The sequence below is a fragment of the Pieris brassicae genome, chromosome 6 (assembly GCF_905147105.1).
Source record: "Pieris brassicae chromosome 6, ilPieBrab1.1, whole genome shotgun sequence".
NCBI classification, from domain to species: domain Eukaryota; kingdom Metazoa; phylum Arthropoda; class Insecta; order Lepidoptera; family Pieridae; genus Pieris; species Pieris brassicae.
In genome coordinates, this window is record NC_059670.1 from 2,466,849 (window position 1) to 2,611,027 (window position 144,179).

The following is a 144,179-nucleotide window of genomic DNA, read 5'->3' on the forward strand; positions in this document are numbered from 1 at the left end:
TACATAATATTAATATTAAACACTCCTAGAAATTGCATGGTGGCATACAGAAGGCTTATAAGCATTACGAAGAGCCAGCGTTTATATTATTTTATATAATATGCGGTTACAATATCATTACAAACGGCCACTTTTGAGGTTCTCTCTCGCTTATATAACAGTATATTTTCGTTTAAAAACACGAGTCATCCTGTTAGCAATGTAACTACCATAAAGATTTATAGTATTTAGATTTGTTTCGCTTTGCAATAACTAAGTTATTCCTTCCAAATGTTATTTCGGCCTTTTCGATAATTAAACAAATAAAACTAACGTGTTTGACTACACAGATGTTGACAGGTCACGGTGGATTCTTGTCGTATCATTACAGGTTCAGGGTTAGACAAAGTGCTGCCTGTCCTTGTAGTAATACAGCTGAGATGGGGTTACATGCCCTGACCGTCTGTCCAATGTATGTATACGACAGGACACTGAAGAAGATATGGGAATAAAAGTAACAGGCGAACTTAAAATAAATAATGTTTAACAATAGGTTAAGAGGCATCATTCTGGAATTTGCTGTAAATTTTATAAAAAGTTGTTAAAAGAAATACGTTGTAGTACTTAATCAGCTGAGTTACCAATACTCATTACTTAATTTGTTGAATACCACCGACGACAACATATTAAAAAGATATAAATTATTAGTACTACGGAAAATATCGTTAAAATAGAGACTCGTCTCAAACATCCACGATCTCGCACAGAAAACGAATCACCTTGTTGTTTATAAAGAATTTAATCAAGAATGCAGATACAGAAGTGTGTCTTGGGGCTTTATACATGACGAACCAAAACCAATTTATTTAATATACCGTACTAAAGGTGCCATAGACACGCGACGCTTTACTTGATTATGATATCACTTAATGCTATATAATTTTTATTGAAGTGTAATTTATTTTATGTTTTATAATAGTTTCGTTCAAATAAAGCGTTTGTAAAAATAATATGGTAGATATATAATGCGCGGTTTCCGTGTCACAAAATTTTAGTAAATTTGATATACATATATATCGCTGCTTTTCATGAATATCCGCACAATCCAAAAAAAGCAAATTTTACAGGGTAGCCATTTGAAAATCAAACAAAATATTTGCTGTCACAACTTTTAATATATTTGAGAAATGAAAACATGAAATGCATATATCTAAAGAGTATTAATCAAGGTTTTATTTAACATTAAAAAATTTAGGTTCTTACCTTTGTATATCATAATTAGTTAAAAAAAACTGAGCGGTGTTTGACTTATGACAAAATTAGTTTTGGTTATATTATTGTGAATAGTAGGATAACTCAAAATGTTGTACTTGTGTAGTTCTCAATTTTTCGTTTAGAATGACATAAGTGGTGATATGTTCTACAAGATAAAAAAACACGTCTGTAATATATTATATATAATTATAAGAGTATATGTGGAAATTGTTTCACAGTTAAGTTTTATATTTTTTTGTATAAAAGTATATGTAACACAACTGAAATAAATATAAACAACAAAGGCGAAAATGTAAACACAAAAATATTTTTATTTATTACTAAATATGGGGTTTCATAAAATTATGGATAAAAACAATAAAATTTGAATTGTATAAATAATGGTCAAAGTGTTTCGGAATAATATAAATAACAAGCTTCCTTCAAGTTTATGAAAGCGTACTAAAACTAATCATGATCGAACCGACATCGATCGTGTTATTGAGATGCTTCAAAATCCTACAATCACACCGTTCTGTTCTTTATTGCGATAGCAATAGATAATTAATTTATTATCTATATAGCCGTAGCATAATTATGCTTAATGCAACAGCCATCCAGTATGTAGCTATACTTATCGTGGTAAGAAAGTTTAATTTAAGAAACTTGGCACAAGGCACGAAATAGAATTGGAGCGCCGCATCACCACAACTGGGAAGATATTTGGAGCTTAAAAGGAATCATCAAAAGTAAGCACCTACTGAAAGTAAAGAAAGGTGGCGGATCCGTGCTTGCCGCCTTGCCTTACATATGGAGCACAATCAGGATTTCAAAACAAAACAAAAGCCAAAATACGTTCGTGCCGGCGATGCGATAGAAACAAATCTTCTCGGAATTCAATTACGCGACAAACTACCTGTGTTCGCAAAACATAGCCTTAGCTAAATGGATTGTCAACTCAAACGCTGTTACGTAAAATCAGAGGCAAAAACCATTGTCTTCATCTGATGGTGCTATACACTTGGCTCTAATGAAAGTTTGAAGTGGTAGAAAATAGTAAATTACGAGACGGTGTAACATACGGCCGAGTAGATAATAACTCGTCGCAATGAAATGGGCCATGAGCACTTAGATGTGTTTACTTTCCACTAGAGATACTTGCCAGCTCTTCACTTACATACTTTTTGTTTGCCTTGAGAGCATTACAGAATAAGCGGTCGTAGTTCAAATGTTTTTGTTCCTCTGCCATGCAGTCCAACTTTGGTTGTTAGATTTGTTTGGGCGAACTATGAGTTACTTAACACGTGATGTAATCCAGATTTGACTCTGAGGTTTTTAATATTTAAAATTTAAAAAATTAATTCAGTATAACAAAACATCGTATTGTTACGAAGATAGATTGACTAAATTTTATCTCGATTTTTTCTATGAGTTAGAGACGTTTTCAGTAAGCTGACATGTGACTTATGGCTGCGAGGCTCTATCACATAAAATTGTAATTTGCATTATGTTACCCTTGTTTTCAGGAGGCTAAATCAATTTTTCAGGCAGTTTCAGAACAAGTGTAGTCGAATGGTACATATTTCAGAAAACCCGTTTTCAGGACAAGTATACACCTTTGATGAAGGAGTCTTTAATTCTAGACCGAATTTTCTAGATGAGGGGCAATATATATATAAGAAAGCCGAAAATAATATATAAGAGAGCCGAAACGCGACCAATTAATTCAGTATTAAGTGTTATTCCGAGAGATTAACATCAAAGAGATAATTTTCGAATAGTGAAGACAAGGGAAAAGTACCGTGTGAAGTGGGTGTAATTGAAGTAACTAGTGTCTGTAATTTCATTTCAGCGCGTAATTTCCGGCTTCTTAGTAAAAACAAATTCCACGTTGATTTATTTGAAAATAAACCCTTAAAGAGATCAATGTCGTTTTCTATCCGATCTCTAGCTCGTAAATTGTTATTACTATTTATTGAGGCCCTTAATTAAATATTATTATATCTATGTTCTGTATGGTTTGTACAAACGAAATAAACCTTTTTTTGTACTTTGATAGTACAAATAGTTGAGGTTATTCAATAACTTAACTGTTATTATTGAATTGTGAGTGTGAATTTATAGTACATTAACCTTTAAGATAAAAATAACAATCACGTACTGTAATGCCTAAAAAGCTCAGGCCGCTTCTCGAGACATGCCGCACTTAACGATATCATACGCTGTCCCTTGCCACCGTCAACTTGCCAAGTCTACTTGAGACGACTGGAATTGCAAGAGACGATGGCAAGGAGCGAACGGTATGAGTTTGATTCCATAGAAGATGTGCTAGGTGGTACGGGATGCAACCTGTTCAGACACACTAACCACTTACATCTATATGGAACCAACAACAGAGCTGGTGTGGCTTGTGATGCGGCTGAAAAAGCTAAAACATGCAAATACAGGTATCGAGGCTCCGAATATGATTTTGTTCCATTGTCGGTGTCGAGACCCTTGATACGTGGATTAGTAGCGCTATAAAGCCTTTTAAGAAAATAGCAAAAAGGTTAGTCGACATCACAGGAGACCAAAGAGCTGGCATCTACCTCGGACTAAGAATTAGTCCAGCTATTCAAATGTGGGGGGGGGGGAACCTAAAGGGACTTTTTTAAATAATATATTTTAATAATTATATTTTAAGGTTAGTTATTGTTTTTGTTATAATAATTTATGTTAGCTGTATTATGTTATTTTTATCTTAAAGATTAAGGTTGTATTATAATTAAATTATAATTATATTATAATCATATCTATATAATACATTTAAACCCAATATATTTTATTTAAACCGAAAACGTGGAAAACTCATTTTTCCCAAATCATCCCACATAATTTAATATATGACTTTGAGTACGTCTGTCAATCAATAAATCCTATATAACTGTTGGTATGTCTAGTAGAACCTTTTTCACTTAGATTTGTAGAAAACAGATATACTTATCCAATAACTGAACGTATTAGGGAGGATAATCCGACTTCACCTGTGAACAATCCCATTGTTGACACCCACGTAGGAATAATCAATAGACACACACATTACACATTTGTTTTACTCCGTAAACTAAAGTTAACCTAAGTCAAATTGTGTGTAAAGTCTTGTACCTCTACTATTATATAGTGTTTTGGTTCTCTATGAACAAGCACGTTTTCGAACATTTTAATTAGAAGTTCAAAATTGTTTTTTCCCAGAATAGGCCACAAGCCCTTATATAAAACGTACTCCTAAGTACCTTAAAACACAAACTTCGCGTTTAAAGCCTCGTAACTGAGGCATGGACGTCTGTGTCGGTTTCAGTAATACCTTTTCTTTAGACAAATAGGTTTCTTCAGTATTATATATTAGTATATTTGCACACATAAATAAACAGCCAGTATTATTTGCACACATAAATAAATATATCTTGACTTGTATAAAGAAGGTGTACTATTTATCGAACCTAAATGAAGGCTCATCGAAGAGTCTTGCAAAGACCCTAGTGGATGATGACAACATATGTACAATTTTTTTAGGTCCGGGCCTTTCTATTTGTTTCATGATTATTTGTAAATTTAATAGACAAGTAGTTGATCAGTCTCCTGTGCCTGACACACGCCGTTAACTTTTGGGTCAAAGGCAAGCCGGTTTCTTCACTAGCGAATGTTAAATGCGCACATATATAGAAAGTCCATTGGTGCACAGCTGGCGTTCGAACCTACGATCTCAGAGATGAAAGGCGCACACTTATTTCACTAGACCAACACTACTCGCACTTAACTTAAAAGTGGTTCATAATATAATAAATAAAAATGTTTTAATCATATATTAAAAACAACCCCCTTGCATCTGTGCTGCACTCGGTATAATGCAGACAAACACATTTTTATTACCCTCTTGCGACGTATGATAAAGCTTTTGTCAGTTTCAATTTCCACAAAACTCCTAACAAAAATTAATATTTTTTCCACACACACAGAGAGAGCTCTCATTTATTATTTATCTATTAAACGTGTTAAAAAGCGTTAATATATGAGAAATAAGTTTATATATTTTTCTTAAATTTATAGCACTAACATGAACACTTAACTTAAAATAAAGGATCAACGCTTTTTTATTATTGTTTCTTGGTCTGTTTAGCACTGTGTCTGTCTCAATGATTCTTTCTTTGGTGTAATATTTTCTCCATCCCACGACACCTATAATCGCTTCCTTATTATTGTTTTCGCTGAGAAATGTCATTTCCAAAAATAATATATTTGCCAATTGTTCTTCCGAGAATCTTTAACTTAACAAATTTTTGACGTCCACTATAACCTGTTTTATAATATTTTTAGTTCTGTTGAAATTTGGCCATGCTGTAAATAGATCAATAAATTAAATCTCAGTGATGTCTATATAGAACAAACTTAAAATGCGTTTATAATATGTATATATGATTATTCACGATATATTTTTTCTCACAAAGACAGAAAGCCCATTGGTGCCTAGCTGAGTTCGAATCTACAACCTCAGGGGTTAGAGTCGTACGCAAAAGCCACTAGACCAACACTGCCTAGAGTACAATAATTTTGATTTTACTCTAATTTTCCAAATTTATTTTTCTATTAAAAGAAAACATTTTATAAACAAAGAATTTCTATCGGATATTAGATTCAGTAGAGCTCCACCTGTCTCAGTTTATTTAATTAAAGAATGTTTTCGTTCGCAATGCCGGGGGACAAAATCTTGCTCCGATATTCTGATCAAATAAAAAGGAAAAATTTGGCTCGCTAATACAAAGTTTGCAATTCTTGGCTCGCCAGCGTCCTCTTTAGTATTGGGTAATTTAACTGCCAGGATGAAATTATTAATAATTAGGTTTATTTTCTGGATTGAGAAAAAATGATATTATCGTTAAAAAATTATATCTACGTTTGCCGTCTATAATGAATATATTATTATGGAGTAAACAATTTTTGGTTTAATTTGTTTGATCTGGTGGACAAAAAATATGTATCGTTTACGTATCCACCATACATAAAACTATTTTTTACAAAATATTTATTTTTAAGTTACAGGAGACAAATCTGATGTTAAGTGATACCGCACTCATGGACACTCACACTGGTAGAAGGCTCGCCAGCGCGCTGCCGGCCTTTTAAAAATTGGTACACTCTTTTATTGAAAGACCCTAAGTTGTATTGGTTCGGAAATACTTCAGTGGGCAGTTGGTTCCACATAGCGGTGGTGCGCGGCAGAATTGTGGTTGTGGAAAAGTTGTGGGACGACGGACGTCAACGACCTGGTATTTTGTATTCTGGTTTGACGTCCGATGATGAAACTATTATTATTTATTTATTATTATATAAATAATTTCAATATTAAAAGAGTAAAACTTACTCACAAACACAGATATAGGAAAATAATAGGAATGCCTCTATAAAGCATAGATACTAAGTTGTGAGAATATCCGCAATTATCAAGCTACTTTAGTATTTATAAAAAGGCTTACCTGATCCTCAGTGACACCACCACTATAAACATGGAAATAAACACAATATCATAACTTCTCCTATTATGTATATATGATGTATTTTACTTGTGTAAGTTGTAGATTTCCATACAATTATGATTATAAAACAATTCAAAATTAAAAAAAAAAACTTTTTTGCTTTCATGGTTACAACGATAGAAGTTAACATAACATTTTGCACATAAATATCATGATTATTATTCCGGAGTAGTTGTCGCCCGTGCCCTGCTGACGCCAAACTCTAATGACCTAGTTCACCTTTAGACCTTTCTAGGAACGGGGACATTTGACACTCCCTGCTGCCTAGCTCGACGGCGACAGATCTGCTATGCCATTACAGCTCCTTTGTAAAAAAAACTATCATATTTAATTAGCGTGAATATTATGTTATCGTTTACCCGCTGCTTATGGAGTGCTAGCACTCACTTTACGGTAAGCGTATAAACAAACACAAGTAATAAACTTTTATAATAAGCGTCTAGTCAATATTATCTCAGCGAGCATCGAGATTTGTATCTTTGCCAGCGAGTGATTTCCCTAAGTTCATAGCCTCGCTTTTGGCGCCTTGGAAGCATGCCAAGCGGTACTGATTGCTGCTATTGACTCAGATATAACTTCATATCGACTAGTATTCAATTTTGCTTTGTAAAGGATTAATTGCTTGGATTTTGTCTTTGTTAAGAGATCAATTAAAATGTACGACTGTTTGTTGAGTTTTGAATGCAGAAGTAAATACATTTTATGATGTTGTAAATATTAACGGACGATATAAATCTTGAATTTAGCGAAATCTCCGTTAAGGCGGAGTTAGTATATTCTTATGAAAATAAATTTATATTACTATTACTTTAATTAATGGACTGAGACTAATGGAGAGAGATTTTTATCTTTATAACTCAATTTAATTAAATATGAGAGTTAAATTGGCGCTAGATAGACAGTACCGAGGACCCCAGGGCTGATGCTTTTCTCGCTCAACAAATAAGTATTGCGTTACAGGGAGAAAATGCTGCCAGAGTTAAAAGTACACTACAGGGTCCAAACCTTTTGTTTTAATTATCTTTTTATTAATGCTCAATTATTTTTATTATTACTATGTAGGTTAAGAAAATTGTAAATACTGTATGTTTTATGTATAAATACTTATGAAACTCTCCACTTAATAAATAGGTAATCATGTTTTGAAAATAACACAAGGAAATCCTTGTGTTATTTCGTAGTCGACGTAGAAATCGTAGTCTTTCCTCGACAAAAAAATTTAGATAGAGTACAGAAGCATTTACATAAATTTAATGTATTCTGTAGTTTTACTACAACTTCCTATTTAATTATCATGAATCCTATTCAAACGATCCACGTTCCTATATCCGTTTCAAATACGCCGAGAGCGGTGCTCAAGTATTTTTGTACAAATATTTCTACTAAGTACCGTTACATGGAATATAACATACTTGCTTGATATTCTAAAAACCAACAATTTCATATTTATCAAAACAAACAAATCTAAATGTAAACAAACAAACCGGCATCACGAAGTTATCGTGTCCAATATATTGTAACGAGATTTAAGCTTCGAATAAAAAATCGTGTCCATTTATATTCCATGAATTTTTTAAGAATAATTATTTTCGTTAACGCAAAGCGCGTAGTGACTTTTGTTGTGATTTAAAAAAATATTCGTATTTGTAGAGTATAGTGGCCCTTTTCGTGTAGGTCTTACACAACAATAGAAGATATTTGATAAGAAACATTTACTATTATATTTCAAATATGTATTATATGTTCTATTCTTAAGTCTAAGTGACTGTGATGTTAGTTTTTATTTGAGGAACCAATTGATATGATAGTCTTCCAACTTTTCTGTTCGGCCGAGTACATCTTTAAATCCTCCAAATGATTAAAAAAAAGGTTAAAAGCCTCTTAAAGGTTGTTTATTGAATAGGAATTAAAAAAATAACATTCTGAATATGTAATTAATAATTCTTCTAACGCTAAAAATACATTTCTATAAACTCCGGATCTCCATCTTTTTTCGAATAAAACGCCAATTTATCCAGTTCTCATGCTTAAGAACTAAAAAGCAAGATGCAACATGAATGCAATAACATAAATACATTCATAAACAATACTAATTGAGCTATTATCAAGTAACGTATACCGATAACTCTATTATATTCTTTATTAACGCCACAAAATGAACCGACGTTTATTTACTTTAAAAAGTGAAAATACCCGATGAATACACATTTGTGTTTAATCTATATAAATAAATATAAATAGATAAAACACCCAGCTCTGTAACAAGGGAGCAAACTTTATATTATATTTAACTTCTAAGCTTATATCGCTAAGTTTCCAAGTGCCTGCAACATGTTTAATCATGTTAAGATTCTTTAATACATCACGGACCAACCGAGTAATGAAAGTACAATTACTTGGTAGAACTTGAACATCGTCCATCACAAAGGGTAACGCTTTAGCTTACTCATAATAGAAACATAAATCAAAACTTCCCGACTATACTTAAAGTGTTGGAGTATTACTTTGCAATTTAATCATGTAAGTACATGATCTAAGTAAACAACTGGGTAAAAAATTATAATATTGTTAGGTGTGTTAACCTGGTGGTTATATGTATTCTAACCCCGTGGTGAATTTTTTTCGAATGGATGTTATCCTGAGGAAACTGGAGTGTGAAAATCTACGACTTGATTTAAAGATACACGTATTTTCTGTTACTGGCGTATTATAAAATATTTCCGTTAATCGTAAATAATCATCTGGACTAAATTTAACACGTAATAAAATAATGAATTAAGTTATTGTATGAAAATATGGTTAGATATATTCTTCTTACTAATTTTTGTTGTCAGCTGCTCCTTCACTTCGTGATGTAAATAAATGCTACGCCGTAGCTCGTCGTAGCAACTAACATAGCGCGGCAATCCTCTTCCGGTGTTTGTCTTTTCTAACTTAAACAAACGACGTTATAGATACACGGTAAATATAAATAGATAAGTTATGAACAACGCGGCTACCAGTTATACAAAGAACATCCAAATAATTAAATCAATATTTTTTTTTTTAATTTAACATACAAATCGCTTGCCCCGGGGAACAAAGTCGTTAAAGCAAAATATATATTAGTCAGGAAAAATGAAAGAAAGTAATGCAGTAATTATAACTAGGATTCTATACAATTAAAGATAATAAATGAAAGCTTATTTTCCCTATACGACGATTTAAACATTATTGTTATATATTTCGTGTTTTTTTTTAATAATTATATATTAATGTAATTAACCTAATTATACTGAAGAGAAAAAGCGTTTATGATTGTTTCACCGTTTAAACATAAATAAGGACCACACAGTTACTGCCATTTTGAAAGACCAAAAGTGTTAAACGTAATATATATCTACATATTACTTACATATATATCTATTACCAGTTTTATTCGTTTTCAAACTATCGCATTTACTTTTATATTTATTTGGTAGAATTACAATCTACACTAAAACTATACCTATGGTTGTTGCGATATTTTTCAGGACAGGTAAAACTACGCAACGAGTATAATAAACGGGTTTGCACAAATTCTGAAAAAGTAACAGTTATTTATACATCTCCCAAGGAAGTTAAAAATGACAGAACATTAAAACAGTCGTAATACTGTACTAGAGACTACTCTAGCACTAGCTTTACGACTTTGTTCCCCGGGGCGAATATACAGTGTTATTATAAGCGAAATATACAGTATTTACAATTACTTATCCGGCGACTTAACCCTCATAGTAATCATAAATGAAATTTGATGAAAACAAATTTAAAAACTTTGGTCCCTGTGGCAGTGTACCTTTAATGCTGGCATCATTTATTCGCTGTATTTCGATACTTATTCGTTGAGCGAGGAAAGCACCAGCCTGATGTTACCGGTACGATTTACCACGAGCTACTTGATTTTTTAATTAGCGCCCGTACACTTGAACCCCACGACTCAAGAGTCTCTACTCCAAAGGGAACAAAATGAAAGTTGGAGGAAAGCCTCCTATATTTGAGCAGTTTATTATTTTTACATATTGACATATATAGTCTTGCTGTTCCTACGTCTAATCCAAAACACAGAAAATGTATGTATGGCACCTAATCCATAAGCATAAATAAACACACGAATACAACATACATGCAATCAATTCAATCAATCAAATCAAAAAAATATTATAAATGATTGAGGCGACGAATTGCAATGAGAAAAACAAGGAGCTTTTTATTTATTTTAAGCCTTTTTCTTTTTTGATTTTCTAAACTTATTATTTCACATAAAGCCACATGAGCCAAGGCTGTACAAACTTGATAATTATGCATAAAATTATTTAATTGCGTGTTTTGTTAATTCCATGCTATTTCATAATATATTCCATATTTCTTTTACATGACTAAGTTAACCAGTTAACTCTCGGATAAATTGATAACTTCTTGCTGAATTAGTGATCCATAGTCGGTGATATGTTTGTCTTTCCATACTCAGACATATTGGCTAGAACTTCATCAGAACTTTTGAAATTAATTTACATATTATAATAAAATGTTCCTTCGTCAGTGAAATGGAACTTTACAAAAGCTTTATGTTTAAAAGTTTTACTCAGAGAATACTCAAAGACTAAACAAAATGAAAAACGTTCTGTTTCTTAATTATATACAGAATATATAAAGTTCACACAAAGGAACAAATTGCACATTTCTGCAACCACCTTATTTTTCATCCTAGGTTAACAGATATAATTATTGTCCATGTGGGAATCACGTGGACCTTTCGTTGATATAAATTCTGTAAGTAATAAAAAAAATACGTGTGACATGCAACGTAAGAAAAGTATAATAATTATTGTTTTTTTAATAACAACTCCAGTTGAATTCATTTAAGCCACCAGAAAATAATCAAAATTATATTAGAATTTACTAAATAATTTTATAATATTATACAGTTTAGTTACAAACTTTTCGCGTGTTCCTTTTGTTCAAGTTATAACAAATCGATGTCTACACCGCAATCTATTTCGAACCAATGCAAAGGTGTCACGTTTTGATAGTTCTAAACTCAGCCATAGAACAGAGATCGACATTCAACTATGCTATTGTCCAAGTTGTTCGCAGTAAATCCCGCCTCCAGCCAATAGTTGGAAACTCCATCGATTTTCTTATATCACAGCCGCAAATTGTGAAAGTTTGTATTGTGGCGTTATGAACTGCGAGATATCACTGTCTTTATAATGAAAATTTTTGACTTAAGTATTTTTATTTATATATAAATATGTCGTCTAATAATCTTGATTAGTATGTTATTTTTAATTTCTGCGTTGCTATGATTAATTAATTATATAATACCTATCGTTTTTATGTAATAGGAAGCAAACGGGCAGGATTCTTACCTGATGTTAAGTGATACCGCCGCCCACGGACACATTGCCAGAAGGCTCGCAAGTGCGTTGCCGGCTTTTTAAGAATTTGTACGTTCTTTTCCTGAAGGACCCTAAGTTGAATTGGTTCGTAAATACTTTGGGCAACTGGTTACACATAGTCGTGGTGCGCGGCAAAAATAGCCTTAAGAAACGCCCAGATTTAGAGGTGATTAAGCCGCGAGGACAGTGACTGGTCGTTGACGATTCAAACTACTCTTAATTATGCGGAAGCCCCCCGCATACCAGCTGGGCAGTGAGAACAGTACTCCATGTGAGGCCAAATTTCCGCTTTATAGAATTGCAATCGATGGTCCGGAGTGACTCACCGTCTCGCCTTGATGAGCACACCAAGCTTCTTAGATGCTAATTTATTCCCTTCCCTTCCAAATGACCGCGAATCTGAACGTCATTCGATATGTCGACGTCCAGTACTCCAATGCTAGCCGAGGCCCTAAGGACAGTGTCTTCGAGGAGAGGAGTAGCGAAAAAGGGAGTTTTTTTAGCGAAAGACGCGCTAACTTGTGTCTCATTGGGGTTAAATTGGACTACATTTTGTCTACCCTATCCGAGACTCTACGTAGCAGAGTTTCGACTTCAGATACAAGTTTGTTCCGGTCCATTACAAAGTGAAGTTGGTAGCGAGTTTATGAAATTTGGAATAAGATATTCTTAAATTCTGTATGTTTTTCTACATAACATTCGTATTCTGTAGAAATACACCTGTCAATTGCCATTTTTTCTGCGAAATTGTAAACTTGAGTGATCATAAATAATTATTAGCAAAACACAAATTCACATATTGGGATCCATTTTATATGTTGTTAAAACATTTGTTTGTCATAAATGTGTGGTCCGATTAAAACAAAATCCATATAATCGTAACCTTAAGATTAAAGATTAATATTGTCTTTTATTAAAATAGCTTTTACACATTTAAAAAAAAACACTTTCTTACCGGATTGACGCTATGTATTATAATTATTTTACATTATCTTCCGACGTTTCGCGTGCTTAACAGCGTGCATGGTCACGGTGACTGAAGGCAAAAGTCTTGAATGTCAAAAAGTATCACAGCTGTAGAGAAAGTTGTATTATCTGAATTTATTTCCCCGGAGTTGATATCGACTATATAAGTTTATAATAATACATAGGTTCAGTCCGTTAAAAAAGTGTTTCCTTTAAATTGTTAAGGTTTATTAAACATTTAAATTGGTTTTCATAACTTGACATTGTGAATTCTGTCAGCATTGAGATCTATTATACACGATAATACATAAAATAATTAAAGTAAACCTTCTGTTCCCTTGTAAAGTTGGAATCGCTTAAATTTCTGAGTGTTAATGAAGAACACAAAGCGAGGTATTCCATTATCATTGCAGCGTATCCGAACGACATAAACAATGATTTTCCAATTTCCGCCAACCAGAGACCTTTCCAATCTTCCCTGTCGAAGTTATAGCGAGCATAAATTCTCTACAATAGTTGAACAAGTAATTCTAAGTACAGCTATCTAGCACCGGGTCTCTTAAGTTTGGTGTTTACTGAGTAAATTAAGACAATGTATGAAGTTGCTCGAATTTGTTCTAGTTATGGCAAAATTAGTACGACAGCGCGGAGTTAAAGTAATATTTTAGTGGCGCTTGCGTTTTAAGTTTAAGAGTAGTTTGAATTATTGAAGCAATTTAAATTGTAGCGACTGAGACATCTAAAACTATAAGCAATTACAAAATCATATAACACATAATTCTTTGTACCAAGTATGAAATTCACCAAGCCGATGTATTCTAAAATAATTAAAGGAAAGTGGGCCTTTAGAAGAAAAATACTATGAACTACGGGATACGCTAAAATATTTTAGTTTAAAAGATGCAAGTATAAATGTTGGTTTAAATGCATATTAAATGACGAATGTTTGGCGCAGAAATGTGATACTAACATATGCATAGAAAATAAAAAATCGCGACTAGAAAAGTAATGGAATTTGGTGATACAAACTTTGTATAATCACGGATTGAAATATGTAGCACACGTTACACTATAATTTTATTTACTTCTAATATCTTCGTATAAAGTACGTTTTGACATTTGTTATCTGTAATTATGTCGTAGAAATAGCTTCACTCCATCGATAATGACATGTCAGTGACATTGGGCAATGACAGTGGGCGTCATGTGGGTGTGGGATTAGGAGGGCAAAGAAATTATTAACAATTCTTTTGACAATACAAATAACACTTTAGCTTAAATTATAACGAGCAACAGCGGGTCCAAAGCACCGATCTCACTTTTATTCATTTATTTCATTCATTTATATTTAAAAAAAAAAATTGCGAACCCTCCTAACCGCCGCACTGCATTTCAACCCAGGCATACACAAGTGGGTAAGATGTTGTATTGCCATCCACTTGCAATTACCATCCTCGGCTCAGGATATACTATTACGTATATCCGAAACTTCACAGTGTCTTTTATTTATTTTAAAAGGCACACAAACGAAACACAAACAAACACATGACATACAACAACACGATACATGCATGTGCATCAATAACTAGTGTGCACAACATTTAAAGGGAAACATTATAATGACAAAGATAAAATAACTTAAACATTAAAAGCAAAAGATAAACCAGACCAAAAAATTCAATTTGTATAATAATCAATTTAACATTTTAATATATTTCTACTATGCAATTGTCACTATTGGTCACGGAGCAACAGTGGCTGCAGCATCTTTTATGGGTAGCATACTCACTACTTCCCTTATAAATTTGACCGCGCCCTACATGTACGGTTTAAGCACTCGCCCGGTACGGCACAACGCTCCCAAAGGCCGTGAACAAATCGGTCCAAAGTCGTCAATACTCAATTAGAACTGTCTTGTCTTGTCTTCCCGGAACACACTGTTGAAAGTGAAGATGGTGGTGACCCCACTCAAGGCATTTGCTCAGCTCTGATTGGTCGTGACTATTCGTACTTTTTTTCGTTAAGTAATGATTCCAAACTAAGAACTAATTTAATATAAAAAAAGAAATTAAATAATAATTCTTAAAAGTAATAGAAAAAAACTCATATATTAACACAAAAATAAAAATCAACGCTCCATTGATTCGATCATAGCATCGTAACGTCTGACATATATATTACGACGCAAGATTATATTTATCATATTACCATAGAATTGATTCTCATTAGTTTTTCTACAATAAACACAGTCGACAAAACTTGCACTAAGAAACTGTTCTTGTACAATGGATTTTATGAGGCTCACATGGCAATTTATAGTGTAATTTATGATGTTTGTAACACTATGAAATGAACTTGTATCCCAAAGGCCCTGAAGTTAATATTTAGCTTAAGATTATAATAACAAGCAACCGGTTTTATTGAAAAATGTTTCCTTAACAGAACTACTATTGGCTGTTTGCAGTTTTTTTTTGTTTTTTATTTATTTATTTATACTTTGTTACCATAATATAAACATAAATAAAACATACAGTAAGTAAGTTAGATAAGTTATTAGGCAACAGGCGGCCTTATCGCTAACAAGCGATGTCTTCCAGGCAACCCTAATATGGGACAATAAAAAAAGAAACATATACATAGGGTAAAGTACAAGAAGTGCATAATTAATTAACAAAAAAATATTTATATCTAAAATTAAATAAAATAAAATCCAAAAAATATAAATAATAATATGTATAAACATACATGTAAAACCTCTGCCAAAGGTTAATTGACTCACAAGTAATATATATAAGTAGTAGCTAATTACGAGGCAGAAAATTATCAAAAAGAAGATTTTTGTATTTAAATATTCTCAAATTAGAGACTGAGCTCGTCTGATATCAATTGGTAAGGAATTCCATAGTAGAATACTTTGCACAGTGAAGGAGGAGTGATTTAGGAGCTTGAAGAATTAGATTATCTAAGGAACGCAAACCAAAACTACCGCCAGAGAGGAACATAATTTTTTTCCATTTTCTGTAAGAATCTAAATATTTTTTTTTATCTTCTTATAAATTCATATGTGCCACTTCTCAAATCAATGACGTTAGAACGTTAACAAACTGCCAATAAACTCTCCGTAACTCTTTCAAAGCGTCAAATGTTTTTAAAAACTGCTTGTTATCCTGCACCATTATATCCGTTAAATAAATTATGTATTGTAATATGAATAAGAAAACCAAACTTTGCATGCACTTAACACAGTATTGTTCTGTGAGAACAACACACAAATATCTATTTCAAGGTCGAAGCCAGAAAATAATTAATAGATAGCCGGGTATACACCAATCGAAGTCCGTCACCACAAGTATCCGCTCACCAGTACGACGCATGAACTGCCATCGGCCCTTAATCTAATTGTAGGGAGAGAGACGACCCGACGCGACGCCTGGACACCACCACAAGCAATGAGATTTAAGTAATCCATTCAAGGAGCGTCACTCCCAACGAATAATTAAATAAAACCTGCACCTCGGAAAAGTCAAAACAGGATTATCATATCTATCCTGAAGCGTCTTTATAATAATGTAATTATTTATTTGTGAAAAAAATATATATACGACCATATCTCTGTGTTCCGTACGCAGGCTGATTACCCATTCGTCAGCGACTTGATGCTCACGTTCTCCTTATATTCCATCCCGTTCAATCGTAAAATTCCTTCCTATCTCAAAAACGATTTCAAATGTTTGGGATCCCATAGCTATAGCTTCCGAAAACTATACCCTTGAAATCCCATCTCATAATTCTTCCGTTCTTGGCGAATCCTTTAAGGTCTATGCAGTGCTATGGAATTCACATCCCGTCCCTATTCGCTTAGTCTAAGATAATGTAAATGAAGTAAGGAACTCTACTGTACAATCATTATCTGTCCACATGGTATCCCTAATTTTCGTACCAACTGATGTTAAACTGATCTATAATTGTCGTGATTCATGCGCATTTTTCTTTTTCGTGTGTCCTTTTTCTTAAATATTGCCCTGATCACTGTTTACATAATATGTTTTAATTTTTTTATTCCATTAGTTTTGTCTAAATGACTATGTCTTAGGTATTTTGGCACTTCTTGCTTACCTTATCTAATTAATTTTGTCCCCGTAGTTATTGCCTAGACGAGATCGCTCGAAAGTGATAAAGCCGCCAGTTGCCTCCTTTTAATTTAATTATAGCAATTTTATTATATATCTGCAACGAAGTGTAAATAAATAAATTTATATTAAATTAAACCATAGAAATCGTCTTTAAATAACGAGTTACCTGTGCCAAAGTGTTACTAGTGTCTTATCGTACTTTCTCCAGATGTGATATTTAATATTCTATATATTATTAAGATATTATAGCCTAGTACTTTAGTTCTAGCAATTATTGTTTTAAATTATACATTTAAAATAAATGATAATACACTTGATATAGCTTTGATGAAATGCATTTTAATAAAACCTTTTTTTAATTAATAAAATACTATAACGTATCTACAATGTGCAAAGTTCATCTGTATTTAATACGGAATATATACCTACTTAAAATTATGCATAGAAATGCAATTTACAAACCTCATCAATTATTATTCACCGACACGGATGTATGAAATCAAAACATACAAATAAATCAATTTCGATTTGAATTCGGTTGAATGCATAACAATGGAGGCACGTAGTTTTAAATAAACAATCCCGGAGCAACCTTGGCGATAGGTATATAACTACCATGTATCATAGATTAGATTAAGCAGAGCTGTACCTATCCTGTTTTTAAGTTTTAAATCACGCATAAAGCTCGCTCGTGCTCTTTTTGCAAGGTGAGCGGTGATTACTCCTTTTGAGGTATCTCAACTTCACATTCGTTTATAATTATATACAATTGTGACAGTTTGTTGCGTGGAACCTACCAGAGGTAAACCGATAATTTTTTTCAGCTTTAAATTCCAGTTTTAGAGTATTATTTATTTTTATTTATTAAAGTTTACCACATCATAGGAACATAGTACTAAATCTACGGTTAACAAATTACAAAAAATGCAATTAAAATACGTTTATAAAATGAAAATAAAATAGCAGAAATTTATGTTAAACACGAAAGATATAAAAAAATTACCAGTGAAACAGTTCGACATAGGCACTTAACAATGCTTTTTTTAAAACCAATCAACCCAAATACTGTTTAATCCGTTAAAATCGCTATTCGAAACAGGTGCCTAAACTCCTATGTTGGTTTTTGCAGAAGGAATTTGGAATATGATGTTGTATTAGCAATTACTCACGCTATTTAGTTTGCGTTTTGTAAAAAGCGTAGTTTAAAATACCTTTGTGAAATACGTGAATTAAATTTAAGTTCTAGCTTATTTTAAATTGTAATCCTTTTTGCTTGTACCTAACGGTTTATATAATTATAATTAAACAATAGCAGACTCTCCCTGATGTCGTATGTTCGAACCTCAGGTATACCAATGAACTCTGTCAATATGAAAATTTAACGCGTGTACGGTGAAGGAAAACTCCTTGAGGAAACCGGCATGCCTTTGAACCAAGAAAGCATGTTTCAGGCACAGAAGACGTGCTTATATAGAAAAAAACAAATGATCACTAAACAGACACATACCTGAGAGATCAAGACTAAAATATGCTGTAGGACCACTGGTATTTTTATGAAGATTATTATTTTTTTAGATATCTTAAATGCAAAATATCTTACTTAGGGATTTTTGCAATCTGATAGTGTATAAACAATATTCGTCATATATAAAAATACAACTATTATAACACTATGCATTTAATGTTTTATTGAAAAAATATACTGTATTCAGACTTAATTGTTTGGGCAATCTGTGGTCTTTTTGCTTAAAAGCAAGTTCTAGCAGGCAAACATTATAATAAAAGATAATATTCAACCAATGTAGCTAAAATATATAAATGCAAATCTTGAATAAAAACATATAAACAATCATTCGTAAAAGCTGGTACCACGTTTATAAATGAATCAATTGTCCTGAAGAACTTGACTGAACGTCAACAACGTTCAGTCAACTCGAGGACCAAAATCGAGGACCCGTAGTAACACAAACTGTTACTACATTCTCAATTAACGTCTGGTTGAATGTACAACTATACACAAAAGTTATGTATATTATACACTTCTATTCGCCATTATACGGTTCTATTATGTAGTTGAAGGCGTTGCTGTGTTTGTGTTTAACAAGCGTCGTATTTGATGGCGAGATGATTTGATTTCATGCAAGTATTTCCATTGTTTCATAACAAATGAACGCTACAATTATAATTGAAGATGTTTACAGTAAACTGTTATTGTATTGATTCTGATTGTAATCCCCAGTACCTCCTCATCCCCCTCAACCCGCCTTAAAATTGTAAAACGTATCAAACTGCGCCATGCACAAAGCGCTCGGTTCTGAAAGTCTGATCAGCAAGTTGTTTAAAAAAATAATACATTAAACAGACGAAAAAATATTTGTTCTTCAAGTGCATTAAGATTACAGAACAATGAACAATTTTTGACTATTGTTTATATATTTCTATACCACTATGGTGAATGCCAAAGGACATTTTATATATTAGACCTATATTTATATTATGTAATCAGGTGTATATGACTGTACAGATGTTTAATTAATGATAAGTCACCGCCGTGACACGCGTGTCACTGAATTACACTCAGAATGCAAATGGAGAAAAACAAAGATGTTAATTGTATAACTAAAACGTAGACTAGTAATGTAGCCCTTTAAATTGAAAACACGAAAGGAGGTCATGTAACGTGTTGGCCTCTAGACCAGTGACTGACACGGACCTACTGTAGGGCAAATCACAATTAATCGAGACGTTTTGTAACCTAACATTAGTTATTAAGTTACATATATATATATATATATATATATTAGTTTATAATTAAAAGCGTAAACAAAATGTAAACAATCATCACACTTGAAGCCAATAGTTTTAAGCACACTCATAAATTGTAATTTAACATTCTCGTATCCGATAATGTCCAATAACATAAGTATCATTTACATTTACGAACTCTTCAATAAGTCAAGTTAGTTTTTTGTTGTGCCAGGTTCGCAACCCAAGAGGGGTACTCTTGATATATAACTTCAAGTTCATGTTTTAAACAATTAAAGCCAGTTGTTACCTAGCTTTAAACAAAGTGTTTCATTTATCAAAAGGTTTTACATATCTACCACATCCATACATAAAATCACCACCAAACTTAATTCGTCCTATCGCTTCGTCTTTTGTAAAACAAAAGGTCAAAGGTCAAGGTCTAAAAAACGTCTCCAAACATCGGTTTCTTCCGATGATGTTTACAATAAACTTAAATATACCGTTAACAGACAACAAACAAGCCTTGACAGTAACTTTACCGTCTTGTACAAACTATACAACAAAGTTAAAAATTCTTATAGTTCGATTTACTATGTCAATTTCTATTGGGCTCACTGATTCCATTATAAAACTCTTGACACGGGGAAGCTTTCACAACTTTCTGCCTCATAATACCTTGTAAAGACTTCAAGATGCAGTTATATTATATTTACGTCGGTTTGAATGTCCAAGAGGAATTTAAAAGTTTTGCTGATTCTGTATTCAGCTTTATTCCTTTGAGAATTTCTCATAAACATTGCGTTAAGAAATCATACTTGGCAATTTAAAGTTGAGGTAATGTAGGGCATATCTTTTGAAAGTTATTCATTTTCATCGTGCTTTTTAATATAAATTAAATGCTTTAATAATTCTTAACTGCCTTTTCCTCAGTCATCTTTCGTCACATAGTAATAAGAAGGTATACGTGAATTGGGTGACTACTGCCCAGAGAGGAATAGAGCGGAGCATATTAAGAAATCAGGGCGAAAACTAAGATTACAGACTCGCTAGCCCCCGCCTTACTGCTGAGATGGAAATGGGCAGGACATATTGCAAGGTTATATATAACTTCTCAAGGCTCAAAGCTACTCGCTGAGAGAACCTCCAGGTAAAAGGAACGTGGGAAGAGCACAAAAACGATGGGCTGACATCATAAAGTTTTCAGGAGAAAAATCTATAGAAGAAGCGATGACCAGATCTAACGTTTCTTCTAACGGAACGTTCAGGTTTTTCAAAAGATCCAAACTGCAGAACACGAAGTAATGGAAATAAATAATATATACTAAGTGTATAACAAAACTTACACCTGATTCGTATTTTTTATAGTATGGATAATTACATACTGGCTCTATTATTATTATCTTATAAGTATGTGAATTTTTACAGAAACCTCTTGTGACAAGGATATCTTGATATATAAAGGAGTTTTGGGCCTCGTTTCTAAATGGAACTGCATATCTGAAAAATATATACGCACTCCATGAAATTCATTTTATAACCGAAATAAACAAACTGTACAAACAGGTAATGTCCACATCGTATCCCTAACCTCGTATTTTCTAAAATTATCGCGATTCATGTGCACTTTTTCTTTTTTATGTGTCCGCTCGCTCGAAGACAATAAGTCTGCCAGTTGCTCTACTTTTTCTGTTAATTATGTCAATTGTGTTGTATTTCTGTATGCAAGTAAGTGTTAATAAATAAATAAAACTCCAGTGAGGAACGGAAAATAGAACTAAAATTAAAATAGCACTTGTGAAACTGACAATGTTAGAACAGCCCTAGGATGCAAGGCACGGTCGTGTGAGGTGTTTGTCCCAGCACAGTATAAGAATTAAAGACCACTACATACATACTGCATACAAAAGAGCTTGAAAGTGAACTCTGTATTGACGAACAACATATTTCTGACATGATTACTGAGAAAATTTATGCATATTTATAAAAAAATTCATGAATATTAAATTATTTATAATCTTTTATTAGGTACTAGCTTTTAATAATTACCATTCCTTAAAGCCATTTTATTTACTTAAAATTATTCTCATAAACTGCGCCATCTATGCTTAGCTGTAGCTAACTTTATATTGGCGTTGTTTCCATATACTGTAAAAACCAAATACTGCAAATTCGGAGTACTGTTCTCACCTATGGGCTGGAGCTCCTAAGTACCAGCTTCTTGCGCTTGACTGTATTCAACGAAGAGCAAATACCAACCGCCAACATACAGTCACTTACCTTGCTGCTTGATACCTTGGCGTTGTGTAGAGATATGGGGACTCTTTGCATCTTCTACCGCATTTACCATGGATAGAGTTCAGAGGAGTGGTTCGAACCTGCAGCTGAGTTTAATCACTGGACGTCAAGGCAGCGCACACAATACCATCACCTCGACGTCCGTCGTTCCACAACTGAGCGTTTCTTAAGGCAGTTTTGACCGCGCACTATGTGAAATCTGCCTACTGAAGTATTTCCGAACCAATTCGACTGCGCACCGAAGACGGCACCAATTTTTAAAAGGCCGGCAACGTACTTGCGAGCCTTCTGAAAATGTAAGTGTCCATGGGCGGCGGTATTACTTTATTCATTGATAATTCAAGTCACCTTGAAATTGTCAAAAATATATTTACTAAATGGTATTAACGAATAGTTTATTCGTTAATTTAACACTAAAATAAAACAACGACTGTTACTACGTGTTTATTTACTACATTTTCGTTCCCAATAATAATTGTATATTTTTATAACAGGCCTTCAGGTTTACCCTTAAATATGGAATACAGTTCAAGTAATTGTTTATTTTTTTGATTTTTAATATTTCGGATATCCGTACGTCGATTCACATGTATTTTAGCGCCCTCTGTGCCTGACCAAGCTTTGGCAGCTGATACAAGCCTACTCCAAGGCATTGGCCACTCTCCACGGAGGTACTGCAATACAATTATAAGCAATCTCGAAAACGTTTACAACCACAAGATGGCGCTATAACAGATTTTTTATATTGAACTTTGGTACTTAACCTAAATTCGTAAATATTTCTTTTTCCTTCACAATCTTTTGTAATATAATTTTATTTTAATTAATTGAATGCAATTTTTATTTATTTATTACGAAAATTAATATTGAGAAACAAATGAAATTTAACCAGGTAAAAGGCTTATAAGTTTTTAAAATGCCTTTTAATTAAAAAAAAATTCTTAAAAAAATATTAAAAGTAACAATTTACGTTGTTTTTGTAATTTTTTTTATTTTTTGAGATGGTTTTATGTGAAATAGCTGTATTATATTTAATATTTATAGTAATAAAAAGAGAAACAATTGTTTATATACATTATTTTTAAAGATACACCCAAAAATCACCTAAAAACTAGAAAGAACCCAGCAACTCAGCAAACACAGAAAAAAATACTACAAAAATATTAATAGAACATAAATGGAGGTAGTTCGGGTTCCTCTAAGGGTGCTCTATTTTTGGACCACTGCTTGATACTGTTATTGGGACATCATGTATAATATATTTGAATCCAGTAAATCAAATTTTCATATCTTACTTGATCGAAAGGCCGCCTCCCAATATGAAACATTATATAGAGCAATGGCGCTCTGTTTAGCGGAATAGTAACGTCACAATCGTCTTGAATCCCCAAATCCTTGTAAATTCTTTCCGAATGCATTTGTAGATGATCATACAAAACCTAAAATGGATGACATTAATACCTTTCATTATGACGTCATTAAAGTTTGACTGAGACAATGTTTACATGATTGTAATGTTACAGTTTTGTAACAGGTAAATTTGACGTTAATTAAGTGTATATATATACTATATATGGGTATATCTAGGCAGTTCAGTATTACGTAAGCAGATTTGCTGCAATTTATCTCCCCTCCCCTAACCTCCCCTCTTGTCAGCACAAGTAGGCAAAGCTTTCAAAAATAATAGTACATAAACGTACAATTTTTTTTTTCGTTATGAAGCAATGTGTTACCCACATTATGTGTACAAAAGTAAATAAAAACTGGTGACGTAATCACCAAATAAGAAAATCAAGCATCCCCTATAGTGCTTACGTAATACTTAAATGGCCCAGATATACCCATATATGGTATATATAGACTTTAAAAACGTAATAAACTGATAAACTTGAACATTTTCTTGAATGTCCTTAAAAATTTACTTAATACCAAACTGTACCAAATGCAAAAAATAAATTCCTTTTAACGACTAGTGTGTTTATATACTGATAAAATTATTAATTTATTTATTAACATTTCGTTACATTACAATATAAAAATTGAACATAATTAAATGAAAAGGAACGCGACTGGCGGCCTTATCGCCTTCGAGCGATCTCTTCCAGGCTACCACTGTGAGTAAAGGAAAAAAAATGTATTACATAAGGTAGGCAAAAAGTGCAAAAATACATCTAATATATAACATTCTTGTGTCACAATGGTCGTTCCCATACTCCTCCGAAACGGCTCGACCGATTCTCATGAATTTTTTTATGCATATTCAATAAGTCTGAGAATCGGCTACTATATATCTTTCAAACCCCTAAGTGATAAGGGGTGTCCAACCCAAAAAAATATTTTTTAGACAATTCTTTTGTTTTTAATTTTTTATAATACAGCATACAAAAACATATACAACACTATTATAAATAGCAAAATATAGATGTACCTACTACTAGCGACATCTTGTACCAAAGTGTCATCAAATGTTGTCTATGTGATTTTTTTCTTTTGTCTTTAGAAAATAAAGTTCTGTTCTTTTCTAGTACTCGCTCAGTCACGTTGTTTCATTACAAACCCTTAATTTATCACACCTCTACGATCAACCCCTATTTTTTATTATATATATTATATTATATTATATTATATTATATTATATTATATTATATTATATTATATTATATTATATTATATTATATTATATTATATATATCTTTATTGATGGAAATGTTTCCTAGAAATAATATACCTGGCGAAACGACGTTTGCCGTGTCAGCTTGAAATATATATATATATATATATATATATATATATATATATATATATATATATATATATATATATATATATATATATATATATATATATATATATATATATATATATATATTTATATATATATATATATATTTATATATATATATATATATATTAGTTATAAAGAAGAAACTAAACAGGAACAAAAAATTAACTAAACTGATACTGGATGACAGGAAGAACAAAAAAGTTAAAAGTTTTACCCGAAGGCTATCTCTTCCTGCCGACGTCATCAACAATTGACTAGTTAGAGCCGCGGCATCGTCTAACCTCTCCGCGTTTGATGCAGTAACGTTACCCTAATGAAAATATATTTAAAAAATTAACTGTCTTTTGTTAACATAGCTTTTAGACATTTAAAGAAAACCATTTTTTACCGGACTGAAGCTATGTATTATTATAAACTTATAATTATTTTACATTATCTTCGGACGTTTCGCGTGCCTTACAGCGTGCGTCAAAGCGAAAAAGCGTCACAGCTGTAGAGAAAGTTGTGTTATCTGTATTTATTTCCCCGGAGTTGGTATCGACTAAAAATCCGTCATCTTTTGAATAATTAAAGTATTATAAGTTAATACATAGCTTCAATCACGTAAAAAGTGTTTTCTTTAAATTAATTGAATTTCAAACTCAAAACAACTTATGAACGTCAGAAAAGAAGTTAAATTAATTGTAAATTTACATTAACTACCAGTTCGCAAGTCAAGGGCGTAGAGCGGGTGAAAAGAACTAACAACTTAACTCTACGCCACTCTCTTTAATCGCACAAATTGTTTGAACTGGAGCAAATCAATCCCAAGGATTAGGATCATTTAATTATTTGTACAATTTATAAAAAGCTTTATCCCTCACTTATAATCACCTCTTCAAAAAACTCCGCAAACTCAGGAAAATCGTCCAAGCCAAAACTGTTAGAGACTGAAATTTTTTTCTTGGTTTCCTCGTACAGATTCTCTATCTCGTTCGTATGTTTGTCGTCCTCGTCTATGGAACAGAGCGCTTCGGCCACAGCCAACGCTATTGATGATGGACTGCTGTGACTTCCGTCGAAACTAACTGAACTGGACATAGCTGGAAATATTAAAAATAAATTTATTGGGTACAATATGACAACGAGGGGGATACTAGGACAAATTCTTTGATGGGAAGAGAAAAAAACCGGAAAAGGTTTTCACATCTCTTACCACCATTGCAGTGGAGGTTAAAATAAGAGTGACCCAGGAGCCTTGTTAACGCGTGCCTGTAAGAACTGCCCCAAATGGTTTTAGTCGCTAATATGACATAAATGTCAAATTAGCACAGCCGTTGGTATTTATGGGTATACAAATGTCAGTACTTAAATTTCATGTCACATTTCCCAATAAATTACTACAAGGATAGGCACTGGACAAACATGAAAAGGTCCAGGGCAGCCCTGGTATATTGTCGCGTTCGTCGTTTTGAGCCACTCACTCAAGTCGAAAATTTTAAGTTGAATTAATAGCCTAAGATTACAGTGAGACATAGGCAAATTACACGCAAATGTTACGGTTTTTTGTACTGATAAAATAATATTTGTGATGCTTTGTTGGATACACCTACAGGCCCTACTGAGGTAGGACCGTCACCTTTGTATTGGATTAGATTGGATTGGATTGGATTGATTTGGATTGGATTGATTTGAATTGGATTGGATTGATTTGGATTGGATTGATTTGGATTGGATTGATTTGGATTGGATTGATTTGGATTGGATTGATTTGGATTGGATTGATTTGGATTGGATTGATTTGGACTGGATTGATTTGGATTGGATTGATTTGGATTGGATTTTATGAAACCCAATATTTTGATTTGAATAGAGTTTCTTGTTTTTCGATAGAGATTATGTATAATGCAATGTAAAAATATCTTAGTAAATAAAATAAATACTCACTTGTATGCATGGAATATATTCTGACTTGTTTCGCCCTGACTTTGTGTTGTACGTTCGAATTATTTGCATCTCCAGATGCTGAAATTTCAAAATAATTCACTCAATCAATCTCCAAAATTCCCGTTTTTTTTATATAGTGAGCAAACTAGCCCTCGGGACGCTTAAAAGATTTTTATGTACACCCATTTTAGTAGGTGTTTTGCCAGTCTTTGACGGAGAACGACGTTCATTGTTTAAAACTTGATTTTGAGGTCGTATCTCCCAAGGAAGACCCCCACTGAGAGTCTTTGTGTAAAAATATAAATAATTACTGTTTACGTAATCACCAAATAAGAAAACCAAATACACTATACTGCTTACGTAATACTTAAAAGTTTTGAAACTTTGTTTTATCAAGGTTCCGATAAATACAACTAACTGATCAATCACCTGCGTTTTCCTTCAAAGCCTCTTTCTTAGCCCACTTCAAAAGCTCTTCGTAGACAACAGTTATCAACATTTGCAACACGACAGAGCCGCCAACTGGGTGAAAATTTGTTGGCAATGATTTTTCCAACATTTCCGCTGTATTTAAGAAACTACGCGGTATTGAGATCAAAGTACGAGATATGCAGGCTAAGCAAAGGGACATTGTCTGTGGAAATAAATAAGAAAGTGTGTAAATTGTTTATTTATTTTAAGTCTATTAAAAAAAAACAGAGGCACCACAGCCCTTGTTCTGAGCTTTAGAGATCTGTGTAATTTTCGTGATTTTTTTTATAGGCAAGTCGGTCTTCTGTGACTGTGACACCAGATTTATAGGTCTGTCTTCATCAGTTTCCCTACAATGTCTTTATTATCAAGGAAACACTGAAAATGTTTAGAAAATGAAAAACGGCTTAACGTAGAAAGTTGCCAATACTTTTATTGTTTTTCGAAGTAATCTCCGTTCCTCTCCACACATCGTCGCATTCGATGGAACCACTGAGAAAAGCAGTGGGCCCATTCTTCCTGACTCTTGTCTCGGGTCTCTTCTATGGCATTTTCGTACACCTTCACCGCATCTTCAGGGCTCGTAAAGCGAATACCTCGAATTTTATCTTTAGTTCTTGGGTATAAATGAAAGTCACAGCGCGCCAGGTCAGGACTGTATGTCGGATGACTCATTGTCTCGACACCTGCCATAGTCAAATATTCACCATTTCATGCCAAGGTGCTTCTGGTCATCGGTTACAGTATGGGGAATCCATTTGGTACAAAACTTCCTGACGCCTAAATTTTCGTGAAATATTTTTTGAACTCGACTCATACCAATGCCTAGGCTTGCCCGTATCTGCTTATAGGTCACTCTCTTAACTTCCTCTATCATGCGTCGCACAGCACTGATGTTATCTTCAGTAGGCGCTGTTAAAGGTCGTCCCTCGCGCGGATCATCATTGAGATTGCTACGTCCACGCTTAAACTCGTTAAACCAATTGTAAATAGTGGCACGAGATGGGGCTTCATTAAAAAAATGCTAATCGCAGCCTATCATAGCTTTGAGGTTGTGTAAGCCCACAACGAAAGTCATAATAACTCATTGAACGAAAATTTTCTCGCGATAGTTTCATTTTCACCAGTAACAAGAGTTTTAGATTTGCCGCCATTAACAAAAACAAATGACAAATGAATGCAATACACTACATTAGGTTACCAAAGAGTTCTAAAATTGAAATTCAAAAAAGTTTTAATTAGCAATGTTTCTAACTGACCAGTTCGAAACATTTTCAGTGTTGCCCACGTACAATTGTGTTAATGCGCACATAGATTATATTACTGCACAGTCTGGGATCGAACCTACGACACCTACGACGATGTTACGTTTTCACGTTTACTGGATTATTAGGATAGTTTTGGTCAAACTACACGATTACTTTTAGTCGATACGTTTTTAACATATGAATACTTTAATTTGTTTCGTTAGTTTTGTCTAAGTAATTTTATATTCTATGTAGATTTGCACTTGTTGTGCTTACTCTACCTATTTTTATTTAAAGCGATAAGGCCACCTACTTTTATTGAATTATTAAATTACATTACCTGATACATAGAGGCACCAGACTGTATCGCGTTAACAAGTACGCAAGGTATAAATTCCAAAGCTGTGCCAACTAATCCCATTACTCCAGCCAACCACGAAGGTCTCCTATCACACCATACCTATAACAACAAAGTTATACGCATCAACTAAAATATATAAAGAAAATTATATTTAAAATTAATCGCAGCGCTACACTGTTATAAAACACGGACTACACGTAGTTTTTACCTAAAAAAACACGGTTACCATGGTAACAAATATGCAGTCCACATTTTTATAACTAGATGAGTTAAAGAAAGCCTGTTAAAACAAATTAATTGTATATATGACACATATTTTCAAATTAATATTGGTTGGCAAAGGAAAATATTCGTTCGTAAGCTTGCAATGAGTATCCAGGACTATAGATGGTCCTCCCATTTTGTATGAAAAAAAACCCGTTTAAGAAGTTTTTTTTAAAACTATACCTGTCGTTTATCCAAGCAAGATGCCCAATCTCTCCCAGATACTTCCAACGCATAGCATAAAGTAGATTTTACTTCATCAGTACTGCCAATATTCGCTATTATATAAGACAAAGCGCCCACGGCTCTAGCATACTCTTCGCCATCTGAAAAATAGCAGTGACAAATGTGAAATATCACAGCGATCATGCAAAAATAATCTTAGGCTTATTGTAAGTGTGACTAATAAAGAAATCGTTTGACAGACAGACAGACGATTATCGGTCGTAAAAGTGCCTCCTTCAGTATATAATCACTTCCATTAATTAACATATATATTTCTAGACGATTTTTTTATATATAACTAAAAACTTTGAAACAAAAAGTTGGTTGCTTTTTAAAAAAAAATTAATTTTATTTGTTTGATAGATATTTTGTATGGGTATAGAGGAGTATGTAAATGGAAATCACAATTGAATTGATCAAGTAACATTTATTTGTACGCATAAATACAACGGATTGTGCCTCTTTGTCGCTCGTTCTGCGCTCTCGCTTGCACTTCAAGCCTTAAATGGAACGCCTCAGAGCGAGGTAACGCCGCACGCGCAAATTGCGTAGAGCGAAAGGAACTGGCAAGACTATTCGTTATTTATTGTTGTTATTAATCGCCAAGTTTACAAGGAAATTGTAAGGAAATGAAACTATTACGCTGTGCTTCACTTGACATATTTCAAAATTTCATAATAATAAAGTAAACTTTTAGTATCACCACGGACACGAGTTAAAGGACGTATTACATTGACATACCCTTATTATCTTCTGTGAACGTACAAAACCCGTCAGCTGTACACAGAAATCCGTCACATCTATGTCTAGTCCCATCCCCGTACCACAAGCCATCGGCAGGCCACCGCGAGTTATCACTAGACATATTTCGTATAGCGGAGACAAGAAGCATTCTCGCTAAATGACAGTTACGCATCATTAACACCTGGAATAAAATGGAATCAAAATGTGATTTCGAATCTGCGAAAATTGTGTCTAATTTTTGATATAGATAATAATGAATAGGTATATTGTCAATGTCAAATTAGAATCGTGTCAAACTAAAGTCACTCTATAAAGTATGTCAGGGTGAATTTCAGAGACGAGGCTTAGCGTCAAATAATCTCATATGTCAAAAACGTATTCAACTTTGATATTGTCATAATTCGCGTCTCGTTTCTGAATAGTTTAAGGAATAAAGCAAATAATTTGCTTGTCTTTATAAGACCAGAATCATTCTTTCAATAGCGCTGAGAGACTGAGCGAAAGAATATTTTATTGAAAAATATAAAATCTTTGTTTTTTTTTTACAGATTGAACTTGTATCAAACTTCCTTTAATTCTTTTGTTAACTTTATCCGACCAGTAAGAGATACAAATCTATCAACTGCATTTGTTTGAAGCGATATTTTTTTATTGGAGGGTAAACCGCTTCGTTACGTAACGCGTTACGATGCCATTCTGTCTAGCGTCCCTTTCACACGCATACGGCAGCGGTAGACAGGATTCTCTTCTCTCACACTAACTCGTAGGTCTAGCCGTATTTCAGACATGCTTTCCCCTCTCTCTACTCAATCTTTAGAGTGCGATAGACATTTACTTTACATTTACTTAGAAAAAAAATGACAAAAAAAAGAAAAAAAATGCTCAAAACAGAGAGAGATGGAGCCAATTGGAGGAGGCCTATACTCAATAAGAGGACCTTGAAAAAAAATAGAATATATATATATACATATATATTTCATGTGTGTGTTTACATTAGTGTGTTTTGTACATTTTCAAGGAATAAATGAGGCTTAATTATTATTATTATTAGACATTTACTGTCGACAGTGAGCATATAATCTTAAACTATCACCGTATTTGAAAGTTATTATAAAATAAATTATTATGAATCAAACAGAAGATGATCCTCGGATCCATTACAGAATTAAAAAGTTCAACTTAGTTTAAGTTGTCTCTTCTCTCTCTTCTATCTCTTCTGTCGGACGTCCCGAGACGAACACATTTTTTTTTAATTGCGATCTTGGCTTACTGTACTACCTTCTACTTAAACTCTTAATATCATTTTTTTAAATCAAATTCACTAAGTAAATTTATAGGTAGATGTTTCGTTCACCCATTTGACATGCTAAATATGCCAGCCATAAACTTTATTAATTATCATAGACACGGAACGAATTAAAAAAAAATCACAAATATCTTTACCTGCCTAAGTAATCAGTAACATTACGTAGATTTAAAACTTTAATTATAAACATTTAAAAGCATACTTAATTTAGTTTATAAGTAGATATTTTACCTTAACAAGCAAATTCCAGGATGGCTGTGGTTGAGCCAGTAATACAATAAGCTCCAAACCAATAGCAGTTTTATTCGGTAAATCCTGCGTATGCGTCGTGACGTCATCGAAACCATCAAACAAATTGGGACTCACAAACGTAAACCATGGGTAGGGACATTCCTTTGATATCGTTTTGTCTTCCTTCTCTTTGAACGCCTGAAAAAACAACAATTATATCTCAACTGTATGGAGTTTTTGACAGCTCTCTTATTGTTAGAATGCCAAATGAAAGCAAGGTAATTGTTTTCATAGGTTACATTCAGAACCGAAACTTAGCGCTAAGTATGACTCCTGTTTGTCAAATCCAATACGTTTATGACATACGAGATCAATGACGCTTATTCACTATGAATTCTACCCTCGACAAAATCAGTTTAATTGCACTGTCAATTGTACATCTGTCTCCTTTCAACACAGTGTCAGCACAATTTGACAGATGACAGATGACAGACAAAAGATTATGTATTTCTATATCTGTTTCGTGATTATTTTTTTCTAATAGGCAAATATCGGCCCTTTGCGTGATACACATCATCAACCTTTCGGTGTAAGGCATGCGGCTACATTACAATATAAAAAAATTGAACAGAATTAAATCAAAAGGAGGGCAACTGGCGGCCTTATCGCTTTCGAGCGATCTCTTCCAGGCAACCACTGGTAGTAAAAAAAAGGTATTAAATTACATAAGGTAGGCAAGAAGTCCAAAAATACATTGTTATACACAGTTATTAAGACAAAACTAAACAGGAAACAAAAAAAAACAAACTAAACTAAAAAAATACATTTAAAATAAAAATAAAAAAGACACATCAATCACGATAATTTAAGATAAGTCTCACGACAGTTAGTAGTTGGAAAGAAAGTTAGGGATATGATGTGGACAGGTAATGTTTGTACAGAAGAAATTTAAAGGAAGATAGAGAAGGAGCTAAGTGATTAGGGACGGGAAGAGAATTCCATAGCCTAACTGCAGAGACCTTAAAGGAATCGCCAAGAATGGAGGAGTTATGTAGTTATGAGATGGGATTTCAAGGGTATAAGTTTCCGGAAGAACGTAAGCTATAGTTATGGGCTCCCAAAAATTTGAAATCATTTTTGAGATTGGACTCCTTCCTACTTTTAGGGTTGAACAGGATGGAATATAGGAGATGGAGAGCATGATTATCACGTCGCTGACGAATCGGTAACCAGCCCAGCCGCTTACGGAACGGAGAGATACGCAGTCATACTTTCTTAGACCGAATATAAATCGAATACAGAAACTTTGGAGACGATCCAGTCTATTTAGTTCCACGTTTAGATCGGAGGAGCAAGAATCAGCGTAGTCCAGTAAAGGCAGGAGGCGTTATGTTTTCCTTCATCAATGTGTACATATAAAGTCCATTGGTCAAAGCCGGGGTTTGAACCTTCAGGGGCGAATTTCTAACGCTCAAATCAATAGGCCGAAATTGCTCATTTACAACGGCAACGCACTTGCGAGCCTTCTGCGAATGTAAGTATACATGGGCGGCGATATCAGCCTCTTGTCCGTTTGCCTAAACGTAAAAAAAAACTTTTTTAACTTTTTAAAAAAAATTTTTTTTATTATTTAATTTACCTGATGTAAAAAGTGCAATTCGGCCCCTCTAAAAGCCATACATTTGAACAGTTCATTGCACTTGGCGTGAACGTCTCTGACGTCACGGCTCTGTATGGACTTTTGTAAGCCAACCAAGTCTGAACCACACGCGCATATACAAGGTAACAATTGCGCTGTGCACAGCAATATATTCACTATGTCATTAACGAGTAGCTGTATGTGGTCTGTGCTGGTCTAAAAAAATTAATTATATATAACGATGACGTTAACATTAGCACTTTATTAAATATTTAACGAATTCAACGAGTGACGTTTATGCCATATGTTTTCTCAGTTAGTCAAATTTCTTTACTTTTATTGTTTTTTTTTTTACTAAGTATCTTTATGGGATTTTGACAGATAAAACTTTTGTACAGATAAAACATGACGTTTTGAAGCTGTCATCAATTAGATGGCATACAAAATATTTTACCTAATATAAATAAAATATATAGAAAAATAATTGTAATGAATACAATGACTGAGAAGCGGTATGTCAAGTATAAGTTCGCGAGGAAACCAAAGAATGCAAGAATATTGTACAAAAATATTATGGTGGTACAATCTGAACAAAGTTCAAATTAAAGATACTGCCACCACTACAACACCATAATTTATCTTTCTATTAAACCAAATACTTCAAATACCTGACAGTATCGTACTGTGAGTATAGTGAGTGTCTCATTCAACATCCCGGCGAATATTCTCTGAGCCATACGCGGTGGTACCGTATCCCATAGATCTTTTCGACTGCCTGAAAAATTAACATTTATTACTGATTAGTTTCATGGGCCTTGAAAGAAAACAATTTTTTAACCGGATTAAAGATATTTGTATTATTATAAACTTTTAATTATTTACATAATTTTAAACTTAAATATTTCCGACGTTTCGCGTGCTTTACAGCGTGCGTGGTCACGGTGACTGAAGGCCTTTCTGTCTACGTGCGTATATAACACTCGCTTGAACGGTGAAACACAACGTGAGGAACTCGGCAAGCCTTAACCCAAGGGCGGATCGTGAATTTGTGGGGCTGAATTTTGGGGCCTGAATTTGCCGTGAAATTACGGGGAAGAAATTGGATTTTTTAATTTCAGATATTATTTTTTTTAATAGATCCGGCCCTGCATACACCCAGAATTCTGAGGCGCCGATATAAAAGATTATTGTGCCACTGTTTTTTTTTGGTTATTACATAGACACAATAAAGATATACAAAGATAGACACAAACACAATATCAAATTTATATGCACAGAATTATAAATAATAGTATTGTCTTTTGTTAACATAGCTTTTACACATTAAGAAAACACTTTTAAAACGGATTGAAGCTATGTATTATTATTATAAACTTTTAATTATTTACATCAAGTTTAAATTTCTTAAATATTTCCGACGTTTCGCGTGCTTTACAGCGTGAGTGGTCACGGTGACGGTTAAATTTAAAATTATGTAAATAATTATAAGTTTATAATAATAATACATAGCTTCAATCCGTTTAAAAAGTGTTTTCTTAATTATTAATAAAAAATTTAAAAAAATGTGAATAAAATTATGTCACGATACAAATTGAAGTACTGTTCCGAAGTGCTGGAAGACAGCTTTGATACATCCGATCCCTAAAAAGGAGCAATAACCTCCTTGTTCTCCAAAATAATGGAAACCATTATTAACGGCCAGCTCTTGAGGTATCTAGAGGGCAGCCAGCTGATTAGCGATTCTCAGTACGGCTTTCGTCGTGGTCGCTCAACTGGTGACCTCCTTGTATACCTTACACATAGGTGGGTGAGAGGCAATTGAATCCAAGGGGGAGGCGCTGGCGGTAAGTTTGGACATAGCGAAAGCCTTCGATCGGGTGTGGCATAGAGCACTGCTCTCGAAGCTTCCAGCCTATGGGCTCCCCGAGAAATTATGCAACTGGATTTCCAGCTTTCTCGCTGATCGGAGCATTAAGGTCGTCATCGACGGAGCATGCTCCGACCTTAAACCCGTCAATACTGGTGTCCCACAAGGCTGTGTCCTATCCCCGACCCTGTTTATTCTGCATATTAATGATATGTTGCAACTTAGCAACCTTCATTGCTATGCGGACGACAGCACTGGGGATACTTTTTACACGGGCCGGGCAGGTATTTCTCGGGCTGTTGTTGATGAGTGCCGGAACAAATTTGTGTCTGAAGTCGAAACTCTTTTACGTGGAGTCTCGGACTGGGGTAGACTAAATCTAGTCCAATTTAACCCCAAGAAGACACAAGTATGCGCGTTTTCCGCGAAAAAAATACCCTTTGTCGCTACTCCTCTTTTCGAAAACACTCTTCTTGAAGCCACAGCCAGCATCGGAATACTTGGCGTTGACATATCGAACGACGTTCAGTTTCGCGGTCATTTGGAAGGAAAGGCTAAATTAGCCTCCAAAAAGCTTGGTGTGCTCAGCAAGGCGAGACGGTACTTCACTCCGGGCCACCGCTTGCAACTCTATAAAGCGCAAATTCGGCCCCACATAGAATACTGTTCTCACCTCTGGGCGGGAGCTCCCCAGTACCAGCTCCTTCCACTAGACCGTATTCAACGAAGAGCGGTTCGAATCGTCGACGACCAATCACTTTCCGTGCGGCTTGATCCCTTGGCGTTGCGTAGAGATGTTGGGTCCCTCTGCATCTTCTACCGCATTTACCATGGGGAGTGTTCAGAAGAGTTGTTCGGTCTAATACCCGCAGCTGAGTTTCATTATCGGACGTCAAGGCAAAATACAAAATACCATCCGTATCACCTCGACGTCCGTCGTTCCACAACTGAGCGTTTTCTAAGGCAGTTTTTGCCGCGCACCACCACTATGTGGAACCAGCTGCCCACTGAAGTATTTCCGAACCAATTCGACTTAGGGTCCTTCAAGAAAAGAGTGTGCCAATTCTTGAAAGGCCGGCAACACACTTGCGAGCCTTCTGGCAATGTGAGTGTCCATGGGCAGCGGTATCGCTTCACATCACGTGAGCCTCTTGCCCGTTTGCCTGCTATTACATTAAAAAAATCATTTTCTATATTTTAAATAAAGAAGAAATTGAAATGAATGGTATAGCAATCTAAAAATGAGACTTTATTAAAATCGATCAGTTTCAAGTTCTACAATTAACTTACCGTTCATATAAAGCCACCAACCGTTCACCGAGGGCGTGCCAGCCTGTATAGGCCTTTGCAAATCTATGGGCCGACCGCCTGAGTCTTGGAGTATGTACAATGACAAAACTCTATTGTGCAAGTCTAAAACTCTTTCACCAACTGCTTCAGACATTGTTACGTATCTTTTGTAACAGGACTGAAAATTAATATTTGATGGTTATTTTTCGATATCACATTTCATATTTGTGTTATTAGAATAAGCTTCTTAAACTGCTAAACACGAAATTGAATAAAATTATTAACATTAAAAGTTTAAATTTCCGTCAGTTATTATTAAGATTATTTAATTACAATTATTGTTAAAAGCTTAACCGGTTTTTTAACAATGTTAAGTGATTTAAATTGAAACTAGATTTCCTAATGAAATGTAATATTAAAAAGCAGCAAAAACATCAAAATAATTCTTTCACAGGAAATCTGATGCATAAATAATTTAGAAAAATTAAATGGACTTTCAAAAAGAATCGCCTCAGTATGAATTTATGCCTCCCGGAAATGAGTAGACGAAAATAAAAATAATATTACCTAATTCCAACAAAACTACAAAAAATTGATAAAAATAAATGGAATCTGTTTAAAATGCTTATGCATTCAAGGTTTCCAATATATCAGCAATACTAGACATTAGAATGTTAGAGATTTTGCTCTTTGAACTCTTTTAAAAATAGGTTGGATTGTTTCTCAAACTCCACATCATATTTTATTTTTTCAAATGCTTCTTGTACCTGCATGATAGATTGCATTTCAGCAAGACCTGTATCTTCAATGTGCTGCAAATAACAGTACAGACTGTTCTTAAGCAAAGCGGCAGCACCCAAGGTCGCAGTTAGAACAGGTAAATCAGCATGGTCCAGTGCTTCTTGGGCCAGCATATGGAGGTGTTCTAATAAAAAAAATTGTAGCATACAACCCTGTCTTAGGAACAGATAGATATCTGATTCGTGATATTTTTTTTAATAGGGTGATCGGCCTTCTGTGCCCGACACTTGATGATTTTTATGAAGGTTCCCTTATATGTTCACAAAACCTCCTGGTAATTATGTGGTGGTGGACATCTGGTCCATGAGCGGCGGTTAGCATTTACTTCAAAGTGCCACTTGCCTACTTGGTTATAAAAAAAATACAAAGCCTTTTACTTCCCACTCGATCATTATTTTACATAAAATCGTTCCAAGTACAATTATTTGGCATTCTGCCAGAGAAACAGATTGATCTAGCAAAAGAAATTAGTGTTGATCTATTAATTATTTCATAAACAATTCTTATTCTTGTAGGTAATCCAACACTGTTAAACCACATGATCTTAAAAATTTAAATTAATGGTTACGTCTTTGGTAATATTTACCTAACAGAGAATCACTTGACTTGACGGCTAGATGAACAAATTTATCGGGATCTGATGTTTTAGCCACACCTCCCTCTATATTATCATCCTCTAATGTCACGAACATGCCTGAGCCTTGTCTGAAAAAAAATAACAATATTTTTTTATGGGGTCTATATTTCTCTTAAACAACTCAATAGATCTTCTTTCCCTTGAAACTATGTTTAAGTAACATTCTAGGCATAGGTAAAGATTGATAATATGCCATGCGGTGTACAAGTATATTAAAGGTTTCAATATGTCATAGATGCAATATAACTTATAATATATAGGTATGCTGACTAAATATAACAAGTAATAACTTTTTCTGATTCATATTAAATTTAAAAAAAAGTGATACTCTTGGTGTAGATTTACAAATGTTAGATTAATACTAAAACCAAAATCTATAGATCTTTAAGATTTCATATGCAAAAGTCTGTGATGTATTATATTATTAATTTAGATATACAAGTAAACATTTTGATGATATTCTTATTTAATTAAAATTTAATGAATGTTTAATTAACTTTTACTTAAATAATGTTTTTTTGCAATAACTAGCTAAGTTTGGAGAAATCAAATTAATTTTAACAATATCAAGGAAACATAATATATATAAGACTGTGTGTAATAAATACTTCTCTTCTAGGCAGTTAAAATTCTAACAAACAAGATAATATACATACTTAAAAGCAACCGAGAATTCCTCTTCAAGCCAAAGAACAATTTTCACAGCAGCAAATGAAGCACTCCTTGGAAAATCTAGCCGCCCTCCAACAACTCCGCTACAGATCTTTTCAGATAAGACAGTTTGATTATTCTGAAATTATAACATAAATCACTTCAAGTATCTTATTTTACCAATATTATGTTTACATGTAATGTAAGTTAAAAAGAAACAAATAACAACAAACTATATTCTAATTTTGTATTCATTTAATTTTAGTTTATTCAAAGTACTCACCCAAAGCTTAAGAATTAGAATGTTACTTACAATTCATACACAAAGAATCAAAAACAAAAAAAATATCTTTAATGTGTGCAAAACTAAATACATTTTAATGAACAGGCAAAAGAGATTAAATAAAGTTCTAATTCAACTTCACTCGCCTGATAATACTCCAAGTCCCTTTGCAACAAAATAGGGATCCGATCCATAATATTGCCATCTTCAATAACTTCCATTTTGGCAATTAAATAAAACAAAATATGTCAAAATTCCTATCTATATTACTTATTATCCTTTCATAAACAATCAATTATAGTAGGCTATGATTACATGATTTAAAATCAACATTTTCTATAATTTTTGAGATTTCTTCTTGTAGTAAGCGATGTAGTGGTACACCATCATGCTTGTAAATCCAATAGCCTCCATTTTTCAAAACGAGATCATAACGTTTTGGTCCAGAAATAGGAGAACTGAGCCAAATCTGCTTGTTAGGTGTTTGCCTGTTTATAACATATGTTCCATGAGTTGGTCCTAGGTTAACCGTGAGTACACCATCCTAAAAACAGAAAAGAACTTCTCAAAACTTAATACTTATAATATTCTTAGTGCCAATCTAGTAATTTACAACATTGTATTACTAAGAGTGTAGTCAATTTGTGATGTTTCGATAAAATCAAAGTATATAAATTTAATGAAATAAGGTACTTACACTAAACGTTACGTCAGCTACTTTTAGATTGGTGTTTTGGTCAATAATTTCTTCAAAATATTCGCACAGCGATTCTAAAGTTTCGGTACAGATTTCTTCAAATACTGATTGTTCAATATGATCAGAAGTTTCGATATTACTAGGATTTGATGAAAACTGACGGTTTGATGCTATACAATAACTAGAATGAAAAACTTTGATCATCGGATAGCGACGAAATATAGTTGGTGAAATATTGATTCTTTTCTGCACCAGCCAGCGACTGGTACGAAGAATATTTCGGAACATTTTCTTTTGTTACTTTGTTATTGGTCTCCAAGTGTTTCTGATTCAATTCATCAGGAATTAGTTTTCTAGTTTCTAAGGTTGCAGCTGATTTTTGTTGTTTTTGTCATTGTCATTTCCCTTCATAGTCTCAGCATACGGCAGTAATGGCAGTGTAAAATTATGATTTTAGATTTAGGGGACATTTGACATTTGTAATTTTGATATCTGTCAAGTTGATGTATACAATCTTCCTAACATAGATTATATTTTATTACTTAAAATGGATAATCATTTAGTGTATATGAAGACTTTTCACAATACTATAATAACAATACATATACCCAATACCATAATTTCGAAAAAAAATGAACCATAATAAAATATAAAATGTGTATTACAATATATATATATATATATTATATCAAATCAAAATCTTAATCAAAAGCATTATCTTTATCTAAGACTAAGAGATCCTTCAAATACTACCAACTTCTTAACTTATAACTCTAACTTTAACTTTTTTGTTAACCTTCTGGATTATCGACCTTCCCAACTAAGATTTAAACCCAAGATCTCATGATCTACAGTCAAATATTTATAAAATAAAATAATTGACTTACGGTGTCTTATTGTTCAGTAGCCTCTTCCTTTGGTAACATGTAGGCATTTTGAGGCGGTAACATCCAATGATTTTTTTGATAATTTGACGATAGTACTGATATCGATTCTTCGGGTATTCTTGGTGTTGGTAGTAAAGAGTTGTACAAATTCCAATGTGGGCTAATAAATAAAATTTGTCTATCTTGGCGATCTTGCAATTGTCTAAAGTTACAAAGATTGGGTTCATCCCAAGGGTTCCATAATTTTCGGAATGCTTTCATCTGAGAAATATTACGTCTTAATTATTGGCCAGATATAATTAATTTCTCTTTATAATTTCACTCACAGGATAATTATCTCACAGTAAATATCATATTATTATTATGTATAGTCTGTGTACTAACGTTTCTTCTGGATTTAAATGTTCTATAGTTTAAGATTAATATGATACTACGATGATACGGACTATAAAAAGAGCTTATCAATTCGTGAAAAACTAAGTATTTCGTCCTCACTTGATCAAAAGAAGCAAACAATGATTTGCGCGGTACAAGCCATCTAACGACATAGTTTTCACCCCGCACTGTATCTAAACCTCCCCAATAGAGGAAGTAATCTTCATAGAACATTGGCAACAGTCGGGACATAGGATACGGGCCAACTCGTGTATGTGTTTGTGCTTCTTGAATCCTTGGAAGTCCTTCAATTATCCAACTTAGACGCTCGTCAGGGTTCACTCCGTACTACGAAATACAAGGACTTTACCGGAAAACGTAGACGAATGTTACGTTACTTTTAAGGAAGTTACGACCATAGAGAACAAAAGGAAGTTTCGTATATTGAAAAGAAAATTACCCTTTAATATTAATGACACAATACAAACAAATGCAAAACGAATTATCATACGCTAATTAAGTAAAACTTTTGTTAAATTTTTCACGTACTTTGATTATATAACACACCATAACGACTCCGTCATTGTGGCGTAATGCTTCTTCTTGTGTCATATAATCCGCTTTAAAAAATGTCACCTATAAAAGTTAAAGGTTGATTCAGCGGTTGTCACTAAAAATAAATAGTTAATCCTACTGCGTTTACTAAATTTAAATATTGATTCGCTGAAGTTTATTTTATTAGAAAAAAATCCACCTTGTTTCGTATTACTTCCTACAGTATTTAGTAGGTGAGAGTCATTTATACACTTTATAATACATAAAAAAAACAATTGTTACTATAACAGATTTTTGTAGATAAAAAAAAAAAATATTAATTATTCTGACAAATATTTTAAAACTTATTTAAAATGTATTGTAATTATCGCCTTTGTATTGTAAATATGTCCTGTAATTTTATTGTATGATATCTACTAATAATATTAATATTTTTTACGATCTAAATAACTTAAGTAATAGTATGAATAACCGTTTAACTTAATGTATTAAATAAAATTGTAATGTTCGAGTACCCATGTTAGTTTCAATATCACAAAATGCCATTGTATTTTTGAATAGAAATAAACAGGAAAGGTGTAGGCAACGCAAGTATAACGCGTGAATTACCAAATTTTTGGACATAAAGTACCTAAATGTGGTTATTTCTAGTATGAAATTTGACATTTCACTTATTAAAAACTTATTTCTGTAAAAAATCTATTAAGTACAACTAATAAATAAAACCTGCATTTCACCAGGATATCGCCTTTTATCGACTGTATGCTCACTGCCTTCCATCATATTTTTACCCCAGTGAAAATGGACTTGTGACAGTACATGCTTTTCTAAAAACGGTCCTCCCTCCAAATATGGACGTTCTGTCCGCCATTTTGCCCCAAGTATTACTAAAAATTAACTACAGCCAGTTTAAAATATGTTCAGTTCGAATTACAATTGTATAGATTTAATTAATTTTGACGTCGAAACCTGGGTATCCTTTATTGGTATGTGTTTAATTAAAGGCACTTAAATATTATCCTAGTAGCTAAGGGTGTTAATTTCGAATTTCGCCCCGACGCGATATTTATTTAAATCATATACATAGATAGTTTCTATTAACATTTGGTCGTACGGCCAAAGATAAAATTTATAAATAGGGTGAACATTAAAAAAAATGTATGTAGTAACGCCTGCTACTTTTTTCCGTGTAAATAAAAAAAACAATTGAAATGTGAATACATATACTTCAGTCGGTAGAAGGCAAGGTATTTGACCTTTGAAGAGACAACGTTCTTTTAATCTCCTAAAAAGCCTGTCACTTCTGTGAAAAAGGTAAGATAGGATGTGTGAAGTCGAGGATTTAAGGGTAAAATAAATTGAGGGATAAGCTTGTCGGTATAGAAAATTGAAAAATGCGGAAAAATGCAGCGTGGTACGATGTACCTACCTAAAGCGTTATGAGTGCCATTATTATAATATTTTTTATTTTGTTTGACGCTTTCCTACGCTAAAAGAAGAAATAACTGCGCATGTACAGGAATGGATCTACTTAAGGCTTAAGGCTTTTTGGGCTGCAGTAGATATTAAAAAATATCTACAATTTAAAAAATCTAATCATTAGGTTGGAATCCCTGTGATGAATCAACCCATTTGCGATGCGTGTTTATCAAACCGAACTTGGAATTCCTCGTCGCTTGTTTTCGGTCGGTGTATGTTTTTCGCGTGTGCGTCTATTACGGGGGACTTCCCCATATCCCAGAGCCCCACAAAATCACGATCCACCCATGCGCATATAGAATATCTGTAGGGTACATAAGGGTCGACCTCAGAGTCGCGCAGCATTTAATTGGCCCAAGAATTAGAAATAGTGCACTATTAACCTGTGTATCCAGTATTTGTCAATTTTATTTTATGCGGGTAGACATCAAAATTGTACCACTTAAGTTCCGGACACGGGTAGCATAATGATGCTGCAATAGATACATTGATCGGTGTCGGTAGGTGTCCTTCTGTTTCACTCAAGTAGTCAATCCAAGCTACACTGCCATATTGAGGTACATTTTTAACTTCTTCCTTAGGTGCTTCCTCCTCCTCTATAATGAAAATACTTAATATGCTTGCACTAATATTATTATTCACATGCAACCTATCCTATGGATATTTGAATATCTATTTTAAAAAATATGAATAATGTAACCGTTTAAACGGTGGAAATATTAATGAAATCAGACCAGTACTTTTTATGTTTATTCGTTACAAACGTACGAAATATTAAACTTCAATTTTTATAATATTAGTATAGGTTAGTGTCAAAATCATATTTAAATGGAATTTAATACGAGTGATTGTCACGAGTCTGATTTGTTTTACAAGCGAATGTATGTAGTATATGTATACCTAATATAAATGAAAATTGTTCTAAGCCATTTACAAACTACTTGTTTTTTCTTAGAATTGTATTCCTTGGTTTTGGTTGGAATATTAAAACATTTTTACCATATCTAACGCCTTATTGTGGTAGGTATAATAATCCTACTACAAATAAATGTTACAATTTTAAAACGTAACTAAATTCTGTTTTTATAGTACCTGTTTGGGCGACTGCCGCGGCTTTTAACATTATAAGTATGACATAATAATTTAAAGTCGAAATTAATACACAATTTTTTTTGTTTACAAGTTTTCAAATCGAAAAAATAACGTCACATACTGTCACAATATACTGATGTGACTTTGAGATGACAAACACGTTTATCTAACATTTACTTTTTGAGGAGATTAATACAATTAGTATACAAATTTATATTTGTAATAAATATGTTATAATAATTCGATATCTGAATCCAATTAATTATGAATGTCAAATTCAAGGTTCAAATGACACAGATACAAAATGATTATATTTTTCAAGCATACGTAACGACCAAAAACTACAATAGACTTAATTTGACACTTATAGATCAATGTAAAAAAATTGCTATTGCTCTTTTAAAATGCAAAAACAAGAAGCTAAAGCAAAATATAAGGAGATGGAAGTTTATCCGGATAGAGAACTCTTAGTATGGGAAAAATGGATAGAAATTAGAAAAGAAGAAACACTGCATTTGGCACAACAAACTGATAGACCACCAGCCGACCTCACTATGAACATTTTAGAGAAAATACGTGAGGATAAAGAAAGAAAAATCGTTCTGGAACATGCCCAAATCGAGAAAAAACCGACAGTACGTGGTTATTTGTGGGAGCAACCACAGCGGCTAAAACAACGTTGCTATTGTGAACCTGTGTACGAAATACAAAGAACAAAAGAAGAAAAAGGCCTTCCTCGTGTTATACAACATATAGGAGTACCGAAATACATACAAGAAACGGAGAAAGGTATTATTGGGGTACCAGAACGAAAACCATGCGTAAACTTGGACCATGAGTACACGCAATACCGAGAAAAAAGGGAACAAGACCTTAAGGAGCAGATTAAAAAAATCGACCCATTCAGGTTATATAGGTTTTTTATACTTATGATAGATTTTATAAAATAATTAATATTATTAAATTTAAAGTTAATTTGAACAATTTTTGGCTCTTACAGACCGGATATAGATGAATTGTTAGTAAGAGGCAATAAACCAAAACTACCACCACCAAAAATACCGCCTTTGCCAAAAGTGACGCTTTCTACCGTAATAACTCGAGGAGATGAAGCAACATGTTCTATTTACGCTCTTAAAATAAACAACTCTCTTTTCATCAAAGATATACATGATCAAAAAATATCTCATCTAAGAGCCATGCAAAAAGAATCATGGCACGAGTCCTGTAATACATGGTCATATTATTTTAATACACCAATCAATAGGGCTGGCAGGTGCAAACTTTACCTAAAAAATCCAGGAACAGTAATGATAAAATACTGTTGGAAAAAGATAAAACGATCGCTTCCATTTATTCCAGAAGAACCTCTAGAACAAGTATTTTTCTTTAATAAAAATGAAAGTAGCTTATATCCCGGCCAAGAAAAAGAATTATGTTTTACGTTTATATCAGACAAACCTGGTATATACAATGAAATATGGGAGCTAAGTACTAGCAACGTTTGTTTTTTTGATACTCTTCCCGAAAAATTTATCATTAATTTAACTGGCGATTCGGTTGAAAATTTAGAAAGATTGATAAGAAAAGCCAATAAGCTAGAAAGAAAAATCAATCATGTTGCCTCACGAAATATTATTATGAGCTTAATTGACGATACCATTACTAAAGCAGTTAGTGTTAAACCCGAAGCTTATCCTTACAAAAAGCTGCTTCTTGAAAAAGACATGTTTATAATGAAAAATCCTGTCTGTTACTATCATCAGACAGAAGTTACAAATCTGAGAGATTTATATTTGGAAATGCTACCTAATGAGACATGGGATCTCTCAATAACAAGCTGGAGAAGTGCAATGGTAGAAAAAGAATATGACGACAGAATGAAATATTACGAGCTTCTCAGGAAGTCCCACCTTCATTTACTTAAACCTTGGTTTGAAGAAGAAGACCTTATGCAGGAAAAATATCGAGCTGTCAACATTCTTCTTGGGCAGTTGATAGATAAATTTGATTATGAATACTTTAGAATTCGGCAATTAATTCTTAATCTACCGGAAGGTGATGTGTCAGAAACGACAACTGTTTCTAATATTTTCTTGGAGGCTTCACCAATGGATTTCACAATACGAAACATATTCTATGTAAAAATGTATGAACACGTTGCAACTACAATGGAGACGTGTGCAGGAATTTTGAGCAATTTGGATTTAAATAGATGGTTACAATTTGATTTTTGTAGATGGTAACATAATTATTGTCTTTGTTTATCAAGAAAACGTCAAATCATTTGAAATAAATATAATACAATAACAAATATTTGGTCACAGTTTCGCTTTCACTTGTTTAACGTAAATAACGGAGTGTCCAGGTGGGTGCCGTTGCGTGGGCCTTACGTTCCGCTCGATCGGCGTTTTGTCGACACCCTCCAATTGTCTTAAAAGTCCCAGCTGTAAAGAGATTATATAAAACATCTTTTATTTTTTCAGCTTCTTGATACCGACAGTTTTATAAAGTAATTAAGTTCAGTCGAAAGCACAAATAAATTTTACCCATGTCAGATAAGTTCTTAAAGAGATAGGATTGTCCTGCGTACAACTGTGCACTAGAAATGTTTAAAACCGACTGGGACCATTTCTAAATTGCTATTAAGTAAAACTAATACGAGTTTACAGACCTAGGAATTAATGTTTTACTTATGAATAAGAGAAATAGTTAAAGGAATGAAGTACGTCAATCTTTATGAATTTGTAGTGCTTTTGCTTTTGTGTCTTTAGACAATACATTTTCATATGACGTATGCTGGTCTGTAGAAATATCCAAAATCTAGTGGGACAAACGTGCTATTTCAAGCGATATGAAGCTCTATTTATCTAAACTCTATTTTTCCCGATGTATATAATGTACATATATAGAAAAATGAACACCTTGGTTTGCTCTATATAAAAAACATATGTTTAGATTAAACATAGATACTACGACTTTAGACCATCCTAATTTCTGTGTATATCCACCTGAAAACTAACCTGTTCGCTACCAATCTGGACTGGTTTCTCATATATAATCCAAGTAACACATTCTGTGTATGGCGGCGTTGTTAAAGATCCTTTGTACGTAACGTAGCTACCAGTTGTTACTTCCGCTCGATCCATCCAAGCTAGCGACGCTGTAAGTAAAGGAACTCGTGTAGCAATACTAATCGGTAAATATAATCGGCAATCCTGAGGACGTACCTTTGATGTCCTAGTGCTCACTGATATGTGCGCATTTATGACTAGTGTATAGGCAACATATCAAACGGGAAGGATTACATCTAGAGCAATCCTAAGATCAAAAAACTAACGGCACGTGTCAAGGAACTTACGCTAGTTAGTCTTAAAAGAAAAAAAAAGGAAACAGAACAGCCAATAGTAGTAGCTCCATTCGTTACTTTAATTTTTATAAAAAATAACTGACTATAGTTTTTATTTGTAATCTTGTAATTTTTGTTCTATTAAATAGCGCAAAACAGATTAATAAGGATTCATTCGACACCCGTACCATCAGTGACAAAAAAAATGTGTGTGTGTCAGCTACGACGCACGATTGGAGTTTACTCCTTACGAACGATAATTATGATATATATGGAATAGAAAAAAAGGGTAAATGAACGCATCTGCTAAAATTATAAGAGAAACAAACATATATCTGTAATTATTCGGATTATTTATATTACTTCAATAAAGCGTATTACATAAAGTATGTTACAAAACAATATAAATAATAACAATAATAATTGTGTTCAATTTATACAAATCCAATTTTAGAGAGAGAATGCGTTCAATCCTACATATATATATGTTTGTCTCTTTCTACGTAACGCCTCAACTTTTCGTGTTACACTTGATTTTACTCCTCATAAAATTTCCGTACCGGGCCTTATAAACCAAATCGTTTCTTAAGGAGTAAACTCCAAAAATTTAATATGATATCATATTGTACTGTACGATCTTTACATTACTTTCTTTTCGGTGTTACTTTCTTATATAAACTGCTAAATAATCAAATACAGAGCAGTGACCTTTTACAGGATATTACAATTTTTGTCCCTTACTCATTCCCTAGATCTAAAATCCTTCTACAAAAACCAACCTAGGAGACCAAGCACCTCTCTTTCGAATTGTTGGCGATTTTAACGAATTGAACAGAGCTTATCCGGAGCTGGATATAATCGGTAGTGGGCTGATCTGTTTTAGAGAAAACATTGTTGGGTGCCTGAACCTAATTCGCTGTTTTGCTGATGTTTTTTTTATTTATATTTTTTTTCTACTTTACAAAAAATGTCTGCTAATTTTATTGTGTGCTTATTTTATCTTGTATGTTTTAGTTGTATTTTTGAATTTTGTTTTTTTTTGAAACACTTATGTTTACTTCAATTGTCATACATTTTAGATGGAAGATTTTGTAAAATATTCCGTAGATTTAGTACTATTTATGATGTGGTAAACGTTAATAAATAAATCAATAAGACAACAATTTGCATTTGCTCTGTAAGTCTTTAATTTTTTGAATGTATAAAAATTTTAAAGTAATATCTATTTCATAAAATATCTATTAAAAAAATATTTCAAAAAAAATAAAATTGTATATAATTAAGAGGTATTATAAATATATATTCCTCTCACAAGTCGCTGCAAGGAAACTTATACGTTCTACACACAACGTTCTTTGGTCTCCGGCATACATTTTAAAACAGCCTAGATTTTTTATTGCTTTATACAATAAATCATACCCGGACGTGGGAGTATGAACCATTTGGTTGAGTTATGAGGCAATAATCACGGTATTTATTAGGTATCCAGGTATCAAATGAAATTATTTTATTATAATCTATTTATGGCCTAGGATGTTCTTACTAAACTTATAACCTCACCTGAAGGTAATTGAACAGCATTATCTTGCTTCTTAATCTGGTCCAAGGCCTCAACAAACCAGTCAAAGCTTGGGTTAGGAGCATCAACGGCTTCTAGAAGAAATCCCACGACTGCCAAACCATCAGGGTTTGCCACAGCTACCTCCATAGATTCATATTTACTATTATAATGTACGAGATGGCATTCTGCTGCGTATCTGAAAAAAATATAGGTACCGTACTTCATTGCTTTTGCCCGTATTAATCATCAACACTAAGATACGTATTAAACAGTAGTCATTTAGTAAGTTAAGGCGGTAAATAAACGTCAAAATTGTATCAAACTCCAATCCTTGTTAAGTCTATTGAGAGACAAGATAGCGGAAGTTTATGATCACCTGTCATTTGCTAATTTAATGATACTTTATAATAATTCGTTTGTTGTAGATTGGTCTATCAGACTAGATGTTTGGGGCAATGTTTCTTTTTTAATTAATGTGTGTTACACTATAACAAAATACAGATGGCGAGAAGTTAATATATTTTGCTTTATAAGCTGAATAGTTTGGTTTAACGTGTTTAGTTTAGTTACTGGTTTCGTATCCAGACATTTTCTTTTGCATCCATTTATCAATAAAGGTATAAAAACTTTTTTAACATCTAAATATTGTGGAGGTGATTGTTGTCTTTGTAATCCTTTGTAGAACTCGATAATATTTCAAAAAAATAAAATAAAATCTTAAATTTTTATCATAAACGATAAGCTGTGTTTTATAGTGTTAAACGTATAAATACATAAAATTCAGATGATTTATGATCTAGACAATCATTCATCTAGATAAATTGCGGAATTTTGTTCTCGTCAAAGATAACCCCAATTATCTTGTATTTTGAAAACTTTTCTATTGAAAAACACGACATTTCGTCTTAATCATGACCTTATTCAAAAAAGAGTGATTTTTTTTGCTTGTGATTTAATTGAGATAGCATCGATTTTGTGAAAAAAATAGGATCATATTTAGATGAATATTTAGCTTCATAATGACGGTCAACTACTAGTGAAGACTACATAGACTGCTTCATTCCTCAATTATTACTTTGATATATCTACTTTATATCCAGTCTTATTTCCAAACCTATAAGCCGCAGACACTATGAAAATATAAAAATAAACTTTGCTTAGACACAATTGCCAGAGACTAAATGATAATATTTGAATACTAACCCATGTCCATCAAGCACATGTTCGCAGCCAGTGAAGTCATCAACCGACCAATGAAAATGCATCTGCTCAAATATGTACTCCCCTATCAGCGGACCACCACTCAATATCGGCCGTGTTGCAGAGTCAAATGTGAAATATGCTAAAACAGTAATACAGTCATTTTATTTTATCGAATAGGTAGCAAAGCTTTCTGATGGAAAGTTAATTAGCTTAAATAAAAGCTTTTTATCCTATATTATTCAGTCATGTACTCAATGTCTATAGCGATATATATCGTAGTTAGCGAAACTATGCTTATATCCGTTAACGATGTTTTATACTTGCGTTAATAGAGGATTGTATCCTATTGTACCGTTATAATAAATATATACTAATTAAAACACACACGCCTCCTTAATCGCTAAGGGTCACATTTATTTTATTTTTACTATATACTACATATATACATACATACACACAAATCTTCCTGTTTTTACTATTATTATTACATTACTTTTCTATTTTTGCGTCTGATTTGCAAACTAACTGTCGCGGTCTCTAGTAGGATGGCCAGCTTTGTGGAACACGTCTGTTCCATAATGCTGAGCTGGGGCCAGTTACTACCACAGCACGCACACATTACTCACTTAAAATGCAGCTTATGTCTTTTTTGTTTTCATACTTTTTATTACTTTTTGATTACATATTATTATTATTTTGTGTGTTTCTGTGTGTGTGTTTCTGTGTGTGTGTTTTTCGTTGGTAATAAATTTTATGTCATGTTATGTATTTATATATAGATAAAGAGTTTTCTTATCTATTAAAAATAGTTTTCTATATCCAGTTGTTAGAATAGTTCTTAAATAAGTTAGGGTAATATTAGGATTAGCTCCGACTCCCGTATATCAAAATCCAATACAATTTTGACGTTCTTTAAGTGTCGACTTGTTACCTTCAGGTTATAGGAGTTATGCGTGTTTGTTATAACTTTTTTGTAAATTTGTTTGAATTTAATTCTTGTAAAACTGTTTACCAGCATGGACGATACCACAATCTTAACATTTAGCAATATTGGAATAGTCAATATAAGCACTAAAGTTTCAGATTTGATTCAAATATTATTTTATGGAATTAAAGTCAATAACTTCATAATGGCAAAGGATTCTATATAAATAACAAATTCAAAGACGCCCTTATTTTTGCGTAACTTTTAAGTTTTAAATAATACTATTTAGAGGTTATTAATGACCAGTCTGATAGATTCAACAGAACACTCTCTTATTAACTCGTATAAAAATTGTTATAAAACAACAATCTTTATTAAGAAAGAACTTAACTGACAACATTTCGAAATGTTTATCATAATTTTTCAGTCTATAAAATTTACATAATATCCAGTAGTAAGGGCTTAGTATTATTTGTTGAAATGTGACTTAACATTGATAAGATAATCCGAAGAGATTCAATATCTTATCTCAGTTCATGACTGATTTGGGTAAATAGTTACATTATTGTCTCGCAAGTGCGTACAAAGGTACCTTTGTTCAACAAAACTTTACGTTCATGCTTTTAAGTGCACGTAATTGTATGTTATGGATAAGCAGACATAAATACAATTGTAAGACTTAATAAAAAGGGTGAAAATACGACGCCAGCTATTTAGACAAATGTAGCACTTTACTAAACTTAACTGATTAAGATAAACGTCTACTTTTGCGAAACAATTTGTTATTTGAATGTTAAAATAGTCCTTATTATTTTTAAGGGTCTCAATATAAATGTTGCCTGAGAATTTTCTTTGAATATTTTTTAGTCAAATTTATATTTTATAGAAATATTTAATTGTAGTACAAGAATGTATCTAATCTATATGGGAATGCTCGGATTATCAGGAAGTGTTCTGATGGAGTCAATTGACCGTTGATTTTTATTGTTGTTTCGGTAATAATTGAGATTCATTTAATTACTTTAAAAATATCACAATTTATTTTGATTCGATTTGTTTTGTTATTATTTAATTGTTGCATAGTTTGGAGTCATTACTTAACGAATATAAGTAGGAATATTGTTACGACCAATCAGAGCAGAGCAAATGTCACGTCATTTTAACTTTGGACAGTGCGTTCACGAAACGCAGGACAGTACTTTTGTGCTCGCATTTTACCCACATGACGCCGACTAAGCCCGCTAATTACGATGGAATAATTGATGGAGTGATGATATTTCTCCGGCATATATAAATATAAAATAAAACAGAAGTATACATAATTTATTTTTTAAATACAATTCGTTTCTAGCTTCAAATCATATTTATATATTTACACACTGCAAAAAAGCAAAACCTATAATATATCAGAAAGTTTTCAATTCATTGACTGTATTGAATTTGATAACGCAGATACAAATATTGTACTAAGGTTTGCCCACATTTTACAAAAAATATATGTAGGTGATAGAAAGTTCTTCTGGTCATCTAGTAATATATTACAATGACGATTAGAATAAATATGTTCTTGTCCTCTAACATAAAATGATTGTGATAAAAGGTATATTGTTACAATAGGTTTAAAGGCTTAGGCTTTCAGAACTAAAAGAAAATATCAGAGAAACTTGAAATGGTCAAATTTCGTGCTTTGTTTCATGTACCTCACATCAACACTAACTATGAAAGAAACTCACTGTTTTGTATCGCGCAGCCCGGACATACAGCGACCAATATTTAAGCCTTGACTAGTTTAATGTTAAGCCTATCTCGGAATATTTAACATATTTAAAATGAGTATTAAAAATATCCAAAGCGCAAAATCACCATGAGCATTTTTTTATGTAGGCTAACGGGCAGGAGGCTCACCTAATGTTAAGTGATACCGCCGCCCATAGACACTCACATTGCCAGAAGGCTCGCAAGCGCGTTGCCAGCCATTTAAGAATTGGTACGCTCTTATCTTGAAGGACCCTAAGTCGAATTGGTTCGGAAATACTTCAGTGGGCAGCTGGTTCCACATAGTGGTGGTGCGTGGCAAGAACTGGCTTAGAAAACGCTCAGAACCACGGACGTCCAAGCATACCCCACATACACACCTTCATACCCTCACTTTTATATCATCACACATCACAGCTAAATTAGGTATTACTTAGTTAAATGTATTGAATATTTTTTATTGTTTTTTCCCTTTTGTGTTGTGTAATGTTTGAACCTATTTATAAAAAATAATATAATGCATCTTTGTCTATATTTTTAGTGTAATTGTTTGTTTTTATACAATTTTTTTTAGCTGTAGGATTACGAAAATAATAAATAAATCAATGGATACCGCCAGGCAAATAAGAATGCGTTCTTATTTTAAAATTATTAAATTTGACCTGCGCCTGAACAGCAATAGACGTATCCATCTATATACAGATTTATCATTCGCTCCTGCAGTGAACTAAAACATCGTGAGGAAGGCATGAAAAAGTCGTCGGCTAATCACCTGATTGCCTATTAATATCACAAAACAGAAAAAGAATTCTGAATCGTAGACCAAGAGTTGTATCGCCATCAGTTATTTATTTTAATTTACCTGTCTGTCCAGTATTTAGGAGAACCCCGTGGGAGTCATTATTCCAGTATCCTTTAAACTTTAGAGGGTCTAATGATGACCAGGTCGGACACCGGTTCACTGAAATTGCTATGGGTGACTGTGATGCACGTAACTTTGATATTTGTTCAGCTGAAACAATCAAACATATTGCATTTAATTCGTACGAAATTACAAAGTAAAATAAGTTAAATTTGTAATTATAGTTGTGTTAATTAAAGCTTAAAAACAAACGAATCAACAGTTTTTAATGGAAAGGGGAAGCGGGCAGTCTGATCACCGGATGTTAAGTGATTTCGGTAGTCATAGATTTATACAAGGTCTCGTTAGGTAATAGTAGAATTAATCGCTAACCAAAAAATATATATCATAACTAAGTATGTATGAAGAAGTGACCGACGAAAGAATCCTTGTTTAATTTATTTATAAGTTCTAACACAACAGAGAAGACATCAATTATCACATAAAAATTTCAAACTCACAAGGAAAAAATTAAACATAGGCAAACAGCAAAAACTTAAACTAAATAGAAACTTACACCTCAAAATGAGCGTGATTCACAAAATTACGGAAATCAGGAATATTGTTGTAAAATATAACAATATTTTTATGAATGCTATTATTAAAGAGCAGTGTTGGCCTAGTGCCTTCAGCGAGCGACTCTCATCCCTGAGATCGTAGGTTCGAACCCCGGTTGTGAATAATGGAGTTTCTTTTTAAGAGCATGTAACATTCGAACGGTGAAATAAAACATCATGAGGAATCCGGATTGCCTTAGACTCAAAAATTCGACGGCGTGCATCAGGCACAGAAGGCTGATCATCTACTTGCTAATAATCATGAAACAGATATAGAATTCTGAAGCCCAGACCTGAAAAGGTTGTTGCGCCATTGATTTTTTTAAGAGCGAGAGTCTATTCACTGGAGCATTAAAAGTTGCAGTAGGTATACATGAACTACTTTTAGTTTTAGTTATTCAAGAATTACGTTGTATGGGGAATTCCGGGCTGAAGAGGGTCTCCTACAATACATTCCGAATAGTAAACCACTTTTCTTTTGATATACATAATAAATGTTTGTTAAATATTTAAAGAATCAACTTGGTTTTACGGAAAAGAAATTGTTCATTTTATTTGGAAAATAATTTGTTAACCTTCACTACTTTGTTAACCCGAGATCTCTAAATCCAGTCCTAGTGCTCACACGGAAATGTATCAATCAAAACGCTCGAAACGTCAGACGTGTATGTGATATAAGTATTTTCCAATTGATTATGATAAAAAGCACTATTGATTAACATATAAATACCAGATTGTTTATCTAATTCGTCACAATCATGACATTCAAGGAAAAGTATTCCAAATTATAGGAAATATGTAGGACCTAGATATCTTTATCGATAATTTTGTTATTAATTACAAAACTATTTTACGATAACTAATCATTCACGACACACAGATAAGTAAAACTTAGTTTACAATAAATTTATTTTTTTATTATGACATCTTTTTTACTATATTTGTGTCAATACAATAAAATATTCGAAAGTATATAATATTGATTTTTGATTTATAAAACTGAAAGTCACAACCTAAGCTGTTACTTGAACAACAGGATAGATTTATTTATATTTTTTTTAATATGAACATACAGACTTGATACCGCAAAATGAGTTGCTCAATTTTTTTGCATACTTTAAGTTTGTACGACAGTTAGTAATTAGAAAATACATTATTCACTCGAAAATAAACTTCAATATTTCAGGCGATACATTTCTCAAATTTAGAAATCGGGATAATTGACGGCGGTCTCAATTAGTTTTATATTTATATATATATATATATATATATATATATTCTAAAGCGCGCGTTCACTTAAAGATACTGGAGTCTATAATTTTCAAAAGACATTTTATTCCTTTAAAGTATCCTTGAACAGAAAACTGTACTTATCCAAATATTAGAAAACTTATTTTCACCCGCGTGGACTTCGTGTATTTTGGCAAAAATATTACGACCTATTCAACAATAATCGTTATATTACAGGCAATTCACATAAAACTTTAATGAATAACTGAAGTTTCCTGAATAATAAAGCTATGTATTTATAAAAATCATTTAAAATAATATTTGGTAATTTTAAAGCGTTCATCACAGACATGGTCGATGGAATTCACTTTATAAATGTAAGGATGTTATCTTTATATTGGTTAAGAAAGCGAATGTTGAAGAAACTCTATAACAAATTAAATTTAGCTTAGATAAATGAAAACTTAATGACATAGAATAAGTTAAGTTAAGCTGCCAAATAATTACAATAAAATAAATAGATTTTACCATCTGATGTCGCGGCAGTTTTTGAACTGATAACTTTTAATCCCATATTAGTGTCCATGTTTACTACGTCTAGTTTACAACTGCGAATTTAAGAAAATGATTCGTTTTGAAGGTTGTATCTAATCTAAGATTGCTTTATCTTTTGTTGATTATTTGTTGGGCATGCTAATTTTATTATCAGTCTTTGGAATAAGTGTAATGAATTGTTTCCATCCAACTTCTGGATTGTACCTACTATTTAATTCAACTACACTAATATATTGGAACTGAATTTTTTTCCCTAATCTCGGACCCTAATCTTTTCTTTATTGTTGCTTTGTATATCACGCTTCGACAAAACAACCAAGATGTAACCGCAGTTAATTAATAGTTTTTTATGGGTTTACGCAGGTCAGGCTAACGAAAAATAACTTCCCGTATTTATATTTTTTTTATTCTTGCTTCGTTCATAGTACTCTGATATACACTCTGTAAACTTCCTCAATAAAAACTTTTTAAAATAATTTTACAAGGGACCAACCAAACATTCTCATCAGCTTTATAATATTAACTTATTATACAAAAAGATAAATATTACTTTTTGATTGATTGTTATTTTCTTTAGATTGAATATGTGACGAAACGAGATCAAACCTATTAAAATTTTACTTACAGTTTTGCAGCTCTATCTTTTCCTGAAAAAATAGAGCTTTTATATTCCTCGCGTTTGAAATCACAAATTTATAGTTTGAGTGAGTTTTCTTACCTATAGTAATTAAGTACAAGTATAAGGAATGCTGGGATAGTCTGTTAAAGGGTGTAAAATCAGTTACTATTGTTATTATTGATGTTTGTATTTATTAATTCCTAGAGTTGGCATGGGCCGCTCGGCAAGATGATACGTATTACTCTTGGTAGAATGCTAAAGCGACCCCAAGTTTAACCAATAGTGACGTGATGGGTGGTAGATGATTATTGGGTATGGCTAGCGAGACCGCCGCTCTGTGCGGAATTGTATTCACCTCGGTAAAAGAAAAATTATGTAAATTCCTATTGTATTCCGTTAGAAAACCTGTTTTTAAATAAATTAATTACTTAACTTACCGAGTTTTTTCGGCGGAGGTACGTCTTCGATTCTTTGAATACCAGTTACTTCGTTTTTATTATGAGCTAAAATTTCATTATCTTTGTCTGTGGGCCCTTTTAAGCATTTTATTTGAAAATAATTATGAACTTTTTCGTCTTTGCGCGTAATAGCCGATTTTTTTATATGAATTAAGGTTTTTTCCAAGTTCTTCAGTTTCTCTCTTAAACACCTGTTCTCCGATTCAATAGCTTCTAATTCAATTTCAACATTACGATCAATGTTAAATCTAGTAGTTTCATTTATACCACACATTTTCGTTTTAATTTCTCTTAATTCTTTACGTAATTTTGTGAAGTTATCCATTTGAGCTTTCGATATGGTTTCGAGAAAACGAATGATTTCCTTTTGATATTCCCTTATAACACTTCGTATATATGTTTCTTGAGGTTTGCGTTTTCTTGAACTCATTGTGATTTCTATTACCTTGAAGTCCCATTGGCGGCAATTCATTCAATTGGACCGACAAAGACGTGATCATTTATAGCGTTCATGATACACATTATATAATTATATAATATATGTAAACGAATATTATAAAAAAATCAACGTAAAACTACTGATTTATATGAAATTTCAATAGTTGACGTTTCGGAAAAAGTGCCATAATTATAGATACATAAAAGAAAATAAATTGATAATCTGCAATATACCTACATAATATTTTGTAGCTAAATAATATTGAATTCATGGACCACACATTCACGAACGAATTAAAGCTTACGTGTCCCAGAACATATTGACCGTTGATAGCTTTTGTTTTGAATTTGATTTGTGATCGTATTATGGGTCATAAAAAACTACTTATATCATGAAGCTGTATGAACTAATAGATTATATAAAATCTACAATCGTCACCGATACCGGTTTCTTTATTATCATTTAGGCACGTAAACTACAAATTTTACCCCCATTATTGATAAAAACTAAATCAGTCTAATTGCACTGATTTTACTTAAGTACTCGTCTCTTTTTCTAGTTGTAATGGCGCTGTGATAAAAAGAGATAGAAGAGCACTTTAATTCAAAATATACAATAAGATGTAATAAGGGAGTATTCGTCTAACAATAATTTAATTAAAAAATCTGATATTTGTCTGAAAGTCATACATTTCATACAAATTATTTTGGATTTAAAATACTATTTTTTTAGTATTACAACATTTAAATAATTGCGAATTATGTAGTATGGATTTCCCTAAAATTACCAACATAGTAATTACTTTTCTAATTCAAAATTTAGTCAAAAAAGTCTTTAATATCAAGTCTTTAGTGTCATTTGTCAGCGGACCCGATAGACATTGTCCTGTCTTAACTATGAATATTGAATTGGTATAATTAATTAAAAATGCTTTATGATATACAACATCCGTTGCTTGTTTTTCTTGCGCGTATATAAATAGTTTTGTTGGTATTTCGGCATGGGAACAGGCGACATAAAACGGCGGCGCATATTTTATCAAAATTATATATTTATTATATTGATAAAATACACCGATCGAAGCATTTTTTAAAGGATATTCTTTTTTGCTTGCATCCTTTTTAACGATATTTGCAGCACGCATTCTGTCAATGTTATGTCAAACGCCATAAGGTAACATCAAACAAGTTGAATGAAATGAAAAAAAAAGCAATTGCTATCGTAACAAAAGTATTCAACAAAAATTCTAATTTTACACGCAACTTTTTTTCGCATTTTTTTCTCTCATAGAACCTTCTCCTGACAATAACAAACACAACAAAAAAAGAATTAGCGAAATCGGTCTAGCAGTTCATACGTGATGCCGTGACCAAATAAATAGGGATTCATTTTCATATTCATTTCATAAATAAAATTCGCATAAACGAGTCTCAAAGTTTTGAAATAAAAATAGCGTGAATATCTAAGCCATGGCTTGTATTCCAAACTACTATTAACAGTGAAGGGGATTTTAGATAAGGTATGGGAGAATCCTTACACCCATATAAGAACCCTTTTCTGTATATTCGTCCTCTATGTTGTCGGGCTTGTATAGAGCCATAGGTTTATTTAGGAAAGCAATCGGTAAAAATACTCGATGCTCAAAAGGCGAGCCTATCTGACGATCAAGTTGCGGCAAAAGATTTAGGAGAATTACTTATTATAGGAATAACAGTCATCTGGACAGTATCGACATTTTTATTTAAAAAATCATTGAATCACAGCCACAACAAAAATTAGCAAATCATTAATAAACTACAGTAGATTCTGAACTACCGTCCCTGCAGATTTTGTATGTGTCGCAGATAACTAGGTTAATTAGCTGTTCAATTAACAGCCTAGCCTTTAAACTAAATAGCGCCGTTTAGAAACGATATTCAGCCGTAGCTTTTGTTACAACATTTATTAAACTGGCTGGATAATTGCCTAGGCCATTAGTACGAGTCATCATGTGACAGAAATATAAAAAAGATGAAACATCTCCATCCATCCATCTCATCCAGATGATGATGAAAACTCGAGTCAGTTACAGCTAAATTCACATTATTATTGTCACAACACTCTTCCAATGTACGTGTTGTTTTTCATTAAACTTTGGAGAACAAAATCAAAGTTGTCGTTTACCGATGCTATATTGACAACTGAAAGAGTTTCCACGCTAGCCTAACCTAGGTGGCAGAAAATGTGACTAAATTAAAATTAACAGTCAACGGGCTAGGCAAGTAATGAAACGTCATTGATCCAAGTCATTTTCCTAGCTGTTTGATCAACTGGCTTATATCTTTCAGGCCGCTAGTCAAAGGGCTAAGCTGTTAATTGACCGGCTAATTAAGCCAGTTGGCTGCGACATATGCACCACAGGATGGACTAAGTACTTAGTGGCTTATGTATAATTTTTTTTTATATAAACGTGTTAATGTGTTTTGAGTATTGCGTTATGAGATCCAGTCACTGTTTTGATTGAATAAGGATTAATGATTCCCTAGCTTTCGAAAATCTCGCGATTAGGTTTATATGTTCTATCTCTTTCAGGTAACTCTATCATGCAAATTGTTAGATTAAGCTAAGACTATGTTTAGTTTTTCTTTACTATATATTAGTATAAATATTGTTAATATTTTTGATATTCACATGCATCTTCGATATTTCCTTCTGTTAAATGGCCTTATAGTTTAATAATGCTTAAGAATATCGATGTTTACTAATATATTAGTACATTTTAATTTAAATTTTAGTTCCATTGACTGATGTAATCCACCCAAAATTGTTATAGTACCTATAGACTTTTAAGTAGTTGGTAAGCTTTTGAGCTTTAGTATTTTATACAACCTTTGTGCCTATTATTATAAATATATACAAATATTAGCTTTTTTATAAGTTAAATTCCCGAATTATTAATTCTTTAAATTTAATTGTGGAATGCAAGTTTTCTCTGGCTTATGCTAAGTTTAAATAAAAATATTTTATTTTATTTTGTTAATCTATAACTTGTTACATAGTTAAAAATTCAGACTTACAAAAATAAACAAGCAAGCAACCTATGGTGAGTCATGAACAGCGTACTAACGTCATAGAATCTGCGCGTACTTTGTGATCAACACATTCGCCATTAGTGATATTCCGAAAAGAAGCATGAAGAAACACAGGAGAATCTAATAAAATTGTGACACAAGGAAGTAAGTAATAGCAGTAAGTTACAAAAAATTGTTTCTATTTATATTGATCACATGTTATGCTATAGATTTTCACGATCGTGTACTCACTTAAGATTTAACTTGACATAATAACGTTGGTAGTTTGCACTAATACATTCCATAGTTTTATAGATTATAACGGAATGGAACGACCGAAACAAGTTTATTACGCAAGCACGTTATTCGATATAAACACAATTATTACGTTAATGATTTGTATAGAAAAAATACTTATCATTTAAACGCTAAATATTAATTATTTTTGCTTATGTTTGTAATGTTATAAGTGTTAATATAATATAGTAGTTTTGTTATCTACTATGACTGTATAGATACAAAGAGGTCACCAATAGCTCGTACCAACGGACTTCATAACTTAAAGTAACATTAATAAGATTTCAAACTATGTATTATTTTACAGTTGTTTTAAAATACAAACATGTGTATGTAGACAAATGACACTTTTGAAGATTAGGAAAACGATAAACGAATCCGCGATGATAGATGGTGCTTGTCACACACCGATTAGATAACTGACTACCACGTGCCAGCCAGTGACCAAACCGGGAAGGCACAATGTTGACACGTTAAGGGGTCGACTGTTATGATAAAAACGTGCAAACACGTCAATAAAAAAAAGTGAAACCTCTTTATGAGCTTATTTTTCGAAAAATGATCTATTATATGCAACTTTACAGAAATTGGTTTAATAAAGTTAAATTAGATAAAGTTTAACAAAAATCTTTTACTATCATAGATATGAATACAATAGAACAATTATTTCATTTTGCCTTATTACTAAGATTATTACAGCTTTCATTAATTGTAATAGAACTATTACTATCATTGTTATCGTTATTTTATATTTTTGTTATAAATAGCTTATGGTAACTGAAATATTAAATATATTGTTTACATTCCTCTAAAAACTACATCAATTGTAGCGCTGGATACCACAACCACACCCAAGCGATTAGATTTATATTATTATAATTAGAAAAAGAGATATAATTACTTACTTTTTAGAAATTCACTGAAATTACAATTAAAATATACACTTTATATATATACATATTAAAGTAATCATCACAGTAAGTATCATAACAGTATATATATATGTCGGAGAATGAATATTTTAAAATTCCCGTCACTCTGAAGTTAGTCGCAGAGTACGGTGTGGTATGGTAAGGTAGACTGTCAACGTTGACAATTGACAATGCCTAGTCTGTGTAATCTACCAAATGTCAGTGGCGCGACTGTTTCGTGGCAGTAAGTGAATTCTTTAGTCACTAGAGTTTCGAACGTCGCCTGCGCCGGACGTGCGCACTGACTGTGTTTAAATGTTAAGTTATAATGTCGGACGACGGTAGTAACACCAATTTTGCAAGTATTAATCGCGTTGAAACTGCGACATATATATATATATAGATACTGTTATATATATATATATATATATATATATATATATATGGTGGGAGTAAGTCCGCTTAAACGACATGCTATCCCTAACCCGCTGGAGAAAGTACTCTTCGAATCAACCGTGGTAGGGACAAGAAAAAGATGGCGCGTAACGAAAAAATGTGACAGTAAATTTTTTTACAACGCCGATACAGAAGTTTCACTTCAAAAAAATACGCAATAGAAACATAACTTGTAACAAGCTTTACGAGGAATATTTTATCCATAACTTATCAATCTCCAATACAAAATAGAAGAGTGCTTTAGTGCAACGAAGGAACTTTTTAAAATCACGCAACGACCAATAAAGACACTGTAAATCTTGTACTATTGATAGACAATATATTAATAGTTCTTTCGATTTAAAACTTTTCAACTATAATTTAATTCATATTTATTTTAGCACCCTGCTACACATTAAATCATCAGCTATGATATAATAACGGGTCACCGCAGACTCGTATTCACGATATTTGATTACATATAAAACAAATGAAACTGCAATACTAATAGCCTGGCGAATTCCTATTATTAAATTGAAAATGTTATATTCTAGAAAATATAAAACGAGAAAGAATGTCGCCTTAAACAGCGGTCTTCCGATGTTATACAACTGACATGTCAAGTTCGTGGATCTAGATAAGAAATGTAGAGAATATTTGCAATGTTATCACTTAGTTATTAAGCTGATATTACTATAATGGTAATATTTGTGTCGCCTACAGTACAGTGCAATTTCATCGATCGCCGTGACCTGTGCTGATTACAGCTTATTGTAAATAATTTATTGCAACGGCAAACAATTCGCAAGGACTTCAAGTTCAATTGTGTTCTATAGATCTTTTTCACTGAATTGCATATAGTCAAAGATTTTTCTGGAAACATTTCAACATAGTCAATAATCCAGAATTTACCAAAATTCATAAATGAGAAATTAATCCTTGAACACTTTTTTTCATAGGCAAGTAGATCAGGCTTCGCTGATATTTTTAGATTAAGATTTTTCGTAGAATAATAATATGATTTTCATAAGGCTGCTTAATCTTAATCTAAATAAAATGGCTAAAGAACTGGCTACTGAACACTGAGACTCATTAATACACATTACACTCGCATGCAACCACACACTCACTCATGCACTCACGCGTGATACGCGTCGCATAATGTTTTTATTAATAATTTGTTGTAATCAGTTTAAAAAATCTTATTGGAAAAAATAATTATGAACTTTTAAGTTTGTTATGGAAGAGCTGGGACACAGTTATTTTGTACTTAAAAAGGTTCCCAAAGCTTTGTTAGCTTTTGCTTATTGTAGTAAACGTATTTTAATTTATTTCACTATGACTAAATGTTAACTGTGCATATTGACAGAAAAGGCCTTTAAGGTAACATTCAGAGATTACCACTTAGTATGACCCCTGTGTTAAAACCCTATTGGATTTTGTTACAAACAATAAAATACGGAAGCCTCTCTCGCAAAGTTGCGACACTGAATAGTGGTTATTACTCAGCGGAAATTCGAAAGCACGACAAAAGATTGAGTATTGACCGCTTAACCAACGGGCTTAATAATTTAGCTATATGAACACAAACATTTTCGTTATCTGTCTCGATCCTCTTTTAATTAAATTAAATCACTCAAAATAGTTCTAGCACAGGGTTTAATTTAATTATACCTATCTAATTAATTCAAGTATTTCAAACTGGCCTTTAAAATTTATCAACCCCACAAAACTTGATTCTGATTCAATTCCATTGTTCATCTTACCTTAGATAATGGCATAGTATATACACCAAATTACTGATAAAAATAATTTAATGTTAACATTAGACATTTTTAAAGTACCTACTCATTTCTACTTAAAAACATTATCAGATTATAAGTATCTTTTTAGTTTCCATTATACGCAATCATTTGAAAAGGTATATTCTTCTATCGTTGAGCGGTTGTATTTCGCGTCGAAGGCTTCCCTGGAAGTCCTCAATAAGTAGAGACTTAAGCGCATTAGCTGCTTCCTGGAAAAACAAAACTATTAGACAAAAACAAGGTTTACCAACAAATATTACACGGTATTATTGGATTTAAAAGAATTTTAGCTGTTGAAAAATACTTACAGAAAACGTGAAAACCCGAAGCGTACAAAAATTATAAGCTTCAGTTTTTGTACACATGCGAACTCAATACCCCATTGGTATTTATGGGTAACAAAAATTAAGACATGGTACGAGAAACGAAATTATCGTAATATTATGAAAATATCAAAGCGTCTATGAAACACAGTCATACTAAATATATTATTCTGATTTTAGCAATTGCCGAGTGAGCTAAAGTTATCAAAGATTGCCTGCTTGGCATTCCAATATAACATAGACAGTGGAAGATGCTTTTATCAGCAACCATGGAGTCAGCATTGATGGCATAAAGTTTTTTTAATGTAATGTCAAACGGGCAGGAGGCTCACCTGATGTTAAGTGATAAATGAACCCATGAACGCCACATTGCCAGCAGGCTCGCAAGTGCGTTGCTGGCCTTTCAAGCTTGTTTAGTTGGAAAAATAATCAATGGCCGTCACTTCGTTGACCACTTAAAAACCTTGACTGGTATAGTTTAAACTCTGGTAGGGTCAAAAATTTAAATACACCGTTTATATATCTGTTGTCGCGTGTATCAAGCGTATGGAAAGCTGTAATAGGGTGCAGTCTCATCATATTCTTTATCTTACATAGGCCGTCTGATTCATCCAGAGTCCGTCATAATCTATTTAATCGACTTTTATTAAGATCATTGCTTACCCTTGTTATAGGCAATGTTTGATCTCTAATGAGCCAAAGTACAGCCTCTGTACAAGGTGGCACTGTCAAAGAGCCGTGATAACTGGCATAATATTTCAAGGGTGGATTGAAATTACTCAAAGCTTGAGAAGTAATTGTCGAGTTTAGTCCTGTTTTTGCGTGATTCAATATGCTTCCTACGCTGCAGTGAGTGTAATTTCTGTACTGAAAAAACACAACCTTGTTAGAAACTTTATGAAGATTAATAATTTATTAAAGTAAATATTTGTCTCCCAATACTGTATACAATTAGTTAAGGGTTTGTAAGTCTGATGATTGATTAAAATTTGATGATGTGCAAATAAACTTTTTTTCATTTTTTTTTGTCTAGGTTTTTACTTGGTACCCGTAATAATAGTCTCTCCATTGTATCCAGCTTGTGATACCTGACCCGTAAGTATCCTAAATAAATACACTGACAAAGCAAGCTGACTTCTGAGGCGTCACCGGTCAAAACCAACCATACCCAGACCAAACAGGGTCGGGTACATAAGGGGATACAAGGGATACACTCCATACAGTCTCTTGTAGAGATAACAGGTGAATTTATTTTGTACTCGCTCTAACATGAGACTGTATTTAGCCTCATATGGGGCCCACACCATCGCGTTGCTCTCCAAGTGACTTCTAACTAACGCATTGTTTAAAATATTGATTGCACTGAATCTCTGAAGCCACAAGCTATTCGTAATTTGAGGTTTCTGTAAGCCTTTTTGTATGTCTTATTTATGTGATGCCCAAAACCAAGGTCCAATATACTTCCAGATGTTTTACGTCTGAGACCCTTGCCAACGTTAGACCACTAATGGTATTATTGTATCGAGTGGGCAATCGTGCTCTAGATAAAAATATGACTTTGCATTTCGTCAAATTAAACTCACACGACTCACAAACTCTCACTTGACCACACGATAAATGTCATGCCGCTGCCGTATACATCTGTAGTCATCTGTAGTCTCTATAGTTAATATTTACGTTAAGCTTCTTAAAGTTCAACTTCCTGTTATCTTGACGATCTAATTTAGAATAATATATCTACTTAAAATCTTGAAATAATCAGATCAACGTCAAGGTATTTGAAGTACTTTATCACTTTTAGAAATGTGAAAATAAAATTATCTTTGGCATTCGGGATTTTGAAGGGAAGACAATTGAGAAAAAGTTTAATGAAGGATTTGAGACGACTTAAAGTTTGAAATGAACATTTTTATACTTTAGCTACTGTCAGTTAAAGAAAACTATACATATATATTTTTATGGGATGGCAGGCAAACGTGCCAGTGGGTTACATTTAAAAAAAGTGATAGCACCCATGGCCACCTATAACGCCAGGTGTGTTGCCGACCTTTCAAGGAATGGTAAGCTCTGTTTTACTCCGCTAAGAAGTAAATTACTTATGAACAATATATTCCTCCTAATGAATCTAGTTAGTAGCTTGAGTTGCTTCTCAAATATATATATGCTAACAAAAATTTAGCTTTACATTTCTGCATCATCACGAACAACATTAAGTTGATACTTGAGCTATACAGTCGAGATTCGCACACACTACAGAATGAATAAAAATCACGTGAGGTTACAAATCAAAAACATAACTTGTAAAAAAACGATTTAGATTTATGAACCCTTAGTTAGTTTTTATTAGCATCATAACCCTAATTTTATGTTAGTAATAATCTCATATTATAAACGATCAAAGCCAGTCGTTACCCAGCTTCAAACAAAGTGTTTCAATTAACATTTATTTGAACATATCTGTAACAACTGACACCGAACTTCTCGTAACGCAGTTTTTGTACCGTAAAAAATTCTATGTAATACCAAGTCAGTGAATTTATAAAGTCTCTACTTAAGAGACCTTCTGTCTTAAGTTCTTACGCAATTAGCTAACCTAACAACATCTTTTATAACGATAACAATATTATAATTCTTTTATGTTTTAAATAAACACATTTACCTCGCCATCGCATAGAAAAACAAACGATCTCACAAGTAATAGGTGTTTTATCAAATTAGATTGTTAAGTGCGAATTCAAACTCAATCTATATATTAAAAAAACATTCGAGATTTTTTAGATTAACACAACTTAAAGTTTTAACGATCGGTCATTCAATCTGTGAGTGTCAAAATTAAGCACACTGCCGTGCCCCCGTATATTACTTATATAGAAACATTTTGTTAACAGTATTTTTTTATACATTTACGATGTTGTATTGTATAAATACTACAGTATCAATGTTACATAATTAGCACTAATAGAAAAAAAATATACTTTAAAACATATGAAAAACTGTATTTATAGGAATAATATTGCGTATAAATATTATAAATAAGTATTGATGGTGGTTAAAGATTTTAATAAAAATATGGTATCTTTACTTGTACGTTTTTACTGTTTGTGATGAAAAGGGACGTAATTATAACTCGTGGAACATGGGAACGTGGGTAAATGGAACATTCACTAACAAATAAAATGTATGTAGATTTTACTCGTATTGAAATTGAAAAAAAGGGTTTGTAATCTTTTACATGTCAAGAAATGATAACTGTCAGAATTCGACGGAATTAAAAATCAGAGTATAGTTATCTTTGGTGTACATGTATTTCACATTTTACTCAACTATATGAATACACTAACTAACAATATTAAGTAATATAATATTATTAAAATACACTTTTTAGACAAGCATATTACAAATTAGAGGATATTCATGATAAGAACGGAAACAGGCTGGTCTTGCTCAAACTATGTCCTACAAATTAACTGGTTGCTAATCTAGTTTTATAGATTTATATTTGACGTACTCACACACTGTTTACCTGTGTTAATTATTTCTTTTTTTATATGGAATAATGTATCTATAATTGCAATATTTGTAAATATGCGTTTACATAATAAATTTTCTGTGTTTTATTTTAGTACACTAGTTTTATTCTGATTATATGGTCTTTATATATTGTCTATATATACAAAATATTGTAAAAACATTTTAAAAGAGTTCTCCATATGAAACTATTTTTGGAATTGGCAACATGTATTATTTTGACTTTTAAAAGTACCTAATCGAAATAAAAGATTTGACTTTGGCTTTGACAAGCTTAAATTTGTTATATTGGACAATGCTTAGCACCTTTCAACAGTCGTGGACTGCAGACTGTTAGATAACTATCGATAACACTGAACTTTACACTAATTTTCCAAGCTTGAGTAATCTATATTAAACGATAAAATATAGTAGCCGAGGCTAATAGTTAAATTTCTGGTCACGCAGATTTTCCAAGGTTTTAGGCGTTGTAACAGTCACATTCATTAGGGTTAATCTCCGGCTGTGTGTAGTCATCGGCACTCGTAGCATTTTTATTTAGAATTAATTTTTGTGTTCGCATATTTATACGCAATTATTTTTCTATAAATACAGTATGTCCTGAAAATAAATATATATTTAATATTTCACTTATACATGAGAACAGTTATATATGCCTATAAATTGAAAATATTTTCCTATAAATATGTTTCTTTTATATTTATTTACTTATTTATGCAACATAAATTTATTAACAAAGTTAATTTAAGTGTTTCATACAGCATAATTTGAAGAAAATTGATAGTAAAAAGTTAATTATCACATTATTCAATACCTGCCTTTGTTTAACCACGTTTCATCTTTGTAATATATAAACCTGCCTTCTATTCTATATTGTTTAATTTGGTGCAAGTATTGTTGACGTCATAGTACTATCTCCTTGCGATCTGTTAGCGCACTTTAACGTTTGCGACGTGCGTATTTAAAATACTTCAATACTTTTCTTGTAATTTTATAGACACTTGACACACCCACACCAGTCATTTTGGAAATCTTTTTAGGCACATTCCACACATGCACATGCAATCAGTTGTATGCGGCCTTCTTTCTGGGAGAAAGAAAGTCAGAGTCTTGTGCTCTGTCAGATGAGACTGCTTCCTGGAAAGGGCCAGGCTGTGGCTCCATAACGTTTATAAAAATCATCAAACGATCACAACACGAAAAGTTAACAAGAACATGCTTAACAGTATAACAGAAACATAACAAGACAATAACAACAATTATCATCAAATACCGAGAGCACATGAGCGCAGTCGAGCATTCAAAGAAGTCGAATGAAAATCAATCAATGTGACAGACGCGACGTGACAGCTAACCTTTTTTAATTTTTCAAAAGGTTTACTAAACCCGAAATTAATGCCAGCTAAAGAATATATCGAATTAACTTAAAAATAATTGAAGTTAATTCGATATATTGTTCGTGATAGGTCACTCGAGTAAGTAAATATAAAGATTTACCTTTTTGTAGGTAAAACATAAAAAATACGTAGCATTTCATTTTTTATTGCCGTCAATTGGGTAAAATTTTCTCTATGGGTGGAGAACTTTTTTAGTAGCAACACTTATGAAATGTCAGAATTCGACGAACGACGAAATGTCAGAATTCGACAGACGATGAAATGTCAGAACAAAGAAGCCCCTTTGTTATAATCAAGTCTAGATATGATAATAAAATATTTAGAGAACTCTGAATATTATAGGGCTACATCAAGCCATGAAAAATATCCAGCGGGCTAACCGCTTAATTAGTTACTACTTTTTTAATATATAAAGATATCAATATTTAAATTATGTTAACTTATTAGCAATGAATTTGAGCTCTATTCTGTTTAATTACGCACTAATTATGAACAGTACACAGGCGATGGTAATTACCGACAATATTTGCAAAGATATTAAAGCTACAAGCCTTATTATGAAATATGATTTGTATGAGTAATTAATGAATTATAAAGATAAAATTACTATTACTCTACACATCTGGATATGGCTGTGGTCAAAGTCAAAGTCAAAAATCATTTATGCATATAGGTACGACAACGTTACAACACTTATGAACGTCAACGTATGGTATAAGTTTCTCGTGATTTGTTGTTTGGCAATCAAGAGCCTTTTGCCTCCGTGACTTATTCACTGTAAACAGCCGCTCTAGGTTAGATTCAATATGGATTTGTTAAAAATTGATAGAAGTTTTTAATTACAGCTTAAAGATAAACACATACACGGTACTAAAGTTTAACAGTTATTAAAGTAGATAATTGACCGCTTCAGATCTTTTTCTAACGTTGTTTTTATGTGTACGTTGTACAACACTCCTCCTACTTACTTTGACAAATAAACAATAACTACGAACTTTAATGAGGTCAAGTTCTCACGCATTATCATTTTTAAAATTAGCAGTTTGTTTATATATATAATTAGATTACAATAAGACATAAATCAAAAAGTATATACCTAGTCCAGCCATAAGTTCTGTTAATAATGGAAATACATTTTATTCAAGTAATGTAATATTATTAAAATGTATACCTACATATTTATTAAAGACTCAGCAAAAAAAATATCTATTCAAAATAGCCACCTTTGGCTTTTATACAGGCCTTTAATCTATTTGGCCACAAATCTATATAATATATATATAGATTATATATAATTAAAACAGTGCGTAAATATTTACGCACTGTTTTAATTGTAAAGATTGATTTAGGACATGTCCGGTATATCGACAGTAAGCATCGAGCTTCATGTCTTGTTTTATAACACGCGACACAGTCCTAGCGAGAAGAAATTTTGCTTCCTAATGCTTTAACAGTATTAACAGCCTTTGTAGTTCTAACAGTACCGACGGCTCCATACTTACGGTTGTGCAAGGCGATCACTGCGATCCCATATTCTTTAGCATCCCATTCCATATTGTTATTTGATAATGACCGCGAAAAAATATTTGAAAAGGCGCAAAATCAAAATAAAAAAGTTGAATTTTTTTGTATGTAACAGTATTTATGGCCAGACTAGTTAATATATTATAAATTACCATATATAAATTCACGATGCCAAGGAAAGCGAGCCGATCCTTCCTTGAAACATTAATAGCGTCATCGAATGTATCATAATCCGCTGAGACATGCAGCACTTGGCTTTCAAGTGGGTATTGGAGACCACCAACTGAGTGTTCAGAGGGCCAGTGGAGTGTAATTGAATGGAAAACATAACGTCGATTGTGAGCTCCTCCTCCGTATATCATTGGTCTGTCTTTCCGACTCCAATCTCCGAATAAACGAACTGAAAAATGTATTTCCTATTTTTACAGTAACGTAATATTATAGAAAACAATAAGTTTTTTGTGTTGTTTTGTTAACATAATATAAACAAAACAGAAAACCTAAACCTTTTCATAACTTATTATAAATAATGCAATTCTTGTGAATTCAGCCAGTGTACAACTAAATATTATATATCCGTCTCACACATAATATTATGGGTAAATGTCGCTTAAAAACATTTTGTTGTTTCATCATTAATCAATAATATAATTTTTGACGTATTTACCACACCTTAATATACATTCCATTTCTATCGCATCCAGACCTACGTATATACATATATATATAATTGACAGTATTAAATATTTTAATCGATATAAATTATGTAATCAACAACTTTTCTTCTTCGGTATATAAATGCTACTGAAATATCTAATAATAAACAGTATTGATATTATATCATTATCCTATTATATATTTGTGTTGTATTTTTATGTATTAAGAAAAATATTGAGATTAAATCATTTTTATTTTGCTTGGAATAATGAGAAATACACTTTTCGTTAAGCTCCTACTTAAATTTAAAGGGTTCTAATTACAATATGATAAATACTACGTAAATACTACTGTTTTATACTAGAGAACTTTCGTAGAGTTCGCGTAAACGGAAGTTATTTTAAGGAAAATATAAGTGCTACATAATATCGTAGCAATAGCTACGCGTAGTGTAATAAAGGGACGCATTAATTTAAGTTGAGATAACGTTCCTAGTAATGGTAATGCGATAAACTTCATTTTATATGTTTTTCCGTATAAATGGTGCTCATCCCAATGGCCCAGATGGAACTTTCATAAAGAACAGTGCTTTAACGAGCCTGGGAATTTCCTTGTTATAGAAAGTCTCTCAGCTCTGGTCGATAACATTAATATATTTCAAAGCATGAATTTAAAAGGACATGATATAGTATGCAACTCAATTCAAACGCGTATCAACTGAGTAAGTCTTACTGATCATGGCCTTATAAATAAAACGATATAATATATATATCGAGGTATTATCGTTATTTGATGCCATTTCATAAGATGATGAGATCTAAGATGCCGTGCCTCCTGAGAAAAGTTTAGGTATATTCATTATGGTTTTATGTAAATTTACTAAAATATAACCATTATTATTGAAGAGGCCGCAAAAAATCTAGCTAAAGCACACGAAATTCACGCGGGTGAAGCTCAGAGTGGAAGCTGATAAAATGTTCAAAGCTTCTGTTCAAAGCTGTTCTTATAAGGATGTAACTGGATAATTGGAATGTTGACTTATAACTGGAACGGTTGTAGGTTGTCCTAAATTTGTTTAATTTTTTAGGCATTTTCTTTAATGGTTTTTATTTTACACTTTTTATTCTGTATTTACTAGCCGGAATGAATATTTGTAATGTATATATATTTGATTTAATAATATATATTTGATTTAAACTATTTTCATCGGCACTGAGGTAATATAAAATACATAAAAAAATATTACCTCTAGCAACTGAATGAAAAAAAAATTGTTTTGATAACTTACTTCGATTTCCATCATTAGACATATAGAATGCCTGTGGACGTTTATTGTAATTAGCAAATATCATTTTCCGACCCGCTTTTGTCTTGATCAAACCATTAGGAATATCTATTGGTGACTGCGAATGGCCACCACACTCAGGATAATCTAAATACCATTTCATTTGATCTGAAATAATATGATTTGGATTAAATGAATATGCCAACTTTAACGTAACAGAAAGTGACTCCACTCAATAGCCTCTCAGGCGATCAGGCAGATCTGTGGCTCTTTACTAAAAAGGCACTTTATTTGGTTAAACTAGGTCTGGTTGCCTTGGCGTCTCCTACGTAATATCCTCATGAATTTTATAGGCGACACATTACATACACACAAGATGGTGAATGGTTTACATGTATGGCGCCAGATTATTAGGATTAACAGTATTGTAATTCGTATAAAACTTTTAGTTGTCCCTGTCCGACTATTCACGCCTGTTGCGGTAAAATATGGAAACTTAACTGAAAAAATTTAACGAAGACAACCGCTTGGTCCGTATATACAGGATTTAATTGAGTATTGTTATCTGCTCATGATTTTAATTATTTCTAAAATATATTTGGCTAATATTCTAATAGCAAAAATAACATTACATACTTTTATAGTCCCAACCAGCAACATCTGAAATTTTACAAAATATTTATTTCACAGGGACAGAAATAGAGTAACATAAAATACAAGTATATACACTAAAGAGCAGTGTTGGCCTAGTGGCTTTAGCGTGCGACTCTCATTTCTGAGGTCGTAGGTTCGATCCCCGGCTGTGCACCAATGGATTTTCTTACTATGTGCGCATTTAACATTAGCTCGAACGGTGACGGAAAACATCGTGAGGAAACCGGCTTGCTGTAGACCCAAAAAGTCGACGGTGTGTGTCAGGCACAGAAGGCTGATCACCTACTTGCCTATTTAATTCACAAACGATCATGAAACAGATACAGAAATCTGAGGCCCAGACCTAAAAAGGTTGTAGCGCCATTGATTATTATTATTATACACTAAAGTTAGCGTTCAGCTATTGCTTCATCATAATGAAATAGCGATGATAAGGCGCCGATTGAGAGCGCCCCGGTAAGCATAACGTTAGAAATTATAACTAAGAAAAAATCATATAGGGGAAAAGTTAATATTGAGTTCTTTGGATCGAAATGAAACGTAGTGCATAATTGTTATGAAAATTAAATTATTAATATTTATATCATTATATAACTTGTATAAATTTTGCTCGGCGTACACCTCGATTGTACATTCTCAGCGTCATTAGCACATGGTATCTTTGCTGTAATGTGGGGCAAATAAATAAAGTCTTACCATTGTTCTGAAATTTGGAACTCCTGCATCTTTTAAACTGTCTCTGAAAGCAGATAGAGTCAGATATATATATTCTTTTACCAAGAATTGATTAGGCCATTTTGTTGTATTTATTTAATTTTAACGCTTGCCAAAGTTTGCACTAAATCATTAATTTAATTTTAACATGAACTTTTTCCATTTAAATAATCTAATGGGTTAAGCAACATCAATGCAGTTATACAACGAACAAGCAATCTTTTCTTTATTAGCGCCATGTTGAGTTCCGGTGTCTGCGTGGGTAGGCGAAACACCCACACTGTTGTTGGCTGAAAATATATTGAGGTGAAAATTTAAACGGCTCTAAATGTCAATCAACTAAAAGAGCGATTGAAACGACAAATTCATTTTATTCACCAAGTATTTTCCCCACTTTAATTGGTTGATTTTTGAATGTTCGTTGGTTTAAATAAAGAAGGGAATATAAATACGCTTTACTGGATTAAGACTGCTCAATCCAAGATCGTACATGCACGTAAAATGTCTGAATTATTAATAAAAATAATTACAATATAATTTTTTAATTTAACGTAAAAAGTCCTGTGTTTAGATAAAATTAATTTCTACTTGATACTTTTGTAAATATTGTGAAACCAAATATATGTTAGTCTGGGATATTTATAGCGGAAAGATATTATTGAAATCGGTCAAGTGGTTTTTGGGGTTTTTCTTTTTAAACATAAAAAAACCCCTTTCCTTGGCTTAACACCGTAATTACAATTAGTAATTTGATCTCACTTTTAACATTCTGTCGCGCGCTTCATTGTCTAACTGTTTTTGTATGTCATCTGCATCATCCAACAATGTGTTCGCCCGCTTACTTGTCTGGTCTTGTATAGCAACTAAAATATCAAGGGAAAAGCTGATTGTACTTAATACACACGAGCAGTTTTAGGTATCGCTAAAATTTTCTATAGCCACCCGCCAAACTGTTCTACCCCACTCGCGCACTATCAAACAAACATGGCGGCGGACAATGTTGCCATTGTAAAAAAAACGTTATAATTTATGAAATCTTCCTATAACATAAAGTCAAAACTATTGCCATAATATAAAAAAAACTTCCTACGGTGTCAATACTTATAAATTAACCTAACTGAAAGTATTATTTTCCATAAGTGAATATAGCTGTGGGTTGGTAGGTTTCTGTGTATGCTTGCAACCGTTCTGGAGCGTAGCGGTTTTACAGAAAAGGGTCTGTTGAAGTGGGTGCATGCTTTTTTATGATGTCGTGTTGCATTAGTCGCCATATATAGCTCAAGGCTGCACCATTTTTTATGATAATTGTGTTTTTGTGAAAAAAGGATAAGTTTTTCGATATGATGATACAAACAGTACGTGACTGATGCGCAGATTGTCCATGGTTTGTTGGAAAAACCGAAAAACTTTGAAATGGAAGTTGATCGGTCGATGTCTTTGTACGAGTCTTTTCAAGTATTATTATAATGTCGTATTGTGGTGATATTATTAAAAATGCCGCGGCCGTTTTCCGACAAAGCCGTAATTAGGAGTCGAAAAATTACGTTCGATTTTTCAGAAAAGGAAAATAAATCAATAAATATAAATTGAACTTAATAATTAATACATTTTTTAATTATAAATCTGCTCGTTCAATGACTATAAGGCGGAACGAAGCTGTCTAGTTTTTTGTAGATTCAAGTATTTGAACTGAACTTGTGATATTCTGTGGAGTTTACGTCTTGATAGAATTACGTTAAATTATAACACGACACATTTTTCTTATAACATCGAACAGCTTCCTGCCTGCCTGTAATAATGTTAATGAAATTATCATAGTTTAAATTGTGTGCTAGTATTATCAAATTCAGTCAGCGTAATATTACTTATGAGTCATAATTATGTTACAGGCAAGACACTAATTCGTATAAAGCTTCGCTCTCTCCTTTGTGAATTTTATAGCTGTTGATATAATAAAGTATAATATTTTTCATAATTAAAGTTTCACTTACTGGGAATTGGGATGTTGATACAGAAAATCAGTAACGTCAAAATATTCTTGTATATAATAAACATGACCATTGCATGTATGTTTTCATTTATTAACACCTCGCAATATATAATTATTACATAATTATTTTGACAATACATATTTTGACACAAAAAGTTGACATCATTATTCGAATAAACCCAATTTTGTGTCAATGGAATTATAAACTTATTGTCTTTGGCTTACGCCATGTAAATAATAATACATTCATGTTTTGTCCATTAGAAAAGTTTTGACATCTAAATAAATACTGTTTTAGTACCTTTAATAACTTATAAAGAGATTGCCACGGGTATTGTGGGTAGTTTGTGGGATGTGTTGAATAATTTCGGGAAATTGAAATTCCAATAGAATGAACTCCGAACCAACGGAAATAAATGAAATCTTTGGGTCTCGTCTCCAAATCACGTATAACAAATATGTGTTTTTATATTTTACTCCGTACATACTAAAACTGTTAATATCTTATAAAAATATTATCATATTTTACATTACATAAATAACAAACTAACGGCGATAGTCTTTCAATTATCAATCGACGTCAAATAAATTGTTATTACGTTTTAATTTCTTCTTATTAATAGTCGTACATTAAAGGTGGCCAACGCAGCTCATGGATATCATACCACAAGACAATAAAAACACTGCGCCAATGACATCTTCACTGAATTTCGTTATTAATTTTGATTTGTCTGAAACTGAATTGAATGTTTGATGCTGCATTATGCTGCGAAGTTACGTAAACAAGCAGGCAGCTCGCCAAAATTGTTTCTGCGGTAGTACATTTACATTGAAAAGCAGATGTTTGCCCGTGGATTTTCATATGGTACTATGATGTAACTCCGTTTCAGAATCATTTTAATGAGCTTTGATGATATAGACACATTTTATGAGTATTTATAAGGCTAGGAACAGTTGTAATTTAATATTTTGGAAATAGATATATCTTATATTGCTCAGGGATAATGTAGTATTGTAATGATACAATAATTTTGTTGTTGTTGAGTTTATTCTTTACAAACATACAAAATAGCTTACCGAAGATAAGTTAATACTTTGTGTCATAGTTAAATAGTAAGAATATTTTTTTTTTAAATTCAGTGGAACAATCTATTAAGAAAAAATATATCAACAGATACAAAAAAAGGTCGATGACCAAGGCTTTTTCTTTTTTTAAAGCGACAGGCGTGGACCAAGAAGTAAATGTAGTATACAAAATAAAAGAAAAACTGTATACTTAGCATCAGGAAAATGAAGCCAAATTGCGCTTACAACTAGAATACTGTGGAACTATACGTGACAACAATTTTATACGCTACATTTGCGTCACAGAATATATTATTTTGTTTGTATATTATGACAATAAAGGACGTTAACATTTAGGGAATGTATGTTTCTGACGTTTTTTAAAACGTGCTTTCGTTTTAAACTTTTCATGTAATGTAGTGTTTATACATTATAAAGATTCTGTGTGAGTGTGATTGCTAATAATAATAATAATTACGATTATTAAAAGCAGATATTTTTATATTTGTATGTTTGTAAGAAATGAAAGCGCCACGACCGCTACATCCTACAATTAATTATAATGGGTGATCCAGGTTAAACGGCGTGTACAAAGAAAAAAAAAAGACTTCGCAACGTTAAGGAGTGGAAGGTATCGGTCTCGGCATAGGACAGGACTTGAAAGGTCGGCAGCGCTTGCGACGCTTCCGGCAATGTGAGTGTTCATGGGCGGCGGTTTCACTTAACATCAGGTGAGCCACCTGCCCGTTTGCCTCCTATTAAATAAAAAAACGAGACGGACAACCAACCTCCAGTACTGGAGTGGCACCAAAAGAAGAAGAAAATATTCGATTCCCGCAGACAGTGAGGCCGCCAAGTAGTTTCACGTTACTAAAATTGAACATAGAACATATGTTACAAATAAAATATAATTCAATATTCTGTCCTTTGTCCTTGTTGTAAAAATTGTATGTATTACGTTTTACTTGAAATAAAAATACAATTACAAAACAAAACTTTTATTCCAAATATTGAGGTACGCCTCTACTTAAAACATGTTATTATTATTACAATTAATTATTACCTAAGGACTAGTTACTATTATTAAATTACAAAATCTCTTTCAGATCTTGGAAGAATTGCCAGATACAGTTTTTGTAGGATTTTGGTTGCTTAGTATCATTATATAGTAAAAATTACATCTAACCTGCGCGGGCACTCTGCAACTGCCAATAGTTATAGCGAACTGATTTTAATCTAGACTTTCTGTATGCTAATATGAGAGATATTCAATATTGTAGTCGCTATAGCTTCGGAAGTTATAGAGTACCACAACTGCACAACAAAGTAGTAGATTTACATATTTCGACGTCTTAACAATATTATACATACAGATTGCACATTAAAAGCAAATTAAATAAATATATATCTAAGTTATTCTTACATTCAAAATTTTGGTCCTATTGAACAAATAATCTCACTTTACAATACGCAAACCCAATCAGACTTATAATAAAACGCGGACTCGGTTTGTTACCATAGTAACAGATTGTATAGAAAATACGTTACCATGGTAACAAAGACGCGGTTTCCGCGTTTTATAATACAACCTTATATGACCTCTATATGTTAAATAGTGCTATCATCGCAGCAATATTTTAAATAATATTGATAAATTTACACGGTTTGGCATCGAGAGGGAAAAAGTTCTCCTTTTATTGAACAGGAAAAGTTATAAGAGAGAAAATAATAGTTGTGTAACACGGGGTATGGGTATACCAAGGTATACCAAGTAAGTATAAATATTAGCACTTATGTTTTAAACTCAAAATTCTCCGATTAATATGCCAAGTGCCGGTATAATAAATTTGGTCAAATTATAAACAAATGATTACTTAGGGACACGAGTTTTTTCGAGAACAATATTTTGTTAAAATCTTTGCAAGTACTTGTACATTTTTAATAACAATACGTGTTAGTAAATCATTTAATTAGAGTTTTTCGCCATCCAAATGTTGTACATTGTAGTATGAATGGTCAGGGAATCGTTCTAATTCAATATAGTCCATTTCAGTGCACAACAATCGCTCTAACATTCCGACGATTTCTTTGAATTCCGGTCTCGAGCTAGGTTCCGCCTCCCAACAATAGTACATAATGTTGTAAAGCTCTCGACGGCAATGTTCCGGTTTGTCCAGGCGATGACCGTCGCGAACCTGCAAATTTGTTCAAGTTAAATGAATTCCAAATACGAAAATTGTAATTAAAGGATTGAATTGAATTCAAATTTAGAACTATTTATATGTACCAGGTTTTAGTGACGATAAAAAGCCAATTTTCCCTAATGGTTGTTCTAACTTGTTTACTGGTAATATTTTTAATTCTGTACCTAAATATGATAGAGTAATAGGGAAAAAATAAGTATTCAAACATTACTAATTTAGTTTCAGCATTACAAATTAGGTATGTAATTTATTTACATTATGGAACAAAATCAAGAGGCGCAATTTTTTAACAACTTCGTTGTGTACAAATTTCTGAATATTAAGGTATAATATTCATTAATTAAATACATTTTCAATTTAATCTAGTAAATTTAAATACTTTTAACCAACCAAGCCCAACCAGCTTGAAACCATCTTGGCTTATTATTTATTGTATATATTTCCACGCAACGTTAAGTATTATAATAATCAGTTTCATGATGTAAATCATTCTCCGATATTATAAAAAATATTGTCTTCACATTCCGTAACGCTAAAATAAATTAGTATTGTATAAGTAACCTTTTGTTATAATTTTGTGTTTGTTTCGAATTATATAACAAAGGACAAATCTTGTTTACTAAACTTACTATACTTTCATTAACGCACTAAGCAAGTATACCCCCGGGTACGTTTGTTTGGCTGTATTTGTCCTATACAACTGGAAATAGGACCTTTATTATACGTCTAGATCAGCGTTTCCCAATGTGCCTCACAACCCACAGAGGGTGCAATTAAACTGTAATCGAAATCATGTGGATATAACACAATGTGGAGACTTGAAACTGACGCTAACGAAATTGGAACCTAATAAAAAAGCTCTGTACAATTAGCATCAAGCTAGTATCACACTAAAATAATATAGAAAAATATTTGTTAAAATTGTTTGGAATTTGAAAATTTTCACTTATTTTTTCGTTAACATATCCTAGTGATTTTTTCCTAAATCCTATCGTTTAAATTTCTTAAGTGAAATTTTTTTTTAATATACATTGTGTATGTTACTTGGGGTGGAGGCATAATAATTTTAGGTAGGCTAAGGTGGGACATGGCACGATAATGGTTAGGAAAAATTGGTCTAAATAGTCTCTAATGTTATAGTTAATATATATACAGTAGTAATGTGTAGTATTATGTTTCGAATGGAGAAACTTCGCTTTCCGTTTAATGGTTATTGATTGTCTACTGCAACGTAATTGCGACACTATCCGTCTTTCTGTTTAACTTATGATACATTGGCATTTCATGGCATGGCATTATATGGTATTTCATATTTACAGATGAAAATCATTGGTTAAAATAGGATAAACGAACGTAATATGACGCATCATGTCACGTGGCGAAGCAATTCAACTTCTTGACACCACGGGCCTAGTGAGTAGATTCATAGGACAAGTTAGTCTTAATTACTAATCAGTATTGAAAAAATAGTACACAAGAACAGAGTGTCTTCTAAATAGAGACTGTATGTAGTTTTATTGGACACTTTCTTATGTTAAGTATCGTTTTTAGTAAATTAAATAAGACATAAATTAGTTATTGGTTTTAAGTTAGGCTAGATCGTAAAGTTCTATGATGTCTCAGTGAAGAGAAAAAATGTCACATGTGTGAACGCGTGGAATCTTGGCCAATCATAAACAAACGGAACGAACCATCGACTCGTCTTTCATTTTACATTCTTATCCCTGTGAACTTACCCGTTTAAGGCTAAATTCTTACATACATACATAATGCTATATGTAGAATGAGTCAAAGATTACTATATTGAAAAGACAAACCGGAACCATATTCAGTAATTTTCCGATGTTTCTCTTACTTGGCAATATCAGTTTTCAAGGAAGTTTTCGATATTAATGATTTGTTCTAGTATTACAGTACTCTACCTTTATATACAGAAGTAAGACTATATGTTTTATACGGTAAGTTTTTTAAATTAAAACATTAGTCAAAACAATATTTTTCATTAAGTTTTAAACATTTTTTACAACTTTAATACAAGCATGTATTTTATACAATATAAACTTTTAATACAGTATTGACGTAAATATATTTTTGCACGTAGAAAGTAAATTGATGATTAATGTTCAATGAATCTGTAATATTATTGTTATTGTAGGAGAAAATCTCGTAAACCAGCCTAGATGGAAAATAAATTGTGTTCTTGAGAGATTTATTTCTACTAAATTCCAATATGAAACGCCATGAAATTGGCCTGAACACATAAAACATTATTTTATTGAAACACAGCACAGAGCTGAGTATTATTGTATAGTTAATATTTAATATAGAATCTCCTCAAAATGGAATTTTATTTTTTTTAAGAAAATAAATAAATATTTTAATAATAATAAAGGCCAGTCTTATCGCTAATTAAGCATCATTAAAGGGTTGATTCTTATCAACATAGATTGCATTAACGCTATAAAACTGAAATAAGCCGGCGAGACACTTGCGATGCTCTGGCAATGTGTATTTTTTAAGGTAAATAAAAATTACCTTTCTCATGACGTCACCAGCTGATAGGCCAGGGTAAGGAGTTGAACCGAGGGTCACGATCTCCCACAACAAAACTCCAAAGCTCCAAATATCCGATTTCACACTAAAGATGTCGTCATACAATGACTCTGGGGCCATCCATCTGAAAACAAGTTTATATCTTTTTAATTTTTAACCCTTTTTTCGTTTTATGTATTTTGTTGTTTGAAATTGAACCTACGATCTTGATTGTGTTATCTGTATCACGGTTTTTTGTAATTATTTATTATACTTACGCCTGTCTGAAATTAGATCTCCATATGATTTTCTCCAGCCTTTAATATATGATGTAGAAAGATTCATTATTAAACAAGCGATTGGGAACAAATTGATCCGACTTGTACTGCCATGTTAGGAAAACACATGAATATGCGAGAAACATTTGTCTTACACGTAGGTGAATCCTGATTTCAATTTACTATATCGTAAAATAAGAAATCGATCGGCAAGCGATCTTTAACCGCGAGATAAATTATAATGTTACAATTTAATAATAAAATAAATCAATCAATAGCGCTACAACCTTTTTAGGTCTGGGCCTCAGATTTCTATAACTGTTTCATGATCATTTGTTAATCGAATAGGCAAGTAGGTGATCAGCCTTCTGTGCCTGACGCACGCCGTCGACTTTTTGAGTCTACGGCAAGCCGGTTTCCTCACGATGTTTTCCTTCACCGATCGAGCTAATGTTAAATGAGCACATAGAAAGAAAATCCATTGGTGCCGGGGATGGAACTTACGACCTCAGGGATGAAAGTCGCACGTTGAAGCCACGATGCTCATTGTTACAATTTTATAGTGACAATTATTTGAACAATGGTTGTCTAAATATACACGATTTTTTGCTTTAACACTTTCGTGCTAACGCATATTTTAATAGCTCATGGATTATTGATTATAGTTAAAGTTAGTTTGAAAATTGTTTTACAAAATAATTTGATTGTCGGAAACGACATAATTACTTTCGACGTCGTGAATAAATTATTACTGGGAACAAAATCCAATTTTCCCTTGATTATTGCGTACCTGATTGGTAAACGACCGTCGCTTTTTCGTTCATACACATGCGTTCCCGCGACGTCACGTGCAAATCCAAAGTCAGCAACTTTACATGTACGCTCATCTGTTATCAGCACGTTACGAGCCGCTAAATCTCTGTGTATTATCTGTAATTGTTACAAAGTATTAAAGCAACTGATAAATGACAGGATTTTTGCAAAATAATTCCACAGATAACCAGCGTAGATTAATGCTACCCACATGTCATAATAAAAAAGGGTGTAATTGATTTAGAACAAAAAATTGATCGAATTTTATTATCCCGTTGTATATTTTGTATTGTTAAAATAATTTTGTGTCAGTAATTATGTTAATACATTACAACAGAGCTTAATGTAACTAAACTATATTAAACAAAATTAATAGCAAAATATGTTTCTAATCGCAAACAAAAATATAGTAATTTGGTTGTTATAGCGGAAAAGCGTACAGTTTATTTACATAGCAAAAAGTTTCCACATGTTGGTATGTAGATACTAAAATGGAAGGCTCAGTGATAAAAATCATATTAAGGTCAAACAAAGCTCGCGCGAGCTAATGTAAAATAATGATTATGTAAGAAATCATTGCAAGAAATTAATGATGATAGAAGCGGAAAATCTACATAAAATCGGATTTAAAAATTATTAAATTGCCCTGGTACAATATACATAAACAGAATATAATAGCTTAATAAATTTTACTAAAAGTTGGAAGTTTAATTCTTCGTTGATCATACCAATAAATCTCTATAAATATAATAGGTTGGGGAAAAGTTTCTTCGCATTTTAAAAAAAATTAAAAACATTTTTATATTTAACTAAACGATATAGTTACCATTTTTTCGATAACTTTTTGCCATCTTGTAGGTAGGGACATGATCCCATTGCTACAGAAAGTTTGGGGCTTTTGATTAAAATATGACAATTAGTTTTAGCAGTCCTCCCGTGATGTTAACCTGACACTGCCTAAAGAATTCTGTATTTTTTCATTAGATTCACTCATCACACATTTTCCTAATTTGAATTTGGAATTATCTTCTTTAAAATTTAAACTTTTAATGATACAAAAACCAGCCAGTTACAAATAGTATAACCAAAGAGATTGTATTACAAGTTCATACATACTATAATGCGAAAAGACTTTTCCCTAACCTAATATAATCTTACAGGCTTTACTTACTCCCTTAGAACTAAGAAAGTCCATTCCGCGGGCCACTTGGAAGGCGAAATGTGTTAGATCACGTGATGTGAGGAACCGGCTCCCTCCATGAGTATTTCCGTAGTGGCGTTCAGCTCTCGAGTCCCTTAAGAACTGCTGTAGCTTACCCAAGCTGACGAACTCCATGATCACTAACGTAGGTTCCTGGAGAAACACAAGTGTTATACACAACATTTTACAATAAATAATAAAAGTCAATACTTTATAATACTCAGTTTGATATGTAGATTTAATTATTATAATTGATCCAGTTTACCAAAACACTAGGCCAATAAGACAACTATAATAAATTATACACAGTTTATTCATGGTATTTGTTAATAATGACATAATCTTAACTGTTGCTACTAATACGAGAGAACTACACAATAATACCTACACCAATAATTGTACAATTAAAAGTAATTAAACCATATATTTATATATAACTAGATCTTGTAACTAATAATGCAATAAGCAGCTCTTGTAAACTCAACCAGTGCAGAAACAAATAGGTCTGCCTCGACGGTAATCTAATAATCGCTCGCGTGAGAGGCGCCTTGCTAACCAAGTTTAAGTGTGCGTGCGTTGCATGCAAAAATTGTGACTTCCTCCCCAGATTTTTGATTGACACTAGAGCCAGCTCTCTTCTGAGGCGTAGCTAGTCCATAACTCACCATACCCAGAACAAAGAGGATCAAGTACATAGGCGGAAACAAAGGATCCAAATAGTCTCTTGTAGAGATAACAGGTGAATGACAGTGGCGTGAAATATCTTCGACTTTATTTGAAAACTTTATAAAAGGATTCCATACCGCAGAATTGAGGCAACATAGCCGTGATAAACAATAATTGCTGCCCGCTTTGAAGCCACTTTGCGAGTTCGACTCAAAGCAAACACAATACTATTAAGGCGCGTACATAATATAGATAAAATGTGTTGTTTCCAAGTAAGATTTTGGTCTTATGATGTTGTTATGTTGCCTAATGTAGACTGTAGGATATACTCGCGTAAACATAATAAATACATGTTTTGATTAATTCAAAATTTTAGATTTAGGCAAAATGGCGCTTGATGTGGGAATATTCATAGACTGGTATTTGAGGCTTTCAAGTGCTGTGGAATCTACCTTTTCATGAAACTTTTAATGGTAATTGATTTCTCAAACATATACTCGTATCCTATGTTATTTTGCTTAGTAATACGTTTAGTCTAGTTGGAAGTATTACTTCGGTGGTTTAAGAAAGTTCAGAGAAATTAATTTTCAATCATAAAGTGATTTCCGTGTTCGGTAAGGTAATTATGAAGAAATTTTCTATCAAGACATTGAAGATTCTTTAATTAGTAACATAAGACTTGTTATAAAGAAAACTATATTCTAATTAATAATATTATGTTTGTATAAAAAACAACAAATAACCTTCTGGGCATCATATTTCAGTATCTGTTTCGTAACCATTTATTTTTGTAACATAACGCCCACCATGACTTTTGTTGTCTAAGGTGTTTCGCGATGTTTTCCTACACCATAATATTAAAAACTCACATAGACAGAAATAATTTTGCTGCACATCGAACCTACGATCTCAAGGATGAGAGTCGCACGTTGGACTGGACTATTTAAAAAGTAAGCGACAGATAGAGTAGATATTGGCTATAACGATCTGTAATTTAAGTTACGCTACACATCAAAACAAAACTCCTTTAATTTGTAAATGCGAATTAATCACTTAATTTATTTTCTAAGTTCTTGTTGCGTGTCAGCAATCTTTTATAATTTTGTCCGCACATTCGTTAAGCACTTTGTTTTAAAACAATAAATAAAAGTCTTTTATATCAGGTACTTTTGCAATTATATACATATCAATTTTATTTATATTTCAATTTAAATGATATAATTTTTTTCTTATGTAAGTCTATCTATAAGTTATGCTGAGTTCTCTTAATATCGCATTATGATTCCGTGATCACTATGATAAGAATATTTCTAGTTATTTTGTTAAATGTAAATAATTCTTTTGGTGGCCATGTATAAGCCATGACAATTAGGATGATACAATTGCACTGTATCGGTAGTTATTTTGAGTACCGAAAAATATTTTTATGTATAATATAGTGTAATAAATAACATTAATAAAAGCAATAACGTTTGTCACCATTGACGAGGTTTAATGTTTAAAGAATTTTTTTTTTACATGAGAAACAACATATACGAACGAGTTACACGTCGCCATCAGCCATCCTAATTTTAAATTGGTAAAACGCCCCAATAATCCGAATTAAATAATTGCACACCCTCATACTTAATAGAGTTCATAGTAGACTGGTATTCATTGGAAATGTAATTACGGAAGTTTTGTAGGTATCACTACATGAAATCTGTTTATTTATTTAATGTCTTGCAGTTAATTTATTTAATGGACGCATTAATGAAGTGTACATTACTGCGTCCATGTGATTACTCTCAAGTATAATTGAAATGTGTAACACGGCACTGCATCATCCTTATATATATATATATATATATATATATATATATATATATATATATATATATATATATATTTTAGAAGCAACGAACATTTTCTTAAACCTTAATTTAAGTTTAAGCCGTCTGTCAAAGCTGGAGTTTATTCGAGTAAAACAATTGGTCGAAGTTAAATAAAAAGCACCAACCTTTTCTGTGCAACATCCAATGAGTCTCACAACGTTTGGATGCGTCCCCAACGACTTCATGACAGCCAACTCCTGTAACAAGTCCGTTTTTTCCTTCTCCGAGGCGTTGCCTTTCAATGTTTTTACAGCTACTGTTTGTTCGCCTTTCTTTCCTGGAAATTAAATTAGTAGATAGTTAATTTAAGCATTTGTAAGATTTGTATACAATACCTAACTGGAATTTACTTTTAAATACGTTAAAAGTTTAACAAAATAAATTTCAATGTAGCATGTGAAATAACTTAAAGATTTGTGTTCAAATCCTGAACAATTATTGCTCGGGATAGATAGGACAAAAAACTGATCACGTACGAGGTAAGATTTTTTTAATGTTAAAAAAATAAACTAAATGCCTTAAAATCAAGTTCAGAAGTATCTAATCAAATAACATATTTTTCTTCAAACACTGCAAGATACACACGAGCAGTAGAGTGGCTAAATAGATTTCATATCATAAATGGAACTTCCGGTCAGTAGAGAAACATACGAAGCGACTAAGCCAATGCTACGATCCCTTAAAGCTATATATAAATTATTTATTTTGATATTATAAGAAACGTCTACAAACTGTAGCAATATCTCTTGTACACTTTACTACATCATCTAGAGCATTGATGACAAAGAAAATTTAATCGCTGTTACGATAAATAAATGAGTTTTTAATATATATTTCATAACTATTCAAGAATCTAGCAAATTCATTTCTTGACGTTCTCTTAACTACGACGAAATCAAATTGAAAATTAAATTGTTTTAAATTTACGTATTCTCTTTAAATTTATATGAAAATACACTTTTCACAATCTTTAGATGAGATTTAAATTATTTGGTTAATTTCACCCATTTGGGGTAATTGTTATGTTTCAGCTTCAAACTGAGAGACTTTATACTTCACACATATCTCTTGCTCATAGTATTTTGACGTAAGGGTGGAAAGGAATGCGATATACTATTCGAAACAATAAACAAACTCTCAAGACTACGGGGTGAGGTAACTGTTCCCTCTAATGGAATCCGGGAGGTCTTATTTGTAGCGTGCACTGAAGCTAGTAAAATTTCAAACTTGTCAGCGCTCAAAGATAATAACCTAATGTTGTTTATCAACTAACAGTCTCTCTCCACGCGCTAGCAATATGTATTAAAAATAAATCAGTAACGCTACAACCTTTTAAGATCGCGGTCTCAGATTTCTGTATCTGATCATGTGATCACCCTCCTGTTTCTGATTTTCCTTCAGCGTTCGAGCGATTTTTATAGTCGCACGCTGAAGCCACTAGGCCAACTATCTGCTCAATATCTATTATATAAAACCCCTACATCTCTAGTAAATAGAGTGAGTTAACTGGATCTTTCTTACCATCAATATCAACAGCCTGTGCCCGCCATACTTGACCAAAAGCGCCTTCGCCGACAATATTAAAGATCTTGAGATGATGACGAGGAAACTCCCACTCATCTGTGGGATCTTCTTTGCTTATTGTAGTCTCTTCTGAAATCTGAAATTAATATTATTTGTTTTATTAGACAGTAAAATAATAAATAAACATAAGTCTCAGGTGGTTATCGTGTATAAGAAATATTTTCTAAGCAAACTATGTTATGAAATAAATTAAAATATCACAGCGGGGAGCAAAAAAAATTTATTATGATTTTAAAGGATTATACTTTCCCGTAGATGTACCCGTGCAAGAGTTTAAATTTATTACATTATAATATAACATGACGTTTCGAGTGCTTTTCAAGTTTCGTGGTCTGCGAAAGGCTACATAAAGTTCTCATAGAACTATTTAATATTATGATTAGTAACAGTCTATCGAAATTATAAATGAACAAATATTATAAACTAAATCAAATTTTATATTTGAAATACAAGTCGTATATGTTATGACTTGTTATTTCTATAATTGGTTGTTAATTTGAACGGCCCAAGTATTACGTAAGCAGAGTTACTGAAATCTATCCCCTCCCCCCCCTTTCTCTTGTCAACTGTACCCAAAGCTCTCAAAAATAATAGTACAAAACGTATAAATGTTTTGTAGGAATCCTTGTATTCCAAGCATGGACAATGTGTGGGTTGGATATGTGTGGAATATGTGTAAAACAGTGAATAATTACTGTTGACGTCGTGCTTACGTAATACTTGAACGGGCTCTAATTGCGATTAATCTAGATTAAAGGCCAGGTCGTGGAAAACTACTTAAAATTGGATGTAATAGAACATTTAATACGCAATTATTATTCGTTATATATTTATATAAGGATGAAAGTGTCAACCTATAGCGAGATATACGTTTGAACGTCAGTATCAAAATCTATTTTTAACATAATTTTGCCTTTGGCATCGAACGCGTGTCGTCAATTTTGCGTCTACGGCATGACAGTTATCATTATGATTTCCTCTACGAAATAAATAAATTGCGCTGTTCTATCGTAGACTAACGAGTTGTAATTATCATTATTGTGAAACTGCATAACTGCTGAATTTAATTTATTGTTTTCGTCTCAGTTTCTTATTAATTTCCAACGTACATAAACACTTTTCCCGACTGTCTCAAAATTACGATTTCAGTTTTTACTGCGGGATCTTGTTGGGGGTTATGTATCTGTAGACTATGTTATAACGTAAATTTCCACAAAACATAGATCTTATAATAATGTTTATTTTCTATTATCTCCAAATTGTGGAACTTATTTATTCATAAGTCATTTACAATTTAAGATTAGTTTAGCTAGTGTATTAATACTTGAGACAAAGAAAATCTTATCTTAAGAATCGTTCTATTTGTTGAATTCTGCATACGGGAGACATACTTGGTACTAAGTTTCGACTCTGAATCTTATTCCAAAACTTGTAGCTTGTTTTAACTTCTTATGTCCTTCATGCTAATTAATCGCGCGCTGACTTGTTATCGTACTCCAGGCTTTTATTTTTTAAATCTTGAATAGATTTCTATAGGTAATCACATGCTATGGATATGGTTGAAGCTGACTTGCCATATGAAAATCCTTTTTCCAGACCGACTTTATTGTACATAATATTATGATAATTACGAAAAATAATAAATATACTGCACAAAAAACTAACTATGTCTGATGATGCTTATCTATTGCTGGTCAGTGTTGTTAGCTGTAATTTGTTTTTGACGTCGTTCACGTTTTATATAAATTTATATTTGCTAACACGAAAAGAGAGTATTTACAATAAATTTAATATAATTGTACTAACAATTTTCATTCCTAGTATGTTTGAATGTTTCTCGTTTTAAGAGCTTTTGAGCGATAATTTTAATCAAAAGCTTTTAAATTCACTATTGATTAAAACTTTGAATCAACACAGAACAATGACTCTGACAGGGTTCGTCGAGACGAGACCATTAAGTGTATTTTTATTTATTTAGAAAAGAAAATAATGTCTTATATTTTATTATTTTAAAGTTCAAATTAAACAACAGTCACCTATAATTATTAAATTGCACAAAATAAAGTTAGAAAGTTTCTAACTTCTAAACATTTTAAATCTTGGCTATAATAAATAAAGGTTACTAGAAAAAATCGATTATAAGCTATAAGGCTATCCTTCGTTACTACCGACGAGTATTTTAATTGTTTTGTATTTCCTATATATATATGTAACTAATAAAGTGTCATATAAATATCTGCAACACGAGCATAGATGAAAAATTGTATGAACTGCCTCGAGCCTTTTTTTGTAATCCATAAAATATTTAGCAACTTAATTTTCGACAATGTAGGGAAAATATATTTTTAATATTTTTTTTATAATAGATATTAAATATTTAACGTTGTATAATTTTAATCTTAATAATTTCAAAAAAAGTATTCCTATATTCAATCGGTTACAGCCATTTGACATTAAGAACTGGATGTTAAGTTTTCGTTTAACGTAACTCATAAGTTTACAACATCAACTCTAAGTATAATTGTAATTGAACTATTGGGTACTTGGGCTTTTAACTGCCGCTTAATAAAGCCGCTTCGATTCTTTATTATGGCGTGCCGATGTTAACCTATTCATTGACAATTACTGAGAGATCTTTGAATACGACATTGTATACAGTTAGTGGAGCCTGACCTGCAAATGACCGCTGTCCCAAGATTTGTACTGATTGGAATAAGCACGTGGGCGATCCCACAAGTTGCCAGACGAATCTTGCAGAACAATCCCACTTGAGTCTTTGCTCTGTGGACAACGGATTTACAATGAATGAAGATAAAGCTCATAAAAATTCTTGGGACTTTAGCTACGATCTTTGTGGTATTTGGCGAAGTATTATCGCTAAATATAATTTAGATTTCACCTAAGCTTTTCATTGAGTGTTGTTAGTTGCATGTTAGTATTATTTATAGAATAACACATACCATATCGTCCTTCGTGCTTTTCTTTCCTTTGACATGCCTCTTTTTCCAAACAAATATTATGACACCAGCTACGATCGCTATTAAAGCACCAATCGCAACTAACGGTATAACCGTTAAGGGTACTTCATTACTCGGCCGTGTTTCCTCATTTGTATTATTTTTTGTTTCTTTGATGCCAACTTTATTTTTCTCTTCTCGCGGAACATCTGCAGGTGGTTTAGGGGGACTTAAAGTGGTAATGACTGTTGTTTCAGGTACTTTTTCTGTTCCTTCTGTTGCTTTGGTGGTGCTTTGAGGTGGTAAAGGAAAATTTGGTTGTAGCGTTATAGCAGTATTGTAATTTGAAATAGCGAAGGCTGGTGGACTTGGTACTTTTGGTCGGGCTCCTGACGCGTCTGTGACGGTTGCAAATACTTCTGTTCTTTGCGGGAGTGATACTCCATCATCGGCCGTTACCCAAAGAGAGTATGATTTACTTTCCTGAAATAATTTAAATCAATTGTAAAACATATACTTTTTTATGTGCATATATGAAAAGGCTTTGACCAGAAGGTTTTGTTAAGGTTTCGTTAAATTATAATAATTGTTAACACTTACTTTTAAAAATACAGTGTAAACTCTATGTAACTTCGCTCGATTTAACGACGAACTCTCTAAAGCGTCGAATCAATTGGCTTTGGTTGCTTATGCTTGTCTTCCATACAATGATACATTACACAGCGTTATACCCACTCTCAATAACGACAACAATTGTGTAATAAAGTACTTTCTCGACTTATACTCGACTGTCGGCATAATGCATACGAACTTTCTAATTAATTCGTTCTTTTGTTTACATGTCTAATAAGTAGGAGTCATGGATTATATATACTTTTTTCTTCTCTCCATTTATCGACAACTCGATAACGCTATAAAATACACAGTCATTTCAGTTATATAGAGTTTACACTGTACACGGAATAAATAAAGGAATAAAACATTATTGCAATTTGAAACAAGAAAATAAACTTTTAGTCAAATTCTTCGTAATTCCAGAAAATAATAATTACCTTATCCGCAAGCGTGTCATTAACAAAAACAACGCCTGTGTGAGGGTCGATCGCAAAAGGCGTTGGAGGTCCGCCTGTCTCCAAGCCGAAGGTCACGTTCTGCTTCCCAGTTCGTTCCCTCGTAACCCGGGTCACTATTGACCCGATTGGGTCAGAGGACATCACATACCAATTGCGGGCGACTTGTGTGATCGCAGGTAAATTGAATCCCGGGGGGAGTTGCAGATCTGACGAGGCTGCAATAAATAAATAAAACTTTTAAAATCCTGTTTATACTATATTATATCAGTTATTATTATTAATTTTTAATATAGGAAGAAGATAAGCTTTCTGTGTTTACCAACACAAAATAATATTTTGCCGGGATTGGATTCTAGAGTCGTGTTCTACGCTGTTAAGGAAGCGGCTATCAAGTATGTATTTAAACGTATTTAAAATAAAATAGACTAGTGAAGAAAAGACCCAAGTCTATGTATATATACATAGTATGCATTTTTTATTGATTTTCTTGGTTTGAACGTATGTCCACACTTTTATTTGTTACCCCAGGCTTAGTGTATTTTTAAACCAAGACAATCTAGCCTCCTTTTTGTCAAAAGAATATCAATATTATTGCATACACCTGTCTCTTTTTATAAAAGCGTAAACACAACTTGACAGAAAGAGACGAAAGAGTCTTTAATTAAAAGATTGCTACTGATATAGTTATTATGAATAAGGAGGTCAAGTCAATCTACCAACTATGACTCGAAACTATAAATTCCGTTTATTTTAAAAGTTCGTTTAATGTAATCAAAAAGATTTATGAGGCAAAAAGGAAAAAGTGGTTACAAATATAGAAGCTAAGCTTATTTATTTATTACAGTAAATCACAACACTTTACAAGAATGCACAGTATTGTAAGACATTTTAAGACATGTTTATTCTCAAAGCCGTTAATATTATGTATTGTTAACTCAAACTCAAAATAACTTTATTCATATAAGTACACTTATAAGGTCAGAAAACAAGTTAAATTTATTGTAAATTTACATTTACTTCCAGTTAAGGGCGTAAAGCGGGCAAAAAACTTTCCGCCACTCATTTTAATCGTTAAATTTTGAGCCATTCAAATTGTTTGAACTGGAGCAAATCAATCCCAAGAATTAGGATCATTTAAATATTCGTCAAATTTATAAAAAGATTTTATTGCTTAAATTACGTTTAACGTTAGTAATGTAGATCTGATGTGTATTTATATTTATATAAACATTTTATAGCTAAGCTATCCGTTTAAATATAGACCCCAGTTTTTAATATCTACAGCTCACTCTAATCCAGCTCACCATACCATTTCGAATATAGTTATAATATTGTATATATATATTTTTATTCAAACAAATATTAACGATGCCCTATGGTGTACAAAGTTTATAATTAAACATGTCATTTTCTCGCGTAATATTAACAATTTACTAAGAATCCGATAGAAGTAATTAGTCACCGCTATCTTAGTTGTAACTTTGCGAAACACCGGAAGTTGGCACTGAGCAAACCTTCTTGAATTACTTACAAACTCTCAACTCATCAACCCCAAACATTGTATCGTCTTTAAGTAATTTTTCTTATATAGGTTTTCAGTAACCTCTGTTAATTTACTAAATAATAATAGCCTTTTACTTAATGTTTTGTTGTACCTTGGACGCCAGTTTAGTACTTTTTTGCTACATTGGCTTAGTTGTTTGGTATCTTTATTTATATAAATTATTTAATGATATTCAAATCTATATTTATCTTAGAAAATACTAGGTTTTTTGTAATTTCTTACAATCTACTGAACTGTTCATAAAATATCTAAAGCTACTTTAATAGCGAAAAACAAACTACGATATTGTCGTTTTGATTAAAAGGAAAGAAGAATAAACTAAGAAGGCAAAAAGGGAAAAAATATTCTTATATCCTTATGATAGATTCCCTCAGTTTGGTTCGAAAACGATCTGAGTATTGGGTTTGAAATTAAAAATGGTTTTGTACTGAACGGTCAATTTATGCAGAAGGCACTTATCACATTAGGCTGCAACCGAATGGAAGCGAAGGGTAATTAAATAGTAACTTTCACCAATAACTAAGTTATAAAACCTTTCATTGAAACTAATGTGTATTAATAATACTAATATAATGAAAGACTCGTGCTAACCACGATTGGTGAAGCAAAATTGAACTCGAAACGAAATTGTGTATATTTCCGTTATTTTTGTTTATTTAAATGTGAAGCAAAGAGACGTGTAAACTAAATCCATGCGTGGGGTTGTCTCTCTCCTTAAAATATTGCGAAGGGGCCGATGTCTGGCCATGCGTTATACTCGTGAACGGGTGCTACTTGTGGTGACTGGTCGGACTTGAATTAGTGAATGCGGTGATGTTAATTATTTCGACTATGTATTTATGTGTTGTTCCCACGAGAATGTAAGTATTCCTATTATTCCTATTTCATGCCTCCTGCTGATAGTGGAAATCTTTGTTTTTTACTATTATTATTAATTATTTTATTTATTTTATTATTATTAATTACTTAAGAAGTCATATATCACGTGGTATAATGGTTGCAGCTCCTTACAAACATTGTGTAAAACAAAAAACTTGGCGATTTTATTGCCAGTTCTTCTCTACTGTTCTACGCCCTTAAAACCTGGCAGTAAATGTAGCATTTAATATGTATTTATTTTGTGACGTTCATAAGTGTACATTGTGTTACCCAAATGAACAAAAGATCTTAACTTTGACTATAGGCATATATGATGTATTTTATCTTTCATTACTACTTAATACTTTTATTTATTATACAGAATAATATAATAAAATCTTAATATGTTTTAAAAAACCGCTGTGGTTTGTATAAATGTAACCATAGCAGTTTTTAGTAGTATGGTAATCTTAGATATGGTAGCTGAATGAAAACATTTTTTACGAAACTAATTGAACAATAACATGAAGATACTTTGGCGCTAATATCATAATAAACTGGATAAGCAATTTAAATTTACAACCCAAAGTTTTAGACCGTTTCAAACAACTACCGTGTTCTGAAATAGTGAAATTGTGGAATAAATTCTAGATCCTTTGTCGGGCCGCTGTATTTTAAATCTCATCAGACACCTAGCTTTCACAAGGTTAAATCTAGACCACATATGTACTCTATAGATGTAAACCTTAACTATCTTCAACAAGGTATGAATAGAACAGTGTTGGCCTAGACATTTTTACGTCGCGGCCCATGAAAAAGCCAAAAACTTAAGTAAAACTGTCTTGTGACACAATACAGTCATATAATAACAATAACACTACTCATATTTGGTCGTAAAAACCGATAGTCGTAACAGCCGATGACGTTGTTATCAAGTACCTAATAATGTTACCCGCCGCGTCGAGACCTTTGATTTTGGTCACTATAACCGGTATGTTGTTCTAAACGATGTCGTCGCAAGCGGTCAATATAAACGTATGTAGATAGCGCGCTATATTTATCAGCTATACCTACGTTATATTAGCATTCAGTGGTTTAAACCTGCGAATAACTAATCTAAAATATGAAGTGCGTCATTACTTAGGCTGAAAACTTGGCGTGTGTTTGGCACAGAAAGCATATACTATTAAGAAAATATCACGAAACAGAAATGTGACACCAAGATTGTAGCACCACTCATTATTATCTTGGTATGCTTTGTAATAGTCTTTGGATTCCGAGTAGTACTTTTAATAGCACAACATCGATACAAATTTATAAGATAAATTGATTTAAAAAATCGCAATTCTGTCATTATATACGTACAAGTGTTACTAACAACTATTGTTTTACAAACTTCGTATTTCAAACTGAATTCCAATTAATATAATTAAACAATAAACCCAAGTATGGACAATTAAATAATTTCATATCCTTAATTGAAATGCACTGATAATTTATCTAGCTACTAGCTCCACGACTGTACTGTTTGTACATACTATTAATGAGCTACACGCCAGTTAACCAAAACAAGAGAACATCATTCCATTAAGTATTGTCTGTTATCCATGAATTGATTTGGTCATTAGGCACATAGTCATAATTAATTTTATAACAGAATTTTCATAAATATTTGTTTTATTTTCGTTGTATTTATTTATGAATGTCCTATATAATCTATAAATTTGTTACGTTACGTTAAAAGTAAGATAAAGACAGGTAATATAAATCTTCCAAGGACGGAAAAAAATAAATACGACTAATTTAGTAAGGGTAAAGTGTAAGAAGTTCAAAACTTAACAAAAAATCTAATATTAAGTATGAAAATTAATGCGAAATACAATAAATAATACAAGAAAATACAAAAATCACGTTTGAGCAGTTTAGGATATGTTTAAGAGGTGTTTACGTAGAAGACTTTTAAAAGACAATAGAGAGGTAGCCAATATGGCGGCGATCCTAACAGACTTTCCTAAAAAGTATAAGCTGTCAGATGGAATATCAGTACTCGGAGGAACCTATCTAAGAATTTGAATATTAACTCTTATTTCTGATAAGAGAGACTTCAGAGAGAGAAGGAGACCGTTGGCCAAAACATTTAGAAAGGAATTAGTATGTAAACACAAAATAAGCATAAAAACGTAATGGAAATTTCTCTAGTTATACTATTAGAATAATTTTGATAGCATTCCAGCAATTTTCCAATAATAACAAAGTATCTTTCAGGGATATTAGCTGATGATGGACGCTTTATCTTCGAAAGACAATATCGTTTAATAATAATATAGCATGTTTAAATTTCTTGATACCTTACAAGGGCTACTAATGTTACAATGCTCTATGATAACAATGAAAAGTCACTGAACTGCAATGTATTGAATAACATATTCGGTTTGTTGAGTAAAATTAATTGGAAAATTTTAATTAACATTTCATAGAATCAGCATTTATTGTATTTCTTGTAAAACATAAATGAAATTTAAAAACTATCCGCATCCCTAATTTTTATTATTGACAAGGCAAACGAGCAGAAAGCTCACTTGATGTTAAGTGGTACCGACGGCCTTGGACACTCTCAAAAGCCTCACAAGTGTGTTTGTGACTTTTAAGAAAGTTCTCTCAAAGAACGCTCAAATATAGACAAAACATACATATTTCAGTATTTTTCTATAACAGAGAATGAGCTGGATAAGCCTCTTGTACTTGACACTTCTTCTTAGTGTCTTCTTTCACGGGCAAGGGATAACAGTGCAACTTTGCGTGTCAGAACGCACGTTAAGCATTAATTATTTACGCACTCTTAACCACTAACATGGTTTATCCGAAAATTAATTGAATTAAAAATTCACCAACCCACGTTATATTAAAAAGTTCCAATACGTCCAATTATATTTTCTATACCTTTGCCACAACCTAATCTCTTAATACGGCTCGGACCTATGTCTGAAAAAAGGTTTAATTTATTTTTAATTTAACAATTTACTTATTATATACACTGTGTAAACTTTTAACTAGCAAGATCACAAAATAACAGATGATATTTGAATTTGTTTAGTATATAATCGACTTCTCTAGTGACATTTTACGAAGCATCTTAACAAGCGAAACGGCTTATTAAAAATAAATTCCTTTAACTCATAAGGACAGTAAAGTTCGCCCTAAAAATAGCGGGAATAAATTAAAAAAAACAGCAATATAAATAAAGAGGACATTAGACCTTTATGTATTGCTCCCCTACAATCACTATTAGGTATAGCTTTTCTTTGTTAGTACGGCAAAATATCTAGTTATTCTAGATTTCAGCGCTTCGAAATACCAGGTTAGTATGAGATGAAAACAATTTGCAAAAGTGTAACAAGTTTAACAAGATGCATGCTTAACTCGTTAATACAGCGTGGTGTGGTGAAAGTCACTTTCACTTGTTACGACATAACTTATCACTTACATATTCCTATCATGTGCTGTAATATTTTTAAGTATTAGAAATCGTTATGATCCAGGCACAAAAGCTTTGCTAGTTATGTTAACAAAGGTTTTCAAGTAAAATAATTATATAGCTGTGAAGCTTTCTAACCAGACCGAACTTGTCAAATCAATACTAATTTACTGTAAGTCCACACATAAAACGTATAAATAAAAACGGTGGCTGAAAATGATTCGCAATACAGAAAAATAACTAAATACGACTATTTACGTAATATTTATGAATTAGATTCGTAATAATATAATAGTACATAGATAACAATTTGCTAACAACAAGAGAATCCGCACTTCGAACTAAGCTAAGGACTTAAGTTACGTCATAGTCACAAAGTGCTGCTATGTCACTCTAGCGCCCACCATTAAACATTCTGTTTAATTATTTGCCATTCGCTTTTTACAGATGACGTGTACCAAAAGCCTGCGGAACATCGATACATTCCTTAACCCGATCACCTTGAACATCCGACACAAGCTGTCTGCGTTTTATTCAAACACGCAACTTTAAATGATTGCTATATAAAAACTGTTACAGTGAACTAGACAAGACTTTGGACGATAAGAAATTATAGAAATATCGGCACAAATCTTTATAAGCGTTTAAGTAGAATTATAACTATAGATACCTAATGAACACACAACCAAACAAGGGAATTGCAAAGGGGTAATTAACATATTTAGTGTTCGACATTCCTCTTTGATGTAACAATTTTCATCGTTTAACCATTTGAGATTTGACCGCTCGGCTGGGCCTCTACAACCTCTCCGAAATAGATAACAATTAGTTACTATTTGCTACGATATAATTGTATGAATACGTATCAGAATTGTACCAAATACTTTCCTGTATTCAAAACTATTCTAGCTAATTCAATGCAATGCAATAATTATTGAAAAAACCCTAAGATGACGACTTAAATAAGGGCTAACCTTCCTTATCACACCCATACAATGGGAAAGAGATGGCAAGCAACTGGTGCATGTGAGTATGACCTTGTAGAGAGTAAGTAAGCTAGCAGGGTCAGGCTTGAGAAATGACTGAGATACTCTTCAAGTGGAAAATGGAAAATTGAACTCTATGTCAAGCAAAATAAAAGTTATATTTGAAAATGAAAAACATATTCTGTGGGAGCTGGTTTGTTGTTAGGGTTCGTTTGTACCAGGGCAATAGAAACGCGTAGGAAGTTCATAACGGATTTTTCAAGAATTAATAGATTTCTGGGTGTGCATCACATTTTGTACGCGTTTTAAGAAAATATCCACTCCAATTTGACTAAAATATGACTGTCAGCATTACTAATTCGCGCAACAGTTAAATTGAAAAGGGTCTGATGAGAAACTTAGTAAATACTGTGTACTTCAATACGTCACAAAATTAATTTCCGCCTGAGTTTGTACAGCTATGACAAGTGAAAAGTTTGTATGATTTAAATATACAATCTGTAGGTTTTGCGGTTTCCTTAATAATTTGATAGGTTTCAATGATCTTATCTCGCAAAATTTGTATAAAATATGATAGCATAGTAATTTTTAGTCGGGTTTTACTATAAACAACTTGTTGTATAAATACAATGAATAGTTCACGTGGCAATTTTTACGTGCAACGTTGCAGTTATGTTTTGCTTTTGTGAGAAAAAAGGAAAACACAACAGGAATTAATTAGTGATAATAACTTAAGTAGGAACACCTATACCCTTTAGATCCAATAATACTTGCTATCAGCAGATATACTTTGACATCATTATAAGTAAACCGTCGAAGCTGCCACAAAAAGGAGCAAAAACAATCTCGGAAACAACAGAAACTTTTTACTAACTACAAAAGTAAATTTTATTCTAAAAACCAGTTAGATTTTATGAAACAAGAACTCGTAACATCATAAAATAATTATTTCGATACATCAAATAATCGTTATACATATACAAAGTCATCCTAAAATAATAATAAAAATGCTTCAAACTAAAATTCTACGTTAATTATATTAAAATGAAGCCTTATGGAATTATTGTTTGCTCAGAAAATCGATTAAAAGCCTATATTTGTTAGACTTCATAATACTACTAAAATCTTCGTAAATCGTTTAAGAGTTATTAATTAAAGTTTCAGTAAGAATAGTTAACTAGCTCATGATGACACATTCACGAAATTATTCTGATTATTTAAAAATAACTTCTGAATAATAATACTAATGTTATTTAAAAATAAAGACTAAGCACATGACAGTCGAATATTGAAAATTTATTGTATTTTGACATATGATGTAAATCATATGACATCACAAGAACTAAATATGTATTTATACTCTTTCAATCAAATTGTGTTTATGTTTTGATAAAAAGAGAACAAATAATTTTATTGGGTTTATGCTCATTTTTTTTCATGTAATATTAATAAAGATTTAGTTAGAAAGTTAATCTAAAGTAATTAATGTAATAGAGTGTTCCGCTTGATTATGATTGGTCAAAAAGATCGAGCCGCGTGTCGGTAATTGACTAGGTTGTTCGTAACCGAATAGTTTTTGTGTATTCTGTATAACAATCTTTTATGTCTCGTGTAACGTTTATATTTTATTAAAAGTTAATATAAATACTGTAATAACCTGATATGTTTAAGGCACTACAATAAGTTTTATAAGTCGACAAGAAATGAAATTCCGTTCGCGGCATGTAAGCTCTGTTTTAATTTATTGTAATAATATAATTTCCCCGCCGTTGCAATAAAATTTATTTTCAGATGAGTTAATCTTGACAACTAAATGAAAATTAACTATTTAAAGCTCTGTCGTATTTTTTAGTATGATTACAGTTTTAAATACCGTTTTGTTCTATTTGATTATGTGTTATCTGAACGTCGATAAAATATAGGTAAGCATATAATATGTAAAAGCCAAAAATATCCTTCATTGTGTTCATCTTGATGGCTGTCAAATATGTCAAACGTCACATAGTTTGACAGCTCTTGAAACTAGATTTTTTATCGTTTTCGGCCTGGGCCTGGATTTCTGTTCTGTTTCACGTTCATTTAACTTTTTTAAAGGTAAGTAGGTAATCAGCCTTCTGTGCCTGACACACCGTTGCCAACGGCAAGCCGGTTCTTAACGATGTTTTCCTGCAACTTACATGCAAATGCTCATGTGCGCCATCCATCTTTGTAGATGGACAGTCATTGGTGCTTAGCCAGGTATCGAGCCTACGACTACTCAGGGATGAGAGACGAACGCTGTAACTACTAGGCCGACATTACAATCTCACTAAAATGTACAACATTCATTTAATAGTTTTTGGTGAAGTTTGGAAATAGTAATTTTATATTATCTAAAAAATAGTTAATTAGGGATTAATTAAGTGTATTAAAAATATTCTTAAGAGCGTATGAGGTCGGGATATTACATATTATTAATATAAGCGTCGCAAATATTGAGCCAAATTCATTTGTAAATTGGTTAAAAAACTCATTTTGTGGTAATGTTGCCAGAACGTTGATAACGTTGACATCCTGCGGTTGTTTAATTACTTTTTATTGTACCATGCTTCCGTTAATAGCTTATGCCCTTCGAATAAATGTGACGATCTTATGTGTTAAAAACAAATAAGTTTCCAATTCACCGTTAGAGCTATCTAAACACATCTTTATTTTTTGTGGTAATGACTAGCGACAGAGTTATTTACGGAATGTCGGACCTATTGGCAATTGCAATTATAATCTCACACATTCTTAGTGCCCTAGTATTCTATGATACCGAACATCGTGCAACATAATGCTTACATATTCGATTCAATGAGAGAATACGACTCTAAACCTTTTACGTATCAACAGGCTAACATTCCCTCTCTTTCGCACACTATCTATTGTCCTAGCTAGAACGAGACGAAACTAGGGATAATAGAAAAGGTATCTATGTGTGCTCATGTACGTTCGGACATGTCTGGAACTCTGGACGTGTGCTACATATTGTATGAGAAAGCTAGGCTAGATAGACCTGTTGCCGCCTCCTTATATCCTAGTGTTTTCTAAGAACATCTAATGCTCTGAGGAATTCTAACACAATCATTATAGTTGACTGTATCCTCATTGGATAGTCTTTGAATCACACTAAATTTATATACAAACAATAAATATATATAAATTGTATGTTAAACCTACAGTTAGTTGGAATTTATCTAAGTCCTAAATAACTATATTTTAATGAAGTTAATATAGACGTCAAATTATTTTAATTATGGATTTAGTATGTTTTTTAGTCATATACAAGCCTAAATTATAGGATAGATATTGATTTTTAAAATTAAATAAAAATTAAAAACGATTTGTTTGTTTGCCACATTAACCCTTCACCTTACCATCTAAAGTACCAGGATCGCATGAACACGAACTACTTACCCAGACACAGACATCCCGCAAGGATCCAAGCGGCCAACATTGTACTAGTTACTGGTGAGGTAAACGCACTCTTCGCCGCTTCATTGGTTTCACACACGATAACCACATCACACACACATAAATGTTTTGTCTCACTTCCCAATTATCTTACTACTGTTTGCCAATATCTGCAACAAAAGACAAACTAATTTTATATGAAATATAATGTAGACGTCATCATTAATTTATATTCAATAAAATGTAGACGCCAAAATGGAATTATATTACATTGGCAGACAGATATACTTGTGAACACGGGGTCAATTTTTAGTTAAACCTAGTTACTGTGATTTTAAATATGTATATAAAATAATCAAAATTTGTCAATGCGGCAGACCTTGAAATTTCCCTACTGATTCACTTAAATATTTTTAGTTTAAAATTATTGGTAGCAAACTAAATATCTATTAGCAATAAACGTTAAACAAATAAATTGCGGTAAGCCTTTTATTTTGTGAGATTGCGATCCCGACTTTTATATTAAGTTTTTGTATCACATTTCGATTAGTTATTATAATATAAATAGCGCTGCCGTCGCAAAGCTACCGCTCGACTTAAAGGTTCAAAGAAATAAAAATAATAGTCTTAATGGGAATGGAATTAAATTTCAAATTATATTGTTTTATCCAACAATTTGTTCCTTCTGTTTATCACATAGCATTTTCTCATTTTGGAATAATCTTTCTAACTGAAAAAATACGACTCACGTAGGTCGTATAATATTATGAGAAATTAATAACTAACACAGACATTGTTTATTTGTCATTGTAGACTAAACAGCCGTAACACATAATACCTAACATACTTAGTGTTTCCTCGTAACGTACACTTTTGCGGTAAGGCTTCAACTTTCACATTGCATTTCTATCTAGAAATCAATTCACAAGAAGCTGACATATTTTGCCCTGTCGTTCCACTTGGACCAATCAAAGTACGTGGAAACAATTCATTACTCCCTTTGAAATATTCCGAGTCTTCCAACTAAGCTCTGGGAAGATTTAATTATAATTTATATATCACTTAGCAGCCGAGCCTCAGGTCCGTTTGTCTTTTGTAACATAAAAACGGTTATCGAATAGTCGTTAATTTTTTAACTGATTTAATTTTGACGTTATTAATTTAAAACCTCGGTGACATATACTGACAATGGCAGCTGACAACGCCATTACTCCGACACGCAAAATATTTAATACAGCGAAGTACCTTGTGCCCAGTTGGCATAAATAAAAGCCATAAACAAGAAGAAAAAATAAAACAATACAAATTTACAAAAAAATATTTTACCTGTTAGTATTAAATATAAGTTATTAGTAATTAAATTAAAATAGTATCTGAATTTGTAAAATCAATATTTATTATTAATAAACGTATATGTTTCCTGGATAATGTTCGAATTCATGAAAAAACTACATCGGAAGAATGTATCATCTCGTGTCGTTAGCTTTTGTTCTTTAGTATAAAAATTATTGTAATCGCATTTATTTTGACAAAAACTGTAAATTTAGGGCAAATATTTTTGATTTTGTTGCCTCTGGAGTAGAGAATCTGCGCCGTGGCGTTTAAGTGCACAGATGCTAATTAAATATTTAAGTTGGCGCCTGGTAATCCTAGAGCTTTCTTCGCTCAACGACTAAGTATAGCAGTTCAGGGAGAAGATTCTGCCAGAATTAAGGGTATTCTGCCACAGAGACATATGTTAACTTTATTTTAGTCTTCTATTATACTGCTAATATCGATTTTAAATGATTACTATGTAGGTTAAAAATAATTATACTCTTTATTTGTGTGTAATTAATATATAACGTTGGAACTGCCAGATTAATGACCAAATAATTGTAAAATTTAAGAGCTTATTTTTGCTTCTTTGATTCCAGAATCTCCTGGTTGATTGAAACATTGTTATTGCATATATAATTTATTGAAGAAGGCTGTAGGCACCAATATGGAACAATTTATTGCATTTAAATAAATAATATATCCTTTTGCCTATAAGTTATATATATTGCTCTAAGTTTGCAGTTTTTTGTGGTAAATAAAATCAACCATTCATTGCTATTGCATATATAATTTATTGAAGAAGGCTGTAGGCACCAATATGAAACAATTTATTGCATTTAAATATATAATAAATAATAGACCCCTTTGCCTATAAGTTATATATATTGCTCTAAGTTTGCAGTTTTTTGTAGTAAATAAAAACAACCATTCATTGTTTTGATTATGGTTTAGTCGCCTTGTTTCTGACATACACATGATGCTACAGTTTTGTATTACTATTTTATTTTAGATACCAGTGACACAGAACTACGCCCCGGCTCGACCATGAATATTGGAAATAAAATATTACCCATGTTAGCTGGGGCGACGCGACGCGTAATACGCCATTCGTGAAATTTGTGAATTAAATGTATTTTGTTTTTTTTTTTTTGATACAATTGTGAGATAGCGAAAGTCCCTGGACACGGTGGCAGGAGAGTAGTATTATTAATAAAAAAAAAACAGAACCTCATACCATGAAGTATTTTTTTAAGTAGTATAAGCAATTTGTTTGTTGTAAATTATGGTAATTGGTTGATATAAATAAATCCAAAAGCTCTTTTAATGTTTCATTAATTACATAAATAAATTATGTATTAATTAAAAGTGTTTAATTATTAAAAATCCATTATGTCCGTGCTAAGCAAGTTGAAGTAAAACTTTGTTATTGCCATTAACTTATCGAAGTCATTTTAATAAAATACTTAAAAGTTTTAAGCCCAGTACAACGGTTTTCGTAAAGTATTGTTATAAATAAACTTTATTCAAGTATTCAGTTTTAAATATAGAACAGAGGGCACAAGGACAAGCTTATCTGTCGTTAAGACATACCGCTGCTCATGGACCCTTTAGGCTTGCGTGCGTTGCTGGCCTACTAGTATTGGTACGATCTTCGTCGACTTACTAAATCGACTTGGTAACGGTAAAAGAATTATCCAGTATTTTCGAGACAAATATAGTAGGAATAATATTAGTACAGACATAGATTTTAATAAGTATATCCTGCCCTCTACTTCATTCAACTTATCGGATATTAAATTTTGTGAATGACACCGTTCTTCAGCCATTAGTTATAGTCCGGTTTTGCCGCGCACCACCAATAAGTGGAACTAGCTGCCCAACGGTGTATTTCCAAACAAGAAAGGTCCTTCAATAAAAGAGCGTTAAAATTGTTAAAAGGCCGGCAACGCACTTGCGTGCCCTCTGGCAATGTAAGTGACCATAGGCTTATCAGGTAACATCAGGTGTGTTTAATGCCGGTAAGCGCCCTGTTATATAAAAAAACTAGGCGTCTGTTAACCATAAGTACGCAGTGTAAAAAAAATTCTACTAAACAAAGAAAAATAATTGTTCATTCTAATTGACAAATCCCCCATAATTAGGTTAGAAGTACACTATACTATAATAGAACAATTTTAATTGTGCCAATATAACAAAGATTTATGATAGTGTAAAACACGCGAAACGCGATCTAATAAACGATATCTACTTTTTATAGCTAATGAAAAGTTACAACGAATAATTCATTGAATTGTATTTTCTATAAAGTAACACAGTTCACAAAGATGTTACGAAGTCTTGGAATTCCTCGAAATATTCCGGATATTTGAAAGTTACAAGCTAAAACTTTAAATTTATTCTTGTAGTACGAAAACTTAATTATGTGACTTTCAAGAAAATATTTTTAATAAATGTATTGTTTATTAGAACTAGTCACTTAATCTTAAGATTTATATTAGTCCCCGGATATGAAATAATATATGTAAAACACATGACTATATTATTTAGGTGTTTTACAAAAGTCATCAGCGTCATAATGAAAGATACAAGTTTTTCAATTATGTATTAATATAACTAAAAAACTATTACAATCTTAAAATTAAAAAAAAAAAACAAATCACAAACTTATAATATCATATATATACATGAATAGTTAAGTCCAGGCTTTAATTAGTCAAAATAATATACCTTACTTTCATTATATTTCGGTTTTAACACAATTTAAGATACTTTAACGAGAGATTTGGCACAGAGTCTGGTATGTTAAGGCATTCGTCTATCACGGAGAAAGCTGTGTTTACGGCGATCACGCTCTACTGACTGTGGTCAAGTGGATCAGCCGATGGATTGTGGCCACGCACGCTTGACCTTTTTAAATTCCTTTCGGGTGTAACGATATTATAAAGCTGTTGCAACAGGTTAAACTAACAATATAAAGTAATTAATTTTGTGACAATTATGTTAATTCTTAAGCACATACATACGCTGTTCATCACAAAGATTATATTTTAAATAATATATATTTTTATGAATATTATACGAGATATCATAGTGTTCAAATAACTCACTCGTATCTAAAACGCAACAATATAATAGTTAGATACGTTAATTGTGTACAAGGGTATTTGATTTACACACATTCTGGGGCTATAAGCCTCCTAAAACTTCGGACTTCGCAAGTAATGTATCCGAAGAATAACAGACAAATTTTAAAATAACACTCTATAATTGCAAGGGTGTTTAAGGTGGTGATTGCTCCATAAATTTAAGATATATGTAATAATGTATAAGGTATAAAAACGTTTCCTCTTTTTGTTGTAGTGTTTTCATTTCATTTACTAATTTATAAGGAATTTAAAATTTGTACTGTTGAGTAGATCTTCAGGGAACAAGGTTAAACTTCTTAGTGACTTTTCAGTGCTTTCTGTACTGTTAGTAAACTAAATGTATAAATCTTCTGAATGTGCAAAACCAGAAAACTACACTGTTGGAGCATTATCATAGGTAACATTGTCTTACATGCAGTATTGATCGGAACTTATTATAGATCGTTATTATTGTAGTAACCCTTACTTTTAGCATAAAATTCATAATTAGGTAACACCCTTGTAAATCAAGATTTTATTAAAAATTAAATAACTTTCGCGTAATTCTTAAAACACTAAAATTTTACGACTTGGGCCCGGCTCGGCGTCGTAAAAATTTACAATTAAACAAAACAGATAAAATACACAGTTAGAACATTGTAACGCAATTTTAATCACGATAACCAATCAAATTTATTGCTATTCTTCATCAAATTGGTCATAGACAAGCATTTAGGTCAATATAACAGAGCTGACCGAACCGTTTCACTTGGTTTAGTCGCTAACATCGCTTTATATGCTTTCATTGATTTATTCGCTTTTGTCCGGTACTTTGTGTGATATGAAACAGCGTTTAATCATTAATTTTATCAATAATGAAGTCCCGACAGCTATCAGTATTAACTGCAATATACCTGTAGTAATGTATTATAAATGTCACTACAGATACAAAAGCCGGCAATGCCTCCTTGACTGTGTCCATGAGCTGCAATAGCAACATTTTCGGGCCAACCCGCAGGCCGGTCTGTCGTATTTTATTTAAAAAATATATCATTGTTTCTCATAGATTTTAGAATAAGTATAGATATAGTTAAGCCATGGTATATCTATATAATATATTGTTTAATAAAAAACTATTAATATTTACAATAGAATTATCAAGATGTCCCAACATCTTAATGTTACGATATTTAACTGAAAGGGGTCCCCAAATCGATCAATTTTAATATATAAATATAAGTAGGAAACTTATTTATAAAAGTTGTATATATTTTTTATGCTTAGTGGTGAAAAAGAGACAGATTATATCGCGTTGACCTATTATAGGTCGTACTCAAACCGAAATCTAGGTTAATAATGTTTTGTCACGTTTATTTATTTCGTAATGATTATAAAACTGATAAGGACAAAACATGCAAAAACTGTTTGAGTTGGTGTTTATGAGTTGTAGACCATACAATGTACGGAGTTAGAACAAGTAATATAGGCCTCCCTCAGGCATTTAATTTTCTTTTAAATAAAAATATATGCCTCTGACAATACTTAAATAATGTGAAAAGCAATATTAAAAGTAAAAAAATCCCTAATTTGGTATACGCTTAATCATGCGTCTATAACACCTTTGGTTATTGAGAAAATATTAATATAATCCTTAATACATATAGGTGATTAACACTAATTTACAACAGATTAATATACAGTTTTTATAATATTCTTAATATAGGTAACAACGATAATTAAAATTTGATAGATTGAAAATTAAAAAAAAGTTAATTAAGTTTGACTGTGTACTTTTAATGCAGTGTACTTTGTATATAGTTATTATTTTCTGTTGTTTCCCCCATATCTTCATTAATAAACCTATAGTAACTTGTCTATTCAACGTTCAGGTGTTTTCTACAAAAACACCGTGTACAAATCCGAAGTCATCACTTATGACGCAAGAGTAGAAAGTACATTTTAGCTACAGTACCAGCATTCACTCTCTATTGAAGGCTGCTATTATCTGATCGAAAGTTTTTGATACAATAAGCGCCAACACATATTGTTCCCAGACACATGTGGACCCTAGAGTCATAATAAGTTCATAATTCAATGTTATTTCAGAATATATTAATTGATTATTTAGGGTTATCTTATCTGAATATCTACGAAAAGATCGCTCTCACTTATCATTGAAATTATAAGAAAATAGTTGAAGGGAATAAATATTTAAAAATAATAGAACAGACTAAGGCATATATGTTAATAAAATAGCTTTCTAAAAGGACTCCGGCAAAAATTTATTGAGGTTGTGATTGCAATGACAAAGATCACATATCAAGCAGAATATAAGAATCCCATTTCAAGAAAAAAATAATAACTTATTCATAGGTTGCCATGGTAACCAACAAGTTTTTTTATTTTTTTAATAATAAATTTCTTTTGCTTTTTCTCAGATACGACAAACAATACGATTACTGTTAAGAAGGTATTGGGAAACTGGTTTCTAAGCTAGGCAAGATTACTCGAAGATACAATAGATAATGCACCTTCAATTTCCTTTATACGCATACGATCGTTTAATATTTATCGCAAATCTGTATATAATATTGATGAGAAATCAAAGAGGTATTTAAGAACGGATCCGGCGCGGCCAAAGCATAGCTACCGTTATACAAAGTCACTGACCATAACACGTGCTCTGTAGTTTAAACGATTGTATTCTTTGTGTTAAAATTACGATAATGCAACTTGCCATGACTTTTGAAATGGTCATAGCGTATTTTAATATGTTTTATAACAAGGCGTTGATTTACGTAGATTAATGTAGATACATTAGAAATTGTAAACAGTTTACGTAACTTCAAGGCTTATAGGCTATCCTGGATGGTGGTAATTAAATTTTAATAAAAAGTTACGATAATTTCATATATATATTTGGACTTAAAATTAGAATAAGAAACAAATGCGTTAGACCCGAACATAAAAATAATAAATAAAAAATTAATAAAAAACTGCTACGTTAAAGGTACACTGCCACAGGGACTAAACTTTTTATATGTATTTTGTATTTATCAATATCTACGAATTATTACTATGTAAATAAATATTTAGTTAACGATTTTGCCATTGTTTTGCTTTGCCATTGGCTTCAGAAGCCAGGTAATATTTTTAGACACATTAATAGAGATAAAAGTTGTCCGTATTTCCTCAGGATGTGGATATTTAAAAATCTGTGACGGCTTGTACAGTCGTTTTGATAAAACCACCTAGATCAAATTTTATGTATAAAAACGATAAAATCCAACAGTATCTTCGTAGTTGCCGCTCTCTACACGCAAACACTTCGTCAAGTTTAATTAGCAGTATACATTCGCCAATTCACTGAATAACCAATTTTACCTCTGACAAACTAATAACGTCTCCAAAAATGTAGTTGAGGCCAACAAGAAACCTTTCAAAGGTTCGGCCGCAGATCGTTTAATACTTTGAAATTCTTCTTTCAGCTTACAGTAGTCGTAAAAAAATCATACACATACTTCAAATATATTTTGTTTCAAATCAAATGTTTGAAGTCAAAAGAGAACCATACTAGAAGAAGAAAGAAAGGCAAGCCGGTATTAACGATGTTTTCCTTCACCGTTCGAGCAAATGTTAAATGCGCACATAGACGGGAATTCTATTAGTGCACAGCCGGGGATTGAACATACGAACTCAGGGATGAGAATCGCACGCTGAAGCCACTAGTCCTTGACTGCATAGAGCTACAAAGCTACAATATATTTTTTAATAATTAAAAAATTTATAAAAATTATGTAACATTTTTGGTCTTTGTAATGTTTAATGCTGCCAGCATTTCCTCACTGTATTGCGATACTTATTTATTGAGTTAAGAAAAATCACCTGCTCGGGAGTCACCGGTAACATCCACCAAGCGCCAACTTAAACCTTTAACTAGCGTCTGTGTCCCACCCATCGGCCCAAGAGTATTTTCTCTTCCGAGTCTCAACCAGAGTCTTCGTCACTTTCTATCTAATTATGTTTACGCTTTGACAGAAAGAAACAGATTTCAACTTTAATTTCATGCTAAATAAAACTTTTTTGGACTAATATGAAAGCCAATTTGTTGCATTATTTACACAATTCGTTTCGTAATCAACATGTCAGTAAGACCGCGGGCTGACCATGCCACATGTACCTAAATATTTTGCGTATATTCCTTACAAAAGTTTTATTTAAACGAACATTATTTGGCAAAACCATTTCCGCGAACGTACTACAATCCGGTTTTATTTTCCGCATTGAATTATTCGTTAAAATCTTGAACCTCAGTAGTTTGCTTGACAGGCGAGGTTGATGCATTTTGGGTCGAAATACCTGTTGTTTGTAGAAAGTTATTCATTTTAAAAGTTTTGTAAGAAGAGTTGGGTTATCTCACGGCACCAATGGACTTTTTAAAGTTTTTAACACGCGCTGTGAATGAAAATATTGTGTAGAATGCCTTACACCTAAAAATCAACGGCCTGCGTCATACAGAAGGTTGATCACAATCTTACTTATTAAGGAAAAACGATTAAGAGACAGAATCACATGTGTATGCTTCATACAACATTTTTTTAGTATACTCGCCGTTTTTTATAATTGTAATAAAACCAAATAGTTATATAATAACACAATAAGTCGTTTGCTTAATTTGAAGTCCAAGTGGACTGTCCAACACTGTCTTATAAACATTAAATTTAATACAACAAACAAATAAGTTTTAAAACCTGTACCCTTACTCTGTAACTTTCAATAGCTCCAGCGATATCTATCCCAACATTTTGATATGTTCGATGGAAGCCTCTCAATATTCAACACACAACTTTGCACGCACGGTGCAAAAATTAATTTTCAATTTAGTTTAGGCGTAGCATTTTGGCATAGCAGATCTAAAAGCCTATTGCGTAAATAATTTGATTCGCAAAACGATTAACGCAACTCCAGCGATTGATCCAAAACATTTTTTGTAATCCGGAACATGTTAAAATATTATAATAGTCGGTAGGTTTGCCTTGCTAGATAATTACATTTGTATCAAATGTTAATACACTCTGTGAAACCCCAAGGTCGCTTCGTGGGCTTAGAATAGGTTACTTCTGCCTGAATCACTACTGTGTTGGATATGGCCTTGCTATGCCGCTCACCGCTAGACTCATAGGTATATCCTAGTAAGATAATGTTAGATATATATGGCGATGTAAGAAAATATACGCAATACGATGGACAGCTTTAAAATGTTGTTATTTTTTGTTATGTTACACGAGACAAACGGGAAGGAGGCTCGTGTGATGTTAAGTGTATGAAAACTCGCGCGAATTGCTTCGGAAATACTTCAGTGAGCAACTGGTTCCCCATAGTGGTGGTGCGCAGCAGAAATTCCCTTAAGAAACGCTCAGTTGTGGAACGACCGATGTCGAGGTGATACGGATGGACTTGTGTATTCTGCCTTGACGTCCGATGAAACTCAGCAGTTATTAGTCCGAATAACTCCTCTGAACACTCTCCATGGTTAATGCGGTTTAAGATGCAGAGTGACCATATATCCCTACGCAACGCCAAGAGAAAAAAACGAACTGATACATATAACCTACTGACTTGTTACTAACGCACTTAACAAAGTATGGATCAATTGTCTAAACTAAATCACTGTTATCATTAAATTCAGCAATCCCGAAATATTATTGTTATTATTATTATAGCCTCTATATATCTAATAATATATTTTAAAGAAATATATACATAATTAATTATTATATAATCCGTGCATGCATTAAAAAATAAAATATTACTTTTAATAATCCTTAAATTTAAATTCGAATCATAATTAATAATTTAAATGTATATACATTTTAAATGATAAAGAAATTAAAAATCAAGCAATATATTAAAGTTAGTTCCCAATTCAATTGGAAAAATATAAAATATTATTCGCATAACATTAAAGCTTTTATATTCAACCTGTAATGATTACATGATAGTCTTACAGATTAATTTTATTTGCTATATTAATGCTCTTATCTTTGATAAAAAGTATATCCCTATTTAAGTTGCAACATAAAATTAGTTGCAAATAAAAACATAGTCTTTACTAAGACATCGTGGAACATTACGATCTAGCCTAACTTAAGACTAATAAGTAATTTAAGTCTAACGTATTTTACTAATAATTATATTTAACATAAGAAATTGTTCAATAAGTGTTATTGCAACATACAGTCACTATTAAAGGGAAGCCACTCTGGTCTTGTGTTTAATTTTATCACTCACTATATAGCACCTAATACTAACATGCACAAACATAAATTCACTAGTTCAAATGGTTCATTAATTAAAATATTAATATTTTTCATTGGTATTATATTTATTAAGAATGGGTATGCAAACTGAAAAAATATTAGTCTTATATACTCAATAAAATATTCTCATTAACATAGACAGTAAGTAAAGATTTGTATAGAACTTCTAACTTCCCACTTTTGTTCAGTGAAACCTATCAAACTCTATTCCCGAAGAAGATAAAGATTTTTAAATCACTTAAAAATGGAAAAAGTTCTACGACACTCCTGTACATGGTTCACTAGTCAAGCTCTTTAGGTTGGACGAAGAGCACTTAGCTTAGTTTGTACTCAAACTCGGTTAACTTAAGTAGTAAATGGTCCTTGGGTAGAATGCGAATTAAGGGCGTGTCCTTCACACTAGGTGTTTTAGTGGGGGGGTCTCGCTACCCCTCTGAATAACAGAGGGATTTAAGTGTAGATCCAGCACCACAGTCCCCACGCCAAGCTTGATATCCTTGGCGCGGGTCTGCGTACACGCATTTTCACCTCATTAAAAAAAATTGTAGTAAATGTTGATACAAATATATAAAAATCACGTGGAAAAAATGTGCTCAATGTACATTTTTTTCCGAAAAATGCTAGACCGATAAGTTAATATCGTCAATATCTGGTCCGCTTGCTTAAAGCTGAATTGAATGGAATGAGGGCGAGCTTCAATGTTGATAAAAGGTTTTGTCCGTCTTATTTTACAATTTCCGACGTATTTACATTTTTTACAATTTGAACAGGAAGCGACAGAGTTAATGGCTTTAGCGCGCGACAACTATGATCGTTCGATCGAATCTCGGCAGTGCTCCAATATCTTTTTCGTAGTACAGATACCGGCAAACATCTTGAACAAATGTCCTTGTCTGCGCAGAAGCGATTTTTAGGTATCACTGGAGGGCGGCGGAAGAGTGACGTGTTGATCGCATGATTGGTAAATCAGTTGACGTTTGTGTCCCGCGCTGTGTACGACGCGCAAACTTTCCCCCACTCCATTGTTTAATGCTAAACAAGTTTGCCGGTATCTGTATGAGCGTAATTAGCACTTGTGTCTACGGTGTACAACATTTTGAGGAAAACGGAATGTCTCAAACGCAAATATAGATGATATGTGGACACAGAAGGTCGATCACTTGTTTATAAATTAAACGAGAAACATTTAGGATTGTGGCTCAACTTGATTATTATTATTTAGCAATTGACAATTGAGGAAATAACATTTGAATTAATTGCAGGAATTAAATTAAATGCCCAATTCTCGAATTTATAGTTTACTAGTTGGTCATTAACATATTCGTAAATTTTATATATACTAATTAAAATCTTCAATTGCTTGCATTTGAGTTTAAATTATCCGTAATGGAAACAATTATTTTACTATATAATAATGTATTTTTGTTTAGTATAAAATAATTATGGATAATAAAATATTGTTGTGATGCAGATTGACCTTAAGTCTATAATATCTTGTAAAATTGAAAAAGTTGATGATAAAACGCTAATTTGATTTTGTGTCGCCTTTATAATATTATTGTAAATATTTCGAATCACTGCCTTTAAAACAGCTGCAATTTTTTTAATATATTTTCTTTATGATTTAAGACTAATACGTAGTACCCTAAGTAAAAATACTGATAATATCAAGACAAAAATGTGTACCTTATTTCATTCATTTCACAAATTATAATCTATGGTGCTAAAATAGCATGCGCCACCACGTTATTGCATGGTACACAAATGCCGAGTGATAAAAATATGTAGAAAAAATTTGGAGCTTTTTAAGGTAGAAAGAACCGTGATTCGCCAACTAACTAGCTGACCCGGCAAACGTTTTTTTGTTATGTTAATAATTTCTAGTTTAGAAAAAAAATAATTGGTGATAGATGAGACAATTTTGGGGAGAGAATTATTTCGCCACATAATACAAAATAAAAAAAAATATATAAAGAAAAAAAAAATCGGTTATTCACCCCTCATCCCCTTACTTAAGACTTACGTACGACGAGGAGTATGGGAATGAACATTGTGACACGAGAAATTTATATATATTCCTATTCCTGCCCATCCCAAACTATTATTGTTTAACTAGGAACGTCAGGAATTATACGCATACGTTTTCTATGCTGCGTATAAGAATTTGTATAGTAGTATATATTTTGTACCGCAGTGTGCAATTCACGGTTTAGAAGGAAATGCTCGCTCCTTTAGAACGCTTTTCTCTTAAAATTTTGACACCTTTTATAAACAAAACTATCATCAATTACCTTATGGGTACATCAATTAAAATTCTTATCAGAGATATTTTCTAAATTAACGTTTCTGGCTGGGTCTAATTGAAAGCAATTTAAATCTCATTATGCGTCGAACAGTTATTTAGAAAATTCAAACAAACTTTCTATAAACACAAGTACGGTTAGGTAATAAATTCCATGATTAGTAAGATTTATAATAAGACACAGTCTCCGTTTACTCTTCGTCAAACCCAAGAGAGAATCCTTGACCAATCGAACAACTGACAGGCCAGCTCTAAGGCCTTGTGTTTTAATATTTGTTTAATGAAATTGTGTACATTTTTATGAAACATTTTCTTAAGAATCTTGCTACAACTGTGCATGTTATTGACACGGCTGTTTAGGAATCGATTCGACATGTCCCTGAAGTGGTGTGGTGGAGTCGGAGTAGTGAATTACAGAAGTTGCAAAGGCTTTGTTTCAGTTTGAAGTTATACTGTTTGTGTAAGTCAGTGAAGTGAATTATAGTGAATCGAGTCATTATTGGAGTAACAAGAACTGCCAAGTAACTCTCCGCACTCTTTTTAAATGACAAGTTCTGACCCATACCGATTGTTCGTAAGGCAGAGCAGCCATAGATATTTGAACTGGAGAAAATTCCAAGGATTAGGGTCATTTAAATAATCGTCGTTATATTGTAAATAAAGCTTAAGTTCATTAATACTTAGTGAAAAAGTATCGTTTTCTTAGTAAGATATATTGGTATTAGGTAGCCAGTAGTAGTAGATATTTGATATAGGGAAACATTTTTAAATTTAAATTTAGAACACCTTATTATCTGTACTTCACAAACCAAGAAGTTTAAGAAAGAGCGATATACTACTAATACAAAATAAAAGAAATGTTAAATCATTTCAAAAAATAACAATATATATTTATTGTACTTATATTCGTATTGGTTCAGGATAAGTGTATTTCACTTTATAAATGGAGCAGGCACAAAATGTCACGATTTCACAAAGCTGTTGTTTTAGTTTATTATAATATTATGTACCTCATCTCACCTAATAACGAACCATGCAACATATCTAAAATCGTCACAAATTTATTCATATGTGTGACATTTTATACACTTATGAACAATAAAAAAAACATCACAAAATTTTCTGAGGTCGCGTAAGGAAATTAACTTTCCACAACTCTTTATCTATATGTGTTTGTCCAAAAATTATTTTAGCTTTATCATCGTTAAATTAGCTTTCTATTAAATTAACAAAGTTTCTAATCGTGATTCAAATTTATGGCCTAACATCGTGTGAGTTGCCAATTATAGTTAAACTCTGTACTAACTAGTACTACACTATACTAATATGTATTCATTATGTATTTCAATATTATTGAAACTCCCTTCGCATAATGTTCAGTAACAAATACCTATTTAAAGCTTATATTTTATGAGACGTGAAAAGCTAAAATATCCGGCGTTGTAACCTTCATTACCAGGGAGCGAGACCTTCTGGTTATTTTCTGAATGGTAATATAATAAGCGGACAATTATCGAACGTAATTAGATTGTAATTGCAATTATATGGTGTCCCAGTACTAAAAGAAACGTTGTTATATAAATATCAATAATATTTGATAGAATGCATAGAAAATATTGCAATTGAACTAGATCTTTAATTTGATGTTTGTCGCGATTTTCAGCGGTCTGGGTTGAGAAATCTCTCGCGAAAATTCCTATATTATTTTTAATTAAATATATAAATAAATCTGTTCGAGATCGTTTCACTGTTTAAATTCAAAATAATTTACACTTATGAACGTTAACAAAGAAATATATATGAAATGCTTTTAATTTTACATTTACTGCCAATTCTTCACTCAAGGGCGTAGAATGGATGAGATCAACTGGCAAAAAACTCTCCGCAACTCTTTCTAATCGCCAAGTTTTTTGCACAACGATTGCAAGGAGCTGCAACCATTACAAAATGTTCCACATGACATCTTAAGTAATTAATAATAATAAATTAAAAACAAAGATTTGTCCTCTATCAACAGGAGGAATGGTGAAATAGGAGCAAGCACTTACATTCTCGCATCATACTAATCATACAACATAATAATCTATACTTTTTCCTTTTTGTGCATAATCATGGAGTTTTCCTTAATATATTTTCGTAATAAAACCGGAGATAACATATTTAAATTGTATATTTAGTGAAAGTTGGTAACAGTTATGACATCCGGCCGCCATTCATTGCATAACAATTAATGTATGTTACAGAGATCTAGAGTGGTAAACTCTATGGTTAAATTTAAACAAAATTAAAACCTTTAGAATTTATGTACTTACAACAAACGAAAAATATCAAAAAGGATAATATATAATATATGTGTAATACTGCTATATAATATTAGCTGAAAACTTATTTAAGGAAAAACGAAGATAAGCAAAAGCTAGGTTTCATAATATGTTTCGCCTAATGTAGCTAAGATGGAACGCGAATAGGATAGGAAATATTAACAGATACACACCAGTGTAACAACTACCAGGTTTCGGGAAATAATTTTGTTATAAAGATAAATAAATTATTAATAGTCTATTGAGCTAATGCCTACTGAAACTGAAAACTTCAAATTCTTGTCTTTTTGAGCAAAAAATACTCATTTGTTATCCACTGCCCTTTTGGCTTTACCGGTTGCCAGTCAACATGTGACCATAAGTAGAAAATCGCGTTTTTACTATTGTCAACCATATTTTTTTCTTTCTATCTATTAAGTTTTTGAAATGATGAATGAACCTAAATGATATTCAACAATATTTTGTTTAAATATTATCTTTTATAAAAGGGGTTAAGATGGCTACTCAAGATTGTTATTCTCAACTCACGACTGACTTGACGTCAATAAAATTGAATGGCAAACATGAGTGCAACTTAACGCGAAATTAGAAAGTTACAAGATTTCCCCAAAATCTCTATTGCATCTAATTGAATACTTATTACAAACCCACATCATCAATAACAGTAATAATTACCTGCAAGCAAATACAGTCTTTAAATCCAATGTTTAAAACCGGAATTCACTCGACATAGTCCCGATAGTCACCAAATCACTTGCACTTAAGGATATATAAACGAATTTCAAAATCATACACTTTCACTATACACGGTTCTGTATCGATTTTTTAAAGAAATCGTTAAAACCGCGCTCGTTAATCGAGCGTCAGCGTCACACTGGCTGCGCGAGAGCCTTCCCCCCGCACAGTGGCGCGACCAACTTGTTTTACTTCTTACAAACAGGTTATTTTCGACCTTACTGCATTTAATTAAGATTTAATTTAATTTGTCAATAATTACGATCCATTCGAAGGTTCCATCGATTGATTACACAGCGATTCGATTTTTATATCCGTGCATAATTGACACGTTCACGCTGACGTCTTTGTTGCGTGTTATTAACTACTTCTAGTTTGAATGGGATATTTTCTTTGTTGACTTTAACAAAAAGTTTATCTATTTAATACACAGCCAATAGCTATAACCAGTTACGTGATATAGACGCGTCATATAAAACTTTCTTCTCGTCTCCTACTAGTTACTTTAAAAAGTCATCTAATCAGCAAATATTTTAGGTTTTTCCCACAACATTTTCACACGCGACATTTCCTCCACCATACATAAACTGGTTACTGGCTCACTTTGATAATATAATAGAATGACTCATATATTTAGAGCTTATTTCACTTAATAGAGTATATATTTAAAACTGTAACCATTAAAAGTCACCTTTTCACATACACAAGACTTCGAAAAACTCTAATAACATACGCAAACTATGTTCAATTCTCCTGCGTCCGTAAATCAAATTGAATAATTGATATGTCAGAAAGGATTTTCAGTGTCTTAAAGGCATGTAATCACATGAAAAAACTTACAAAATTTCATCCCTTTATGCACATTGTATTTTGTAAATAACATTTTTTATATCCAATGTGAATTTCCATTTTATAACATGAAGGTTAGGTTACTTCACCTTCAGGCGGGTCTATATTGCAGCGACGTTTGGGACCGCTATCGCATATTTTTTAATTAAATTGGAACTCGATGACATGGCGTCTGGATCCATCCATCCATACAAATTTTAATTTGTGCATTGTAAAATACACATTACCAAAAATACATACGACAGGTCAAAGTAATAATAAAACATCCACACTACGCAAAACTAATGAAATTGCACTACAGGATCTCCGATCCCGAAGACACCGGAAGACACTGGCATACATTTTAGGAGGGGGTACTGCATGGACGGAATGGAAAGATGGAACGGATATAAAGAACAAGAAGATACCTTAAAAACTATGTAGTGGCCATATTGCCCGCAATTGACTGCATCGCAAAGCAAAAAAAATAAAAATAAACGGAAGTAAAAATTTATAGTGACTCTAGGTCAGTGTTAGATGCCATTGTGAGTAGTCGATCTCTCGATCTCCAGGTAGCCGAGATCTAGCGGAGCCTAGAAGAGTGCCGCACAAGTGGAACTCATACTATTCTGGGCAAAGACGCACGTTGGTGGACACGTTAGCTAAAGAAGCGGCAGAAAAATTCAGAACAGCATCTCCATACCCGGTATGCGGTGGCTGCGACCTATACATTATGGTTTTTTTAATACTGGGGGCAAACGGGCAGTAGGCTCACCAGATGTTAAGTGATACCGCCGCTCATGGACACTCTCAATGCCAGACGGCTTGCGAGTACGTTGCCGGCCTTTTAAGAATTGCTACGCTCTTTTCTTGAAGGACTTGTATATAATTCAGGTCGCTCACGGGGGTCAAGCAGCTGAAACTATTAAAACGTTCGTCGGAGATGTTATAAAGCTGCATATATGCGACAAATATAATAAAAGGGAAGCGTTTCACACCCAAGATGGCGCAAATTCTTACAGGCCTTCGCCGTTATATATTCGTACACCGTCCAGGCACAACAAACACATATTACAGTAGACGGAAACGGCCTACAGAACATGTTTTTAAAGCACAGATCGTGCCTGGAACGGTTCTGTGACAAAATTATTATACATAAAGAGGCAGACAATAATGAAAGAACGAGTTTCACAAGTAATTGCGCCCCGGCTCGCCATGAATATTGTCAAATTTAATATTAGCGATATAAGCCGGAGGGCCGTATCTCGCAAGATACACCACATAAATGAGTTTATGTTTAACTATATTTGTAGTGAGTAGTATTGTGCCTAGGGGGTTCAGCGTGGGACTCTCATCCCTGAGGTCGTAGGTTCAATCCCCGGCTTTATTTATATGTGCGCATTTAACATTGGCTTGAACGATGAAGGGAAACATCGTGAGAAAAGCCGGTTTTCTCAAGATGTTTCCCTTCGCTTTGACTTAAAAAGTAGGAAGACTAATCACCTACTTGCCTATAAGATTGAGAGATGAACATGAAACAGATACAGAAATCAAGGGCCTAGACCTCAAAAGGTTGTACACTGATGTTTTTTTTAATATTTTCAGTAAAACACTTGCGTATTTAAGACATGGATAAAAGTCCCTGGAAACTATTAAGCATGAAAACATCTTATCAGTGGAAGCTATGCTAAACAGTCAACAAACTCTTTAAAACTATTTTTAAACTCAACCCATTCCACCAGCTTGATAAAAACTTATTTCAATTGTATTTTAATCTAGTTATATTTATAACTAACTTACTTCCTTATTGATATACTATTAATAATTAATGATTACTTAAAAACATTTTCAAATGTCTGTAATAAAGTTTGTATAAATTTTTCATCGTACTCTAGAGTGCACGCTGGAAACGGTTACTTTAATACTATTTCAATGTTAAGTAAAGTTGGCTCCTACAAGAAATTATACAGCAAAGTTGGTTAAGTTGTACAACTATGAAATTTTTATAACGTTGCGAATACTAAAATTAACCAAGAACCAACAAATTAGGTTTATTTACTAGATACTTTTTAGGTATAATCCTATGTAATAAAGCAATAACGACAATAACAAGAAAATCTTTATAAATTACCTTGTATAAAATTGCCGGGATTTTCGTCTGGGGTGACCATATAAAATGTAATTTGCTCGAAATAGCTTTTTGCTCGTGTCAGTTTGTGAACGAATCTGTCTTTACGCACAACTAATGCGTCTAGACAAATCTGACAACTTTAATGGAATATTCAATCTCTTGTTCACAAATATTAAATATTTTAAAGCAAAATTTTCCGTACGTTTCAACTCTTAGCAACCCATCTAAAATTATTTTTTTGAGCTCCTCCTCCTGTCCTGAACATGAACATATATTATTACTATTTTTGTGGTATAAGTTTAAACACATTTCTCTAAGAAAATTTACCAGCCCAAATTGCTACTAGTGATACTTTTACGCAATACTAGGGCAGCTTTCAAATAATAAAAAAATGACAAATGTAAAAAATATTGACATTTATTATTTATGTGACACATTTTTTTGTATGATTTATTTATTGCATAAAATACCTATTTCTATTTTATAATCATGAAACTACGTAAACTCCGACCACCTTCTCCATCATGCTCCATCGAGCTACATAATTGAGTTACTCTGAGACTAGCAGTGGTGCCGGCTATGCAACATGTTCACAATGCAATATACAATATGTTACATCTGTTATGACATACTAGTTGTAACATATGTTTAAAAAATAATCACTCATGTAAGAGATCTACCCCAGCTTACAAAAAACCCGATGTCCTGAAATCCTTGAACGTTTTTTCTCAAATTGTAGTTAAGAACCATTCTGATCAAGTTTTCCAAAAAAATAAACCACATCTGGCAGTATTGAATGTCGGAGGTTTATAAAAGAGTGTACCTAGGTAACACTGAAAATGATTAGAAAATGAAAAACGGCTTATGGTAGAAAGTTGCCAATACTTTTATTGTTTTTCGAAGTAATCTCCGTTTCTCTCTACACATCGTCACATTCGATGGAACCACTTAGAAAAGCAGTGGGCCTATTATTACTTAGGGGTCTCTTCTATGGCATTTTCGTACGCTTTCACCGCATCTTCCTCCATCTTCAGGGGTCCTAAAGCGAATACCTCTATATAAAATGACCTTTCCGACCAAAGAATGGGGCAATCATCTTTTTTCCTAAACTTCTTCCTTTCTTTACCTTAGTTAGCTGATCCTCGAAAGGAAACACACACCCACTGAGCTGATTATCTTTTGGTTTCTGGTTCGTAGCAATATATCCAGCTTTTATCACCTGTGGCGATGTCAAATACAACATTTGAGTCACCGCCATTCAACTTATCTAACATTTGGCGACACCATGCGAAAGTGTTTATGGTGGGTGGTTAAAGTATGGGGAATCCATCTGGTATAAAGCTTCCTGATGCCTAAATTTTCGTGTGATATTTATTGACTCATACTAATGCCTAGGCTTGCCCGTATCTGCTAATATCTTCCTCTATCATGCGTCGCACAGCACTGATGTTATCTTCAGTAATCGATGTTAAAGGACGTCCCTCACGCACGGATCATCATTGAGATTGCTACGTCCGCGTTTAAACTCGTTAAACCAATTGTAAATGGTGGCACGAGATGGAGCTTCATTAAGAAATGCTCCATCCAGCCTATCATAGCTTTGTTCTTGAATAAGCACACAAACGAAAGTCATAATAAATCACTGACGAAAATTTTGTCGCGTTAGGTTCATTTACACGTGTAACAACAGTTTTAGATTTGCCGGCAATTCGCAAAAAAGCAAATGATAAATTAATGCATTAGGTTACCAAAGAGTTCTAAAATTAAAATTCAAAAAAAAGTTTTCATTTGCAATGTTTCTAACTGGCCAGTTCTAAACATTTTCCGTATTACCCACGTATAACAACAACGTTTCCGCGAATTTCCGTGATAGTCATATTTAGGCATCGACGAACAAGAGCCTCAATAAATTAATTTGCATGTTCAGTTACGTCATTGCTAAACCACATCTGCTTAATTAGCCTAACACTGTATATTTTTAATATTTTTTTATTATCCCCCTGCCACGGTCGTAGATATAACCTTTGATATGATATACTTTCAAGCATTTGTACATATGATATATCATAAGTGTTGGATTAAAAAAACTAGCAGGTGATTAAAGGAAAACGTAGTCCAAAAGCAACTATAATTGGATTGCGATTCTTTATCATAGCAAAAAGCATAAAAGCGGAAAATTGTGGCGACGTCATTACAGGTAACAAAGAAAAATTAATGACGTTGGAAGTGGAAATCTAAAAGATAGAAAAGCACGCACCCTGTTTAAAACAGGAAATAAAGTTTTCCTGTAAGATTTTACGATAAAATCTACTTCCAATTGTACTACAATAGAACTATCTTCCACTGGAGATGTCTTGTAAGCTCATACCAAGTGTCCTCTTTAAAAACTCGTCTATTGTGTTTTTCACTAAACAATTGAAGGGCTAAATTAAATTTTAAAGCAATGATTGATTAATTCTTACATAATTTGTATTAGTTCTTAAATAATAAATAAACAAAAATTATCTAAAATTATAAGTTATATATTAACATAATGAATAACTTATCCTTACCCATTCCAATACATATTATACATGTTACGATATAATATGGTTTCATGGATACATTATATTACAAATTATAATAAAATGCGTATAGCTGAGAGCGGTATTATAATTTACGACTAATAATATTTAATGTATTATACGAAAATGTTCTTATCATGCTTCATTCATAGGTTCACATAAGGACGACGTTAAATATCAGGTGTAATAATCTCGATATATTTTTTAATAAGCTAAGCTACGCAATGAAAATAAATATTCAACTACGTTATGTTTGTTTATTTATCAATTTATACTGACTTAAAATCGTATATCCCCCAAGTGCAAATATTGAGTCATCTACATTATTCGTTGGTTAATCTTGTTCCTCATCACCTTTAGAAATTCTTAGCACCATTTATAGGTCAACTGTCATGACATCATCTATTTTTAAATATTAACTTAATAAATAATTCTAACGATAATGTAGATTGTGACACTACTAGCCTCGTCCCATTGTGAAGAAGCTGTTTGCGTCTTTTACTCATAAATAAATGATATTATTACTGTTAATATTCCATTTACTAAATCCCGTAAGTAGTCAGTTTGGCTGACAAGAGCTATCAATCGTAAGAAGAAACCCTGGTGTAGCTGGAAGACCTACAAAAACTTGCTCGACTATCAAGAGTTTTCTTTATGAAGGGCGCGTGTTAAAAGTCTTCTGAAACATTGTTATAATCAATATATAGAAGGGATTGAACTATCGCTCAAAACAAATAACAAATATTTTTGATAATACCCGTCTTATATAAAACAAACTAATTTTGGATGCCCCAAACTAATGAAATATGGAAGCTTTTCATCCGACGACCCTAAACAAATAGTTGTTTTCAAACTATTTCTGTCAGTCAGTATTTAAATCTCACAATGACTCAGATGGAGCCACTGTGTACACCGTTGAAGAGAGCCATTCCAGGGACTCGGGTCTTTTTGCTTAATTTTTATATCGATAAAGATGAAACTCGTGAACGGGTGCTACTGGTCAGACTTGAATTCGTGTATGCGATGTTAGCTATTTCGACTACGTATTTGCCTGTTGTTCCCACGTGAATTTAAGTGCATGCAGGCACCATGCCTCGTGCTGATAGAGGACAAACCTTTGTTTTTAATTTATTTTAGTATTATGAATAACTTAAGATGTCATGTGAAACATATTGTAACGGTTGCAGCTCCCTACAAACATTGTGTAAAACAAAAAACTTGGCGATTAAAAAGAAGAGAAATAGGAACAACCAACACTAATTTAGGTTGTTACTACAATGATACCTAACAATTCGTATTTTGAAAAAACAGACCGTTTCATAATTCTAAATTCAGAAATAATTCCAGATATCGTAGTGGGTGCAGCGCGTCATGCGAGACTATTCCAAATGAGAAAGAGTCTTAAACGTGGATAGGCAGGTGAGCGTGTTTAATTACTCTAATCTAAATGTTTCTGCAAAAACCCGTCATCTTTTAGTCGATATCAACTCCGGGGAAATAAATACAGATAACACAACTTTCTCTACAGCTGTGATACTTTTGACATTCAACACCTTTTGTCTTCAGTCAACGTGACCACGCACGTTGTAAACCACGCAAAACGTCGGAAAAATTTAAATTTAAAATAATGTAAATAATTAGTTTATAATAATAATACATAGCTTCAATCCGTTTAAAAAGTGTATTCTTAATCTAAATGTTCTTTACTATTCACATCATAAATTCCCAAGTGATATTTGAAATAAATACTTATCGTATTTATTTCAGAATGAATACAATTAAAAACCTTAGCATGTAATGCATCATTTAGAAAAAAATACTACAAAAACGGTACAGTACAAAGCAGAACAGTGATTAAAATACCTGTTTGTTATGCTAATATTAATCATTTCAGTTTTAATAGGATCCGATCTGATGAGAGCCAGACATTTTGAATTTTATATTTATCGTTTCAATACAGACGTTCAGTGTTCATCGAATCAAACAGTTTCAAGCATTACAGAATCCTTTGTTACCTGCGAAGAATAAAAGTACATTAAATATTTTTCATTAATATCGGAATGAAAGGCCAGGCACGTTTTTTGCAAATTGTTAAGTCAGTAAAAAACTAAATATAAAATACACATACACGTCAGGGATTGTAACATTATATAATCTCGGGCACTCAAAGTGAACGGTTACTAATTTATTTTCTAATTATAGTACAGGGGGCGGTTGGATCAAATGGGGATATATGTGCAGCATGTATATAAAATGCATACTACCATAAGTAGCAGATATAACCTGCCCAGAACTGCAATGTAGATACAGTCCTGGCATGTTTTGTTTAATTACACTATAGGTTGGAAAAAAATTAAGCGCGATAGCGACGAAGACTCACTGTAGACGCCGAAGTCGAACGGATATTAATGGCGCTACAACCTTTTTAGGTCTGGGCCTCAGATTTATGTATCTGTTTCATGATCATTTGTATATCGAATAGGCAAGTAGGTGATCAGCCTTCTGTGCCTGACACACGGCGTGGAATTTTTTTGGGTCTAAGGCAAGCCGGTTTCCCCACGATGTTTTCCTTCACCATTCGAGCGAATGTTAAATGCGCACATAGAAAGAAAATCCATTGGTGCGCAGCTAGGTCAAAGTGATAGACTTACCTTGTAAGAGTTGTCATCGGCGTATGGTAGTACATATTCTTGAAGTACAAAACAGCACGTAAGGTAGATTTTGCGAGGTGTGGAAAGTTCTACGGTTTACGATAATATGTGATATTGTTGAATACAACCTATTTTCTGCATTTACAATCTTATAGTTTAGATTATCACAGAATATGTAACGTCTTGGAATTGCTCTACGGCGGATTTTATCCTATATTAATTAAATTCTCTTCATTATAGTCTGCTTTTGATACCTATATCATCCCTTTTCAGTACAAAATTTGAAGTGTTTCTCAGCTTACCGCGTTACAGGCGATAGGAATAATTAACTCAATAACATTGTTGCTCTAAACAAAATATAGACAGACAACGAGCAGTCTCGTACTGTGTAACAATATATATATATATATATATATATATATATATATATATTTATTTAATTAATTTATCCTCATCATCATTATCTGAATTGAACTTAACTAACTGGTTAAGTTAGGAGAAATCAAGCAAATGGCTGTCTTTTTGTTTATGTTAGCAAGCAAGCAAGTTTATACCAGGCTGTATACGCTCTTGCGAGGCAGCCCTTCCGGGGAAAGCTCGATCAGTACCGAAACAAACTCGTGTCTGAAGTCGAAACTTTGCTTCGTGAAGTCTCGGACTGAGGACGACTAAATCTAGTCCAATTTAACCTCAAGTCGACACAAGTTTGGGCATTTCCGCTAAAACAGCATTTGACTTTTCTCCTCAATGACATTCTCCTTAAAGCCCCAAGCAGCAGTTTGACATGGCAAGGCGGAATAAAAAGAGGCTACTTCAAGAAGCTTAGTGTGCTCAGCAAGGCGAGATGGTATTTTACCCCGGGCCACTGCTTGCAACACCATAAAGCGTGAGGTGAATTTCGTACCCGTATTCCCACAGTACTACTATACATTAGAAAGTTTTCTCTTTTTACCTGCCTTGATTTGAAAGAATTGAAAATTAATCAACAGTATAGATAATCTTTTCTACACGACATCATTCAGGGCATTATTAAAAATGCATTTTTATTGAATTCGGATTTAATGGTCAATTATTATATTACAAAAATCTCATAAAACTTGTTAACAAAGACATATTTTAGATTTTTTCATTATATATCTATTTTACACTTTATATCTTAGATGCCTAATATTTACAATATTTTAAAAGTAATTCATACCTGAATAATTATTTCACGTACTGAATTATACTAACAAGTTACACATAACAATATAACAACACTTAACGACACTTTTTTTTTAATTAAAATATGCAATAAGCAATGTTGACACTAAAAAGGAACCGCTTACATTTTTTATTTACTCTAGTAATCTATTAAACAAAAAAAAACGATTCTTATTTGTTTTTGAAGCAGCCCTAGATAAAATTACTTTACAGTCAGACCCATATTGCCATCAAATGTAGCCGCGTTTCCACTAGGCAACAATTGACGAGCAACATGTTGAAAGTCAGCGCTGGACGATGCTCTTTAAACAAACAATAAGCCGCGAGTCATGTTGTGCGACAGCTGGCAACGTCACGCGCTGTTGTGCAGCGTTGCCATAGATGTTGAGCGTCACGTGTCGCGTGCCAAAGGTTGCCTAGAAATACGCGGCTTTAATATTTTATCTTACTAATTACATTTCACATAAAAAACATATTTGTTACTTTACTCGCAACATATTTAAACATGACCCTATCATGTTTATAGTTTTATCAAAATAATAAATATATTAATTAGAAAACTACCCTGAAAAGACTATGGAACATCAATTTTTAAATATAATTTACACAAAGTTGTAATTGTTCTAAACAAGTCTCACTCGATGCACTGATATACTCGAATAAGCCGACACAAATTTCAGGAATAAGACTTAATACTATGTTAAAAATATATACTCGATAAAAATATAAATAAATAGTATTTCATTTTACAAGATTATATATTTATAAATTATTATTTACACACTCGAAAATACTATTATTTTAATTATGCTTGATTTTTTTCAAGTATACAATATCTCTGTTGGGTTTCTAAAAATACTGATTTATTTACTTTTTATAACTACATACACATAAGCGGTTTTGAAAACGAAGAACTAATAATAAAATATTATTTCGTATAGTATATACAGTTTGTATGGAAAACATGTTACAATTATTTATTACTATTACATATTAAGCAAAATACCAGTTTAGTACATCAAACCAATACAAATCAAAATAGTATAGAGTATTCGGATATATGATATGAGGAAACTATCGAAAAGTTACTGTTGCGAGGATGTTTGTTATAACATATATTTACGCGCTAAAACTATCCATGTAAAAAGGTTCATAGTCAAGTGACTTTGATCTTTGTTATAAGTTATTTAATTACAGATGTAAGTGTTTTTTTTTGTGTAATAAAAAACATTTATAATATAAATCATTGGCGTACATGCCCTTTCAAAGTTTTTGCACTTAAGTTGTAGTTTAATAAATTGATTTTAAGAGTAAATATTATATGTTTTATGTTAAAGATATTTTTTTCTTGACAGTGATCCTTCTTTCCCTGTACTTTGAAATGATTGACTGAATGACCGCTAAGACTCCATACGAGGATATTATGTCAAAAATGTGTCGTATTTTGACATACGGTAGTCATCTTTGGGCTAAAAGGACTCTGAACGCTACAGAAGTGCGTTACTATATTCAGTTGTTTTGATATCCATTAAAATAGGCTTTTCTATACTTATATAATCCCTGTGAGAAACTTAATATATCACATTTAAATATAATTTAAATCGTTAATTTACTGAGCATTTCGTTCATTAATGTTTAATTTACACTTTGCTTCCGTGTATGTAAGCTGAAAGTAGAAGAAAACATAGTTAAAATAATGTCTTAAGGCAGTGAGAAAATTACCAAATCTAGCGGTGGTCGTAAATATCGAAACAAACAAAAATAAATTGATTTTTTTCTAGTATTTCCATTTTTATTCCCAGTTTGTATACATGCATAGTAATATTATTATTACATAAATTATATATGGCTTTGTAACATAGGCTAAAAAATATCACACGATATAATAATGATATACGATTTATAGAACTAAAAATTTAGCAAAAATCTGAAAATATATTTCCTTTTGCTTCCCTCTATTCATAAATTTTGTAACTTTCGAAATAAAACTTTTTTTGCTGGAAAGTCTATTTATTTAGGAAGCCTATGAATAAAGGTAGGCGGAGCCGTAGAGTTTAGTGTTTAACTTGTATTATCAACGGTAAAAAAATCAAAATCATTTATATATATATTATATAGGTAACACAATGTACACTTATGAACGTCAAAAACAGAAATGTATAATGGTTCTAATTTTACATTTATTTAAAGTTACAGTTTTACATTTAGTTAAAGTTTCTGTTACCTCATAAAATATACTCAAATCAAAATTTATTTATTATTTTCAAATAGGAACGTCAATATTTCAATTATTGATTAAATTTACATTTACTTCTGGTTCCCAAATTAACGGCGTAGAGCGGCTACGCCATGCTTCACTTATAATATTAAAACAAAATGTCATAATAATAAAATAACAAACAAATAATGGATCTTGTGCCTATATGATTATTATAAATGTATTGATATTTTAATATAGGTAATATAGAACCAACACTAAAAAAATTTAGTTTAATAGACGTGTTCTGAAGACTCGTTTCATTACAATACTCAGTATCTTATAAGGACAGAAGAATACAAAATAAGGCACAAGGTTCTTATTAATTGAGTGAAAATCTCGATTCTTTTATAGTACTTTCAAAGAACGAAGTCAAAGTGTGGCAATCTAGTTGTGTCAGGAGTTATAAAAGGCATCGGAACCACAGAGCGTGAACTTTGTCACATTAAGATTACTTCTGTCAAGTTCGAACGTGTGTAAACATTGAAACATTTACCGTTAGAATCAAGGTCGAAACTTTGAGTTTGAAACAAAAATCCTACTAATATTACGCTAAACATTTTTATGTCTGGGCCTCAGATTTCTGTATCCGTTTCATGATCATTTGTTAATTTAATAGGCAAGTAGGTCGTCGACTATTTGGGTCTAGGGCAAGCCGATTTCCTCACGATGTTTTCCTTCACCGTTCGAGCGAATGTTAAATAGGCACATAGAAAGAAAGTCCATTGGTACACAGACGGGGATCGAACCTACGACCTCAGGGATCAGAGTTGCACGATAAAGTCAACACTAATATTATTTACCTACATATATATCTCTTGATTTAACTAAGGATTATCTTGATAACACACAGTTTCCAAGCATGTTGTAAACGTAATTCATACAACAATAATTATGAAGGAAATAAAAAACTTTATTATATGAAAATATGTAGATGTGTAGTTAAAAGACAAAGTGCATTAGCCCTAGGATTCCCTGTGACGTGGGCAGCTAGCCTATCTATTCGATTGGACATCTTAACGGTAATTGGTAATATCTTCATAACACTTACAATTTTATAATTTAACTATTGTTGCTCAGTAACTACTTGCTGATACAGCATACAACAGGTCGAGAAGCAATTGCTTAAGATTGTTAGTTAATGTATAAAGTAATGAATCAATAGTGAAAATTTTGTTTTTAACGAAGCAGTTACATAGACCGAGAGGCCAAACTGAAAACTTTCTTTTTTAAAAACAGATTCAGAGCAAAAGGTTCGATTCTGAATTCTACCCTTCAACTTTTTTGAATTTAGAAGTTTTACCATCGTATGTCCGATGTGGGCATCGCGGGCAACTAGCAAGCGAAGGCTGTCTCGGCAACTGGCGCGGTCCCTCCTGATACGAGAGCGGCCAGACGACCACTGCATTTCCTCTTGATTCTTTGTGTGCCTCGATACCTGTAGGAGCGGACACTTTGCGAGCATTATTTAACAGGTTTTAATTATCTTTTCATTTATTTATTTAGTCCTACCAACAAGGTAACACTTATGAAAAAAAACTAAATTAAGGCATAAAATGAGGTGTGGCACGAATAATATGCATAAACACAATGTTTATAATGAAACTCTCATTAAAGTACACAAACAAAAAATAAGATAATGCTAATAGAGCGCCTCCTATAGCGGAAGTGGATAAAATATGAAATATAATATAATTCAGCAGACTCCTGCCATTTTACTCAGAGGAGCGTAAAACTCTGGGTTCTCGTAGATCACTTAAATTAAAAAAATGTATTCACTTCTCTGCAAAGTTTCAAACAAATATTTAATGCTTGAGTCAAGCTTATTTTTGCTTAGTTTGAAAAAAACAGCATCCAGCTGATATAGTAATAATAATATAAGTTTATTTTCTATTTAATATTGTTGGGCACGTTTATATTTGCGGCGACCCCGTGCCCAAATTATAGAGACGTATTGATTCTAACCCCGTGAGGTTAGAATGAGTGATTATTATCATCAATCACTCGATGATATATCAAACTTAACAAAGATAGAAATGTGTCCATATCATGTCATTCGTTACTAAATTAATTCGATACTATGTTGATGTATATGTTAAATTCCTTAATCTATTGGAGGACTTTCTTTTTAATTATTTTAATAACAGAAATATATCAGTTTATCATCATAAGGGACCATGTAAAAATTAACTATAATTAAGACTCCATGTTGAACTAACAGTAGTACTAATCAGATGTTTGGATTAACTTTATTTTCAAACATTTTTAATACAGATTATTTTAAAAATTTAACAGGGCCGCTAAACTCGCCCAGTTTGTGTAAAGACAAAAATCTTGTTTTCACCCACAGCTAATCATTATTGTTTTTATCTACATTGATATTTACGAATATTTCCATTACTCTATCTTCGGCTCTAAAAATTGAAGAAAGTAAAATTGATTTACATAAATGTCAAACCATAAACAAAGCATGTATGTAATCTATAAATTTAAATATAATTAAGCTCACATTAAGAGGTTACATAATTCGTTGATATAGCTGTTGCTTTGTCAGGTTCTCCGAAATGCGAATTTCAACAAATCATTGAATAAACTACAAACCAATGATACCCTTGAGAGGTAATTGGGATAAGAATCCGATATCACTAGAAAAATAACAAGATGTCGCTAAATTTATGTTCGTATTTTTACGTCTTTCGATAGAAGATAAATATGATTGTTAGTCGTGTTAGGTAATTTTAATATTATATATGTGTAGTGTGTAGTGCTATTTTTTAACAAACTGTGTTATTTTTATAAATGACTATGCCATATTAATGTTAACAATCGGAATCCAATTGTTTTTTTCATCACTTAACACATTTACAGGGAAGTTTACGTTCAGTAGATGAGAATGAAAATCGAAATATGAAGCGATTGCACCCTCCGTTCTAATGTAACTGCATTTCAAGTAGGGAATGCAATCCCGATGTGAGATCCCGTGTAATTTTTCGGGATCAATCGAAGCATAATATGACGGAGATCACGTTCAAGATTGACGGGATTAGGCTGCAATGGTCAGCGATTCTACACACATCCGCTCGGGACGCTTCACGCGACATTGCACATTACATTGCAATGGACATTAGATGCTGGTAAGCAGTTGGTACTTTAGAAGATACTCTTTTTTTAGAAGTTACTTTCAAAATCACGCGAATTTCAATCACTTTTTAATCTCCTTGAGCTATACCTACTTTTGTTTTGATTATGTTCATGTAACTAGAATTTGTTAGTTAGTAATATTAACCTCACTATCACAAACATGCAGTTTTCATCGTATTCAGTCATGTGATTTTTTTAAACTATACGAGATCCCGAAAATTGCGAGTTTCCGCGGGATTGATATTTCTGATTCCGCGGGATCTCGAGTCGGGATTGCATTCCCTAATATCAAGTCCAATACGCATTGACACGCAACACAAAGCGGCATGTTATTGCTTCCGTCAACATATCAAAATCGAATGCAACGTTTTGTCTTGCGTCCTTTAACAATATTTCCTTCGACATCTGCGATGAACAGCTTAGAAAACTTCACTTTCGACCTTGTTTAGAAGTAAAGAACAATACATATAGTAAGTTTGTTTAGGATGAGCAAAGGCCTAAACCAAACATGTTTACTTGTGAGTTGTATGACAAAGATTTATTATATTGGATGTTAATGAATGAATGACTATACCTATTTACAATAAATACATGAATGATACCAAAAATATCACTTTAAATAATTACGTTAACGAGTAAAAACCTGATCGGGATCTGCTGCCAGACTGGGACATGCAGTCGGGCGGTGAATCTGGCAACGCTCGTTTCCGTCGACAGCAACTGTCACGCCATCTACACAGGATCGCAGTGCGAAAGTACGACCGGAATCTGTTGAAAAGTCAATGGTTGGGCTAAAGTTAATGGATAAGGTTAAACGACCTTAGATTTCGAGTTTTTTGTCCTTTATTTGTACGTACAATAAACTCTAAGTTTGCCAGTAAAATCACAAAATAAGTTCATAGTGAACTCGTGCTGGAAATAAATAGTGATTTTCGCCTCAGTTTAAATCTAAACATTTAAATAAAAAATATTTTATGCTAAAATATACCCGTATTATTAGAATTCTAAAATCTTTTCAAAGCGTCGTGAATCTAATAATTCTAAGACTTTCTTGTAAAAGCTCTCGTGTCGCTTTAAAAGTCATCGGCGCTTTTCACTTTAAATGCGTATTTTGTTCTTATATTTTTATTTGTAGTGTAGTTTGTTAAAGTGCTACTTGGAACTTTAATTAAATATTAATATATATTATATGTATGAAAATTGTAAATACAAATTATAAGCATGATTAACTTATAAAGATGGTTTGATCATTAATTACATAATGTACTAAAGAAGTACTGTTTAAGAAGTTTACTTAATATACTTGTCAGATTTAAACACATAATACTACCCCGTGACCGTGAGTTTTCCATATTATATATAAAACATAGGGTGAGCTCCACCTACGTATGTATCAGTATTGATACCAAAATAAGTAACAAACACTTTAGTATTTATAATCTATGATAGAAATTTATAGTAGTTCGATGATAGATCTCCTTAGACTTCGTTTAACATCACGAAGTTAAAATACTTACTTAGCGTTCATCCAATAGTAAATTATCGGATTAACCATCGCATTCGCCATTGCCAGCCAATAGAAGCCAAGATATACATGTTGTATATACTTCATGTACAACACAGATGGGTAGAAGTGTGTGAAAATAAAGTAACTGTGATACGGTAACCAGCATAGGCCGAAAATTACTATGACTAAGATGAACATCTTCACAACCTGCAAAAAATCATATTATGACATAGTGATTAGAGATTTTAGATATTATATTATTGTAACATGAATTGTAAAAAACTGCAAAGAAACTAAAATTTTACGTACCCTACGTATTTAATATTCTTATGTCCAAGGACTGTATTAAAAACAAATTTCTTAAAAATAATCTTTTATGCCAAATTAGATTCCTTTGGATTCATTAAAATCAATTAGAAAGTTTAACGAAACTTACTTCCTGCTTTGCATTTTAGTTTGGCAAAGTATTATACATCCTTTCTTTTACTACTAAACATTGAATTAGCGGCTCAAACGGCACTAATAAAAATAAATATGAAAACGTATATAAACAAGTACAACGAAAAATTACATTGGTAATTTAATCGACGAGGACCTGCGTCACGTGGGAAATCATAGTGATCTAAGTTAAACCGATTTGAGAATAGATTCTTTATATAAAAATCCACTTAAGTTAATGCGTTTGCCACGCCAAATATAATTATATTTTAAAGAAAGCAGTGCTTAACGATTTGCACCTCTAGGGTTGGGATTCGAGTGAACTAGTAATTTTTATGTGCGCACTTCCTTGTATGGTATTACCATAATAATAATTTAATAGCGTATCACGTAGAATCAAATCTTTCTGAAGACCCTTACCGTGTTATGAGCAGTGTTGGCCTGTCACGACCCCCTCTTAACGGCTGTGCATTTATAATATACGGTCATATTGCAAAGGAAAAGTATCGTTAGGAATTCGGTATGCTAATACCAAGCTTCCGTGGCATTTTACGATATAATGTACTCGTACAGTATATCGTTTTACTTTAAGACATTGAATGCCTTAACAATGGATCAAAGTAATAGCCCGAAACCAGAACTTTTTATGGCGAATTTTGATTAAGTAAATATGAATGTTTGAACACAATGAATGTATATTATTATTATTATTTTTCGTTTTCGTGAGTTGACTATATTGCCACAGTGGGCACGCAAAGCAACGTGAGCTCGCCTCAAAAGCCGGGTTTTACTGGATAAAAAAGGAGTGGGACGTCATCACGGATCCGAGTAAACGGGTGTTAATGTGTTAAACACTATGTTTACTCTTATATTTATATTTTTAATCATCAGGCGTGTAAAAATAAATAATACCTTAGTTAAATAATAAAAAAATTCATATTTACAAATGTTAAGATAAATGCTAATAAATTATTATATTTTTTGATAGAAAACATGTCCTACCTTTCGTTTCGAACGAATTGAATCCAATTGTCTTTGAGTCAGTTCCCCTATAGACCGTGAACCCCAAAGTACTCTGCCCATCGCTGAATAGAAAAACGTCATACCCATCATAGGAACAGCGTATGTTACTATAAAAAACAACACTTGATACCTGTAACAAAATCTATTATTGATACCCTGTATCAACTGAAGCATTTAAATTAAAAAAAACCATTTATTCATTAAGGTAACACAATGTACACTTATGAACGCCAATTTACTGCCAGTTCTCAAATCAAGAGCGTAGAACGGACGAGAAGAACTGGCAATAAACTCTCCGCCACTCTGTTTAATCGCCAAGTTTTTTGCACAACGTTTGTAAGGAGCTGCAACCATTACACCATGTTCCACGTGAAATGCAATGTTCCATGCTTCAAAAAATAATAACAAAGATTTGTCCTCTATCAGCAGTAGGCACGGTGAAATAGGAGCGCGCACTCTGTAACATGCAATTTGATATAGTGATCCCGATATTTTTGTTTTAATTTTGAAATCGTTCTCTCAATATCCGTAGTGCTGCTATTGCATCACGCGGTAAACTCAACGTTTGAATCAAGATCGCTATTGAGAGTTACAGAGTACCTATGCATGGTTTTAGTATCGGACAGAAACGGTAACAATGTGTAGATATATTGAAATCCCATGTAAGATGAAATTGATACGAATATATGTGGATTTAATTTTGGTAGTAACTGTCGTTAAGTATTATGTTATGAAACGTAAGATATGGTGGACAAAACACAGCCATGAACTTATCTATAAGGCATACATTATAAACACGTTTCTATTTCAATCTTCTTTGAGGTATCTGTGTGCCTTTTCTTGGCAAAGGTCCCCTCCAAATCCCGTTATTACTCTCTGTACTGAGCCATTCGCTGCCCTGTAACTCCTGTTGTTTCTTTAATTTATCTTCCTTTTTTTCGTTTGCTGTACCTTGCACACCAGTTTAGTACTTTTTTGCCATTTCCACTTTGCATTTATTTTTATTGTAACAAGTAACAGATTACTTTAATTGTTTTTATTTAAGCTGTATTCCTTAATTTTTATTTTTTTTCCCTATCATACATAGTTCGTTAGTGACACACCTGTAGCTTTGTATGCTGCATAAGACATACATAACAAGTTTTATAATAGTTCAATCAAAGAATGTAAAAGTAATCTTCGTAAATGGAAATATATGAATCGGGTGTCAAATCTTTATTCTAAACTAATAAAATATCTAATCTTTATAAAAAAAAGTTATTAATTACTTGATTTAAAACTTTTGATATCTGATTTATGCACGAATAATTACAGAATCAAATTTAGCATTGTCATACAGTTTAATATTTGAAAGAAAATGTGAATGTTACAATTTATAATTTTAATTTAATATTTGGTCCACCCACGACTCATGTACTCATTATTTTGGTACTTAGAAATATATCAGAATGTATAATTGAAAAAGTATTTAGTGGTAATTACTTAGTATCTTAGTGTTCTGTTCACTCATACCCACGCCTTTTTGTTTACTTTCGACAACAATAAAAATTGGTTTTGTATATACTTTCATTAAAATAAAAAACAACACGTTTGATATTTCTTATTTTGCATGTTATTATTCGTATATATCGGCTCAGACCTACATACAAAAAATATTGTAACGCCCAGTGTGTTTTTATTAAACGATCGCATCTTTGCATAAATAAAAACCAACACAACCCCATAAAACCACTTCATATTCAAATATTAACCGTTAAGGATTTAAAAACTAAAACTAAGTAGGAGTAGTAGGTATCTCCAAACTAATACTACTTAGGAAACTTCAGAAATAGAGCGTACCAATACTTCCTCTTGGCAATATAAGTGTCACATAACATCATGTTTTGCCCGTTTTCCCCATGTTATACATAAAAAAACTCACATAAAATCCATATATGATACATCGGGCAGTCCATCTGGCCATGAGAGAAGACACGCTGTTCTCAGCGTTCCCTTGGACCTGTAAAAAAATATATTTTGTAACACACTATCACACAAAATATTCCAATAGAGATTACAGGTTAAGACGGCAATCCTGACATGAAAAGAATGTCTTCCTCGTAAAGATATAAACGAATCTTAAGAGCGAAAAAGCAACAACCTCGTATGCTAATTCCACCTGACTGGATTTTCTGGCCAACCTGCAGTTAAATTATATTTGTTTTATAATAAAAACGTAATTTGATTTAAAATTAAAATGATCCATGAAATCGATAGAAATCTTGTCTATTTGACCTGTGTGTTGGAGTGAGACACAATATATGCTTATTTATAGTCGCTCTTTTTAAAGTTCATCAATATGTAGTGTGATGCCGACCATCCAATTGCTAATAATATTATTACCACACATATAGAAAGGTTCATCTTTAAACTTACACTAAGATTTTAGACAGGCATATTTCTCTATTTTAAGCTCGTTAAGAAACAATGGAAACTCGGGAACAGCTAAAGGCAATCCAGGAAAGGCGAACTACGAAACTGTAAATAACAATAAAAATCGTAGTGAATGTTGAATAACTAATTGGAAACTAAACTATTTGGAATTGAATTATTGTGGTACAAAGTATTTAAATTAAACATCACGGATCGAATTATAGAACGCTGAAATGAGGCATAAATCGCGACGTACAGCAGTTATATGAAACCAAAAACTTTATTCAATTAACTCCAGTTAAACGCCATTTCAGTTGCGTTTTCGATCATTTTACATTTGTAAGTATTGACTTTTTTTAATCAATTAACAACATAATTAACGCCAAATTAATAATATACAAACAAACAAACTTCTTATTGAACAAAAATAATCATAGTAACATTTATTCAATAACTATTTGTTTATTTAATTATTTGATAGTTTTACAAACTAAACAATAAAGATTTTTTATAGTATTATAAGCAACCTTTTAATATTACAATTACTATTAATGAGGCCGCAAAAATTGTATAATTATATTTGGTTAAACATGTATTAATTGTCTTGATATCATGTTACTTAATATACAGTGAAGAAATCAAAATTTCGCACGTAATTCCACGGAAAAAATATTATACTGAATTTTCATAAAATATTGAAAGTCAAAATATTGGAATATTTAATGAAATATTCGTATTAGCAGTACGTACTTGACATAACGTGGCTATCTATTTTAAGCATTAACGACCTGAATACAAATTTTTGTTGAGGATGCCTTGTATGAAATCAATTTGCAGATTAATACATTTTGCGATTTTTGTGATTGCCTGTTTCAATCGAAACCACCTTATCCCTTTTAATAACATAATTTCTTAAACGTGCATGTATTTATGTGTCTATTTTCAACTCTACTGATGCATAAAGACATTTTCTCTACTTCGAAGCGGTCTGTAGCTTGTTGATATCATTGACGAAGCACCATACTCACAATTGCTACGCCGTAGTTTGGATTACGCCAATGGCGAAAACAAAAACTACTAACTTAGTTACTGGTTAGTATACTATAAATTTAGGATTGAAAAAACACATATAATGTGTTTTATTTAAATGTTTACTACATTATTTTACGCGGCAATAGTTTATAAAAATGATTGTATTAGCTGTATTACAAACAAATGATGCAATCGATTTTTACACTCAACGGACATTAATTATTATGAACATATTTGTTTATCTTGATGGGTAGATACAAAATAACGCACTTACCTGTATTCCTTTGTAGTAGAATATAATAAACACGGTATTGCCAATAACATTCCGCTAACCCAAATTCCGGCAATCATGATGAGGGAGCAGGTTTTTGACATTCTAGGTCTCATTGGTCGTACAATTGCTTGATACCTATTGAATCGTAGAAATTATTTTAAAAAGCTACGTCATTTCTTATTCACAATAGTAAACTGAAATCAATATCTGACTTCAAAGCATACTGATTCGAATATCTACGGTTCAATTGCGAAGAATTTTGTAATATTGAATTGTTAAATTTTTATGTTACTGATATTTATATATATCTGACAGCAACAGCAGTACTAGTGGCTTCTTTTATTATGATCGTGCGTGCATTTAACAATCGTTTGTAAGGCGAACATTGTAATAAACAGGGGTCTTAGACCCAAATCTAATTGTGTGATGGTTGCTGCAATCTGCAGCCCCTTATAGGGTTCTAAAGTCACTGAAATATATTATTTATGAATTAATTAATTTAAAAAGCTAAAAGTAGTTGCTTCTTAACTTATTAAATCAAATGGCTTTAAACTATGCTGCATAGTTTAAACTAATAATAACTTATAATTTTGCTTCATGATTGCGATTGATAAATTGGAATACGTACTTATGTAGCAACGATACAAGAGATGCAAAAGATGTTTTTGTTTAATACATAGATGCTTTAATAAATGCTTGTTTTGATGAAAGATAACATCCGATCCGACAAGATACTTAAGTATAAATTCCTATATTACAAAACACGCGACAAACTTTATATACAACTCTTTACCGTAGTTAAAATTTACATTAATATTAAAACGTCCCTGATGTCCCTCGGATAACTTATCAAACTTACTTAAATGCCTAATTTAATAACTTTGAATCGAGGTTTAAACTTAATTACAAAGAACTATCCAAATCGAGTCTGATTTGAAATAAAATGAATGAATAACATCTGTTAATCGATTACGAATTAGTATGTAATTCCTCCATTTCACTATATATATATAATATATATGTATATGTATATCAAAATATCGTATATTTCACATCACCGCAGAATTTAAATTTCCTTTTGAGAGGTTAATTGTAGTTGCCTAAGTTTGTTTACAATGTGTAAACTATTTATATGTATCTACAACTAACTACTAAGTTTGTTTAGAATGTGTAAAATATTTCTATGTACTAAATCTCATCACAAAGGCATCTTAGGGCTTAGGTGTGAAAGCAGCCCAACTTAAATTCCTAGTTTTAGGATTTATTTAAATCATGAAAGTTACAACCGACACCTATTTATTTTTGTACCCTGTATACAAATAATTATCGATAACGTAACTTTCATTTAATTGGAATATCTTTATTCGATCTAGTCGTAAAACAAAAACATAGACAAAGCCATAAAACATGACAAAGACAAAAAAGAATAAGTCATAATCATGCACTGTTTATGAGTATCAGTCCAAATACAAAGACCTGACATGTTATATGCGTCTTGTTTCTATAAATGAGTTTTCTCACCTGTCGAAGGAAATTCCTGTCAGAGTAAACACACTTGCAGCCACTGTGACGTTGGCTATGAAATTGCTGAGCTTGCAATAGCGCACGCCAAATATCCAGTCACTAAAAAAAGTATAATTTATGTATGATTAAAGTATTCATAATGATAATAATAAGGCAACGTTGGTTATGCCTATCAATTTATAGACAATGAGTTTTAGAACGGTTCAAAATACATCTAGGCCAATTGGTTTTCGCGGCAGCGACTCAAGTTCTACGTCATAAGTCTCGTAACAAGTTTAATTTAAATGACAACATTAAGGGGCTCCTAGACGGGCCATTTTTACACGAAAGGGTGTGGCTGGTTGCATCAGCCAGCATTTATGGATAGATTATGCAATACTTGGAAATATTTTTAGTTTGGCCGGGATGTATTGGTTAATGTTCCAGCCATATAGCCGAAACGATCTATTTGCAATAGAAAATACTGCAGTATTTCTCAGCCATATTATTATTGTCTCGCTTTACGTCCTAAGTGCGACCATTTTTCATACGTGAAGTTTGATTTCGACAATTCATTGGAGTAGCGCTATGTTCATTTGTCTTTGTTTTTGTCTATTTTGGTTATAGGTATTGCCTTGCCATGTATGTAGACCGTGTAAAGACAAAATAATGAGCCATATACCGTTGCAGAAATATTGCCGGGATATACATTTTTTAGCCATGTCCTGTATTCAAATGTTTTTTGTATTTTTGGGATATCGTCGGCAATGATGTAGCCACGTATTTTATTAAGTGTAGCCAGTGTAAAGGCCTAACATAACATCTTTCACAAAGCATGACATTCCTAGACATAAGTTCTGTTACAAATGAAAAAGCATTTTTTAAATGAATATTTATTAGTCTCAGCAGAAAATTAAAAATTCTCCATTCGATAGCCAAGTTATCTTTTATATCTGTTTGGCCACGAATCTATGGATTTACGCACTGTTTCCAAGGGAAATTTCGCCACTTGCTTTAAATATATTTTAAGTGACTCAATGTGTGTCACCGTGTCGTTTAGAGCAGGCAGCAGCAGCATGTCCTCGCAAACTGACTAGTGTTGGGTAGTTCGTGCCTTGCAGAATGCAGAATCCTGCTAGAAAGTTCACGGTATACTTTTACAAAGTGTATTGTTGAGAGGTTTCACAACATGATCCAATAATATTGATAGACTTTGTCTGAAGTTTTCATACCTTTTTCACAAAAATATAGACTTCTTGATAAGACACGCCCCACCAAAGCATCACTGACGCAGGTTGATGACGTTGTAACGTTGTAACTTTCCGACCCCTTTGACCAGCTTCTTAGAAGCTTTGAGCGTGTAGTGTCCTTCAATCGTGAATTTTTCATAGGTGGGATATTTGTGTGTTTTTCACCTGCGCATTCCGATAGATGGCGTTTCGATCATTCCACTCTCTTTAATTGTAAATATTGATTTAGGGCATGTCCTGTTTATCGATAAGCATCGAGCTTCAGGTCTATGTTTATAATACGCTAAAGAGTCCTAGCGGGAATCTTCATTTATCGCGATAACATGTTTTGCTTCCTAATGGGCTGGCGACGAATTCTGGCTTTAACAGCATTAATTATTCGTTCGCGGCTGTGCCGAAATTTTCTCCCGGTCCCGGTCTTGGATAGACAAAGTGTTGTTGTATCTGTTGATAATACGATAAACGAACGTACGGCTGATTCCAAGCTTTTGCAGGGTCTGTAATAAGACCGACGGCTCCATACCCACTTTGTGCTATGAGATCAGTGCGATCCTATTTTCTTTTGCACCCCATTCCATTTCGGTATTTTATAGTTAACCCGAAAAAATATGCGAAATGGCGCAAAGTGGGAGTAAGTTTTTAAAATAATATAATTGTTCCAAATTAAAAAAAAAATTGAGTAAAAAAGTTTTTATATAACAATATTTATCGCCAGACTAATAATATAGATTTAAGATAAATTGAAATACAAATCAATACTTTTAATATCCGTACGTAAAAATTCATTTCACCTTATAATACACATAATTTATATATCACTCTATTAATTTTCTAGAAAACAATCCGATAATAATATATTTATTTGAAAGAATGTTATGTTGCTAAATCTAAATCTTCGATTACTCTGCCACACATGATGACGTGCAAAATTGTCTAACATAATTAAAAGGGAGAATTTTACACAGTGACATCTTAGT

The 144,179-nt window shown here is 32.5% G+C and overlaps 8 protein-coding genes across 14 annotated transcripts in view; 1 reads left to right on the plus strand and 7 right to left on the minus strand.

The window, feature by feature from the left end:
- Positions 1 to 22,796: 22,796 nt before the first annotated feature.
- LOC123710735 lies at positions 22,797 to 39,374 on the minus strand. Of its 3 annotated transcripts, XM_045662878.1 has the most exons (17): positions 39,240 to 39,374; positions 38,816 to 38,949; positions 38,109 to 38,227; positions 37,489 to 37,646; positions 36,722 to 36,899; positions 34,233 to 34,339; positions 33,565 to 33,780; positions 31,926 to 32,123; positions 30,386 to 30,569; positions 29,603 to 29,745; positions 29,135 to 29,254; positions 27,506 to 27,710; positions 27,077 to 27,154; positions 26,024 to 26,232; positions 25,365 to 25,460; positions 23,661 to 23,804; positions 22,797 to 23,039 (listed from the first exon to the last, which is right to left on the minus strand). In XM_045662878.1, exons 1-17 carry the CDS (start codon positions 39,312 to 39,314, stop codon positions 22,851 to 22,853), a joined length of 2,553 nt encoding a protein of 850 aa, XP_045518834.1. In that variant the 5' UTR covers positions 39,315 to 39,374; the 3' UTR covers positions 22,797 to 22,850. The 3 variants fall into 3 exon arrangements, 2 of the variants coding, with proteins under 2 accessions (XP_045518834.1, XP_045518835.1); XM_045662879.1 differs by lacking the exon at positions 23,661 to 23,804; XR_006753858.1 differs by lacking the exon at positions 22,797 to 23,039 and having other exon boundaries at positions 23,781 to 23,804; positions 26,014 to 26,232.
- On the minus strand, positions 39,340 to 40,240 carry LOC123710739 (frataxin homolog, mitochondrial). Its single transcript, XM_045662884.1, has 2 exons — positions 39,791 to 40,240; positions 39,340 to 39,637 (listed from the first exon to the last, which is right to left on the minus strand). The coding sequence occupies exons 1-2, from the start codon at positions 40,076 to 40,078 to the stop codon at positions 39,389 to 39,391; spliced, it is 537 nt and encodes a 178-aa protein (XP_045518840.1). The 5' UTR covers positions 40,079 to 40,240; the 3' UTR covers positions 39,340 to 39,388.
- On the minus strand, positions 39,832 to 44,308 carry LOC123710738 (carbonic anhydrase 2-like). Its single transcript, XM_045662883.1, has 7 exons — positions 44,179 to 44,308; positions 43,470 to 43,682; positions 42,334 to 42,494; positions 41,602 to 41,688; positions 41,173 to 41,400; positions 40,678 to 40,938; positions 39,832 to 39,971 (listed from the first exon to the last, which is right to left on the minus strand). Exons 1-6 carry the CDS (start codon positions 44,207 to 44,209, stop codon positions 40,684 to 40,686), a joined length of 975 nt encoding a protein of 324 aa, XP_045518839.1. The 5' UTR covers positions 44,210 to 44,308; the 3' UTR covers positions 39,832 to 39,971; positions 40,678 to 40,683.
- Positions 44,309 to 44,514: 206 nt separating this feature from the next.
- Positions 44,515 to 46,424, plus strand: LOC123710597 (MYCBP-associated protein-like). The gene is made up of 2 exons (XM_045662612.1): positions 44,515 to 45,085; positions 45,179 to 46,424. Exons 1-2 carry the CDS (start codon positions 44,583 to 44,585, stop codon positions 46,422 to 46,424), a joined length of 1,749 nt encoding a protein of 582 aa, XP_045518568.1. The 5' UTR covers positions 44,515 to 44,582.
- A 37-nt stretch (positions 46,425 to 46,461) lies between these two features.
- LOC123710737 (carbonic anhydrase 1) lies at positions 46,462 to 61,484 on the minus strand. Of its 3 annotated transcripts, XM_045662881.1 has the most exons (7): positions 61,403 to 61,484; positions 57,271 to 57,736; positions 53,834 to 53,983; positions 50,292 to 50,430; positions 49,088 to 49,284; positions 47,202 to 47,341; positions 46,462 to 46,625 (listed from the first exon to the last, which is right to left on the minus strand). In XM_045662881.1, exons 2-7 carry the CDS (start codon positions 57,719 to 57,721, stop codon positions 46,500 to 46,502), a joined length of 1,203 nt encoding a protein of 400 aa, XP_045518837.1. In that variant the 5' UTR covers positions 57,722 to 57,736; positions 61,403 to 61,484; the 3' UTR covers positions 46,462 to 46,499. The 3 variants fall into 3 exon arrangements, with proteins under 3 accessions (XP_045518837.1, XP_045518836.1, XP_045518838.1); XM_045662880.1 differs by lacking the exon at positions 61,403 to 61,484 and having other exon boundaries at positions 57,271 to 58,590; XM_045662882.1 differs by lacking the exons at positions 57,271 to 57,736; positions 61,403 to 61,484 and adding an exon at positions 56,188 to 56,278.
- A 2,840-nt stretch (positions 61,485 to 64,324) lies between these two features.
- Positions 64,325 to 76,752, minus strand: LOC123711136 (carbonic anhydrase 6-like). The gene is made up of 9 exons (XM_045663560.1): positions 76,302 to 76,752; positions 75,070 to 75,173; positions 74,523 to 74,600; positions 74,293 to 74,335; positions 73,579 to 73,602; positions 72,946 to 73,110; positions 71,153 to 71,400; positions 65,215 to 65,418; positions 64,325 to 64,437 (listed from the first exon to the last, which is right to left on the minus strand). The coding sequence occupies exons 1-9, from the start codon at positions 76,438 to 76,440 to the stop codon at positions 64,333 to 64,335; spliced, it is 1,110 nt and encodes a 369-aa protein (XP_045519516.1). The 5' UTR covers positions 76,441 to 76,752; the 3' UTR covers positions 64,325 to 64,332.
- Positions 76,753 to 78,347: 1,595 nt separating this feature from the next.
- LOC123711115 (tyrosine kinase receptor Cad96Ca) lies at positions 78,348 to 119,116 on the minus strand. Of its 3 annotated transcripts, XM_045663530.1 has the most exons (11): positions 118,929 to 119,116; positions 102,869 to 103,035; positions 92,527 to 92,762; positions 91,478 to 91,957; positions 91,191 to 91,298; positions 88,455 to 88,593; positions 87,059 to 87,210; positions 84,364 to 84,546; positions 83,170 to 83,309; positions 82,105 to 82,246; positions 78,348 to 79,560 (listed from the first exon to the last, which is right to left on the minus strand). In XM_045663530.1, the coding sequence occupies exons 2-11, from the start codon at positions 102,906 to 102,908 to the stop codon at positions 79,336 to 79,338; spliced, it is 1,845 nt and encodes a 614-aa protein (XP_045519486.1). In that variant the 5' UTR covers positions 102,909 to 103,035; positions 118,929 to 119,116; the 3' UTR covers positions 78,348 to 79,335. The 3 variants fall into 3 exon arrangements, with proteins under 3 accessions (XP_045519486.1, XP_045519488.1, XP_045519487.1); XM_045663532.1 differs by lacking the exon at positions 102,869 to 103,035; XM_045663531.1 differs by lacking the exon at positions 91,191 to 91,298.
- Positions 119,117 to 131,957: 12,841 nt separating this feature from the next.
- Positions 131,958 to 144,179, minus strand: part of LOC123711129 (tachykinin-like peptides receptor 86C) — an 18,379-nt gene continuing 6,157 nt past the window's right edge. Inside the window, exons 3-9 of the mRNA XM_045663546.1 lie at positions 141,971 to 142,072; positions 140,450 to 140,584; positions 138,653 to 138,730; positions 136,711 to 136,861; positions 135,281 to 135,477; positions 134,391 to 134,531; positions 131,958 to 132,060 (exon numbers count right to left, since the gene is read on the minus strand). Of these exons, the coding sequence (XP_045519502.1) occupies positions 131,958 to 132,060; positions 134,391 to 134,531; positions 135,281 to 135,477; positions 136,711 to 136,861; positions 138,653 to 138,730; positions 140,450 to 140,584; positions 141,971 to 142,072 (907 nt within the window). The remainder of the gene's footprint in view (positions 132,061 to 134,390; positions 134,532 to 135,280; positions 135,478 to 136,710; positions 136,862 to 138,652; positions 138,731 to 140,449; positions 140,585 to 141,970; positions 142,073 to 144,179) is intronic.

Coding starts and splice junctions, on each gene's coding strand:
- LOC123711115 (XM_045663530.1), bottom strand. CDS start 102,908: ATGTTGGCCGCTTGGATCCTTGCGGGATGTCTGTGTCTGG. Junction 92,763..102,868: donor TGCGGGATGTCTGTGTCTGG/GTAAGTAGTTCG, acceptor TATTTATTGCAG/CCTCGTCAGATCTGCAACTC. Junction 91,299..91,477: donor AAAGCACGAAGGACGATATG/GTATGTGTTATT, acceptor CGTTGTCCACAG/AGCAAAGACTCAAGTGGGAT.
- LOC123710738 (XM_045662883.1), bottom strand. CDS start 44,209: ATGTTAAAAGCCGCGGCAGTCGCCCAAACAG. Junction 43,683..44,178: donor CGCGGCAGTCGCCCAAACAG/GTACTATAAAAA, acceptor TTTTCATTATAG/AGGAGGAGGAAGCACCTAAG. Junction 41,689..42,333: donor GATATCCTGGTGAAATGCAG/GTTTTATTTATT, acceptor TAACTTTTATAG/GTGACATTTTTTAAAGCGGA.
- LOC123710735 (XM_045662878.1), bottom strand. CDS start 39,314: ATGGAAGTTATTGAAGATGGCAATATTATGGATCGGATCCCTATTTTG. Junction 36,900..37,488: donor AAATGCAATCTATCATGCAG/GTACAAGAAGCA, acceptor ATTAATTTTCAG/TCCTGTTACAAAAGATACGT. Junction 23,040..23,660: donor GGAGGCGGCCTTTCGATCAA/GTAAGATATGAA, acceptor ATTGTATTGCAG/TACCTCCGTGGAGAGTGGCC.
- LOC123710739 (XM_045662884.1), bottom strand. CDS start 40,078: ATGTTCCGAAATATTCTTCGTACCAGTCGCTGGCTGGTGCAGAAAAGA. Junction 39,638..39,790: donor TAGCTGACGTAACGTTTAGT/GTAAGTACCTTA, acceptor TTCTGTTTTTAG/GATGGTGTACTCACGGTTAA.
- LOC123710597 (XM_045662612.1), top strand. CDS start 44,583: ATGCAAAAACAAGAAGCTAAAGCAAAATATAAGGAGATGGAAGTTTAT. Junction 45,086..45,178: donor AAAAAAATCGACCCATTCAG/GTTATATAGGTT, acceptor TGGCTCTTACAG/ACCGGATATAGATGAATTGT.
- LOC123710737 (XM_045662880.1), bottom strand. CDS start 57,763: ATGAATTGCCGCCAATGGGACTTCAAGGTAATAGAAATCACAATGAGT. Junction 47,342..49,087: donor TGCTGTTCAATTACCTTCAG/GTGAGGTTATAA, acceptor CTTTACTTACAG/CGTCGCTAGCTTGGATGGAT. Junction 46,626..47,201: donor TCCAGATTGGTAGCGAACAG/GTTAGTTTTCAG, acceptor ATCTCTTTACAG/CTGGGACTTTTAAGACAATT.
- LOC123711136 (XM_045663560.1), bottom strand. CDS start 76,440: ATGTATTGTCAAAATAATTATGTAATAATTATATATTGCGAGGTGTTA. Junction 75,174..76,301: donor TATCAACATCCCAATTCCCA/GTAAGTGAAACT, acceptor TTGATATTTTAG/TTGCTATACAAGACCAGACA. Junction 73,603..74,292: donor TTCCAAATTTCAGAACAATG/GTAAGACTTTAT, acceptor GTAAAATTTCAG/ATGTTGCTGGTTGGGACTAT.